The 104,013-nt window shown below is 49.7% G+C and overlaps 1 protein-coding gene across 1 annotated transcript; it reads right to left on the reverse strand.

The window, feature by feature from the left end:
* Positions 1–5,695: 5,695 nt before the first annotated feature.
* LOC129512472 (leucine-rich repeats and immunoglobulin-like domains protein 1) lies at positions 5,696–94,796 on the reverse strand. Its single transcript, XM_055329749.1, is given in 21 exon segments — positions 5,696–7,399; positions 7,505–7,789; positions 11,385–11,531; positions 12,139–12,264; positions 12,657–13,076; positions 13,826–14,107; positions 15,366–15,686; positions 23,220–23,383; positions 27,442–27,513; positions 28,340–28,413; positions 33,534–33,612; positions 35,661–35,712; positions 35,715–35,772; positions 35,774–35,798; positions 37,870–38,013; positions 41,046–41,189; positions 42,880–43,038; positions 46,772–46,909; positions 77,257–77,331; positions 84,799–84,870; positions 94,765–94,796. Coding segments are annotated over 21 exon segments (3,114 nt in total). The 5' UTR covers positions 94,782–94,796; the 3' UTR covers positions 5,696–7,139.
* Positions 94,797–104,013: the final 9,217 nt, after the last annotated feature.

Below are 104,013 nucleotides of genomic sequence, written 5' to 3' on the forward strand. Positions count from 1 at the left end.
CCTGTGTCTCTGCTCCACCCCCCCATGAATAAATAAATAAAATCTTTAAAAAAATTTTTTTTGTTGAAAAGATGATACAGAAAAAGCTAGACCAAGATCTCATGGAATGCGATGTGCATAACATATCTGGGGCACAACAATAGAAAAAAAGTCCTACCCTTACGGAAAAGTGGAAAGATGAATGCGAGATTCTAATACGTAGGTTGACAAGGCCAGACCTGAGAGTATCGGTCGGTCCTGTTTTAAATTGAACACAGTGCTCTTTACTAAATGTGTTTATTAGCTACTTGGGTGAGTTCACAGCTGGACCGGCTGTATGATTATGGCCCATTCTTCTCAGAGCAGTTACTGTTGTTCTCAGTCTTCTTCCGGTCCAACAGCTGTCGGTGCATTATCCAGTGAGCTCTGCATCCAGCTCAGTACTGCGAGAGCCTAGGAAAGGAGCTTCCTGGGAGGCTTACCTGTGGGCTGGAGTGGAAGGGCTTCTGGTCTAGTGCGGTCCGGGGGCCCTGACTCCGGAGAAGCTCCCCACTGTTTCAGACTGTCCTAAAGGGTGGTGGTGGGAGCTGTGCATCTGACGATCAGTTGGGGAATTTCATAAGATAATGGCTCTGTCTGTTGTCCTGTTACACAGGCTGGTTCCAGCACCGCTAGCGGCAATGTACTCTCTGCGCTGCACGGGGTCTGGAGGACGCAGGGGCTGTCAGGGTAAGGACAAGAGGGAAGGTGGAACTGCCTTTCCGCCCCTCCCCCGGCTCTTCCTCCCTTAGCCTGAGCGGGATGAACCCCTTTCCTTCCTTCTGGTCGGCCTGGTTGGGTCTCTGTTTACACCACATAAAACATACTCGATGTCGCCTATGTGAGATGCTAGTGCACAGTCAGGTTGACGCAATGTCTAGCCACGTGATTGCCAGACTTGGCCATCTCAGCGTTGGAGGACATCCACGTCCACCCCCCCACCCCCCCAGGTTCTGGGCTGCAGCTCTGAGCAAACAGGCTTCCAGTTACGTAATTTAGGAATGCAAGGGAGCCAGGGTGACATTTAGAGGAAAGCGCTTGTGGTTGGGGAGACTTAGGACTGTTATCAGTAACAGCTATTTTCCCTGTACCACCGAGTGCGTGGTCTTGCTTAGAACCCACTCTGTGCTTTCCTCAGCGCCGCAGACTTCTAGCATCATGTCTTCAAACGCCTGCTTTTCAAAACGTGCTTTCCACGTTGCTTTTACAATCTATAAAGAGATCCAAGTGTTGGGTCTACAGGTGTGCGAAATTACACCGTTCTCTTTGGAATGGCCTACGAGTGATTTTCCTGAGAGAGCAAAGCCTCAGCCTCCTCCTGGAGGGCCAGGAGTGAGCGTTGTGGCAGGATTTGGCTGGTGGGGAGAGCAAAGCTGAGGCACTGCCACCTCCTCGTCCAGGTGCCATGTTGGTGATTTGATTATAGTGTTGTGTGCACTTGCCAGGTTTTTCTTCCAGCTGGCTGATAGTTGGGGAACATGAGGCATATTGATCAGGACCCGGGTAAGGTTTTTGCAGGAGAATGGCCTCATTTTCTATTCAAAATTTCCAACTGGTAGTTTGAAAAGTAGGTCGTGTCAGGTGGTTTTGTTGAATGGGCCACCTGTGAAGGACTGCTGCTGGTTGATGATGGACTTAAGGATTTTGAGACAAGAAGAGGGTTTAATGGGAAGGAGTATTTGAGCATGTGCAAGGGAACGGCGGAGTGGGAGCACGTGCACCGCAAGTCAGCCACTTGCAGCTACCTTGGCGCAAGCTGGTGGCTCGTAGCTCAGACACATGGATTTTGACGCAGATCTCCCATTGAACGGTGAAATGGTGTGAGAGAAGAGAGAGCTCGAAGGCCACTCTTTAGTAGCAGGTGAAAGATTCTCAGTGTTTCCAGCAGGTTTGGGGACACGGACATGTTGCCTGCAGCAGCTTTTTTAGACCATAAAGTCCGTATGCTGAATTTCGCCGCCCGATCTGCTTCACTGTTGCTCATGTTTGATTTTATGGCAACTACGGGTCAGACCTCTGCTCTTGACTCAGCTCTGTGGACTTGGTATGGAGCTGCAGGGCATCTGCCTTCCTTGAGACCGCGGCCAGAGGCGGGTACGGCAGGGTGGGCAGCGCCCCGGGCACCGAGAGCTTGCCGAGGCCTTCCCTCGGGGAGCTGATGGCAACGGAACCCTCCCTCTCCTAGCTGGGCTGCGTGCTCGGTGTTGAGTAACTGGGCCGCGCCAGAATGAGAGGCAGAGGCCAGGGTGTCCCCAGTGTCAGCCCTGCAAAGGTGATGTGGAAATCTGCCTCTCCCGCTGGGGCTCTCAGTAGTACACGGGGCTGTCCTTAGTGTTCCAAGCAGCCGCACTTGTCCCTTAAGAGATGCTCCTTTCCACCAGCTTCCTACTGAGAGGATCAGAGGCACCAACTAACTTGACCAAAGGATTGTAACCTAAAGCAAGCAAAACAAAAAGATCCCTGCCGGCTTGGGCCCCTGCTCTACCCCCCAGCCCTGGGCATCCAGGGCCCGAAGCCTCCCGGCCGGGCTGGCCTGGCCGCCTGTCTGCCTCCCACACGGCCCCTGCCGCCCCTCCTCCAGCCCTGAGCACACCTGCCCCGCGGGAGCAGCCTCCTCCCCCCGCAGGGACCCGTGCTGGCCTCCCGGGCAAGTGGGGACGCTTCGGTGGTGCCTGGTGGTCCACGGGGCAGACCACGTGCTGGCACCGGCTGGGCTCTCCGCTCTGCGGCAGACGGGCTTCTCCCAAATAGAAACACCACTCGCTCCTCCAGTCCACCAGCCGGAAAGCGGAGGGCGAAGCCCGTTGGGCCTGCATCGCTCCTGGCCCCTTGCCCCCAGGCTGGCCTGCCCCGTTTCCGGACCGCGCCCTCCGTGTAACGCTCGCGGCCGCCCCGTGCTCGGTGCCCCCGCTCGGTGCCCGCCGGGGTCCGCCAGCACAGCCCCAGCCCCAGCCCCGCTCTGCTCAAGCGTCGGCCCCCTCGCTGGTTGGGGCGCTTGCTCTACAAATGACTCTGCTCTAAGGCTATAATTATGTTAATAGAGTCAGGTGTCGTCTAGTGAAGCCATAAACTGCTTCCATCTGCCTGGTGCCAGGAGCAGCCAGGAGCAAGCAGCAAGGGCTGAACCCAGACAGGCCTCTCGGGAGGGAGGGAGGCTTTCGTGGCAGAGGCGCCCCCTGTCCCGGCCCCTGCAGGCCTCCCGCCTGGCCCCCTTCTCTGTAGGTCGGGCAGGAGGGTCCCAGGGGCCTCGAAGCCGTAACTGAGGAGTTTCTGTCCTCACCGAACACCTCACGCAGAAACCGTGCCTGACGCTGAGCCGGCTTTTCTCCTTGTATCGCTTCCGTGGCTACTTCTAGACAAGAACAAGAGATTCTCGTCTGTAGTATTTCACTTAATGACTTCAATCGTAAGGGCCCCCCAACACGAAGTCCGTTCTCCTCAGAAACGCTCAGGAGGCGCGCTGACCTGTGCCAGCAGGCCTGCCGAAACCGGGCCGCGGGGTCCCTCTCCGCCCACGTTCTTGGCCAGTCCCTACTTAGCTTACTGGGGATGTTCCTCCTCTTAGGGGTGATGTCCTTTTCCGAAAACCTGACCGTTTACACTTGCCTTCCCTAGACCTCACCCAAAGCGTCCTCACTACAAAGCCCTTTAGTTCTGATTTTCTCTGCTTACAGAAGTCACACTCTTGGTAAAAAGGCTCAGTTATTCTAGAAAGACAGGGAATGTTTCCTGTCATCCTGGCCCCCCGGAGAAAGTTGAGGACACATCCTTGCCGTGACCAGGGGCACAGCTTGGGGACTGGACTTTTGTCAGAGCCTGCTGTGGGAATCTGTGTCGGTTCCTGGGGGCCGCCTCGGGCGGGGCCTCTGCAGTTTCTCTGGTTAGCGGCAGGGCCGTGACGAACCCCTTCGAACAAATACCTGTGCACAGCCACGGGGTGGTTTTTCGAGAGTGAACCTCCAGTTTGCATCCCCAGTAATATTGTTCTTTTACTCTGCCTTTGATTATTCGCACCTCTGACCGGCCTCATGCGGTGCGTGGGGACTGAACCTTCGAGAGGCTCTGCCTGGGTCGTTGGCCCTTCTGGTCCTTCCCCAGAGGAGAAGACAACTAGGGAATGCATGGAGACTCACTTCCCTGGTCTAGCATCACATCCGGGGGCCTCTCGGGTCAGGACAAAATGCAACTGAGTCACTGGGAGGAGCGGCAGATTTGCGGGAAAATCTCCAACACACAGAGCCTACCTTCATCCCCAGGGTGGGCCGAGGCCACCCCACGGTTTAGGCCTGTGACTCCACTCCCAGGGTCCCGTTCCTCATCTCCCAGGGACACAGCCGGTCTGCAAGTTTTCAACGGGACTGTTGTGGAGACAGAGTTTTTCTTAACCAATTACTAGACTTAATTGTGAGGCTCCCAAGTAAGAGGTTTGGTATTTAGCCACGTTGGCTAACAAGCAGCTGGGACCCAACTTCAGCGAGTCTGCTTGGGAATGTAATTCAGCGCCATTCTGAGAGCAAAAGCACACGCTCTAAGTGCCGTGTGGGGTCTAATGGGCATGGTGTGCTGAGCTGTGCAAGCTGTGGGTGTTGGAATTTAACCTTTTTTACACACACCAATTTAAAAAAAGTCTTTTCCTTCTGCTTTTTTCCTCCCCTGGATTATTTGCAGGTGTCTTCCCTCGAACGGCAGCCATCGGTCTGGGAGGTTTCATCTTTCTTGGTGCTTATGAGCAAACCCGCAGCTTGCTGTTGGAACTTGGCAGGGCGAGCCCCTGACTCCAGGACGGTGCCCCATGCTCTGCTCTCAGGGAAGGGGACACCGTGCGAGCAGCTGCAGTCGCCAGGCTCCGGTGTGCGAGGACCGGAGCCCCGGCCCTGGTGGTGCCCTCCTCTCAGACCCCCGTAATAAATCCATGTGGTGATGCTGCCCAGAGCCTTCATTGGATCTGTAGCTGTCCTGCCTCTCCTGCCCCGTGCTAGCGGACACCGAGGGAGGCACAGACGCTTCTCATTGGGTCGTGGTGGGCGGGGGTGGGGCGGGGGTGGGAGCTCGACAGGGAGCAGGAAAGTGGTGCCCGACACTGGGTGTCTCCCTGTGGTGAAGCTTCGGGCTCCGTTTAAAAACAATGAACTGCAGGTGCAAGCAGGCATTCTTCTGGCAGCCAGGCTGCTGTTCCTAATTACCCTCAGATGTCCCCTAAAGAACACGACTGTATTATTTTACAGAGAAGTGTCCAGCAGCCCGCGTGGTGTGAGACAGAGCCAGCAGTTGCAGCCCAGGGCTGGGAGGGCGTGGTGGGCCCACTGAGGACCTGAGTCCCGCTTCTCCCCGGGAGCCCCAAAGGAGGGGCCTGGGCCAGCGGGGAGACAGCACCATTTCTCCACGCCTGGTCAGGTCTGTTGCACAGTACTGGAAATTAGAAGGGACGAAATGGGGGAGGTCACCATTTCAGAGCTTGACTAATAAGCTCCAGGTGTTTGTTAGAAATCTCAGGAATCCAGGGGTGGTGTATCTTCCCCGGAGCAAACAAGTATATGATTTTGCTTGCCGAGAAGAAGTTTTCCCCTTTTCGGGAAAACAGATAATTAAAGGCAGAATGTAAGGGAGTTTTTGGAACAGAACGGGGTGAAACAGTGCCGCTTACAGCGTAGGTAAGAAGAATGCCCCAGCCACACAATCAGCATTTATAAATGAACCTTTATTAAAGACACTTCAACGCCGTTTGTTAGACACTTCAATATTTTACATGTTTTTCAATGTACACTGTACCAAAATTTCTATAAATAAACAACTTTGTACATAAAAGTAATACTTCCTCTTTCACATTGCCTCTCAGAAGCAGCAAATTCACATATTTTGTGGAAGTAACAATCAGTTGACTGTTGAGAACACAAGTCTGAATGTGCTTACCTTTTAGAACAGTGATGACACCGGACAGTAAAATATAACAACCATTTTGTCAGTCTCTACCTTCAGCTTTTTGGCTAAAGGAACTTGCTTTCTGAGATTTTAAGGACCTTGTTTCAATGCAGTTTTTCCTGAAATACACATTGGCACTCACAAGATGGTTGGCTACCGGTCTCCAAAGTGCAAATAGGCCCAGGTCAAGGGCTTCTTAAGCTTGTACAGTCCCAGCCCGGGTCTGTCGGTGGGAGGGAAGGACGTGGAGAGAACAGGCTCCGGATCCTCAGTAGAGATAAGCTAGCCCTGAAAAGTAAGGACTCGATCCTTTTTCTCCCCCATGATCAATGTCATATTAATTATATTGGCAGAACTAAAACATCACTATTGAAAAATCCACAGGTACCAACACCAGCAGCCTCTACCTTAATAAAAAGCCTCGAATGACAATCGAATGATCGGGATGACAACCACATTTGCTTTTCTCATAGAAGAAAGGCAGGTGGTGCTTAATTGCTTGGAACAAATGCCTCGTGGCAGATTAACTACCCCCATCCTGCTTGGCAAGAACTTAAGCTTTCAAGAAAGTCACGTATGGCAGAGGTACAGGACGACATGGGCATCTCTGGACTCTGCAGGGAGGTGAACTGCAAGAGCAGCCACACGTGAGCAATACTGACAGGAAGTGAGTTCCAACGCACACGAAGGCTCGGGCCGTACAGCCTCCCACGGGGCTGGCCTATGAAGTGCAATACAAACCCAAGGACTTCCCCTCCCCACCCGCCAGATACTCCTAGGAGCAGATGTGGTTTTTAGCTTCTACAACTTCCATCCGTGCATTAAGGCACCAGAACTATTATTCCCTGCCCCCCTTCCAAAATTAAACAGCAACCTGATACGAAAAATAATATTGTCAAAATTGTACTTTTTTTTTCTGTTAACCATGCACTAAAGATTAAAATAGCCTCTGCAAAAGATATATAATATATAGGAAATCTCTGAAAACTCTTACGTACAATGGTATCAAATACTTTTCTGCTTTTGTACACAATAGCCTCTGGCGGTTCTGTGCTTCAGCTGCAAGTCCTTTAGACCACGGACACTCCACATGGAAGTTTAAAAACTCTGTACACATCAGTGACGCTTGAACTCAAGCTTCCTTACAGCCTCTCCTACCTCTTTCCTGTAGAGACGGACACAAGAGCTGAGGTAGACAAAGCCTAGCTTTTCGGTGCAAAGAGCAGGGGTACTCCCCGTTGCCCGGGGAGCTGTCCTGTCAGCGGTAGGGACTCGGGACTGGAGTCACACGCTTGGGGGAGGTGTCTGTTGGAAAGAAGCAAGTGCTGGCCTTCACTGGGGACGTCAGGAAAGCCTGAGGAGGCTTCTGGGAGCTCGGGACTGCCTGGAGTTAATGTCGAGGGAGGCTGGAGGTCTATGGAGTCTGGCTCACACAGCCTCGCTAGAGTCCCAGAGGAGGCCCCTGTGAGAAAGGAGAGGGCACGTCAGAGCCTCCCGTCTGGCTGCTTACCGACCCCCTCCCCGCCCCCACCTGCAGGTGCCTCCTTGGAAGACCATGAGCATCTACCTTTCCCATCTACAGGTGCCACTGGCTTTTTCTTCAAGGGTGTCAGCATTCTGTCGTGGTTACTGGGATAGAGGGACCCCTTGCAGTCGGCGCGGGACCTGTCAGCAGTCCCACTGGTCACATGATGCGGAGAACGTTCTCGGTCCGTCTGACTGGGCTCCTGGCTGCTTAGTGTACCTGGCTGTGTGCCGTCTCTGGTCACAGGCTGAGGATAGAAAGCTTGTTCCTTGGAGTAACCGTCCGAGTCAGTGTTACAGTCACCGCACGCAGCCGGGCCACTGTGCTCTGCAGGGACGGAGATGGATTAGAGCCATGGCCACCAAGGTCTGCATCCCCACCCGGAACAGGGAGCTCCAGGGGCCTGCACAGACCAACTCTAAAAACTCCCCTCTTCCCCCAAGTGTTGCATCAGCCCAGAGAAAGGACTGGGCTGATACCGAGCCATTAGTGAAGAATGGGCCCTCCATGTTTCAGCATTTCAGATTAATTGCTTCATGAGAGAAAGTGGTCCTACTGCTCTGATCACAGAGAAGAGAAAAAAAAATCCCACTGCATGACATCCCTGTGGTGTCAGGAGTCTTTGGAATAATTAGACAAATAGCCTCAAAAACAGCCCTGGTGAAAAGATACTTTGATTTGGGCCTTGCCCCTTATTTAATTTGCCTATAAATCTGGAAAGTTCAAGCCCAGGCTCACCACAGCACAGATTTATTTAGGAGACATGCTACTTCAGATTACAAGAGCCAGGCCACAGCTTCCTGTTTATGCACTGAATACCAAATTCTGAGCTAGTCTTAGACCGGGAATGCATCCCTCTCACTGAATGAACAGGTCTACTTGAATTTTAATTTCAAGAACTGAAGACTGGAGGGGAGGGGCAAGATGGCGGAAGAGCAGGGTCCCCGAGTCACCTGTCCCCACCAAATTACCTAGATAACCTTCAAACCATCCTGAAAATTTACGAATTCGGCCTGAGATGTAAAGAGAGACCAGCTGGAATGCTACAGTGAGAAGAGTCCGCGCTTCTATCAAGGTAGGAAGACGGGGAAAGAGAAATAAAGGAACAAAAGGCCTCCGAGGGGGAGGGGCCCGCGAGGAGCCGGGCTGAGGCCGGGGCGAGTGTCCCCAGGACAGGAGAGCCCCGTCCCGGAGGAGCAGGAGCTGCACCAACCTTCCCGGGCGGGCGGAAAGGGGCTCGCAGGGAGTTGGAGCAGGACCCAGGAGAGCGGGGATGCCCTCGGGCTCCCGGGGACACTAACAGACACCTGCGAGCGCAGGGGAGTGCTCCGAGCTCCCTAAGGGCTGCAGCGCGCACGGCGGGACCGACCGGAGCAGCTCGGAGGGGCTCGGGAGCGGCTCCAGGGAGGGAGCTGTGGGGCGGGAGCGCGAATCCACCAGCGCAGGCCCCGGAGCACAGGGCGCCGGGACACAGCCCAGGATCCGGCCTCCCCCGGGACAGGCAGAGGCCGGGAGGGCCCAGGACAGCGAGGACGCTCCTGCCCCGAGCTGAGCAGATCAGCGGCCCCGCCCCGGAGCCTCCAGGCCCTGCGGACGGAGAGCCGAGAGCCCCGAGCCCCGTAGTTCCTGCGGAGGCTGAATCCAGGCTTCCAGAGTTGCCATAGCAACTGCGACTGTTCCTCCTGGGGCCCCATGGGGTAAACAACCCCCGCTGAGCCCTGCAGCAGGCAGGGGCAGAGCAGCTCCCCCAAGTGCTAACACCTGAAAATCAGCACAGCAGGCCCCTCCCCCAGAAGACCAGCTGGACGGACCAGTGATACTCCCCGTGTTCCAATACAACTTGTTTCTGGCCACTCTGCACTGAGCAAAATGACTAGAAGGAAAACCTCACCTCAAAAGAAAGAATCAGAAACAGCCCTCTCTCCCACAGAGTTACAAAATCTGGATTACACTTCAATGTCAGAGAGCCAATTCAGAAGCACTATTCTACAGCTACTGGTGGCTCTAGAAAAAAGCATTAAGGACTCACGAGACTTCATGACTGCAGAATTTAGATCCAATCAGGCAGAAATTAAAAATCAATTGAATGAGATGCAATCCAAACTAGAAGTCCTAAGACGAGGGTTAACGAGGTGGAAGAACGAGTGAGTGACATAGAAGACAAGTTAATGGCAAAGAGGGAAACTGAGGAAAAAAGAGACAATCAATTAAGGGACCATGAAGACAGATTAAGGCAAATAAATGACACTCTAAGGAAGAAAAACCTACGTTTAATTGGGGTTCCCGAGGGCGCCGAAAGGGACAGAGGGCCAGAATATGTATTTGAACAAATCCTAGCTGAAAACTTTCCCAATCTGGGAAGGGAAACAGGCATTCAGATCCAGGAAATAGAGAGATCCCCCCCTAAAATCAATAAAAACCGTTCAACACCTCGACATCTAATAGTGAAGCTTGCAAATTCCAAAGATAAAGAGAAGATCCTTAAAGCAGCAAGAGACAAGAAGTCCCTGACTTTCATGGGGAGGAATATTAGGGTAACAGCAGACCTCTCCACAGAGACCTGGCAGGCCAGAAAGGGCTGGCAGGATATATTCAGGGTCCTAAATGAGAAGAACATGCAACCAAGAATACTTTATCCAGCAAGGCTCTCATTCAAAATGGAAGGAGAGATAAAGAGCTTCCAAGACAGGCAGGAACTGAAAGAATATGTGACCTCCAAACCAGCTCTGCAAGAAATTTTAAGGGGGACTCTTAAAACTCCCCTTTAAGAAGAAGTTCAAGTAACTCTGAACGTGAATGGGCTTAATGACCCCATCAAAAGGCGCAGAGTTTCAGACTGGATTAAAAAACAGGACCCATCTATTTGCTGTCTACAAGAGACTCATTTGAGACAGAAGGACACCTACAACCTGAAAATAAAAGGTTGGAGAACCATTTACCATTCAAATGGTTCTCAAAATATACCCTAAAAACTATAGAACACTTCTGAAAGAAATTGAGGAAGACACAAAGAGATGGAAAAATATTCCATGCTCATGGATTGGCAGAATTAATATTGTGAAAATGTCAATGTTACCCAGGGCAATTTACACGTATAATGCAATCCCTATCAAAATACCATGGACTTTCTTCAGAGACTTAGAACAAATTATTTTAAGATTTGTGTGGAATCAGAAAAGACCCCAAACAGCCAGGGGTTAAAAAGAAAACCATATCTGGGGGCATCACAATGCCAGATTTCAGGTTGTACTACAAAGCTGTGTTCATCAAGACAGTGTGGTACTGGCACAAAAACAGACACATAGATCAATGGAACAGAACAGAGAACCCAGAAGTGGACCCTGAACTTTATGGTCAACTAATATACGATAAAGGAGGAAAGACGATCCACTAGAAGAAAGACAGTCTCTTCAATAAATGGTGCTGGGAAAATTGGACATCCACATGCAGAAGAATGAAACTGGACCACTCTCTTGCACCATACACAAAGATAAACTCAAAATAGATGAAAGATCTAAATGTGAGACAAGATTCCATCAAAATCCCAGAGGAGAACTCAGGCAACACCCTTTTTGAACTTGGCCACAGTAACCGGAGAAGGACAAACAGTGTATGTTCTCATTCATTTGGGGAATATGAATAATAGCGAAAGGGAATATAAGGGAAGGGAGAAGAAATGTGTGAGAAATATCAGAAAGGGAGACAGAACATAAAGACTTCTAACTCTGGGAAATGAGCTAGGGGTGGTGGAGGGGGAGGAGGGTGGGGGGTGGGGGTGAATGGGTGACGGGCACTGAGGGGTACACTTGACGGGATGAGCACTGGGTGTTATTCTGTATGTTGGTAAATCGAACACCAATAAAAATTAATTTATAAAAAAAAAAAAAAGAACTGAAGACTGCCTGATGAGAGCATCTCTTACCCATCTTCTGCGGACCAGGTCTCCGCTGGGCTTTCTCCATCCCGTCCCACGGCTCCTTGTTACATCCGGTGCAGAGCTGGGGCTGCCTGCACGTAACGCCATGAGCGTCCACCTCTGCAAAGAGGCTTGCGTCTCTTGGACAAACACCTGCAGTAGATTCCCACAGTTAGAAATGAGGGGCTCACTCCTCAGAGTCAGCCTGATGAGAACAAGTGGCAAGGCTACTAAAATGGTCCTTTTTACAATGTTCTTTACGGTGGTAGGTGCCTGGGCTGACCAGCAAGGAGCATTTGTAACAGGCTTCCCCGCAGGCAGGCCTTTTGGTGTTCAGAGCCGTGCTGGCGAGCAGTTCTTAGAAGGACAGACCTGCCCCTGCAAGCATGCAGTCTCCCCTGTAGAGGTAGCTCACCCTAGGAGAATGTTCTAGTAGCAGACATGGGGCCACAGAGCAGGCCTGGGCCTATCCCCTACTCAACGAATGGGTTGCTTTCAGGACCTGTAATGCCCTTTGCGGCTTCTTATTTCAATCCTACCTCATCCTGACTAGGATGTAAGCCCCATGTAGTAACTTCCCAGGGGTTGGATTTTTAAAACCTTGCAAACCATGCACAGGGCAGGGCTAAGAGAACCCGACAGAAGGCTTGAGTCGGCCAGCTTTCTGGGTCAGATGTGCTCGACGTACAGCCATGCACCTGCCCTGGGAAGGGGCAGGAGGCTCCTGAGGACATGGCCACGTCAGGCTCTGAGGCCTTACCGTTGCTCTCGATGTGCCCAGTGGCCTGATGGCCACCCTCAGTCCTGGTCACAGTTTCCTGTCGGTCAGAAAGAGTCCCCTGAGAAGAGAGGTAGCTTGGAACATCCGGCGGCACAATGGTTTCATCTGCAAGGAGACATGATGGTCAAATACCAGGTACCCTGATCTTTTGTGGTGATAAGAAATGAAAACACTTGTTAACGTCAGGCCCAGACAGCAGAATCTGTCAACAGCAGCCGCCCAGGCTGTGTAGAGAGCTTGTCTGGAGGGCCCAGCTTAGCCTCGCTCCCCACCTGGGTGCAAAAATGGAGCAGTCAGAGGTCTGAGCCCGCAAAAGAGAGCGCAGTGATGGCAGGGGAGCCAGGACTAGCAGAAGCACAGTACCGTGAGGTCACTGCGGCAACAAGCCAGCACACGGCGGCCACCAAGCACGGGCCAAGGGTGCCCCTGTGGACCTGCCTCCTCTACGGACAGCACCGCTCTTCTCCCCTTGGCGAGCTCAGCCAGCAGCGGCTAACCTGTGTTGGTGACACTGTACTCCTCACTCTTCTTCCTGGTCTGGTAGATGATGCACACCCAGACCAAGGACGTCAGGACGATGCTGCACACCACTGCGATGGTGAAGGTGCCTCCGGTGGTGCCATCCTTCCTGCAGCCAGGGGCGGGCAGGATGCTCAGCTGGCTGTGCGCCCGCTCCGTGCCCAGGGTGTTGGAGATCTCACACGTGTACTGGCCCGCGTCCTCCACTACCACGTTCTGAACGATAAGCAGCTGGTTGCCGGGGGTGAAGTGGTGCCGCTCAGTGAGGCTCAGGGGGCGGCCCCCCTTTAACCAGGTGATGCGGGGGGTGGGGTTCCCGGTCGCTTTGCACTGGAGAGCCACCGTCTCTCCCATGGACACCACACGGTCTTCCAGAGGTACCACCAGGGACGGGCTTTCTGCAAGAAGTCAGAGGAGACCATATGGTTATTCTGTGGGCCTGCCCTGTCTTCTGGACAAAGGACAGTCCAACTCCTCAGTGAAGTGCCACTTGAGATCTTTTACCAGAGTGGCGAGCTTTTTAGAAGACCGAACACAATGACTAAATCATTACCATCCTGGGGGGGTGGCTTCAACAAGGAGGGGGAACTAACCCCGAGCCACACAGAAACCCCTCCTCCCCCACCTCTCCTGGGCCAGGCCTCTATTCTTCAGCAGGCCAGGTCTAGAATGTTCCATATCAAAGCTCTATAAAAAATACTCCCTTAATTCAGTGGCTATCTTAAAAAAAAAAAAACACTTGTTCAAGAAAATGTTAGCAGCTCAACATCTCAACATTTTATTTTTATTTATTTTTTTAATTTTTATTTATTTATGATAGTCACAGAGAGAGAGAGAGAGAGAGAGGGAGGCAGAGACACAGGCAGAGGGAGAAGCAGGCTCCATGCACCGGTAGCCCGATGTGGGACTCGATCCCGGGTCTCCAGGATCGCGCCCTGGGCCAAAGGCAGGCGCCAAACTGCTGTGCCACCCAGGGATCCCCAACATCTCAACATTTTAAACAACTAGAACCAGGACACCACACTCAGCCACTGTAGGTTCCACAGAAGCGTTTGAGAACCTCGCCACTAGGTATCTGTGCTATTCGAGGGCCCTCTCCCACATCCGCACACGTGTACTCATATACTTAGGGGAGGAGTGGTCGAACCAAAGACTTTCAGGGTGGCGTTCACGGAAACGGTGCCGGCCGAGTTCTGGGCGGTACAGCTGTAAAGCCCCATGTCCTCTATCTTCACATTTGTGATGAAAAATACATCATCATCGGGCATGACGTGCATGCGTCGTTCACGAGCAGCAGGGAAATCCGTGCCTCCATCCTTCTGCCAAGCGATCTGGGGGTTAGGGTGGCCGGTGGCTGCACATTCAAGACGGGCCGTGGTGCCGGTGCGGATGGCAAGGTCGTGGGGGATTTTGGTAAATGACGGCAACACTGCAAAATACATACCGTCAGGCTCGCATTAAGGAAAAGCAGGATGCAAAGGCCGGACAATCCTCTGGGAAAGAGACCTCCCGCTCTATATGGGGGTGTCCCCTCCCCACCCTTTGTGCCAAGGCTGGGCTAGAACAGACGGTGGGAGTGCCCACCGCCTTTGAGAGAGGAGCAGTAGGCTTCCCAAAACTGCCCAGCCTCTTCCTTCCCGGGCTGGCTCTCTCGTTAACCCAAGACTGCTCTCAGCCCCCTAAGATGGAAACTTTCTATGAAGCCATTCCCCTTTGATCCCTTATGAGGCAATCTTTCCATATGGAGATACCCCATAAATGCTGGGGTCTGACACTTGCCTGCCTTAAGTAGCCACCGGAACAGAGCCCGGGAAACAAAGGTATCTGCTCCAATAGGATGTAATGAGAGCAGGAAGGAAGACCAGCCCTCTCCCTGGGCAGAGCAACAGGATGGCCCTTCCCTCTTGAAGAAACCCATGGAGGGGAGGGGTGTTGGGGCCACGTCACTGGATGCTCACGAGCTATAGGCAGTTGGTTAGCTTATTTCTGCCACATACTCCCTGACCCAGCAGTTAGCATCCAGCACAGACCGGGGCATCACTGCAGTTCCCATCAAGGTCATTTCGGTGGGAAGTCTAACTGCTCACGGAGCTTTTGATAACAAAGAGGACTCCTTCAGGATAAGCCAAGACAGTAGGCCAAAGTGGGGTAAAGACTGTGCTTTCCTGTGATCTTTAAGGGCTTCAAGACACGGTGGTTCCAGCACTTTTTAACGGGAGGTTTAATCAGGTTACTGTGGTGGGTGGGGGCTTACCTACTCTAGCTATTGACTTGTCTTCTACCCTAAACTCACTCTAACAAATAGCAGCCCTGAGAAAAGCCACCTTGATAGGCTCTAAAGCTCAGAGGGCAAGAGCTTCCCTACAGTCAGGGTTTGCTTGGGATCTGGATATCAGACGTCAAAGTTTGCAAAGAATAATAAATGGATAAAAATACGAGGCTTGGGCCCATAATTTCATTGAACATAACAGCTGGATAGAAAATAAGTCTTCAAAAACAGGTAAATCACTGAGAAAAAGCCTTCATGAAATCTACAAAACTTGCTCGGGGGCCAGCCGGGTGCTAGTGATACAGTAATGTGCCAGTGAAGCTGCGTGTCTCCTGTCTGTATCCCTCCCACCCGGATCACAGAGAAGCACGGGTGGCTCTAGAGGACTCCTACACTGGAGTGAACAGCACTTCCTTACCATTCACAATGAGCCTGGCTTTGTGGGAGTAGGTAGAACCGAAGTGGTTGGTGCTGACACACTGGTAGCGGCCCTCATGTCCGAAGGTGACGTGGCGCAGGTGCAGGATGGTGGTGTACTCCATCACCTTCCCATCCTGTGTGCGGACGTGAGCAAAGTTCTCCATGTCGGCATTGGCCAGAACCTCGTTGTCCTTCTTCCAGGCAAATGTCATCGGGGAGCTGCTGCTGCTGGCTGCTGAGCACGTGAACCGGATGTCCTTGCCCACAACAGCCATAGTGGGCTCTGGCTGGGTGATAATCTGTGGCTTTGGTAAGTCATCTGGGGAGAGGAGAGCCAAATTTAAGAGTCTCCCACCCAGGTTCTCAGGACACAGAGGGACCACATCTTTCAGGGTCTCTGCTTGCCCTCAGCTCCACCAAACACTGTAAGCGACTCATACCACGGATATCTGGCCTTATCCAATTATAAACCTCTGGGCAGTATCACCTCTATGACCAAACTCCTTGATTACAACAAACCCATCCACTGGCATGCGTGTACCAAAGCATGTATTTCAAGAATTTCCATGAGAATGCCACGGTTCGCCTCACTTGCTAACTACCTTAACACAGAACACACTAACAGAGTCAGGAAGTGATTCTCATCAGTCATGACTGCATAGACCTTACCCACAAACTTCACTCCAAAAGGAGTGGAGTAGGAAGCACTTCCAGAATGCGAGACAAACTCTTCCAAAAATCTGCACCTCCATGAAAGCCACAACAACACTAGCAAAAATGGTTATGATTAACTTTTTAAGAATTCCAGAAGGCTGTAACAACCAAAAGGCCCTAACAACCCATGGAGGGTTGACTCAAAAAAATGCCTGAATTTCAGGAAGGAAAATGAGCTTTGTGACATTCTAATTTAGCTTATGTTCCATCCCTCTCTTCCTAGCTTTGTGGTATCCTTAAAACCAAACAGCTTAACAACCACCGAGAGGGGCAGAATGGGTTTGGAGCCCCAACAAAAGCCCCATCCTCTGGCATTATGTGACCTGAGGCAGTTGGCTCAGCAAGGAAGCCCTATCCATTGGACATCTGATGGAAACAAGCAGCAGCCCATGGTGAGGCCATATCAGCTGAGGCCAAAAAGACACTGGCCAAAAGACTAGAAAAAACAGTGAATGAAATGCAGACCATGGGCACTGAAAAGGTCCAACATGTTCTTAAGGCTCTAGAAGGCCACGTGCATGTGCAGGGCAATATGCATACCCAAGACAGACCTGAGAGGATCCTCATTTCTTACCCGTGAGTATGGTTCGGTACTAAACAGGAAGTAGTGGCATACCGTCAACATACAACAGAGATGCTGGGCAGAGGATGAATGACTTTCCGAAGTGATTTAAGGATTTTCTGTCCAGTCATTAGCTAACCAGGGAGGGACTGTAGTGGCTGCACATAACAGACTACAATATTTGTCCAAACAAACAATTTGTCCAAACAAATTGTAATGATAAACAGAACAACAGCAAACCAGGGGAAGACAGAGGAGAATCTGATCTCTGGAGTTGCCATATTATTTTAAAGGCTCAGTTTCCAACAAAAAAAAAAACTACAAAACATGCAAAGAAACGAAGAAAAAGCAATCCATGGAAATTGTTCTTGGGGAAGCCCAGATCATGGACTTAATAAAAACCTTAAATTGGCTTTATAAGTATGTTCAAAGAACTAAAGGAAATCACGTCTAAGAAAATTAAAGGAGAAGTATCTGAATACTTTCACACCAAACACCAATAAAGAACTAGAAATTAGGGCGCCTGGGTAGCTCAGCTGTTGAGAGTCTGCCTTTGTCTCCGCGTGATCCTGGAATTCTGGGATCGAGTCCCACACTGGGCTGTGAGGAGCCTGTTTCTCCCTCTGCCTGTGTGTCTGCCTTCTCTCTGTGTCTGTCATGAATAAATAAATAAAATATTTTAAAAAAATAACTAGAAATTGTAGAAGTAAACCAAATATAAATTTGGGAGTTTGAAAGTATAATAACTGAAATGAAAAATCCACCAGAGGGGCTCAAAAGCCCAACTGAGCAGGTAGAGAGTTAGTGAAGTTGAGACTATCCAATCTAAGAAACAAAAAGCAATGAAGGATAAGGAATAGTCAGAAAGACCTGTGGGATAGCATCAAGTACAAAACATACAAATAATGGGAGCCCAAGAAGGAGATAAAAGAAACAGAGTATTTGTAGAAATAATAGCCCCAAACCTCTCAAATTTGATGAAAAATAGGCATTTACAACCATCCAAGCAGCTCAATGAACCCAAAAATTAAAACTCATAGGTCTCCACCCAGAAATTTAATAGCAAACTGTCAGAAGTCAAAGACAATCTTGGAAGCAACAGGAGAGCTGTGACCCATCACATACAAGGGATCCTCAGTGACATTAGCAGCTGATTTCTCATCAGAAACCATGGAGGTGAGTAGGAAAACATGGTCAAAGTATTGAAAGAGACTGTCAGCTACGAATTCTATATCTAGCAAAACTGTCCTTCAAAAGTGAAGGAGAAATTAAATCACTCTCAGATTTAAAAGCAAAAAACCTGACATGCACTGCTACCACACCTGCCCTACAAGAAATATTAAAGAGAATCCTTCAGGCTGAAATGAAAGGTCACAGTAGTAACTCAAATTCACACAAAGAAATAAAAAGCACCATTAAAATAACTACATATGTAAGTATACAAGTACAGAATATTTTTGAAACACTCTTCTATCTGATTTAAAAGGCAACTACATAGAGCAACAATCACAAAACCGCGTTGATAGGCTTGTGATGAATAAAGATGTAATTTACATGACACCAGTACCACAAAGGAGCAGCTCCACAAATGGAGCTTAGTAGGAGCAAAATTTTGTAATCACTGAGATTAATTTCATTTTAATCTGAACTAGATTGTTTTAAGATGTTAATTATAATCCCCACAGCAATCATTAAGAAAGTAACTAAAAAAATAGTAAAATAAACAAGAAGGGAATGAAAATGGTACATCAAAAGATACCTAATACGAAACCAGTCAGTAATGAAGACACATAGGAACTAAAAACCTAAAATACACAGGAAACAAACAGCAAGCAGTAAATTCTATCCTATCAGTGATTACATTAAACAAATCAATTAAACCTTCTGGTCAAAATGCAAGATTACCAAAATGGGATAAAAATCCATGACCCAGCTACATGTTTTTTTTTTTTTTTAAGAGATACACTTTATATTCAAAGTCACAAATAGGAACAGCTGCCAAAAGAGAGCTTTGGTATCTAATTATCAGATAATATAGACTTTAAGACAGAAAGGGTTAACTAAGGAGAAAGAGTAACTTCTTATAATGTAAAACGATCATCTCTAAAGACTAAACATCAAACACATGTGCGTCTAACAGAGCTCCACAAAACAAGAAGCAGAAACAGAAAACCGAAGAAACAGACAATGCAACAACAGTTTGTACAATTCAATACTCCATGTTCAATGAGGGATAGAACCATTAGGCGGATCAACAAGGCAACAGAAAACTTAAATGACACCATTAGCCAAATAGACCTATCAGATATCTACAGAACATTCCACCCTACCACAGTAGAATAAACATTTTCAAGTGCACGTGGAACATTCTCCAACAGACCATATGTTATGCTAAAAAAAAACCAATCTCGATAAATTTTTAAAAAGACAGAAATGCTACAAAGTGTCTTTAATGACAGTGAAATGAAGTCAGGAATCAGTATCAGAAGGAATACTGGGAGTCTAATTTGTGGAAACTACACTCCACTTTTGTAAGTTGAAGAAGAAATCATAAGACAAATTAGAAAATATTTTGAGATGAATGAAAATGAAAACACAAGTACCAAAACTTAAAAGCTCAAGCCTAAAACCATGCTTCTAGATTTAGAGCTGTAGATGTCTACATTAAGAAAGTTCTCAAATTAATGACCTCATCTTCCTCTTTAAGAACTCAGAAAAACAAGCTATATCCAAACCAAGCAAGAGGAAATAATAATTAGAGCAGAAATAAACGACAAAGATGGAGGAAAAAAAAATCAACGAAAACAAGTGTTACTTCTTTGAAAATACAAAATTGAAGACTCTAGACTCGCAGAGTTTGGGGTGATGGGGAGAAAATTTCAAACACTAAAATTAGGAAAATAAAGAGGGTACATGACGACGAACCTTACAGCAATGAATGAGAACACTATGAACCATCTGCATGCTAACAAATGAGATAACCTCATATATGCACAACTTCTGAAAAAGACAAACTATCAACTGACTCAAGAAAAAATCCAAATAGAGAAACAAATTTTAAAACTTCACATAAGAGGCCAGATCCAAATGACTACACTGATAAATTTTATCCAAAATTAAAGAATAATTACCACTAATCTTTCACATATTCTTCCAAAAAGATAGGTGAGGAGTGAACAGTCCCTGACTCTACTGTATAAGCCAAGTATTCTCAGATAACAAAATTAGATAAAAACAAAATTAGAGACCTTTATGGAAAAGGAGAAAAAAAAATCCCACGTGATCACTTAACAGATGCAGCAAAAAACATTTGACAAAGTTAACACCCTTTCATGATGAAAATACTCAACAAATTAAAAATAGAAGGGCATTCCTTAACCAGATAAAGGTCATCTATGAAAAGTGCACACCATCCTATCTAATGGTCAAAGACTGTATGCTTCCCCCCCATCAGAAGAGACGAGAGCGTCTGCCCTCACCACCTCTACTCAGCACTGCACCCTAGCGCAACCACACCAGAAAAAAGCTATCGAAATTGGAAGGGAAGAAGTAAAACTGTCTTTTGCAAAGGACATAACAATAAAATACAAAGAGAATCTTCAGCAATTCAGTAAAAACCTATCAAAATTAAGAAATGATTTCAACACACTTGCAGGATACCATTCACTCCTTGTTAGTGGGAATATGAAATGGTGCTGCTCAAGAAGTTAACAGAGTTCTCTCTATGACCCACAATTCTGTTCCCAGGTGTGCACTCAAGAGAATTCACGTAAAAATTTACATGTGAATGAATGTTCACAACATTATTTATAACAACCAAGAATTAGAAACAACCTAAATGTCCATCATCTGACGAATGGCTAAATAAATGTTTATCTATACAATGTAATATTCAGCCATTAAAAAAAATAATGAAGAAAAATGAAGTAAGGGGGCACCTGGGTGGCTCCCTGGTCAAGCATTCGATGATTTCTGCTCACGCCATGATCTCAGGGTCATGAGATCAACCCCTGAGTCAGGCTCTGTGCTGGGTGTGGTGCCTGCTTAAGATCCTCTCTCCCTCTCCCTCTGACCCTCCCCAACACCAACTCATGGCTTACTCACACTCTCTCTCTTCCCCAAAATAAAAAGAACTAATACATACTAAAAACTTATGCTAAATTTAAAAAGCTCATCATAAAAGACCATATATTGTAGGATTCCATTTATATGAAACATCCAGAACAGAGAAATCCTAGAGATACAATGTAGAGTAGTGGCTGCCAGGACCTGGACACAGGAGAGTAGGGTGTGACGCCTGTGAACCTGGAGTTTCTTTTATTGGTGATGGAAATGTTCTAAAATTAGTAGTGAGGAGTATACAGCTTTTCAAAATTCTGAAGACTATTAATCAGCACATTTAACACAGGTGATTGTTATGTATGTTCATGATACATCATCACAGTAAATATCCAAACGTTTTCATGCCCTCCAAAAAGAGACTCCCTACCTTTTAATTATCATCCCTTCTCCCTCCACCCTAAACCACCAGTAATCACCAACCTACCTACCACCCGCCCCTGCAGCGGTCCCTAAATGGGGACCTATTCTAGACATTGCATTCACTCCTTCTGGACTTGCCATATGGAAGGAATCATAGAGGGTATGGTCTTTTGTGGTGGCTTCTTTCACTTTACATATTTCAAGGTTCATCTATGTATGAACGATTCCTTTTTATGGCCGAATAATACTCCAGGACGTGGCTATACCGTATTTTATTTACTCAAGTGATGAGCATTTGGATTATTTCCACTCTTCAGCTATTCTGAACAATGCTGCCATGAGCATTTGTGTCCAAGTTTTATGCAGACATATTTTTGTTTCTCTTGGGTACACAGCTAGGAGCAGGTTATCCCAATTAAGTTTAATTGAGAAACTTCCAAGCTGTGTTCCAAGGGGGCTGCACCATTCTGCATTCCCACCCGCAGTGCAAGAGGGTTCAATTTCCCACCATCCTCACCAATACTTGTTATCTGACTTTTTGATGCTAGCAGTGCGCATGAGTGTGAAGTGGTAATTTTTCCATTTTATAAAAAAGGAGGGGGAAGACTCCCACACAGCTTAAAACTCTGATCTCTTGCCAGGTGTTTTTCACGATTCCCATTTAGAGCCGGTGACTGTTTTGGTGGTGAGCCTGAGCTACGATGTGGAGGCGGGGCTAGGGAGCAGAGGGCTGCTGGATCCCGGAACATGCCAGGGCCACAGGCCAGAGGCAGGGCAAGGCAGGGCCAAGTCCCACCCTGGCTTATCCAAAGGGGCAGATGATGCCCTGTGACAGGAAAAGGGAGGAAGGCACAGAAAGCTCCACTGCAGGAAGGTTGATTAACGGTTTGATGGACAAGGCCCAGCTCCCGGTGAACAGTGGATTGCACAATCATTTTGTCCTAGGGAACGGGAGCTAGATGCAATTTTACATTCTGCACAGAGGTCCCAACAGACTGATCAGTACAGAAAGTTCATTTTGGAGGGCTGTACCTCACTGGGTGTTCTTAAGGCTTCTTGCTGGACTGGATTAGCACACAGGAGGGCAAGCCTATGTATAGAAATGGTGGTGGACGGAGGTGTAAAGAGGGGGCAGCTGTACTCAGACTTCAGCAGGCGCATCGACTAACGCTCTGCCCCAGAAGCAGGATGGAGAAGGGGACTGCAGGGGTCCCCACCCTGCTGGGAAGCTCCTGGTGAGGATCATCACACCCAAGGCACACCCCATACCGACTGGGCAGGGGACAAAAGTCAGGTGGACTCACGCCTGCACAGGAGTTCTGATCCCACCTGCTTAGTGGGGATCACCTTCTGATTTCACCCTCACTCCTGCTTAGAAACCAGGAACCACTTGGAATTCATCTCATTCTCTGACCACGTCTCATCGATCAAGAGGCAGTGCATTTCGGTTGGAGTGTGGTGTGTGTGCGCGTGCACAGAGTCTCCAGCCGGTCGGCATCTTCTGTGTTCTTTGCAACCAAACCTGGGATTCCCATCACCCCTGGTCACAAAGATGGAAAGACCCATGCTCCAACGGTCAGAAGGGAAAAAGAGCGTAAAGCTACGAGTGCAGATTTCAGTGGTTTGGAGAAACAGCAAGAGTGCAAGTCAACAACAAGGAATTATTTTTACTACAGTAACTGTTCTCCTGAGACTTGTTCTTCCTGTGTTTAACACCTTTCATTCTTGGGGCTGGAAAGAAACACACATTAAAACCCCAGCCTCATACACTGAGTAAATTCACAGCTCAACCTGGGCTCTAGAGCCGTCTTGAGACAACACAACTTTCTTCCAGTAACTGATTATTCTGATTTGTAACTGAACCAACACAGGCTCCCTTCTGATTAAATGCACAGACTCCACGAACCACATAATGAGGCGTCTCTACAGTAAATACTATGTGTGGTTTCAGTGGGAAATAAATCGCATCCAGGAGCTGACTGGTAACCAGGAATTGGGGTTTACTCTGATCACAGCAGTCACTCCCATAATGAGAGGTTCTTCCTGGCCTCACTGCCCTTCATGAAAAAAAAAAAATCACGAAGACAATCTTACCACACACAAAACTCTCCGGCGACACGGAGAAGATGCTCTGGCCCTTCAGCGACTCTGGGTGCGCGCAGGTGGCCGTCACGAAGGCCTGCAGCGTCCTGCTCAGTAACCACGGCGGCAGCCACTTCAGCTGGCAGTCACACAGGAAGCTGTCACTGCTAATACGGCTGAAAGCAAAACAAAAGGGACATCTGAGGTGGGACCTCAGGAAAGGGATATTCCCTCAGTCCCCTCTGACGACCGTCTGTTGTTAACACCAGCAATCCAGAAAGGGAGATTTTTCTCCCAAGTTCCTCTCCAGTGACCTAGGGCAGGACATACCATCTACTTGAGGATTTTCATGATGTGCATCTCTGGCTCGGACGTTAGAGAGGGAACCCAAGACCTGGCCTTTCTACCAAGCTCCCAGGTGACGCGGACACCACGGCCTTAATGCCCCATGGCGTACCCCACCCCCGGAGTTCACACATCTTCAATGCCAGGCACTCCCTGCTCTAATCTGCCCTGGGGGGGTGGGGGGCACCAGCTCGCCTCGTGCAGCCACTGCCCATCTGACGGGGTGAGGAGCTGTCCCCTCTCTACTCCCCGCCCCCCCACTCCTGATCGGCTACTGGGGCTTCCAAACCCCATCTGAAACTGTGACCTAAATTCTGAAACAAGTTCCGAGGAGGGCTCTTTTTCTATATTGCTGTTGGGTTTTTATTTGGCAAAGATGAAGGTTTCCTTACTTCCAAAACGTAAGCCTCGCCGGCGGTTGCCTGCCTGCGTGTTTACCTCTACGCCACGGCGATTCAGGAGGCAGAAGTCGGCCCGCCCCCTGAACAGTGCTTGCTGGTTAATTGCCACTGCCCAGGGAGCATGAGAATGCACAACTTTGGTTTCGTGAGGCTCCAACCAAAACAGAGAATATTTTCTTTTTCATTTCTCAGCAACTGAGGATAAGCTTTTTAAACAGAAATCGGAATCGCCATCTCAGCGGACATTCCTTCCCGAGGAGTCACAAGAAGACAAGTCAACCGAAGAGTCTAGCTGCCTGTTCTTGGAGGGCTCCAGGCCGGAGCCGGAGCGGAGGAAACCCGGGCGCCCCTGTAAGGAGCAGCCGCCTGCACGGCCACAGAAGGGGTGCACGCCTGTCCCGAGCAGGTCCACAGCATCACATGAACCTCCTCTCCTCCCCCCTCCCCCCACGGTCCTCACGTGTCAACAGGCCACCAAATGCCCGGCTTTCTGTCTTCCTCTATCCATCCGCGCTTTCTCACGAGCAGAGAACTGTCAAATTAGTAAGCGACAAGGGGGAGTGCAGTGCAAGCCCGGGAACCGCTGCAAGCCCAAGTCAGGGACACCTCCTCTTCCGGCCCCTTCCTCCCGGCTCCCAGGTGAGCCATCTGATACTAAAATACTTTTGGAAGGTGCTTTTTCAAAGACTGAAATAATTGACCTCAGAGCCACTCTAACTGGGATGTTTGGCCACATCTGACCTTTACATCAGCATCAGCTTTTTCTTCTTAACAAGTTCTACATTTGTCCTTGCTGGGCAGGTAGCCCTGCGCTCGGAGGTGTCGCCCGAGGGCTGTTCCACAGTGGAGTGGTGCGGAGTGGTGCGGGGCCGGGAGGGCTCCCACAGCCAGCCCTGGGGTAGCTGCAGGCCTGGCTCCCCAAACGGGCGCCTGCCACAGGGGGGCTGGGGGGGGAGACCCCACGTCCACGCCACCCAGAGAACGGCTCTCCCGCTGTCAGCAGCACCGTCACAGGCTCCCCGTCACACAGCCACGGGGCACAACTGCCCCCTTCTGTGTCACCAGCAGGAAGGCCTGAGTCAAGTCTCGAGGAAGCCACTGGGCTGTGGCTGTGAGAGCTGAGGCACTTGCGTGGGGGACAGGGACCTATTTCACTTGAGCCCCAGGAACACAGCAAGGAAAGCAAACCTGGCATCTATCATTGATCAGAAACGCGTGTGGGAAGAGTTACAGCCCACGCTGCGTAGTGCCGGCCTGGCTTGCTTCAGGTTTCCTACCTTCTCCACAGGGAAGCCTGCCTCACACAGAGGAGACGAGGCCTCAGAAGAGAGTGGGTAGTCGGGGCGCAGAGAAAACTTTCCTAAAGAGCAAGGCAGGACCCACAAACAGGGGCTTCTGGGTGGCTCAGTTGTTAATTCAGGTGTCTGACTTTTGACTTCAGCTCAGTCATGATCTCAGGGTCACGAGACAGAGCCTGGTGTCGGGCTCTGTGCTGAGTGTGGATCCTGCTTGAGATTCTCTCTCTTTCCTCTGCCCTTCCCCCCAGCTCTCATTAGCATGCGTGCTGGTTCTCTCTCTCTCTTGAAAAAAGAAAAAGGACTAACAAGACAGATGAAGAACAAGTCCAGCCACACAGTAAGGACCCCCAGACCTCCCCCCCACCACACACACACACTCAGAGAGAGACAGAGACACAGGCAGAGGGAGAAGCAGGCTCCATGCAGGGAGCCCGATGTGGGACTCGATCCAGGTCTCCAGGATCACGCCCTGGGCTGAAGGCAGGCGCTAAACCGCTGACCCACCCAGGGATCCCCCCCACACTGCTCTAAAGACAAAGGTGAGGTTGGAAGACGGGACTGGGAACTGCCCGCAACCCCAAGGCTTTGCAGATTTCCACTACTCTTCCTTCTTGTCTGCTGCCAACAGGCACAGCTTTCCTCAACTCCCGCCTCCAGCCGTCCCATCACTCTGCTGGCTTACGGTGCATTTTCAGGATTCCAGCTCAAAGTGTGTTTCTAATCATCGCTTGTGGAAATTTACCCAGAGAATGACTAAGTGCACAGTACAACCTGCCTTGATCAGATGGCGGAAGAAAATGACCAAGTGGAATTAACCGTTTCTCCCATCAGAGGACTGGGCCCAGGGCCAGCCACAGCAGGGCACATGCAGCGAGCAGCGGGAAACCCAGGCAGGGGCCGAGGCTGATCCTCCAGAACCACACTGGAGCATATTTTTGGGGGGGGGGGTAGTCCTAAGCACCTGGAAGGGGCCAGTTCTTCCCAACTAGAAAAGTATCTCAGGAAACCTCAATTTTCAGGGAGGCCAGAAGGAAAATCTCCGTGTCCTTCCCTTTTTCTCTCAGAATACCCTCTTCCCATTTAATCAGATTACTTCCAATGTTATATTTGAAAAATTGCAAAGAAAAGTTGAAAGAAGTACACGTGAACACTCACCACCTAAGATCCTGAACCTTCTGAGAAAGAGCAGCTACTCAACAGCTACATAAATGCCATAAAGCAGGTGCCTAAAGGCGTCCCGTCCCCTCACTTATCTGGAGGAATGTCACCCAGGGCCTGCTTTCATCTTAAAGTATGGGAACTCCGCCTTCCTGCTTCCCCGTTTCTCCCTGGGGCCCACCAGGAGTGGCTCAGGAATGAGGATGAGGTCAGGACACAAAGACAGCCATCCTCTGGCATCCACCCTTCTGTCAACTCTTCTAAGAGCCAAAAGCCCAATCTTTCGGAAACTAATACTACAGCTAGACTTTGTTGGTTGCAGAATCAGATTAACGTATAGGAAGAAGAAAGGAAGCACGGGTGTTGCCACCTGAATACCCAGACGAGCTCCTTGGCCAGAGCCCAGGGCACAGGCAAGCTCTTCCAACCCTCGTTAACCCAAGAGCCCGTGGTGAACGTCTACGGCGGCAGCACCACCACCTACGGCAGCTACCTGTAACCGTCCCCCACATTCTCTCTGCCGCGCTCATCGGCCAGCACACTCATTCTAGAAGCCCTTCTCGATGCAGCTGCTGCATTTTGCGCAAATCTAAATGAGGGAAATTGGCCCTCGACGTCGTTACAGGGATGAGTGTACGTTTTCCAGAAGAGGATCCGTTTCACGTCACCTAGAGCCATGGTCGTCAACCTACGGCCTGCAGGCCCGGTTCTCGTGAATAAGAATTTACTGGCACACGGCCACGTCCACCCGCTCGTGTGTTGCTTACGGCGACTCTCTGCGACAACAGTGCGGTTGCCACGACCGGAGCCCTGGGGCCCACAGAGCTGGAAATACTATGTGACCCTGTAGGAAAGGCTGTGCTGACCCTAACCCAGAACAGGCCTCCATGGGGCGCTTTTTCTCAGGACAACCACCCACGAATACAGACGGCCCCACTGGGCATCTGAACGGAGGCATCACGGAATAAAGGCAACTCTAGCTCTGAGTTCTCCGCTCAGGCTGGCCGGGGCCATGGAGTCCCAGGTGCTTACGGCTCCTGGACATCCTCCGTCTTCACAAAGGCATCGGACTGCACGGGTCTGATCGCTTTCTCTCCAAGGTTCCTGCAGAAGAACAGGCTTTACTCACGCAGACAAAGCCTGGGCACCCTCCAGGTCAGCCATGCGTGGCGCTGAGGGGCTCGGGAACGCTCAGGGTAGTCCCGGTTGCACCTGTGAGCCAGAGATCCGAGCCAGACCCCACGTCCCAAGCCCACCCTACGTGGCTGGGACAAGCACGTAGGACAACCTCGGAGGCACGCCAGCCTGGGGGCAGCGTCGAGGCTGGCTTGAGACCCGCTCTGCAAGTCGGCAGGCAAGACCTTTCCGAGCAGGATTCGGGTGGAAGCGGACTCCCACACAAAACAGACGAAGAATCAGGTGCTAGGGGCATCTGCCCTCGATGGTGACAGCATCTGCCATCCGCGAGCTGGCTCCATCCTCCTCCTCCCGGGCGCCCGCAGGCAGCCACAGCAGGAGAAACCCTCCTGGCCAAGCCCCCCTGTGCCTCGGCCGGTGAAGCTGCTGCAGCAGGGCGGTCAGCCTGGGCCGGGCCAGGTCGCCTGCCCCGAGCGAGGTGAGCAGCCTGGGGTCTGTGGAGGAGCCAGGGCCATGGTGGGGCAGGGCAGGAGCGGGGAGGAGGAGGCATTTATCCAAACGGCAGCCACGTTAATTAGGAGCTCACCGCCCGGCCGTATGTTCTGGAACTGTCCCTGGCATGGGCAAAATAAAGGCCAAAGTTGAAGCCGACGTATAATGAGAAGGAAGCAGCTGCCGTTTCCAAATAGGCTGTTCCTCAGTTCACCAAGATGTGATTAAATCGCTAGCGGACGTCCCCGGCAGCCGCATTTGGCAGGCCTGTGGGTCCGGGAAGGCCTGGCGAGGTCCTCACAGGTGCCCCAGGCCGTCCAGCCCCGAGAAGGCTCTCTTAGCCACGGACCTGATCTTGTTCCCAAACATCCAGAGACAGGGAAAGCCCAAAAAACGAAAACGGAGGGGGGCAGACAAGGGAGGAATGGGAGAAGGAGAACACACAATTAGGGCACTGCCATCTGATAGGAGCGTCCTGTGAGGGGCAGGTGGGAATCCGACCTGCACTCGGATTACGGGTCTGAAGTGTGCAGGCCTTCCCCGGTTCTGAAATAAAACACTTTTATCGTTATTCGAATTTAGCAGCGGCGACAGGTCGCAAGTGCACACGCCGCCGCACCTGCAAAGGCTCCTTGCGGTGTTCGGTGGAAACCCCCTCAACCAGCCTGGGCTGCCTCTGTGGACCACCCACGGGCTGCATGGGAAAGAGGGGACTGACTGCCGTTCCAGGGGACAGCAGCGGAGTCGTGGAAGGGAATGCAAAGGCAGGGTGACCCACCACCCATGCTGAAAACTGGGGATTAAGGGTTCCCAAAGGAGGCACAAAGAGGGCAGGAAAATGCTCTTTGCACCTGAGACGCGCCCTGGTAGCCAAGATGTGGCCACAGTGAGCTGTGCCTCTGCCTGTGGGCAGGCCCCTAGGGGGTGCAGGGCGGGCCTGCAAGAGCCTTTCGGTGGCAGGAGCCCAGATGCGTTGCTGCTGCTGTTGAGCGCAGATTTCAAATGATGCCCGAGGCTCGTTAAATCCCAGACAGGTAGTCAAAGGTCAGCCTCCAAGGTTATCAGATACCTGTACCCCCGGACTGCCCACCCGTGAGAAGGGGCCCCTACTTCCAGGCAGTTCCAACCACAACCTCCACAGGAACTACCCAGAGTTTTCCCAGAAACCAAAACCTGGCCCCTTGCAACACACACGGAGCCAGAGCCAGGAATGCTGTTTCTGCTGCTGGGCTACGTGGTCCGAAGGAAAGCCTGTTTGGGGGGTGAGGGGCACCCTCCTCACCGGCAGACACTCTGGTGATAGCCCAGCGGGCGTTGCCTCCACCTCCTGCAGGCGCACCCCAACGCCATGCCGACAGATTCGCGGGCTCTCCAACCTGACGCCCAGTGCCATCATCTAAGGGCTCCCAGGAACGGGGCCGCTGCGGAGCCCGAGTCCCAGCTCCGGGAGGGGTGGCAGGCGGCCCTCGAGGAGCCCCGGTGCCGTCTGGGAGCCCACCGACCACCGGAGATCTCCGCCGAGCCCAGGGCTACCTTCCAGGGCGGCGGGCGGAGCTGCCACACGGGCCCTGAGCTGCGGCCGACTGCTCGGGGCTCCTGGGGTCCCCCGGGCCAGTCGGGGGGACCCTGGGACGACGGGGCTGCGTGTGGACAGGCCCGGCCAGCGCCACAAGCCACAGGAGGCACGTCCCCCGCCCTGCTCTCAGGGGCACTTGCACGGGGGTGGCCGGGTCCCCCCAGTTCACTAGAGAAGGCTCCTCCCCTCAGGGCCTCAACCAGCGGCTCTGAGCTCAGCCTTGCGTCTCCACCTCTGGGAGGCCGGCCCGAAGGCCGGGACCCCTCTGACTTCTCTTGTTCTCGGACACGGCCTGTGAGAACGTGAAAACGACCTCCTCCTAAGAGTTTCCGCGCGCTCTCTCCAGCTGAGGCTTTTATTCTAACACAAATGACCCGAGCAGCGAGCGAGCGAGAATCCGGTGGCCACGCTGACGGACGTTCCCGAACCACGAAGCTAGCCCAGCACCAAACCCAAGCATCTGCGAGAGCCTGCCGACTTCTCCCTTCCTCGGATCCCCCGGGCCGGTCACTGTGCTCCAGGTCCTAGTAAAACCTATTAACTGTTTAGGGAAATCTCCTGTAAACCAGATCCAGGAAAAAGCTGTGCTTTATTTCCTCCGTGACATCTAGGCCACGTTGACCTCTTTTACAGTGACGGCAGACCTGTTATTTCTAATGGTAACAATAGCAATAAAACAAATTCTCAGTTATGTGGGGGTTAATCGTCCTGCTGGTGGATGAAAATACCCCGATTCCGTTCTCCAGGCGGACATCTGGGGTCGCGGCTCAAGCAGGCAGGCTGGGCCGGCTCCAGCCAAGAGTGGGGCTGCGGGGAGAAAGGAAGGCCGGGTCCACGGGCTGGGGGAGGCTCGTTCCGTCCTCACGACTGTGGGCGGCTGAACCTTGCCTGCACCTGATCTGGGGCTCCCAGAGAGAGGCCCCACAAGTCAGCCATCCACCCTCTTCCGCATCTCTGCTCCCAAAGGCCTTTCAGGTCTTGCTAACAGCCCTACGGATGCCGGGCGGGTGCTAAGGCGGTGCTTGTACTGACCCGAGGAGCCGTGCCCTGTTGACCCCACTCCCCTACCCCTCCTCTGCCTGTGACAGTGCATAGTCCCCTGTAGGCCCTGCCATCCTCCGTGAAGACAGGAGGGCAGCACCTACCAGGCCTGCCCTGCCTCACTGGCATCAGGAGGCCTCGTGGCAAGATCCAATTCTTCGTTTCTCCCACCACTCCCCTTTGCACACTCCCTGCCCCACCCCAGGGAGTGCCATGGAGAGAGCTGGAACCATGGGGCAGCCACTCGCCTGACCCTCCCGTACACAAGCGACTGACCACTCCCCTCTGCTCCTACTTGTGCTCCAGAAGCCTCCTTCCCGCCTCCCGTACCATGACCCTGCGCAGACCCCCAGGAAGTGTTCCACCAGCATTATGAGTGGGGCCGTGGCGGCGAGGTGAGAGGTGAGCGAAATCATCACAGGTCGACTGGGCAAGCTCGCTAGAGCTGGTAACCTTCTCGCCCTGCCAGGAAGCTCAGACCGAAGAACTATCCAGTCCAGCTGTAGTCCGCAAGTGCAAACATGCAGGGCAGGGCTGCGTCCAGCACATCCGCACAGAGGAAGCCTTTTAGGCCCTGCTGCTCCCTTGTTCCTTCCTTGGAAAGGACTTGAATTTCGGCCTGACCTGCACGGCAGGAAGGAGCCCAGGTCCTTGAACAACTGAGTGAAGGCAGGAACATCTCTGGTCCCATCCTCAATCCCCAAACACCTTCCTGCACGTGCTTCAAGGGCGAGCCCGCACCTGGTCGGAGGGACCCGGCGCCGACCGCAGCCCCGCAGGGTCAGGGAATCCGTGGCGTGACGGCCCTACCTACGAGGCAGCCCTTCTCTGCTCACACTCCAGCCCCCAACGCCCCCACCACCAGGCTGCTCACACAGCGCAGCGCGGGGTCACGGCCGGAGCTTCCAGGTGGGGCTTGAGGGGGACCAAAGGGCGCAGAGTCCAGCACCGGCCCCTTCCTTCCCTCGCCCATTAAGGGTTTCCTCGGCACCTTCTCACACCCCAGGGAGTGGCTTTTCACCAGAGCTGGGCCCCAGCGTCAAGGGAAAGCGTATGCTTTTCCTTCTTTCCCCCTTTAACGCAGAAGATTCCACACACCGCCACAGCCTTGGAGCATCACAAACGCTACCCGTGCCCGTTACCAGCTGCACCCATCGCCCAGTGGTGCCAGTCTTCTCTCACCTCTGCAGCGTCCCCCCGCCCAGCCCGGCTGGCGGAACAGGAATCCAGGTCACAGGCATCATGCCATTTTGTTTCTCCATCCAAGAGGAGGAGGATTTTTTTTTCCTTTTGCGACATAACCACGAGACCATCCCATCTCAGTAAGTGCATCTGTTTGATCACATTAAGCAATTCCTGTCCCCATTTCCCCCACTGTGTGCTTCCTGCCTTTATTCTAAACCATGAACAGAACCTCCGGCCCCAAGACTCTGATGAGTGGGGCTGGGTGGGAGGAGGCTGCAGACGGCGTGTTTCACCGAGGTCCCCGGACTCTCGGGACCAGGTCAGCGTGGAAGGCGCTGCCCTCAGGGAGCCTGTGTCCAACGTGAGGCACACGGGCTAGGGCTTGAGGTAGAACTGCTGAACCTGGTCCAGCGGGTGAAGAATGACAAAACCCGGGAACACGTAGCAGTGACGGGGAGAGGCAACGCCAGGCTCCAGGCGCAGGCCGCACTCCACAGAACCAGCAGCCCCAGCATCCCTGGGGCCACCTGCCCTCACGTGCAAGAGCCTCTGGGAAGCCCTGCTGCAGGTCCCACTGGGGGGGACAGACCCCACAGAGGCCCCAGTGGCGCTACCCGCCCCCGTGCCCACTCTCCCACACCTGTCACTGAGGGCCCAGCCAGGCAGGCCCAGGGCAGTGAGGCCCTTGTAGGATGGCTGCTCGGCCTCCTCGGCCCTCGTGGCACCGCCACTGTGCCGTCCTGGCTCTTCCCAGGCTTGCTAGGTCAAGGGGCCAGGAGGCGGGGAGGAGGGGGCGCTTTTGTAGGGGAAGGAAAAGGAAGGCAGACCTTGGTCACGCTGTCGGACGCTCACACTCCGCCAGGCTCACCGTCCCCGAGCAGGCTGGGGGCGGTGCAGCGGGGACCGCCTCTGGCCATCTGCCCAGACCCTCCCTGCCGACTTGCTGGTCCGTGGTCACGGCCACTCCCGTCCCCACTGCCTGGAGGCTCCTTGGCTGTGCACGGGAAAGCAGGCGGGACGGGGAGGGCAGCGCGAGCTCTGGAGCTGGACCGGCCGGCGCTGACCCTCCCCGCCGTGTGCTCTGCGGCATCATCCTTTCACCTGCCGTTCCTCGGCCGCGACGTGGGCGCACGACAGAGCGTGCTCGGGAGGCTGTTAGATACGACACACGTACACGTGCCCTGCGGAACGAGTGACAAATTCTAGGGCCTTAACTACAGAAACCTTGACTCAACCGTGGTGCTGTCCTAGTAGCCCATGGTAACGGCTGTTCCTCTTCGACGTCACGGCGACAGCAAAAGTATGGCCCAGAGACCCCAACCCGCCAACGGTACCTGGCTTTGGAATCTCCCACGATCGCTGGCACTTGGAAGAGGGCAAGACTTCCTTGTGCAAAGCAAGACAGAAAACTTTTAGTTGTGCTCAGTGTCCGTCACAGGTTCAGCACGAGAGGAAACCCGACAGGCCTCCGAACACCAGGTCCTCGGCCGCAGGGAAGCCCGCACCCGGGCAGTGGGGACGGCGGGCCAGGGAGAGGCCGGGACGCCTCGGCGCTCTGGTTCGCACTTTTCTTCCCCGACAAAAGGTCAGTGCGAGGCGGCCCCGCTCCAGCTGGGCCCAGGACACAGGAGGCCGGGAGAGCCTCGACCGGTGCACCGCTCGCAGAAGCCACGCGGTGCCGAGACACTCACAGCTCGCTCAGACCGTCAAGCCCCGTAGAGGCGCCGCTGCCGTCCTCTGTTGTGCCCGAAACCTCGTGACGGTCCAGATCCCTGGGGGGAGACGGCAGGAAGCTTCACCATCCAGCCCGCGTTCTCCCGCTCTCTCTAACATCAAGCGGGAAAACAGACGGACGCCCAGTCTGCGTCCCGGAAGCCGCAAACCAGTGTGCTTTCCCGATGCCCAGCTGTGACGTGTGGTCAACCCGAGAGCACGTGCTGAGCTTCGAGAAGCCTGTTCCACACACCCCGTCGGCAGGCGGCGCCCAGCCTTGCCACGAAGCTGCCATGTGCCTCGAGCACGCGGCTCCCCCAGCTCTGTGGCTGCTCCCCACGTGCGGAGGGTCAGGCCCCGGGGCGGGAAAAGGGTGCGGACAGCACATGGGGAAACACCTCCCCCCCGCCTGCCCACAGCAGGCATCTGCCCACAGGCACTGAGAATGAGCCAGAAAGGCTCTTGACGGTTCCTGTCCGCCCTCACGCCAACCACAATCCCTCTCCGACACTTGACCAAGAGGCCACGAAGGCACACGCAGGAAGGAGATGGGGGAGACAGAGGCCCCGGCACAGGGTCCTCCCCGGGGCCACTCGGTGCTGGCAAGTGGGTTGGGAGGCCGGAGTCGCCCCTCCTCGCGGGGCCTGCACAGCCGCTGACTCGGAGCCAGGGACGACATCTGGGCGCCGAGTCAGACTTGTGACCCACTTGCCGGGGCTGGCGGACTTCTCAGCCCAGTCGTCCTCCAACAATGCGGATCCCAAGGCGGATGACTCAGCTTCGTCCCCCAGCTCGCAGGGCAGATCACAGCGGCGGGCGAGGCCCCCACCTGGTGACCGGGCCCCCACCCTGCCCCGCCAGAGGCTGCCCCAATGTCCCCCACGGTTCTCTGGTGCCTGCGCCTTCCTCTGCTGCACTCTTGCCCACGACACAGGCCAGGAACAGAAAGGGATGCAGCTCCGGGCCCCCAGGAGCCTTCCAGAGCGATCGCGCTGCCAGGAGGGCGGGGAGCTCCACGGGAGAGGTGCAGTGCTCGCTCGCTCGCTCGCCTGACCTTTATCTTAGAGCAGAGAGCTCGAAGCACCGGATGAGATTCCGCTGCTGGAAGGGACCCCTCCTCTCAACGGGCGTCTCCCTGTTATCTTCAAAACGAAAGCCCTGGGACCCACGGCTGCCGCTCTGTGGGCCTGTCTCCCTGCCCCTCGCTCTGGCCGCCAAAGCTTTTCTCTTCTTTCCGGCTCAGTCTGAGTGTTGCTGGCCTGTGTTACTGGGCCTCGCACACGCTCGAAGGCCGGCTGACCTCGGCTGTGACGGCCTGGCATCCGGGCTCTTCCACACTCCTGACGGCGGCCCAGCCCTGAAGCCTGCCCTGGCCTCTTCGCCAGGTGCAAGTGCACAGCCTCCCTGTCACACCGGAGCAGGCCCTCTGTGCAGCGGCGCATGTCGGGGAGGAGGCTGCGTATCCCACTCCGTCTGCTGGAAATCACCCACCCTTGCCTGGAGGCTCCATGCCCATGGATGCCTGGGAGTTCTCTGGAGCCGAGACAAGAAACACTGTAGCTCCCAGGAAAGCATCCTGAAGCGACTTCTGGCAACCCCACCTCATAAGGAACTGAAAAGAAAAGGACGTTGTGGCCTCTCTTTTGTTAACCCTACTGAAGCTCAAGGACAGAAATAGGATTTCCCATTACATCCCTTGAAATGGGGCCTCCTGGACACCGAGCGTGCCGCAGGTGCAGGGGGAAGATCCAAGAGGACACAGCCTGAGCGCTCGCTGCGGTTCCAGGGGATGCTCCCAACCGTGGGACCCTAGCGTCCCGCCAAGGGCATGGCAGCAATTACTGCTCTGCGAATGGCGGGTTTCGGAGCCACTGTCACCCTCTGGGCACCACCCATGGGGACTGAGAGGCATTTTTCTGCTCAACCGCTTCTTTTTTCCAGTTGATGCTCTGAAAAGTGTGATGCTCTGCCCACATAGGTCAGCTCTGGATCGGACTCTGACACGAAGGCAATGAGGAGGGAATTCAGGGCGGCAGCTGGCTGACTCTGTTCGGCCTTCTGAGCCAGGGACCCCTGCATTCTGTCCACCCCGCAGTGAAGGACGCGCAGGACACGCAGGTTTCTGAGTCCCTCGAAGGCGCCTTCTGCGATGGCGGGAGTTGGCTGAGGCGCAGGATGCTCCAGCCTACCAGGTCGGCCAGGCTCTCCTCGTCCAGCCGCGGTGAGATCGTCGAGGGACAGGACCCTGGGGAAGAGAAGCAAACGTCACCGTCACATACCGATGCCCTGCGTCTCCTGAACACGAGCGCGCTCAGCAGGGTCTCGGTGGGACAACAGGACGCTGGCAGCAGGCTCGCGGGGATCCCCCCCCAGAGGGCCTGTGCAGCTGGTTAGCCCACCAGGGCCCCACACCCGCAGACTTCGGCTCCTGGAATATTTGTGTGAATCACGGAGGCCGGAAGGTGTGTTGAGCTGTGAGGATGACACAGGTCATACAACACAGCGAACCGTCAAGCTGCGATCCCTCGCGCCGGGTCCGTGGGGGTCCTGACTCAGCCTATCAGGGACCTCTCACGACAGGGGCCTGAGACCCTGGCCGGGACCCAGCGGGATCGGACAGGGAGCAAGGAAGCCCTGTTAGACCCCCGACACCGGCCAGCACAGGGCACCACTAGCCGCTGCATGGAACCAGCCTTCCTCCCAGAACTCCTGCCTGGGGGGGGCCAGGGTCCCCTCTCCTGCCCGCACCCCAGCGGGCCTCCTGGAACCTCCTCGCACGATGCCCCCCTACTGCCTGCAGGGCAGGGAACACACCCCCGAATCACACACCTTCCCTGAGCATCGACTCAAACCTTCCTCCCAGCATGCCTCCCGCACACGGCCCTGGGTTGGTTACTTGGCCTATCCTTCATGCTTGAAAAATGCAAAATCTGGGCTGGGCCAGGGGAAGCAAAATAAATCTGGAGAAGATCGAGGAGTTTTTCAAAGGCTGCGGAGAGTAACATTATTTCCCTCCGGAGAACTCAGTCGTGGCGTCCGTCCTGTCTGTGTCGGGAAGACCTGGCAAGTGGTCGCAAATACCTCCTCACCTGCGACGACAGAATCAAGCTTGCAGGCGGGCCGGAAACGCTGGAAAGCAATCCTAAACCTGGCTCTGAGGCTCCTGGCTGTCTGGCAAACTGACAGGCGGTTGAGGCATCTCTGTGACCGTCTCTGCCCCTTGTCATGGGGATGGAGGACAGCTCATGTTGCTCCACCTGCCAGAGGGGCCCGGGGGACACACCTTCACTGCTGCCTCCAAACCAGGGCCGCGCACAGCCTCCAGCCAGTCAGGGCTCGGCTCCTCACTCAGCAACTGGCCTGGCCCAGGCACGGCGGGCTCAGGAGGCCCCTCTCGCCTCCTCACGGCTCTCAGGCCTGGACAACGACCAACCAGGAGTCCCGGGGCCTCCCTGGTGGGGCCACGGCCTGAGCCGAGAGCTGCTCAGAAGCAAGGATCCGCTTGCTTCCTCCAAAAGCACCACCCAACTCCCGCATAGGGCTCAGACACAGGCATGCCCACCGGGCACCTGCAGTGCCACTTCCACGGTCAGGGACCCACTGGCACAGCCGAAGGCCCAGGCCCTCCTGCCCGGAGCCGGGACGTCACTCGTGGTCTCGAGGATGTCCGTGGCTCAGGATTCCCAGTCCCTGCCCACAGCCTGGTCTGGAGGTGTCTGGAGGAAGGATGGGCCACACGCCATCCAGGAGGAGTACGTGCACACGCGCCTCGGCACGGGCCCCTGCCACCCAGCCACAGGGGTGCAGAGCAGGGACACGGAAGGAGCCGAGGGCCCGGACGACTTGTCTAATGGAGGAGGGGGGACACTCTGAGGATGACGTGCAATTCTCCCACTATCAGGGTGTCACCATCCCTCAGGGCCAGGGCCCAAGAAACCGTGTCACTAGAGGAGCACACGTCACTGGGCGTGCCCACTGAAGTCCGTACAAGAGGCTTCCCTCCTAGAGCAGAGCGCTCTACCTCGGAAACTCTCCAAGGCCAACCCTGGAGCTCCAGCTCATCTGAATGCAGGGGTGTGGACAGGCCACCAGGAGGGAGTCCAGCTCAAAGCACCGAGGTCCCGCTCAGGGCTCAGCTGGCCGGAGCTGTGTCCCCCGTCCCAGCCCGACACAGGCCACAGGCCTGCCCGCCCCTGAGTGCCTGAGCTTCCCAGGCCGCTGTGGACCCACCAGGCTTAGAGCTCTCCCACCCCAGCAGGGTCGCCCACGAGCAGAGTCCCCGAGTCTCCCCACACACAGCAAAGCGGGACACCTGCAGCTCATGCAGCTGCGGGCAGAAGCTCCAGCCTTCACGGTCAACGCGAGCGATGCAGTTGCTGCTGCGGTGGGGCTGGTGCGGGGCCGGGAGGCCGCGGAGCCGACCCCTGTTCACCTCCACCAGGCTGTTGTACTCCAGGTGCCTGCAACGACAGCGCACAGGGGAGGACGGTCCCGCCGGTGGTCTGCTCTCATGTGCACACCCATCACGTCCTCGGGTCACACGCTAGTGGGCACTGAGGATCTGACAACAGCGCAGACGAGGATCGTGGGGTCTGGGGGTGGGGTGCAGGGGGGCATCTATGTGTGTGCGTCTGGGTCGGACATTGGGGAAGTCGGGGAAGCCCAACAGATGGCGGTGAGCGCCCAGGCTGACTCGCGAGGCCGGAGGGCGAGGGGACACTTCCTGGAGGTGACCTTCCTTCGCCGAGTACACGTGAACCAGGCGCACAAATGGGCAGACGGGTTCCAAGCTCAGGGCACAGCAGATGGCCGAGCCCATGAAAGGAAGAGAAAGGAGAGAGAACGGGGGTACTTGTATCCCCCCCCCCCGAGAGATCAGAAAACTGGGGCTGGGAGAAGGTAGGTAACTCGTGTAAGACTCATTCCTTAGCCCTGCAGGCTGCGAGGGGCCAGATTTCAAACCCAGGCCTGGCTAACCGCGTGTGGGCTCCGGACCCTGGCATCTGGAGGCTCGCCTTAGCTCTGGGGTCGGACTACTTGGATTTAAATCCCAGTTCTGCTGCTTTGCTGGCCGATCGGGGCTGAAACATCCGTAAGATGGAGCGACCCCAGGGTAGCCCCTTGGCAAGGCTGTCAGGAGCAGCCGACAGGACGATGCCGCGCTAGGATTTCTGCACGGCGCTGAGGGCTCCACTCGCACCAAGGGGCTGCAGTGAGGACACCTGACCCCGCTTCTCGGGCCTGCACAGCCCAGCCCAGGACGGCCCCACCGCACTCAGCTTCTCGAATAAAAGTCACTGATTCTTAGGTTGCCCCATGCCCAGTATTATAAGGCCTTCGGGCAACCAGGATTTCTTTTTCTCTGTCTCACTTTCTGCTGCTGCTCGAAAGGTGAACGCTCCGTGTATGAACACCTCTCGGCACCTCATCACCCTCGACCTGTGCGTACCTGCTCAACCTAGAAACCAAATGCCACGTGCGGGCTCCATCGTCTTCCCAGAACTCTCTTTAGATCTCGGCACACCACCGCCCGGATTTCAAAGTTTCGAACAAGGTTTCAGGAGGCCACGAAAAAGTGCTTTTGAAGAGATAGAAACAGACGAGCGGCCAAGCCAAGGACCAGGAAGTGAGGGAGGAGAAGCAAGACCGCGGTGCTAATGCCGATGCCCCCCCCTCGCAGAGTGTGGGTGGGTTTGGGGTGGGTGGGAATAGGGGGTCATCAGAGGCACTTTTGATAATGAGCATAGCGCGGAGCTGATGAATCGGGACGGAGAGTCTTTGTTTTCTGTCTCCGTTGCAAAGATGACAAAAGACACGAGCGTAACCTGCGGTCTGGAAGGGCGGATGTGTGCAGGCACGCATGTGTGCGTGTGCATGTGTGTGCATGCGTGTGCGTGGCAGGTCCCCGAGCAAGTCACATCGTTAACCATAACACATCTCCAGCTGATCGACAAGACGGGGGGAAGTAAACCGACCAACAAGTAAACCAACCAAGGGTCCCTGGTGGGCTCAGTCAGTGAAGCCTGTGGCTCTTGATCTTGGGGTCATGACTTTGAGACCCACATTGGGTGTAGAGATCATCTTTTTCTCAAGTTTTATTTATTCGGGCAGCCCGGGTGGCTCGGCGGTTTAGCGCCGCCTTCAGCCCAGGGCCTGATCCTGGAGACCCGGGATCGAGTCCCCCCGTCAGGCTCCCTGCATGGAGCCTGCTTCTCCCTCTGCCTGTGCCTCTGCCTCTCTCTCTCATGAATAAATAAAATATAAAAAATGTATTTATTTGTTCATGAGAGGCAGAGACACAGGCAGAGAGAGAAGCAGGCTTATTGTGGGGGAGCCTGATGGGGGACTTGATCCCAGGACCCCAGGATCACGACCTGAGCCAAAGGCAGATGCTCAACCACTGAGCCACCCAGGTGCCCCAGTGTAAAGATTACTTAAAAAGAAAATCTTCAAAAAGAAAAAAAAAAAAAAAGAAAAACCAACCAGGAAAGGGCTACAAGGGACTGCCCTTCACGGGAACCAGGGTAAAGAGAGAATGGGGAGCAAGGGGCCACAGGCACTTTTCTGTACCCCCTGATTTTACTCAGTTATGAGAGTACAGGTTACTGCCCATTGAAAAGAAACTAATTTAGATGATTAAAAATGGAAGATCAGGGATCCCTGAGTGGCGCAGCGGTTTGGCGCCTGCCTTTGGCTCGGGGCGCGATCCTGAGGACCCGGGATCGGATCCCACGTCGGGCTCCCGGTGCATGGAGCCTGCTTCTCCCTCTGCCTGTGTCTCTGCCTCTCTCTCTCTCTCCCTGTGACTATCATAAATAAATAAATAAATAAATAAATAAATAAATAAATAAATAAATAAAATTAAAAACGGAAGATCAGTAACTGCCTTTTCTGCCCCTCTCTGTTTTACATGCCTCAGGCGAGCGAGCTCTGCGGCCGTGCACATCTGGGTGGAAAAAGTGCCCCCTTGATAACAGTGGAACACCTGCATCGAGCGGCTTGATTAGCTCACTAAACACAAGTAAATCTCCCAGGGTGAACCACATGTTTTGGGGCCCCCCTGCACATCTAGACGGTCATATCCAAAACAGGGAGACAGGGAACTCCCTGTAGCCGTGGGAGAGGGGAGGGTGCAGGAGGAGGCCCACTCTGCACCCCACTGCTCGCTGAGGACTTGGCAAGGGGACAGAAGCCCAAGCACAATGGCTCCTTCTTCCACCTTCACCAACCTGCTTCCCTGACCAAACCCACCAAAACTGCCCCCCCCGCACCCGAGATTTTCCTAACCTCTGAGGAAAATACCCTTAGATTGGGCAAAGTCACCAAAGCTACTAAGCTGTGCCCAGCCTCCTGAGACCCAAAGGGCAGGGGGCCAGGTGCGGCTAGAGCCCTAAGTGATCCCTGCAGGGCAGTGTGGGCCCAATGAGCACACGCAGGTCCGCAGCGCCTGTACGAAGCCGGGGCCCTGCCCGGAACCCAACAGCACACTCACAGCACGTGTGTCCTGGACAGTCCCCAGAAGGCCCCATCCGTGAGCTTGCTGATGCTGTTTCGCTGGAGCTTTAGCGCCTCCAAACCGTCAAGCCCCTGGAATGTCAGGCCCTCGATGACCCGAATCCGATCCCTACTCAGGTCCCTGAAGGGATGAAGGTAGCAGGTTCAGAGGCCTCGCTACAGGTGCCCCACCTACAACTGTGCCCATGCAGGCCCAGCTGGGTTTCTGAGCCAGCAAAGAAAATGGGGGTGAGGCTGTCCTGGCGAAGCCCAAATGGACCGCGGGGGTCCCCGTGGGTCTTACGCTGCTCTTGCCTGCCCCGCAGGCAGCGATGCTGACTAAGCCATGGCTCGTGAACAAAGGAGGGCGCAGGGTTCCCCAGAAGCCAGCCCCACCAGGCCTCCAAATGCCCAAATGCTCCATTTCCTCCCCAAACACCCAGGACCCTGCAGTGAGGAGGTGGGTGTGACTCAGGACGGGAACGTCTTAGGTGAGGTGTCCCTTAGCTCAGCAGGAGCAATCCATGCCAGATGCCTCGACCTGGGAGAAACCTAAGCACTGGGTAGCAAATGGCAATGACTTTCCCAGGGGAGGCATGAGCCGGGGTCTCTACGGATGGAGAGGAGTTGGTGCATGTGGGCGAGGAGGGGATGAAGCACGTCCACGTGGCGTCCAACTCCACATGACAAAAGCACAGTTCACCAAAAAAATTCAGGGAGCCGGGTGGGCTGGATCCATTAGTAACACGAGGGGAAGAGGGGGGATCCCAGGCTGACCAGAAAGCCCTCGGTTTTCCCCAAATACTTGTACGGTGTCTCATCATGACTCTGCTCCCTCACACGACCTTCTGAGCATCGAGGGACCTTCTCCAGAGCTGAAGGGACCAGAGATCTCCCACATGGGGTGAGTGTGTGTGTGACAGCACGTGTGTGAGCGAGTGAAGCACAGGTGTGATGGCGCTGGGGTGGGCGCCCCGTCCTGCCGCTGAACCTGGCTCTGAACAGTTGCTGTTCTGTTCAGACCCAGGCTCCGACACTGGCTTGTTTTCCTGAGATACTCTTGTGATGTAAGGAGGACGCAAGAAAACGAAAACATCGCGCCATCCTGGGAGGGCTCTCAGCTTTGGAAATCAAAAAACTAAACAAATCCTTTCTCAAGAAGCGGCACCTGGGAGGCCCAGCGGTTCAACGTCTGCCTTCGGCTCAGGTCATGCTCCCGAGGTCCTGGGATCGAGTCCCGCATTGGGCTCCCCTCGGCGAGCCTGCGTCTCCCTCTGCCTCTGCCCTCTCTAGGTCTCTCATGAGTGAATAATAAATAAAAACAAACAAACAAAAAAGCAAAACAATAGCCACCTTATAGGATTTAGCAAGTGAGGACAATGGCCCGCCTCTTGCTCACTACCTCTGGCTACACTAACTTCATCTCAGACTGCTCAGAAGGTGCTGGATGCCACAGCGTCCACAGTAGAGACTTTATGGGACTTTAGAGAAAACACACACGCGGAAACCCCGGAGATAAACACCCCAACCCGCGCGGCCTGAGCATCAGGCAGGATCAGCTAAGCAGCAGGATTCCTCATCTCATTTTGGAAAGTGCCCATGCAGGACAAGCATGTATATCCTCAGTGGATCTCGATTCCTCCACAACCTGCGGCAGCCCACAGGCACCAGACCCAGCTTCTAATCTGCTTTTATGCGGAGTCACCGTAGGGCCATGAGTGATAGTTGACGCAGGGTCTGGCCGAGGAGCAGTGAGGAAGGGGTTGCGTGTGCAGCGAGGGCCATGGGGAAATCTGGCCTCCATGGAGCGTGGCTGACCTTAGTCAAAGTGCAGGTGTCCATCCTCGCAGCTGTGGCAGCCTGGGAGCTTGGATGCTTTCATAGGAAGCTGGGTGGTCCTGTTTTGGCTCAAGCGGAGCGTTACCAGCCACCGTGACAGGCCATCAAATGCTCCTGACTCCGGGGTGCCAATCCGGTTGCTTGCCAGGCTGCTGGAACGGCGACAGGGCAGAAAATGTCATGGTCAGGAGGGGCCTTCCTCAGCCTGGTGCAGACGCCAGACCTCGCTGAGCTGGGGACAAAAGCTAAACACACCCACGGGGACAGGTGTCCGAGGGCACATTCATCGCCTTTACTCCCGGGCAGGGGAGCAGGAAACTGGTGCGTCAGGACCATGCCCTTCAGGCCCTGACGGATGGTCACTTCAGCCTGGTGCACGCTGTGCTGGTGGCCAGGGCTGCCTCCGCCGGGGGGCAGGGTCGATGTCACTGGTCCCAGCACCCCAGCACCCTCAGTGTCCAGCCCGCTGCACAGCCACCCGTGGGATTCCCTCAACGCCCACTGAGACCCAGGGTTCGAAGTCGGCAGGAAAAGCCCTAGGAATCAGAAAGCCGACTTGCAGGCACAGTCAGAACCGATTTAATAAGTTAGAGACGCAGCCTTACAGTGTATTTACTTCTTAAAAGGATTGACTTATTTCAGAGGGAGCGTGTGCGCACCCATGAGCAGGTGGGAGGGCAGAGGGAGAGGAGAGAATCTCTAGTAGGGACCCTGCTGAGTGGGGAGCCCAACTCGGGGCTCGGCTTCCTGACCCCTGAGATCATGACCTGAGCCGAAATCAGGAGTCGGATGCTCAGCTGAGCCTCTCAGGCGCCCTACCAGCCTGAATTTTATTTTTTTAGATTTTTATTAATTTATTCATGAGAGACAGAGAGAGAGAGAAAGAGAGACAGAGAGGGGGGCAGAGGGAGAAGCAGGCTCCATGCAGGGAGCCCGATGTGGGACCCGATCCTGGATCCCCACGATCACGCCCTGGGCTGAAAGCGGCGCTAAACCCCCCGTTAAAGTGGGTCTCACTGTACCACTTTAGATCCGTGTCTACACTCTCCTAAACGTGTAGAAACCAAGTCATCTTAATCGTGTTAAGTGTATCAGAGAGACACTCGTTAAGCAGACCTGCCCAGGGTCCCTCTGGACAACAAGCAACTCGTCAATGGGACGTCCTCCCGCAGGATCATGTCTGTAAAGGGCACTTCCGCTCCCAGCACACCGGGACATACGGATTGTACCTGTGAGTCCGCTGTGCGCTCACCCCATCAGCTAATAAAAAGAAGGGAAAGGAGGGAGGAAAGGAAAGAGCAATAGGTCATTCCTGGCAGAAGCTCCCGCTACTGCCACATTCCTTCCACCTTCCCCGGACAAATGCTGCTTCTTTGCAGCTAAAGCATAAAGGGAAAAGACCAGAGAGAATTGGCTTCACCAGAGACGGGAAGGGGATGAGGCGTTTCTCACTCCTCTGTCAGGCGGTGGCCCAGGCCAGGGCACACGGGGCTTCTGTGCACGCAGGGCTGGACTGCTTGCTCCTGACACCGCACATTTGAGGGGGACAGTCTGTATGATGGAGGTACATGGGCCAGGAGCTGCCAGAGTAGAAAGTCCCTCCTGCTTTTGTACAGAGAGAGGTCACCGCAATTCAGTCCAGGGGCTGCTGGTTTCTTTGTCCCAAGCAAGGGAGTGCCAGGTGGCAACAGGACACCTCTGGAAAGCCCTGAGTGCGGGGCTCAGCACGGTCACCCTGGCTTTACAAAGGCCAGGGCCCCCCCCATTTCCAATTCTGGTGCCCTGATGCAGCCTAAGAGAGAAATCACATCCCCTCCTTGGGATCTCGGGAAAACCTGGGTACCATACCTTGGCTTCCCTGAACAGAGGGGTCAAGAAAACTCCACGACACCCTCATGAACGAGCCCCAAAATGAGTCAGGATGAGGAATGACGCGGGGAATGAAAACTCACGTGTCATTCGAAGACATCTCTGGAGCCGGGGTTTTTAGTTTCTCCCCCAAAGCAACATTTTTCTGCCAATAAACAGTAAGCTCAACAGGTTTGAGTGGTGCCTCCTCCCTTCCACCACGCACTGGGTGTGTGAAGGGGTGTCAGCATAGGCAAAGGGGACACTCACCAACACAAAGGTCTAGGAGGTCCTGGGAACCCAGATGTGGGAGTACGCACGTCCTCGAAGAGCGCTCACACCAGGCTTCAGGAGTGGGGTGCCACGAAGATCAGCACCCACCGCATAAGCCTCGGCAGCGAGGCCTCCCTGCAGGGCCATTTGCTACATACCCCTGAACCTTCCCTCCTACCCCTCCTGGGAGGCAGTCCAGGCAATGAGAGAGGACACAGGCCTTGTCCTCCAGCTGCACCGGTACCTGAGAGCTAGGGGCTCCTCTCAAGGGATGGGTCTGTGAGGCTGCTTCACCCCCTCCCAGCCTCAGCTTCCATCTATGCAGTCAGGAAAATGCTGCTCAGCAAAAATGTCCACAATAGTCAGACTTTGGAAAGAGCCTGGAAGTCCCTCGACAGATGAATGGATCATGACGTGGTGTGTACACACACACACACACACACACACACACACACACACTCACTCACTCACAGGTATACTACTCAGCCTGCAAAAAGAATGAAATCTTGCCATTTGCAATGGTGTAGATGGAACCAGAGGGTATTATGCTGAGCAAAGCCAGTCAAACAGAGGAAGACAATTATCATATGATCTCACCCACGTGTGGAATCTAAGAAACAAAACAGAGGATCAAAGGGGAAGACAGGAAAAAAATAAAACAAGCTGAATTCAGAGAGGGAGACAAACCATAAGAGACTCTTAACCACAGAAGCAAAGTGAGGGTTGCTGGAGGGGAGGCAGGTGGAGGGATGGGGAACTGGGTGATGGGCATTAAGGAGGCCACGAGATATACGGAGCACTGGGTGTTACATGCACCTGATGAATCACTGACCTCTGCCTCTAAAACTAATAATACACTATATGTTAACTAACTGAAATTAAAAAAAAAAACAGAAGAAGAAAGAAGAAGAAAGAAGAAGAAGAAGGAGGAGGAGGAGGAGGAGGAGAAGGAGGAGAAGGAGGAGAAGGAGGAAAAGAAGAAGGAGAAGAAGGAGAAGAAGGAGAAGAAGGAGAAGAAGGAGAAGAAAGAAGGAGAAGAAGAAGAAAGAAGAAGGAGAAGAAGGAGGAGAAGAAGGAGAAGAAGGAGAAGGAGGAGGAGGAGGAGGAGGAAGAGAAGAAGAAGAAGAAGAAGAAGAAGAAGAAGAAGAAGAAGAAGAAGAAGAAGAAGAAGAAGAAAGAAGAAGAAAGAAGAAAAAGAAGAAGAAGAAGAAGAAGAAGAAGAAGAAGAAGAAGAAGAAGAAGAAGAAGAAAGAAGGAGAAGAAAGAAGAAGGAGGAGAAGGAGGAGAAGGAGGAGAAGAAGAAGAAGGAGGAGGAGGAGGAGGAGGAGGAGGAGGAGAGGAGAAGAAGAAGAAGAAGAAGAAGAAGAAGAAGAAGAAGAAGAAGAAAGAAGAAGAAGAAGGAGAAGAAGGATAAGAAGAAGAAAAAGAAGAAGAAGAAGAAGAAGAAGAAGAAGAAGAAGAAGAAAGAAGGAAGAAGGAGGAGAAGGAGGAGAAGGAGGAGGAGGAGGAGGAGGAGGACGAGGACGAGGACGAGGACGAGGAGGAGGAGGAGGAGAAGAAGAAGAATGCTGCTTAAGTAGGAGATGCTCTACAAATACGCACACAGAAGACAGTGGACCGGGGTCCCCCGCCTTCTGCCCTGCTGAGGAAAGCCAAAGGTGCATGCCCAGCACCTCCCCACCCAGGCTCAGCCTGGGCACGGGGGAGAGGGAAACCCATGCTCTGCACCCACCCGGGTGCAGACGGCAGAGCAGGGGCACTTACAGCTCCTTTATGCGCAGCCCGTGCGGAAAGCAGGTGTTCCGGATCTCCGTGATGTTGTTCGAGCTCAGGTCCAGCACCTCCAGGGAAAGGTAAGCCTTCAGCTGACTCCCCTCCACACCGCGGATCTTATTGTGCTGCCTGAAACACAAAGAGGGAGGGGACTGGAGTCTGTCTGTTTGCAGAGAAACAACATTTTCCCCACTGTTTCTTTCAGACACCTTCTTCCCTGATTCAGATAATTCTCAAAGTGGTGCTGCTCTTCAAATGAGGTCTCCTCTTCTTCTTTCTGCAAAGTTATCACCTGCTGGCTGGGTGCTAGACAGAAGATCGAATTTCCTGGCAGTGACATGTTTGTCTGCCCAAGTTCAAAGCCTAGGCTGCTCTCCCCAAGGACAAGAATGCAGGGGTTATGTACACCATGCAGAGAACACCGAGCCAGAACTCAGAACTCACAAGTGTGCATTCCCATAAAGAATGTTCCTGGTGAAACCAACCAGCTCCTGGTGGGGTTCTCATCTAGAATCTTCAGAATGCAGCCCAAGCCCATCACTTATGGGACTGCAGGCACCATAGCCCAGAGTTCAGGTCTAATCCAACTTAATGCTCATCACACACCTCATGTTTTGCCACATGTGAGGACAGGCACAAGGGATTTTTTTTTTAATGGCACGATTCTGACAACCTAAGAACAGGATTGATGCTCAGTCTACCTGGAATTAGATCCAGGTAGAATCTGGATTGAATCTGACCCTCCTGACTCTACCCTCTTGATAGCTTTGTTCCTCGGTTTCCTCGTATGGAAGATGGGGCCGTGACCTCTTCTTTTAGAGACATGGATCACCCAGCTGAAACCACACGAAAGCAGATGTTAACCTAAGTGTTCAGAGTGCTTAATCCCCACCCAAAAAAGGCATTTTACCACCATGACTTATTTGCACCTATAGTCCTCTTTCTGGAAACCCCTGAACTTAACCAACTAACCAAAATTTATCAATCAAGAAAAAGATAACAAATGCTAGCCAAGGCTGGAGGCTACGGGGACCCCTGCCCCCAATTGTGGGTTTGGCTGTGCCAGGCAGAATCAAACCACAGCAGCCTTAAATCCCAATATTCAGATACTTCAGAATCTGTTGGGTGGTACTGTTGGGCCTCCAGTTCCAGGCACTCACTCAGGCCAGTTTCTGAGTCAACAGTGTCAGGGTCCCTGGCCAATCAAAGCATTCTTGAACACAACACAAGGAAGCCAGGCGTCGCTTACCAAGTGGCATCTCTTTTAAACAAACACTTGACCAAATCGGTTCCAACAGGCATAAACAAGGCTCTCTTTCCCAGAAGCTCTGGGGCTGCTTGTCCACTCCTTTGTTTTTTTCTGCAACTCTCCCAGGCCCTGAACCCAAAAATCCATTTACAAGAGCACAACTCCCCACACAGGGAAGTCTCCCCAGAATGAAAGGCCATTTTTCCCTCTGCGTCCTCTCCCTGCCAAAGCTCTGTCCTTTGAGTTCTTTATTATGTTCTTAATAAAGATGGTCTCTTCAGTTTTCTGCCTCCAAAAGAAAAAGGGAAAAAGAAAAGAAAACCTTTATTATGTTAAGTATGGGAAAAGAAGAACAAGAAAGGCAACAGAGCTGAGCCTCATCCAAGGAACTGTGAATGCAGGACCAGGGAGCCAGGAATAGAGGATGTGAAGAAAGCAGGCAAGGAGCACCCGTGGCCCGAAGTCATGCAAAAAGGGACTGTACACAGAGGAAGGGGCCACGGGACAGCTGGGAGCCCCCCTGACGCTTCTCCCATTGTGCCTCGTCTCTCTCCTCTGTCTCTGCCCTTCATCCTATACCTTTTTTGGTCTTTCTTGCCGGTCTGTTTGTTCATGGATTCAAACAGGTTGTGGGCCCCTAGGTGCACCAGGCCCACTGCGGAAGAAGGACTTGGTGATGAGGAGGCGGCTCTTTCACATGCCGTAGACGTCCCCAGTTGGCCCAAGAGGCAGCCCCAGGGACGAGACACAACCGGGCGTGAGAGTGAGGGTGACAGGCACCGGGGACACAACGTGCCAGGGGCAGTGCTGAGTTCTGCCCCGAGCAGGGTGTGGGGGCCAACTCCAGGGGCTGGAGGCGGACACTGGGAAGACCCAGGCCAGGAGCTGGGAGGCAGGCAGAGCACAGCAGGCGAGGCTTCCCAGGCCAACCTGGGGAATAGGGACTCCATGTCACCATGGTTCAAGAGAGGGGGCAGCAACACAGACAGAAGACAAGAGTAAGAGACAGGCCCAGAGGACCTGGAGAGGAGAGCTGGGGGCTGCATCAAACAGTGATGCTAAATATTCTAGTCTGCAGATCTGAAGATAACCTGGTTAGCAGGCTAGAGGGTGTGCCTGCCATCCCTATGTGTGTGTGGACTACTCCCAACCCAGTAACCTGAGAGAACCTGTTAAGCCATCCCAAGGAATGGGGGAAAAACATTTGTAAATCATGTATCTGATAAGGGATTAATATCCAGAATACATAAAGAACTCCTAAAGCTCAACAACAAAAAAACCCCAAACAACCCAATTAAAAAATGGGCAAAGGACTTGAACAGATGTTTCTCCAAAGAAGACATGCAAATGGCCAGCGGGACGTGAAAACTCAACATCAATAACCTCATACTCATACAATTGGTACTATTAAAAACAAAACAAAACAAAAAAAAAACAAGAATGTGGACAAGAATGTGGAGAAATGGGAACCCTGGTGCCATGTTGAAGAAAATGGTATAGTGGTTCCTCAAAACATTAAATATCACACAACCCAGCGGTACCACTTCTGGCTATATATCCAGAAAAACTGAAAGCAGATCTCAAAGAGATATAAGCACACCCATGTTCATAGCAGCATTATTCATAATAGCCAAAAGGTGAAGCAACCCAAATGTGCATCGAAGGATGAATAAACACAGCACACTCTACACGTACAATGCACTAATTTCAGCCTTAAAAAGGAAATTCTGACCCACGTGTTATACAACGAGCATGAATCCTGAGGACTTCACGCTAAGTGAAATAAGCCAGTCACAAAAAGACAAATGCTGTATGATTTCACTTCTAGGAGGTAATCTGGAGTAGTCAAAGTCACCGAAACAAAGTAAAGTAGTTCTTACCAAGGGCTGGAGAAGGTAGGAATGGGGAACTGTTGAATGGGTAGACAGTTTTAGGTTTGCAGGATGGAAATAGCTCTGGAGATCAGCTGTACAACACGAGCGTATTTAACACTACTGAACTATACACTTGAAAACTGATGAAATTTTGTGCTACGTGTATTTTACCGCAATTTAAAAATAAAACAAAACACCCAAGTCAGTTCACAAGAATCCACTGCCTACCACTCAAAACGATGACTCTTGCATCTCATGTAGGACTAAGTCCTCACAGTGGTCTCCAAAGCCCACGTGACTGCCACACACCCGCTCTGCTGCCTCATTCCACTGTACACACCACCCCACACGGCCCTCAGATAAGCAGGCACACACACATCTTAGAACCCTTGCACTTGCCTTTCTGCTTGGAATGCTCCGCCCCCTCAGATGCACAGGTGTCATACCCTTACATCCTTCCCATCTTTATTCACACATCGCCTTTGCAATGAGGCTTCCCTGGCCAGGTTCTCTAAACCCACAGACTCCTCCTGCCCATCTCTCTCTAACACACACTTTCCACTCCCTTGCCTGCTTTATTTTTCTCAAAAGCTCTAATTATCACCTATATATTCAGTAATATGCTTATTTCTAAGTTTAACACCTTCTCTCCCACCAGGATATGGCTCAAGGAAGGTGGAGATACCGTCTGATCTGTCCACTAATGTGTCTCCAACCACTGGAACAGTGTGAAGCACATAACAGGTGTTCAATAAGTACGTGTGGAATGATTCATAAAAAATGAATACAAGTTGAATTTCTGAATCTCAGAGATTTGGGACTTGTCAGCATTGAGACAGAAGAAAATCATTAAGCAGATGAGTTCAGTCAGGGAACGTGAAGGAAAGAAAGCGTGTCAGTGGCCCAGTGGTAGTACTGCCCAGACAACACAATACACTTAGACCTTCACAGGTCCTCAGGGCTTCAACACTGCTGGTCCCAGCTGCTGAGGATGCACTGCCGTCTCCCCCCGCCCCCCGGACTGATCTCTCTGCTCTATGCTCTAGCTCAAAGCCCTGATCAGGGATCCCTGGGTGGCGCAGCGGTTTAGCGCCTATCTTTGGCCCAGGGCGTGATCCTGGAGACCCGGGATCGAGTCCCACGTCGGGCTCCCGGTGCATGGAGCCTGCTTCTCCCTCTGCCTGTGTCTCTGCCTCTCTCTCTCTCTCTCTCTCTCTCTCACTGTGTGCCTATCATAAAATGAATAAAATTAAAAAAAATTTAAAGCCCTGATCAAATTCTTCCTGAACTCCTGCACTCTGGAAAACTGGCCACACAGTTCTGTGCTCCTGTAGACTCTACCCACCCACCCCCAACATGGCAAAAAAAAAAATCACACTGTGTTAGAGATCTCTGTGGACCGTGACAACTCCACCCAAGGCCAGGAGTTCATCCTGGGCTGGCACTTGGCATAGCACTGAAGAACCTGCCATTAGCACTGCCCTGCCTGAGTTCAAATCCCAGTTACACAACTTTTAGGTGTGAACCTTGAGAGGAGCCTCCGCTATAAAGCAAGGTGTGAAGTTCCTATACCCCCCCGGGTGATGTGACCTGACACAAAACAGTTGCTCAATAAAACCAGTTCTTGTTTTTATTAGTCATATTTGTATCCTCAGAGCCAGGCTCAGGATCTAGTTTGCGGGAGCTGCTCTGGCAAAAGAATGAATAAATATAATAAATGACTGGTTCCTGTCTACTTCTCTGCCATATTTCAATGCAAAGCAGGCAGGCCTGAGTCCTCTCTCAGCAACAAATCGTTGACTCAGGGCCCTCAGTCTCAGCTTTGTGCATGAAATAAGTGTGTTCCAGCTGGAGAGTATCATCTTGAGTAGCTGTGCTTCAAAGCAAATCCCAGACGAAAGCTTCTGCAGGACTCCACGGCCAGAGAACTGACGGATCCCCAACCAGATGCATTACATTCCCCTCCTCACTCCCGCAGTAAATGTGGCTTATGTGCACACCCTGACCACAGCCCACCAAACCCTATCCTACCCGATCCCGGGAAGTCGGCTTACCCAAGATGCCCCCTCCAGACACCCATCCATAAATGCCAGAGCCAACGTGGTGGCAGTATTCAGGGGAAGCCCTCCTACCCCCTTGAGAGTACACAGCTGTGAAAATGTGTTTGCTGCCCTGATTCCATCAGGTGGTCCTCTTTCAAGAAACTGCCCAGATTTTGAATGCCACTTGCAACACGGAGGTGGTCATCATGTCTCTCCTTTAATGTAACTGACTGTCCAGTTCCCAAGAAGGCCCACACTTCTCTTAGTAACTTCTAGATCTTTGCTCAAGTTCTCTTTAGCAACAGCTGACCAATAACTCAACACCTGTATGCAACAGGCCCTGGGTGAAGCCACAGGGAAATCACAGAGCATCCTAAAGGGGTAAGTACTATTAATCTCTGTACTTAATAGTTAAAGAAACTGAGGCTTGAAGATCTGCTGGGATTCTCCTGAGGTCACACAGCTGAGAAGCAAGAGGAACTCAAATGCAAATTCAGAAGGGCAGGACTATCAGGCGTGCCATCTCAGAGGCTCTCCCAGCAGAATTTTAAGGACACAGTCCTGGATTCAATCCATAAGCCCTCGGCAAAGCTTGGCTGGGTCTGAATGCTAGCTGGCTATTTCCTGGTCTCCTCAGACCCATCTGCATGACCGGCCTCAGCTAGGCCTAGCTTTTGTATCAGCTTCCTGGAGGCCTGTGCGAGCAACTCTCCAGAGGGCTTTGTGCCTCTGGACTCTCAGCAAACGAGGCAGGGAAGCTCAAGTCCTTACTCATGGATATTCTGGGTGGAAAGAATAGTTCCTCTGAGATCATGTCTTTAAGGATGTGTAACTGAGGGAGGATTGGCTGCCTTGATTCTTGGGGAATGGAGAGCTGCAGAGGGACACCCAGGCTCTCTCCACCACTGAAACCAAGTGAGAAGGGCTCTGCGGCTGTGGGGCCAGGGAAGGTGCGGTGCTGATCCCCGGTGCCCACCTCCACCCCGTGTCGGTTTACCCCCTAGGCGGCCCTCTGTGGCAAGGAGAACTTAATACAGCACAAGTCTATTAAACCAACACCTGTTAAAGGCTTCAAAAATAAAATCGGTCTTCAAAGGCAGAGGGCAGGCAAGATAAGCTCTCTCCACTTGGCTACATTTTCAGAGTCGATGTTGAATTGGGCGGTAAAACCGACAGGGGCATTTGAAACCAACATTTAAAACTTTTCATCATAAGTGATTGTTCCACTATGGGTCTGTGAAAGGTTCGTTTACAAGGTCCTCCCGTTGGTGGTGGAAAAGATCTCATGTCACTGACAACAGCCAGGAAGAAAGGGAAAGCAGATCAAAAGCAGCAGGGTCACGGGGGTCAAGTGGATTACAGCTGGTTCCTGAAATTATGCTCCTATTGTCTACACCAGGACTCAGCAAACGTCTTCTAAAATAGGCTTGATAGTATTTTAGGCGTTGTGCCTCATGCATTTTCTGTCATGAGTACTCAACTCTGACACTGGAGTGAAACAGGACAATATGTAAATGAATGAGTGTGACTGCTCCCGTAAAACTTTATTTTACAGAAATGAGCCGTGGGCCACATTTAGCCTGCTGCCTACAGTTTACTGACCCCTGGTCTACACTATAGCAACCAGTTTGGGTTGGTGGAGGAGTCACCCAGATTCTAACTCTAGCTCTGATGCAGCCTTGGAACTGTCGGTAAATTACTTTCTGCACCCGACTTACCTACCTGCAAAATGGTACTCAATGATTCTCTACAGCAGAGAACCCTTCCATTGTTCCTCTAGGGCCCATGTCAGATGGCACTAATTGGAATCTTTCCCACTGATGTCTCTTCTACCTCTTCAGGAAGTAAACTGGGACCTAAGTCTTAATCTTCATTATGTCCCTCAAAAGACAACCCAGGACCCTGACCAGGAGAGCCAGTGGAGACAGGTAGGCAAACACAGTGATCTTAAGAGAATGGAGATCCTCACTCTTTATCCTTACTCCTTTTAATTCTTCCAATTAGGCAAACACACTAAAGCTGGCCAACCCACTGTCCTTAACATCTAAAGCAGGCACACCCTGCGGCTCTTCCAGAGAATTATGGTGACACCCAGAAATCACACTGTCCGCTCCCAGAGTGTTGATTCTCACTAGTAACAGCACGTCTTCCATGTTATCTCAATATCAAACTTTTAAAGGTCTTCCTTAACAAAATCAGCAAAATTGATTCCAGGCCTTGCTTTATTTGAACCTTTGGCTAAGACGTAGTTTTGCACAATTTAGCCCTGAAATGGGGTGGGCATGGCGGGGCGGTCATACACCTGCCACCACCACCCCCACCCTGCACTCAGCACAGTGATCCTGGTGAGCATCATTACGATCCACACCCTGCAGGCTTGGAGGACCCTATCCCGTGCTGTCCCAGAATTGGTTCTATGGTTCTGCACCACAGCACTTATCACCCCCAGAGCAGGCACTCCAAGGTCTGACCAGAATGGATGAAGGCGTTCACACACCCTTAGTGCTGCCTGGGGCTATGCTGTAATTCTGTAGCCCATACCTGGAACCCATAGAAGGCTACACAGTTTGTGACCTTGTTATTATTGATTTTGTTGTAAAACTCAGTCAGGGAGGCTCCGATGCCTACCTGAGGGGGGTGGCTGTATTATCGCAAGCGCCAAAAGATGCTAATCATTTCAAGAACACCGATGAAGATAATAATTTCTCCTTTGTTGAAAAATACAGCACTGCCAAACCGGCCATGCGGCCCAGGGGCGGCAGCTGTTGTATTTGTTTGCAAATGCTTTCATGGCAATATTACAGGAATACTGAGAAGTGCATACATCCTAAGTGCAGAGCTCAATGCCTTTTTCCACGTGTTCAGCCATGTACCAACTGCTCAGATCCAGATTCAGAACGTATTCAGCCTCCTTCCTGTCCCTCTCCTGGCAGTTCTTCTTCCCAAAGGGAACAGCTCTGTTCTACCACCGATGACTAATCTTGCCTACTTTGGTGCTTTATACACATGGAATCGCTCCCGATAGGCTCTTCGGTTTCCGACTACTTTCACTCAACGTTCTGCTCAGGGGATCCATCCACGCTGTTGTATGAGCTGCCATTCTTTTTCATCACCATATTTCTACAGAGCATACAGCAATTTACTTTTCCTACTGTTGATGGGCATGGAGTTATTTCCAGTTTGGGTTACTGCAGAAACCACAGCCATGAACACATTCCGTGCATATACCTTTGGGTACGTACTTGCACTCACCTGCGACAAGTATCTACATCCAGGAGTGGCACCTATGCACAATCTCAGGGCATGCATTGGTTCGGCCTTAGCCAACATTGTTAGTTTTCTCTTAAACCAAATTTCCCAGAGTTGAAATGTGTCTGAAAAGCCATTTGATCCAAGTCTGATGCTTCCCGCCGCTTCACTCAACCACAATGTCAGATGCTGCCACCCTCCCACATCCCTCTGCCTGCACCTGTCCCCCACAAAAAGCATCAGGAATACAGCCTGGGGCCGCAGAGCATGGCTAGCTCAATCTAATCTCATTCAGGTGTCCAGCAGAATTCTTTTAAGTGGGGGCCTAGTGAGCAAAGAAAGAAAGAAAGAGGATAGAAAACAATTATTCTAAGCCCCAAATTGGCAAGAAGTTAATGTGCCCAAAGTACCAGGACCAACACCACAAGCAACTTGAAATATGGAGAGAAGGAGGCTATAAGAAGAACAAGTCCAGAAGAGCTTTCCTAGGCCAATGTGAAGAAACATTTCGCTGCCCAGAATGACAGTCCAAAGCAATATCCCCTCAACTAGACTGCTTGACATTCACCTTCTTAAGCACAAAAACCAAAACCATCTGTTCTACTGCATACATTGATCATCTGCTCTAAGAAACCAGTGACGTCTCAGAAACGGCCCAGCTTAGGTTGTTTGCTGGACAGGAAATGAGGATCAGAATAAGCAGGTTTCTTTCTCTCTCTCCTTCTCACTGCCCACCCCTCCCCTCTGCTGCTGGTGAATCGTCCGTTCCCTGGGGAATTTTGGCAGATTCTCAGCCTGGCTGCAGATGACGTTCCGGATCTGTTTATTCAGGTGGAGATCGGATAAAAAACAAGAGCAGCCCAGTGGCGGGATAAACAGCCTCCACCAGGCGGGGTCAACCCCTCCGAAGGTAGGACTGAGCTGTGTCAACCAACCTCCTGACCCCTTCACTTCCTCTAGGGTCACTCTCCCCTTGGGGTCTTCAACGAACTGTTTTGATTAACTCCTTGCAAGGGAGACGTGATGTCCCATCCCCATGGGAGTGGCTGGCCCTAGGCAGCTCAGTGCAGCAGAGCCCACTTGGTTTCCCCCACCCTTACACATCGAGCTGGAAGCCGAAGATCAGGAATGGTCGAGTCAGCCACCGTGGTTCTGTGAAGTCTACAGGGACAAAGCCCACAAGTGACCGTAAATCAACAGAATCCTCATCCAAACTACCAGGGTTCTGCATTCCATTCCATGATGTGCTAACAAAAAGACAAGAGAACCTCCAAAGGAAACCTACATGGCTAAGTGAAAGAAGCTAATCAGAAAAGGCTGTCTACTCTGTGATTCCAGTACAGGATATTCTGAAAAAGGCAAAAGATCAGTAGTTGCCAGGGGTTACGGAGAGGGAGGGATGAATAGGTGGAGCTTAGGGATTTTTAGGGCAGTGAAACTATTCTGCAGGACACTGTCATGGTGGATACAGGTCATTAAACATTTGCAGAAGCCCAAGGAATGTACAACAGTGAACCCTAATGTAAACTATAGGTTTGGTTAATAATGTATCAATATTGGCCCATCCATTCTAACAAATTTACCACACTAACGTGCAAAATGTTAATAGTGAAAACCAGAGGACGAGGTATACGGGAAGCCTCTGTACTCTCAGCTCAATTTTTCTATAAACTTAAAAGTGCTCTAAAAGTCTATTAATTACAAACAGATGAAAACAAATCCTCCTAAGGTATTAAGAAATCCTGAGGTCATTACATCATTAGAATGTAATTAGAATTTTGAACCAGTCTTCTTTACTGCTATATCCTTCGCACCTAGAACCATCCTTGGAACATAATGGTGCTCAATAAATATTTGTTGAATAAACAAATGAGTTGCCATCTTAGTTCGGTCTCCTATATTCTCCACCACAAATCTGAACAAATGAATGTCATTCAGAAAAAAATACTGAGGCGACCATCCAATTAGAATTTTTTTTAAGAAATTAAAGGTTAAAGTCTACCTAGAATTTAATAGGTAGAAAACCTATCATGTCTAAAAGAAAATGCCTAATAAAATGGACTTTAAGGTTAATTGTGCATTTTCCCCGGTTTAACCCCAGACATTCACAGATTAGCCAGGATTGGCAAAGGTGAGCCAGGTCTGCTTCTCATGCGGTGGCTAATGGTCCGCCCATCCCATACCTGGCAGCAGTGAGGAGCAGCCCTGTCCCAGTTCCCCATCATGCCTTGGCCACAGGGGTAAGGGTGATGAGGAATTCAACTAGGGGAGCTCCTAGCAGACACCAGTGCGCTCTGGAACACTTAGCTACCACACCTGGACTGCAGTCCCCAGGGAGAAGGGCTGTCCCATGTTAACACTAGCGGGGACACTAGGGGTTGGCCAATGCTTGCAGAATCATAAGTTCCAGGACCATGCAGAGGTAACCTGCCCTGGCATCTGAGCAGGGCAGAGCGGCACCAAGCTGAGCCAGGGCATGGAAAGCCGAGAACAATGAGCCCCTTCCACCCGAAATTCCCATCTACACAGGGCCACCCCTGGGTCAGGAAAGCCAAGTGTTTCTTTTCTGGTCAAGGCCAACATGGCTGCTCAGTTCTCTCCCTTGGCTTTATCTTTCCCTAAGTCAGTCAACGCATCCTTGTTTTTTCTTCTCCTTTTCTCCCCTGCCCTGGCAAGCTGCCACCCAGCACACAGCTGGTGTTCCTCTCCAGCACACTGGAGTCCTCACAGATGAGGGGCCCTGCCTGAAAGTGCACAGAGCACCAGGCTGTGGGGCTGCGTCCTGCAGAACCACAATCCCCAATGCCAGCGGGGAGCCCACGGGTGCTGCAGGAATGCACTGGGCTCACTTAATTTCTTCTCATCACCATTTTCAAGGTCCCTGTGTCTGCGTCCCTCAAAGGAAGCAGGGAGGAAAACCAGTGTGCCTCATGGTAAGCTTGTGGCACAGATTCTCCCAGAGTCAAGGGGCTGGCACAGAAAGGTGGGCAAGGTGGAGAGATGGTGGTGGTAAGCAAGGAGGCGGTAAGAGAACCTTCAAAGTCAGGCTCCAATCCCAGAAACTTTCAACAAGGGGTGTCCACTCAGCTCATCTTAGAGGGTGTGAAGCCACTGCAACGGCTGACATCTCAAGACTGGGAGGGTAGCTGCAAGTGTCCCCTCTCTCCCTGCCGTGTGCTGTGATGCAACTGCTGCACTGCACAGAGTGAGCACCCCTCTCCTCTCCACTGGAAACGCTGGGCAGCAGCGGGGGGAGGGGTGTGGGCACAAGGGGCAGCCTGAGAATCTAAGACCAACAGCCTCTTTTGCTTGCCACAGTAGTTTGTGCCCCCGGGGAGACCTCACCAGGCAGGACTTGAGGATCCCCACGTCTGGGTTCCACCACTTGGTTTTTTAGGAAAGCCCTCCATACGTTAGGACCTGTTTTTGCTAAGCTTCAGAAACCCAAAGATGAGTTTTGCTTAGACAAAACGGTAATTGCTTCTTTGATTTACAACACTTTGGCTGACAAAAGGTTTCAGAGGAACACTCTTCTTTCAGATAGCGGGGGAAAACTCTAACCCAGGGAGCCTTACTCAAAATTTCCGAACAAAACATAACATTCTGGTGGCTGTGCCCCCATCTTGGCCTCTGCAGCCAGCAGTGCTCTTGCACTCAGGATGCCATCCACACCACGATCCAGAGCAGAAAGCAAGGTGCTCTGCTGACGGATACCCATGACTGCTACTCTCCCAACGAGGCCGGCAGGAAAAAGATAGGAAATTCTATAATACTTTTCTCTTGGATGTAGTAGGGCGACGACAGAATTTTTCCTCTTCTCTCTTTTGCATACTATTTTAATGTGCTTATTATGTAAATAAATTGTTATTTTACAAAGCTGTTAGTGCAACCTTAGACACCGAACTTTGGGACTTGATCCTTAAGTGCAGACACGCCTGGCCTGCCTAACAGTCCCAAGGCGGAGGGCCTTCTGGGGCGAACACTGCCCAGGGGCAGCCTAAGCAGCAGTGGCCTTTCTCCAGGGGGTGCCAGCAGGGGCTGCTCCACTCATGCGCCAGGTACCCATTCATCTCCAGGCAGGGCTAGCACAGGGTTCCAGAGTCTCCTCGTGGACCCCTTGAATCCTAACAGTCTCAGGGCACACAGCGGCCTCCAGGTGGTAAAAACTTCAAAGGGCCTTTGTAGTCAGAGCCTGGACTGGTGCCCTGGGGCCTCTGCAGTCTCCTGGAAATGGTTCCAACACTCCCAGTACTGGACTGGGCTGCATAGTGGAACCTCCTCTTGCTGTTACCCGCCAAGGAGGCACACCACCCTTCTTTCTCAGTAAAAATGGAGCAGGAATAGCAAGAGCTAGAGCAGCAGCAAGAGTGGTCTCAATGTTCACATTTTGTGAGTGCTTACCAGAAGTCAAGCTTTGGCTAGCTCGTTGAATCCCCATGACTACCCAAGAGATGGGTGCTGCCCCTATTTTACAGATACGTCAGAAGGTTAATACAACAGGAAGCAGAGCAGCTAGGATTAGAGTGCAGGAAGGAGTCCTTATCCTGCTGCCCTCCTCGGTATGTGGCACCTGCACAAGAACGGAAGTGGGTAGAAGGATTCCTGGGGAACAGGGCTTCTCTGGACAGTACCCTGTGCCACCCACCTCCTCTTGGCATGCACCGGGCTACACCCCACATCTGTGACTCCACTGGACGTGGACCCAACTCTGCAGGGGTGGCGCAAATCCTTCAGTGGGCCACAGCGCACGCCCCCACCCCTCCACAGGTGCACGGGGGCCTCCTGGACCTGCAGCATCCACACACACGCTGCAGGGCCTGGCCAGCCCCCTGTTTCTACTGGAGTGGTCACTAAACAGGTGAGAGTAGCTCTCAGTTCCTTAGGCCGTTAAGTTTGACGAGACAAAACTGGGCCTTCTCCAGGGAGCAGGGACAGGTAGCACTGTGCCCTACCACACCAGAGAAGGCCCCTGGTAAGCCAGAGTCCGAGGGGTAAGGTCCCGGTCTGGGGTCATCCACTCAGCCCATATGCAAGCCCTTCTTCCCACTGGCCCCAGGCCATGCTGCTCTCTGGAGGGAAGAGGCCAAAGCAGCTTTATCAGACAGCCTGTGGTTAAGAGGACAGAGATGGGGATCCCTGGGTGGCGCAGCGGTTTGGCGCCTGCCTTTGGCCCAGGGCGCGATCCTGGAGACCCGGGATCGAGTCCCACGTCGGGCTCCCGGTGCATGGAGCCTGCTTCTCCCTCTGCCTGTGTCTCTGCCTCTCTCTCTCTCTCTCTCTCTCTCTCTCTCTCTCTCTCTCTCTCTCTCTCTGTGACTATCATAAAAAAATTTAAAAATAAAAAAAATTAAAAAATTAAAAAAAAAAGAGGACAGAGATGTGGGTCTGTGGGTGCCAGGGTGCCCCTGAAATCCCTTCAAGGGCCACAGATGGAACTTGCCCTCTGCTGGCAATAGAAACATTCCCTGTGCTTCCCATGCCAGCTTCCCAAGCAGCTCTGCGGTTCCAGCAGAGGAAAAGGTTACTTTAGCCCTTGGCTGCAGTTTCTGAGACAAGACCCTCTCTCCCCTCTGGGAGTGACACCACTGGTGTGCCTTTAAAAATAAAGCCAGGCCTGCTTCCTGCTTCACCTAGAAGACTTCTGATTCCCCAGTCATACGGTTTAGGATATCTCTTAGCACACAATTTCCTACACCTTCAATGTAGGATCTGACTGCACTGGGGAGGGTTAAGGATGTGTACAGTAGGATTAAGGAGCTGGTCTTTTAATGCAGTCTTTCTTATCTACCCTGAAGACGATAAGCTCTGCTACAACATCAAAGTGGCACTGCCTCCAATACCCTTGGCTCTGCACCTACAACCAAACCACTCCTTTGCCTTGCCCGTTGTAGCTTCCTGTAGGAGCCAACACTTGCTCTCTTTCTTTCTTGAAACCATAGGCTTCAATTTCTTCTTTGTTTCAGGTTTAAAAAACAAAACAAACAAAAAACCTACCATCATTGATCCAAATGTAAGACATATACCACAAACTTCTAGAGAAAACCCAGCAGAAAACCTCTGGGTTCTAAAGCTGGGCAGAGTTCTACTTGCCGCTAAAAGCACAAACCAAAAAAGGAAAAATTAATACACTGGACTTCATCAAAATAAGAAACACTTGCTTCGAGAAAGGTCCTGTTCTGATGAAAAGATAAGCTACAGACCAGTACAAAATACTTTCAAACCACAGGTCCAACAAAGAACCAGTATCTAGAATACATATAGGAAAAAAAATTCTGAAAACTCAACAGTAAAAAGCAAAGAATCCAATTAGGAAATGGGCAAGAGGCACAACATTGTCAAACAATGGCCGTGATGGGGAGAACCCAATCATTCATAAGCCACTGGTGCCAATGCAAGATGGTACAGCCACACTGGAAAAGTACGGCAAGTAGTAATCACACCATTACCATACAATACTAATCACACCATTACCATACAATGCAACTCTACAGCATGCATCCCAGAGAAGTGAAAATTGACATTCACTCCAAACCCTGCACATGAATGCTCATACCAGCTTTATTCTTAATAGCCCAATGTGGAAACACCCCAGAGGTCTCTCGACAGGTGAATGGTTCAACAAGGTGTGGTACATCCGTATCATGGAGTACTATTCTGCGATAAACAGAAGCCAACTACTGATAGTAGATGGCTCTCCAGCGAATTATGCTGCCTGAAAGGAAGCCAGTCCCAAAAAGCTACATGATATGTGAATCCACTTATATCACATTCTTTAAATGGAAGTTATATATAGGGAGAGCAAATCCAACATTGCCCAGGGTGTCAGGGCAGAAGGGAAATGGGGAGGCTTTGAAAAGCAAAATGAGGGATCTCTCTGGGGATGGATATGTTCTATACCTTGACTGTACCAACGTCAATATCCTGGTTACAAAAGTTTTATAAGATGTTACTACTGGGGGGAACCGGATTAGGGTCTAGAAGAATCTTTCTACATTATCATTATTTACAATAGCATGCAAATCTACAATTATCTCAAAAATCAAAAGTTTAAAACACCAAAAAACATGTCATGACATTCCTTGTGGAATTAGAGGCCCTGACAGATTTCATGGTAGAATCATGCTACCTCTTTGGTTTCCAGCTGTTCCTCCAAACTAGCAGAAACTGACCTAGTAGGACTCCACTCTGAAAGCCAAGCACCAAACACCGCTGGGCACTCTAGGATTTCTGAAATCTAGGGATAAGTATGAACTGCTTCATTATTTTCCACTGTTGAGGAAAGGACAAGGGGGTGCGGACTCCTAGTGCAAAGGGGGATGATGCTGATAAAGCCTGTGAGAAGACCAGTGTGGCCCCAACCTGGAGCATCAGGAGTGACCACGCGGTCCCATGCCCTCTCCTGGCCGAGCCCCAGCACCACCTGGCTATGCAGCGGGGCTCAGCAGGTGTCCACATCTGGACACGGGTCAGACTTACACTGCCATGCGAGAGAGTCCCCAAGCATCATCCCTGGAGCACTAGCTTTGGAGGACTTCCATGAAACGGTTCCGGAATACCTGCACACACCCTCCCCTGTGGGCCCTTGCAGGCTCCTGAAGCAGGCCACAGCAAAGGAAAGGTATAGACAGGGCTCCCATAAAACACCTTTCATTCTGCTCGATTCTGCATTTGGCAAATTTACATGATGCAACTCATCTCACACAGCACATGCGGCAGGTGGCTGGCTCACTGTACCGTGCCCTACTCCCTCATTAATAAAGGCTTTGACATGTCCTGTAGCAAAGAAAGCCGCATATCTCTAACGCTAGAGTTTCTGAACTTTCTGACTCAGACAAGTAGTCAGGATGGGCTGGATGTATGGAGGGACCTGCCGTGATGCTCCAGCTTCACTCTGGAGAAAGCCTTTCCCAAAACCACTTGCTGGTCCCTCACAGGTGAGCACCGGGGTGAGGCAATTTCATATCTAGAAGGTAGCAAGATAAGGATTCACACCAGACAAGGGCCACCCTCCTTCCTCTAAGGCACACTGCCCACCATGCAGGAGTTTCCACTCCATTTTCTCTCCTGTAGTACTCTGTCCAGCTTGTCAACAAATCAGGAAAAGCGAGTCCTATCTCTTGGCTGGAAAGTGCCACACCCTCCCTCCCAAAGAGCCCCCAACAGACTACTTCTGTTATCACTTGTCCCAACTTATTCCCTTCATCTTGATGATAAATGTCTAGAACTACCCAATACGTGCCCCATGCCCCACAATTGCTTATTCTTGGACTGACTGCTTTAGTCCTTCAGTTTTTCATTCACTCAAACATCTACAGGACGCCTATTATGTGTAGCTTATATGTATATACATAAAATATATAAAATATTTGACTGCAGCAGCATCATCCCACTTACCTCAACCCCTGTGTCCAAAAAACACACACTGGAGTCAAGGAGGAAAAACACAGATGTGATGGGTGCACTGACAGATGGGGACACAATGGTGTGGGGGAGGAGGCTAGGCCAGGAACAGCTATTTCAGACCACAGTGACAACATGAACGAGACCAGAATCCAGAGATACAGTCTGTGTGGGCTTCCCCACGTGCAGTTTCACACAAAGGTCAAGGCAGTAAGTGGCAAGGAAGAAAGGGAATCTAGGACAAACCTGCAAGAACCAAGACTATCTCAAAGACGACGGGGAAGCCACAAAGGGATTCTTCCCTCATTTCCTCACCAAACCCAGACTGCGGGGCAATCATAAGGCAGACGGTTCCCTGGATGGTAGGTGTGGAGCTCCCTGCGGCCCCGTGGGGAGGGAACAGAGAAGGAAGGGAAGGGCTGAGTCTGGGCACCTTTGGAGACAGACCATGAGGAGTCCCCTGGAGAGACAGGCTACAGGTGCCAGGTTTGGGGTGAACAGCAACAGTGGGCCAGGGTGCTAACCTCCCACATCATTCAAGCAGACTCTTCAACATGTTGCTCAGCGGGCCCACTGGGCAGAACTCAGCCATTTGGGCCTCTACCAGGAACCCAGGGCCCCATTGCCAGGTCCCACAGGCTGATAGGAGAGGAAGCGGTCCTGTGCCTTCTTGACACTGGTTCAACGTGGCTGATGTAGAACCAGCCCCTTCTGGTTATAGAACCAGCCTATAAGGGAATAGCAGCCCAGAAGAGGAGAGGGGACATGTGGAAGACCCTGAAGTAGGGTCTCTGGCAGGGTCAGGGATGGAAGCCAACTGGCAGGACACTGGTTCCTCTCTGAATGGTACTGAATGATGGGGAGGCTATGTGCACCCAAAGAAAGGATGCTTCCTCCCCATCCCTCAACCCTGGGTGCCAGCACCCATCACACTGTAGATGGCATGCATCCTGGGGTCAAGAGGTAGGATATGCTTTGTTGGGTGATGTCCTGAGAGGAAAGTGAAGGGCCTTCTCCTGCCAGTCGATAAGTCACCCTAAATCACAACATCTAGCTGGAGGTGGGCAAAGAGTAGGCCAAGGTTCTGCTAAAATGCACAAGAAGGAGGCCAAAGGAGAGGCAGGTGGGATCCTCAACAACCTGCCTTCTCTTCCCAGAGATGACCCATAAGGCCACCGAGGCAGGGACAAGACGAACCTTGGCCTCATACAGGAAGCCAATCTGATTATTTCCACAACGTACAATACTTTGCTTTCTGAATCCATCTCCCTAGATAACTTAGGGAGTCGTCCAATACTCTTAGGTGGAACCACAGAATTGCTGGAGAAGTCCTATTAACACACACAGGAGAATGAAGGAGAGGAAGAGGGCCAGCCCCCACCTGGGAGGAGCCCTCGGTGGTGAAAGGGTGGATGACTACTGCTGGTGAGGCTGGGGAGCGGCAGGGTGGGGGGGGATAAAGGGGTGGGGGGGCAGGGGGGGTGCCGGGATTGCTGGGATGGCCGGTCCTCACTTGGACTCCCAGGAAATGACAAGGCAGAAAAACCACTATGAGTGCGGAGAGCCACTGCTCTTTCTCCTTATAAAAAAGAACACACTCGATTTGGAACAAACACCACATTCTGCAAAGTCTCAGAAAATCTTTCCCTCTCATTTCCAAAATTCTACCTTTCTGACTTACGGAAGGGCCAATTCCAAGCACGACCCTCACAAAACCCCATCACATACATCACATGATCATTGAAACTCAACGTTAGCACTAGAATCCTGCTGTCTCCCAGTACAGCTTTTGGGTGGGATCTGAGGGGACGTTCCCTTTCTACAGCTCATGTTTACAGATTTTCTTTTAAAAAGAAGGGCAAAAAGTCTTACTTCTGGAATTATGAAGAACAAGTTTTCTGAAAAGATGGAAATAAGTTTTGCCTATCATTTTACCAGGAAGACGGTCCTCCCGCCACCCCCATCAGAAGGGGACTTCTCTGACTTACAGGTGGAATGCAGGTGAGAGATGGTCCAGAACGCCAGCTTTCAGGGCAAACAAATGACCCAGATTAGGGGGCAAAGCCAGAGTCAAGCTCCGTGAATCACCAAAGGGGGTGGGCATGTCCAAGCAGACCCGAAGCCCACCCCCATGCACCCCACAGGCAACACAGTTTCTCAGTCATTAAGTGGTTAACTTGACAGTGTCTTCCAATTAAATCAGGAGTGGAAACCTCTGCCAGAGGCCCCAGAATCCTGGGGTCAGCCTTAGCATTTACTTCCCCTCCACCTGGACCAAAAAAAAAAAAAGAAAAAAAGCACAGGCCAGGAAGGTAGGGGAACCTGGGCACTTCCAGTGACAGGTATGAGAAGGAAGGAGTCAAAGGGAAGACAATACTTTCACTTGCAGTTACCCACCTTGGGCTCATTAGAAAACTTTGGCTACACATCGAAATGACCAGGGGAGATTTAAAAAAAGCACCAGTGCCTCCTGTGCCCAGTGCCCCCAACCCAGCCCAACATTTTGATATTACTTGCTCTGGGATGGGACCTAGACATCTAGGTTTGGGGTTTGTTTTTTTTTTTTTAGTTCCCAGGTCATTCTACTGTGCAGCCAAGAATGAGACCCTTTTAGGTATTTGCTGATTGTTTCGGGGACTTGCTGCACCCACCCCAGGTAAAAAAAGGGGCAGTGAGAGGAGAGGAAATCAATGATGCTGCTACACTCAGAGCTCCCTTAACAGGAATTCGCCTATGAGGACGTTAAGGACCTATGCACACACAAATATGGAAATGATCTATAAACTTCAACTAGGTCACCAGCGAGTGACCCATAATGGGTCTCTGCAAGTGAGGTCTGTTCTTAGAGGATGCATATAGCCTATGCCTCGGTCTAACACCAAAGCCCCTTGGAACACGGCACCAAAATCAGGCCCTGCTCTGCCCACAATGGAGGGCGCTCTGTGGAGAGGGGTCTGTCTAAAGCATTGTCTCCCACCAGGCGCAGGTTCACTATCCACTTTACACTGTGTTGAGCACACGTGGTATTCAGCAAATCCGCACAACCTGCTCCATCAGCAAATACCTTTGTAGGAGTAAGCAAACTGAGGCCAAGAGAGCACAGCAAGGGCAGGTTTAAACCAAGAGTCCTGCTGATCCAGAGCCTTCTCTTAAGCACTATGCAGAGCTGCTCCTCCCCATAAAAGCTCTGTGATGCAGGCATTGATGTAAGCTGGAAAGACCCATTTGCAGCTATCCTTTCCTACAGTTGCCTGGGTCTCTAGGATCTCATCTCCCAGCAGCCCTCTCCTATCCCTCCCAACAAAATGCTTCTTAGTCCCTAAAGACACTCTTCATCCACACAGCTGAGCAGAGACTAGTGGCCTCATGTGCGGCCACCCCATGGGTGCCACATGGCTGCCTGCTGCCAGCCTTCACACACTTTTCTAACCTGGTCGAAGGAGTTGGAGAGATCGGACCATAAATTGGCACCTTTATCTCAGCTGTTTGGGTTTGAAAGGCATCCAGGAAGGGAGGAAATGTCGCAGGAATTCGCCTTGAAGTTATGTCTTCGAGGGCAGGTTGCCACTCTCCGAGAAGCTGCTGGCACAACTGTACCACGTGTTGGCCTCTGCAGGAACCTGACAACAAACTGAGTTTCCCCCCACAGCACTCTTAAAAGATGGACCACCGTAATCAGCTCAGAATAACTAACCTGTGGGTGTGATCAGGGGGCAAGGGGAGGACTTCCAGTTATGCTGCATCAGCTAATGAAAATCACCCCAGGGCTGCCCAAAGTAGGTTCACCTGAGGGCAACGTTGCAGAGGCAGAAGCATGCATGCACTTGGCTTTGAGAGATGCCTCTGCCGTGGGAGCAACCACGCATCTGCACTCTGGAGATCCATCAGAGCCTGTTGGCTACCTGACTCTAGGCTTCATCCTCCTAACACAGTTTGGTAGGTCAGCACTTGAGGGTCTCCAGGGTCATATACTTTCTTCTATTCAATGAGTACAAACCCCAAAGGTAGACAGAAAAGAAATCAAGATCTACGTTTCCCACTTACTGTGTGATCTCAGGCAGGTTTCTGGCCCTCTCTGTGCCTCATCTGTAAAAGGTGCTTAAAACAGACCCTATGCCATCTCCTGAGACTGCAGAGGCACTCCAATGAAATGGGGTCTGTGAAGGCACACAGAGCAACACCTCCTGACATCAGGAAACCCATGTACTGACCACTGCCATGTCTCATCTTGGAAGGTGGAACCCTAAGAGGCAGCTCATGCTTTTTCCGTAGAGATTTATTTATTCCAGAGAGAGAGAAAGAGCACGTTCATTCATGTGAGCATGGGGAGAGGGAGAGAGGGAGAGAGAAGCTCAAGCAGGTTCCCTGCTGAGTGCAGAGCTTGATGCAGAGCCCAATCCCAGGACCCTGAGATCATGACTTAAGCTTAAACCAAGAGTTGGACAATCAACCGATGAGCCACTCAGGCACCCTGAGATGGCTGATGTTTTGATCACTTTGGAACTACAGAGAAATGGCAATTCTGTGCGAGTCGATACAAAGAGTAAATTCTTCTATCTTGAAGAACCCCTGCCTTTGAGTAAGCAGGGTGAATCTCATATTCCCTGCCTAACAGCCAACAATGACAGACCTTATGAAAGGAAGGCCCAGCATAAATGCAAACACATTTCTTCCACTTGGGCTATAAAAGCTGGAAATGGCTCCCAGGTGTGCGCAGACACAATAGGCCCTGCCTTCTTTACAAGGTCACCACGCGGGTCAAAGTCAAGCCAGCCATTTTCGGATTAGGTGCACACGCTCCTGGGGCTTCCCCAGTGGTAAGTGGATTACAGAAGCCACCTGCAGGAAGTGGGCGAGGGGGAGGAGGAGGAGGAAATGGTCCTGCTTGGAAGGAGACTGTTGATATGGGCAGGGGCCAGCTCCTTTCACACGGGAGACTGAGCAACCCAGGAGGCGCTCCACCTCCAGGCTGGGGCTCATGAGCCCCAGAGGGCTTTCGGCACCCACGGCTGCAAGGAGAGGCACTTCCCTCCAAGACCATCCACATTCCATCAGCATCCCTGTGCTCAGTGGATCTTGGATTGTATTTAAAGCTTACATGGTCACCATGTAAGGGGGGAGCCACACCCACAACAAAAGCCAACTCTAAACCACAGAACTTAAGCTACTGCGTTCCCGAAAGAGACAGTGACCTCCATGAGCATGCTCCTATTTCCCTGGCCTCCCCTTCATCGGCTCCCCAGACCCACAGCTGGCGTTCGCTTCACTTTCTCAGCAAATGACTTGCAGATGTACCGCTCATCTGGCTGCCTCACCAACCCCCAACTCACAAAGAAAGGGGGAAAAATAAAAAAAAAAGGAAACACAGAAGGAAAATGACAAGTCATGACTGTGTGTGACTTGGCAGGCTCGCCGTGAGGGCCACTGTAGCTCCTTTCCCAGCAAAAGGCTCCCTTAGACTCAGGGCAAGAGGCAGTCTGCAGGACAGAACCCCTGGGAAGCTTCCGGGACGGAGAATGCTTTCCTTGTCAACTGGGTGTTTAATTTTCTATTTTGAGGCTCATCGGTGGTATCCAGCGGCTGACGAGGCTGCAGTTCTCAGAACCAGGGGTCCTGCTCTGCCTTCCAACAGAAGCTTGCTGGCTCTTTGTAGCAGCCTGCCTGCTGACAAAGCAAAAACACGGGGATGGGCAAGCGGGCCTTAAAATGGAACTAGCCATGTCCCAGGAGTACTCCTCCACGTACCCCATGTGGTGGTCGATGGTCAAGCAAGCCAGAGGCTCCGTGTGACGCCTGTATCTTACACTCGCCGGGGCTAGGAGGCGGGTAAAGAAAGGAGATCCAGGCCGGGAGAGCCTCAGCTAAAATGTCACTCCATCTGGGAAACATCCTCCTCTTCCACCCTACCAGTGACAGCAGTGCGGAACCCCGCAGACCTTCCCCAGCCCTCGCCTGCCTTACGACCGTCTACATACCCATCTTTCTCTGCAGCTAGCCTGTGAGTTCCTGGAGGGCAGAAACTCCAGCCTGTAAGGCATGTTTGTTCACAGGGGGCTTTACCTCACGCCAGCCTCAGCAGCCCCGCCTGGGAGTCCCTGGTCTCCCTCCTGAACCCATCTCAGCCTCCCCATTCATGTGCTCACTGATGACCAGGATGATGGCCTCCCAGTGGCAGAAGGCGGGGACACCAGGAGGTGGGTGAGTGAGGGGGCAGGTGGGCAGGCAGGTGTGGGCCGAATTTCGATTCCATCAGGGCAGGGGACGACTGTGCACCTGATGCTCCCTTTAACTTCCACCTGGAACAAAGCAGTACCATTCATGTCTTAGACGAGGGCAAAGATTTATCTGATAGTACTGACTGATAACCAGCAGGAAGGTAAGTGGTGCTAAAAGCACCTCCCTGCGCTGGCTCTTCCGGCCCAGGGAGGCGGGGCAGCATGCGCAGTCTTTCATACCTGCACACCGAGGCAGTAACTGGTCTCCTGCCAGGCTCGGCTGTTGGCTGAGTGCTCCCTGCTCTGTAGTTACTGGTGGAGGTCTGCTGGGGTGATCGGCGTGATCACCAATGAACAGCAAATTTAGCAGAGACAAATTTATAACAGCCATGAGCCTCAAACCCACAGCCACAGTCAGATCTGTCCCGCCCCTGCTCCCTCATGGTCCATCGTCCCTAGCGCCTTCCTCAGAAGCAAATACCTCACCAGGCTTTTGAGCCCTGCTGTCCCAAACAAATGACTATTGCGGCTTCAAGAATTTGTCTTAGTAATTTACTGCCCTCCACGAGCTAAGCAGCTTTGTAAGGATTCCACACCTGAGTCTTGGGGTGCCCTGCACCACCCCCACAATCCCTATTGCTTACGCCCAGGCAGCGGTTCTCAAAGGCAGGTTCCCAGACCAGCAGCAGCACCTGGAAACTTGTGAGTGAGCAAGGCAAATTCTTTAGTAGCACTCCAGACATGGGCTGAAGCCTGGCCATCTGCAGCTCAGCAAGCCTTCCAGGTGATGCTGACAGGTGGCTCAGTTTGAGAATCACACAGGAGATGGGAGGAAAAGCCAGGATCTCCCGAGGGAACGGGTGTGCTGTTTTACCTAAAGCAAAGATTTCAGTTCCCACCAATGAAACTCTGGGCAAACGGGGCAGAAAGTGAGCACGCCTCTCAAGACACAGGAGAGGAACCCCGGCCCGGTTTTTCCACGTAACATGCTATTTGCTGACGAGGACCATAGCTTGCCTTTTGCATGTAGGAAAAGAACAGGCCACACGCCGCTCAAGGAACAGGGACATTCACTTAAATTTGACTCGGGTCTTTCTAAATGCAACTTTGTTCAGTTCCTGCCTAAAGTGTCTCAGTCACTATGGATCCCACACTCCTCAGGAGCAGGCACTAAGAGCTGCCAGTGGCCCAAACAGGGTATCCTTGCACACCAACACTGAAGCAGACTGGCCTTCCCTCACCAGCACGGCGACGTGGGGCTCTCAGCTGGAGGACGCGTCTCTGAAGCAGAATGGGGCAAGGGCTACCCAATTCCACATTTCCTAAGAAACTGGATTAAGTCCACTCTTAGCCTCCTGATTCGTGGATGGTCCAGCAAATTCCTCTGAAGGAAGGGCAGATGATCCTTTACCGTTGGGAGGATTGCTACACCCACCTCACCTTGCGTGCACACACCTATGAGCCCCCCGCCGTATCCATACACAAGGAGCTTCACCATCCAAGATTACTACTCTAAGTTGCCAGATAAACTATGATCTCATACTACTGCGGATAAACATGGGGTATAAAACAACAACGGCTTTTAACATCCCTTCTGCAGATGATGACCTTCCTCCAGGTGGGGCAATATGGAGAAAGTTTTAAAGGCGGCTAAGTGAAGAGAAAGGGAAGAGGCCTCATCTCAACTCACTAGGGGGAGAACACCACACACGCACACACCACCCACACACACACACACACGTTTTTAGGAATCACAGCCAGCTGTTTACTACTCAGTGTGATGTCCCCTGTGCCGTCTGCCTAATCACGAACAGCCTAGCTCCGGTCTCCAAGACCAGCCAGCTGAGCTCTGGGTCCCCTTCTCCATGGCTTCCAGGCCCATGTAGAGACTGACTCTTCTCAGCCCTGACAGGCCACGACCGATTCATCACCGACTCCCCCCTCCAAGGCCTGCTCTTTAATTACACTTTAACGTGCATCGATCTCCGCTTGAATGAGCCTGTAAAGAAGATTGATTTGGCCCCTCTTTTTTCTAGAAGGTTTACCAGGCAGGCTCATGGAAAGTGAAGTACTCCTATTGATTTTACTTCCCCAGAAGATACAGCAAGGAGAACGCTCCATCCCTCACGGGCTCCAGCTCCCTCAACTCCACCCAGGGCTCGTTCTCCAGCCAGGGCTGGCTCTGAGTGGGGTCACAGACAGGACACCAGGTTTCATTCCCTTCAGGGTTTATTCTCCGGAAGTTCCAATAAAGAGATGTTAAATATACCATCCCTTTCACTTAATCCATTTTTCTTTAGGCGAGAGGTCACAGCAAAATAGGTAACTGTGGAGACCGACATCCGCCTCTGATCTTTTTCCTGGGAGATTCTAAATCTTCCAAATACATTTGCTAACATGAGAGAAAAATACTTTTCTCAAAAAAAATTAATTTTCAGATTAGTGGTTGCCAGGAGTCTGAGGGGAAGGGAATGGGGTATGGAGTTTGTTTTTGCGGTAATGATAATGTTCTGGAATTAGAAACTAATGATTGCTGCCCAGCACGGAGAATAAACTAAAAGCCGCTAAACTGTATACTCTAAAATGCTTATTGTTAATTTTAGCTCAATAAAAAAGATAGGGGGCAGCCCCTGTGGCGCAGCAGTTTAGCGCCGCCTGCAGCCTGGGGTGTGATCCTGGAGACCCAGGATCGAGTCCCATGTCGGGCTCCCTGCATGGAGCCTGCTTCTCCCTCTGCCTGTGTCTGCCTCTCTCTGTGTGTGTGTCTCTATGAATAAATAAATATCTTTTTTAAAGATTTATTTATTTATGATAGACATAGAGAGAGAGAGAGAGAGAGAGAGAGAGAGAGAGAGAGGCAGAGACACAAGAGGAGGGAGAAGCAGGCCCACGCCGGGAGCCCGATGTGGGACTCGATCCCGGGACTCCAGGATCGCGCCCTGGGCCAAAGGCAGACGCTAAACCGCTGAGCCACCCAGGGATCCCCAGCCACCCAGGGATCCCCTATGAATAAATAAATATCTTTAAAAAAAAGATGTTAATAAAAAAGATAGGGTTTTTTTTTATTCATGAGAGACACAGAGAGGCAGAGATATAGGCAGAGGGAGAAGCAGGCTCTCCGTGGGGAGCCTGATGTGGGACTCGATCCCAGGACCCCATGACCTGGGGATAATAACCTGACCCAAAGGCAGATGTTCAACCACTGAGCCACCTAGGTGCCCCCCAAAAAACAGTTTTCAAGGGGCACCTGGCTGGCTCAGTCAGTGGAGCATGTGACTCTTGATCTCAGGGTCTGAGTTCAAGCCCCACGTTGAGAGTAGAGCTTACTTAAAATCTAGGAAAAATAATAATTTTCAAAAAAAATGTTTTTTTCTCATGACTAGAAGTGAACGGAGCAAGCATGGTGAAGGTTTAAAATATACACCAATGTGGGGCCCCTGGCTAAGCCAGCTCAGGGTGGTGAGTTACGGCCCCAGGTTGAGGATAGGGGTTACTTAAAAAAAAAAAAAGTACACCCACCAACCCACTACCCCCTGAACTGGAAAAGAAGTTACCTGGACCAAGCCCAGGGCCGGATGGGAAGCATGTTACAGCTGACACGCACGAGACAAAAAGCTGCCCTGCTTTAAAGGGAATGTCGATTTCACAGCAAGCTTTTTACTCCTAGGACTGAAAAAAATCCAACCATTTCCACTGTAACCGATCTTCTCAATGATACAAGTGCAATAACACCACAGGAAAAGCGGAAATTTTTCTTCACCAGAAATGTCACTTATACATCAGACAAAATTACTGTTGCCGTGGGAATCGTAACATGAGTTTCCTGGACTTCAAATTAAATACACACACACACACACACACACACACACACACACACACACACAAACCCACAGAAAACGGAAATGTAAAAACCTACCGGCAGATTTTGCTCCCATTTAACAAAACTTTTGTTCCTTTTTCTAAGAACTGTTTTTATCAAATTAGCTCCCTCACTCCCCAACCCAATCCTATTAATAGCTTTCCTTGAGTTTCATGCTTGTTATTAAGGACAAATGGCTTTGGCATTATCTTCAGAACACGATACAAATAAATCTACTCGCTGACAAATACTTTAATTGAATTAGGTTCCTTTAATCAGAAAGTATTACCCAATTGAAATTTTACTGAATGACTTCAGTTACCAAAACTCGGCAAGTCTGTTTTGAGGCCCTGAGAGTAAAGCCAGATGCACAACAAATCTTCCCCCTCCTCGCCCCACCCCCAGGGTCCTTCAAACTGTGACCCCCGTGAACAAGGGCCCTGGTGTCTGGAGCATCGGAACACCGTCCAGGAGCCAGGTTACAGGCATGGACTCAGGACACTAGGAACCAAGCATGGAGATGATGAGATGATGATCTGATTTCCACAGGCAAACATGAGTAATTACAGGGGTCGGAGCTGCAGACCACAAACCCACTACTTCTGCTGCAGCCAGAATACTTACAGGACAGCGGGCTCGGTCATCTCTTTTTTGACCTCACTGCCTCTGCTCTCAGGTTCCAGGTCACAGAGGAATATGAAAGCTGCAAGTGGACTTTTACCATCTGTCTCATTCAACAGGTGAAACAAAAGCAACCTGTCCCAGAACATATGCCTGATCCACCCTCTCCCTGATGGACCCACCTACAAACACCTCCCCAGAAACTTGTGCCGTCTTCTCTACCTCAGCTGGCCTTAGCCAGCTAGTCTCTTTGCACATTTTGCTGGTTTTTTGGATCCTCTGCCTGCCCACAACGGGAAGGTGAGATGAAAATGAGAATCTGGGGATTAGGACATGAAATGAGACATGTATTGATCTACCATGTTTTCACACACTATGTTAGGAGCTTCCCAGATGTGACAGCATTGAACCCTGGTGAGGACACTCTCGGATGGCCTCTGGGCCCCAACAGAAGAGACCTATTACATGTTTGTTGGACATGCGGCACCTTTTAATTCACTGGTTCTGAAGAGCCACAGACACACCAGCAAAACAAGCTCTTCCAAGCCTGACGGACTGAAATTATCTTGAGGACAGAGGTGCTGAGCGCTTCATGGACCAGGTTGGAAAGACACGCTCATCCGCTGCCCACTGTTACTTTCTTCCCAGTCCTCTGCACAGCCCTCGTGGGAAGTACAGAAAGGCATGAAGGATGGTGGCACAACCATCCATAACCCTGCTGCCCCGATGTCACACCACTAACCTAACTTTGCAGGCACTAAACCCAGGGGAGCACAGGCCTCTCAGAGAAAAGGAAGATCAACACCCTTCAGCTTCCATGGTTTCAGAGAAATCACTGACCAAGTCAGATGGAGACCAGTGTCAGGCCAAAGAGGTGGCTGCCAATGCTAATCTGCATTTTCCAAACTCAATCGAAACCAGGAGGGAGTCTTTATGTCTTCTCCCTGCTTTACATAGTTTAACGCTGTCTAATTGGAATAGCAGGAACAAGGCCAACCAGCCCCACGGCTCCAGACACTTGGGCCAAGGAACAGAAATGTAATTTTAGTCAGCAGAGCAAGGCGTGATTCAAAGGGATACAGGCCTGCAGAGCACGCTAGGGGCCCTGTTTATCTCTGGCACCGGGTAGTTCAGAGTCACCTGCCATACTCCCACACCTGGTGCATTGGAGCAGATAAAGGAAAAGAGCATGGGCCTGGGCGTTCACATCCAATCTCAGTTCCAGCTCTCGACTTGGCAACTTACAGGAACTCAGGGATCCTTGGTTTCCTGTAGGTGACACAAAGATGTTCTCTGTATCCCTGGTTTCCTCCCCAAGGAAAGAGCAAGGGGAGTGAAGGCAGTGCTTCTCACACTTGAATGAGTGAGTACAGGGCCAAGAGGCCTCATTAAAGCAGCTTCTGATCCAGTGCGGCTGAGCTGAAGCCTGAGATTCTGCATTTCCAATGAGTTCAGTGCGGGTAGAACTTTGCTGGCCCAGAAACCATACATTAAGTGGCAAGAAGTCAAAAGCATCTTCTAGTGCTTTGCTTTCTGAATATACAACAGAACATCACATCCTTAATTAGCCTCAGGTATGGGTAACTCATTTAATTTAGATAGTCGTTCAACATGTTCCATATGCTAGACATAAAGGCAGATGGTACAAAGACACAGTCAGACCCTGGCCTGTCCATCTTGGGACAAAAGGCCAAAACCTTCATTCCAGCATGTCACAGAAACAAAGACTGAGTCATACATCCTATGGTCCTACAGGTAAGATCATGCCTGGCCCCTTGGGCCACAAGCAGCAGCCACCAACTGTCAAACACTTCCTGGGTGTTGTGCATGATGCCTGGTGTTTCATGTACTATAATGAACTTCTCTTAAACCTCTGGCTCACCGTCCCCATGTGCAAAATGGATTAAGGGAACTCTCTATGAGGAAAATGAGGTTTGGAGAGATAGAAAGCTGTTTGTCCAGGACATGGAGCTGTGGCCACAATTCTAACCCCTTGCAATTTCAATCCTGCCATGCCTTGAAAAGGGTTAAGCTCAGCACTGCATCTTATAAGGACAGAGCACCTCCCGAACACAGGGCCTACTGCCAGTAAAAACCTGACACCTGCAAGCTACACAGCCATCATGTGGATGACGTCTTCCCACCAAGTCCCTCTGCTCTGCCTGCCAAGCCTCGGTGTGGAGAAAAGATACATGCAGGTGAGCAAACGAGCTCTAACACCAGCAGAACCAAAATCAAATAAAAAAGTAAATTTAGTGTGAAAAGAGAGATGCTCTGCTGGAGGAGGCTGCCCATGGAGTCTGGTTGAGAAAACTGTTGGACTCACAATGGGTTCATATGGAAAGACCTCTGGGCAAGTTTCAAACAAGCAAGCACCTCCAGCTGAGAGCTGAAGTGGGCATAAATCATGAGCAAGGGCTCTTAGCAGCTCTAACGAGAACTCACCCCCCTCGCATCCTACCTTCCTTCCTTCTTTAAGTTCCTTTATAGCCTTTTTCATTTCCAGAGCATTGTTGAACACTTGATCACATCAACTAATTCCTTACTTTTAGCTTGACTTCAGAGGCCTGGGGGTATTTTCTTTTTTAAAGCTGTATAAGTGAACTGGGTCACGTTACCAGATTCACTGCCACAAACCCGAGCTTGCTGTCTTGTAATTCACAAGGCTTCCTCTAACTCCATTTACTCCAAGCTGCAATTTAACCACTAGGACCAAGAAATTTATTAATTCTATGTACCTCTGGGCAGGGAGGAGACTAATTTCCCCCAAAATTAGGGTAAGGCAAGTCTTCCAGGTTTTAATTCTACAAACAGCAAGACATTTGCCATGGGCATTATGGCCATGTGGAGAAAGGCCGTTCTTCACCAGCGAGCACAGGGACACAAGTTTTCCTGGCACCAAATGTCAGCAAGATAAAGTCCCGGCCTCATGACCCAGCCCAGGGTTCCCCACGTGGCACCACTTACAGAAAGAGAGAGATGATGTGAGATGAAGCAGCACCCAGGGACGGCACGGCTGTCAGTTCATTGTCATTGAGGTACCTGTAACAACAAGAAGTTTGTCATTTAAGTTAGCAATTTGAAATCAAACAAAGTAAATCAAAAAGCAGTGCTGAGTTGGCCATGGTAAGACGATACTGAAATGTTCAATAAAAGAGAGTTTTATTTATTTATTTTTTATTTGTTTATGATAGTCACAGAGAGAGAGAGAGAGGCAGAGACACAGGCAGAGGGAGAAGCAGGCTCCATGCACCGGGAGCCCGACGTGGGATTCGATCCCAGGTCTCCAGGATCGCGCCCTGGGCCAAAGGCAGGCGCCAAACCGCTGCGCCACCCAGGGATCCCTTTTTTTTTATTTGTTTATGATGAGAGTTTTATTTTTTTTAAAGATTTTAATTATTTGAGAGAGAGAGAGAGAGAGAGAAACAACAAGGGGAAAGGCAGAGGGAGAGTGAGAAGCAGACTCCCTGCTGAGCAGGAAGCCCAATGTGGGATGTGATCCCAGGATCCTGAGATCATGACCTGAGCTGAAGGCAGACACTTAACCAGCTGAGCCACCCAGGTGCCCTAGATGATAATTTTAAAAGAGAATTTTTAAAGGTAGACAAGTCACATGAGCTCACAAAAACAAAACCATTTATCACACACACGGTTTAGAAACAAACACTCTCAGGGTGCTACCTGTCTTCCAGAGTCTCATCTAGCTCAAAATACAACACTAACAGGGCACAGTGATGACACAAGATAGGGGTGTAGAACAAAAGCTCTCTGAGGTCATTGATGGGGATGCTCTTTGTGGGCTGAGAGTCAGAAAAGGATTTGGGGAGAAAGACCATCCTTTCCTGGCAGCTTTTACATTCTGAGACATGGGGTTCTGTGAATCACAGCTCTGCTGTCACCCAAGGGTGATGCCCTCATACCCAGGGCCAGAGCCTCACCCAGGCTCATCTCCAGGAGCCTGGGATATGTGGGCCAGTTATTCTGGTGCCTCAGCTGTGCAACAAGTAACAAGGGAGCTGGGCTTGTAGTGTCTCATCTATTTGTGATTCCAGCTTCCTGAACTTGGGTGAAGCCTCCAGGCATGTTTTCCAGGAATGTGTACATACACACACTTTTGTGCAAAGACATTTTGAAAATCCACCACAGCCCAGATGTGCTCTCTAAGACCCTTTCCTGCTCCAGCAGCCTAAATCTGTATTTTCAGAGTTCTTATCTCTTAATGAAAGGGAAAGCCCACAAACCAAAACACAGCTCTCGAGTCTGCCCCCAGAGGCTTTGCAACCCAGCCTCCTTACATGGACATGTATTTCCAAATCTGGGAAGAGACTCCAAAATCAGACTTGCAAAGTGAGCCCAAAAATCCTTAAGAAAGCCAGAGCATAGTGATCCAGCTTTCTGCTGGGTAACAGGGCTGGAAAGAAACGGTATCTACATGCAGAATCAAAGGGATAACGCTAGGTTATCTTTTTTTTTTTTTTCTTAAGAGTGTGTCTCTTACATGGACCATCTTGTTACTCTTTGAAGACAAGGCCACTGAAATAACAGCTGCATTCATACAAATATACAGCTAGTATTTGCTTGAATAGAATAATCTGGTTGTCTGCCATCTTCTATAGATGTGAACAGGAGGAAAAAAAAAAAGGAAAAGGCCTTGAATTATCCCATTTGCTTTCTGCAGCGCCAGAGCCAGTTAGAGATGAGGCTTGGCAATGACTGGGCCGTGGGACACAGAATGTCTGTTTCAATAGCTTCATGACTGAAGCATCTGGCAGAGAGAAAACAGATCCGTATCATGTGGCAAATCCCTTCTTCACTTAAAGGGCCCTTGTCTGCGTGTTGAAGTAGACAATTAATTACTTTCACAGTCTCTTATCTGACTGCCCCCGGAATCAGATTGTTTCTGCTTCACCTCTGTGCTCCTCCAACCCCGCAGTGATCCATTTCCTATCTTGATGCAGGGATGATGAAAACTCTCCAGCGGTTTTAATCTCTCCTAATACATTTTCACGGTACCATCCATGTACTCATTACCTGAGGAGACCCTCAGATCTTTGTAGAGCAAGGAAAACTAAGGTCAGGGCTGCCTGCCAATAAGGTAGCTTGCGTAAAACATCTTCAGTGCTAGAGATCTGTTCTAGAACATGGTGCTAATAATAGTGTCGGCAGCAGCTAACCTATGGAGGGGCTACTACATGCCAGGCATGGCTCTAAGAGCTTTTTCGGTGTATTAACTCATCTTTAGACTGCTAGGGAGGTACATCCCATGGACATTTCCATTGTACCAAGGAGGAAGTGGAAACTATGGAGGCATTGACCAACGAGATAGTCACCTACAGTAAGTGGCAGTGGCCCAGGGGGGTAGCCCCCAAGTCTAGCTTCTTAACTATTCACTACCCTGGATTTCTTTAGAATTAAAGCAGCAACTCCACATGCCTGATGCAACTTCATCATTACAACTCTGAGTTAGGTACCAGGTACTAATGCTGGTCCCTACCCTATATCTAAGTGTTCTAAGTCAAGTTTCAGTTGCAATCACGAGGCTAAGGCCACACAACCAGACAGTCACAGGGGCAAGAGCTGAACCCAAGAACGGCTGCAAGTGAGTGGAAAGGCCAGCAAGCCAGAAGGCTCCTAAACCTCATGGTGGTTGTGCTTCAGCCTGTTTAGGATCTGACTTGATGCTAAACCTTGAAATAAACAGCATGGACTTCTCTGCAGGGGAACTTTTGCTGAACGACTTTAGTCTCGGGCCAGCCTGACTGCACATGTGACAAAGTGCTCCACCCAATTTCACAGAAATAAATGAACAAGGAAAAGGGGCATCATAATAATAGTTCAAATCCTGACAAAACTACTGGAAGTGGGGCGTACAGGTGCAGCAGACCAGTGCTAAAGATAAACGAGGCATTTTAGATCTAAAGTGGCAGCCCCAAGTAAACAGATTTAGGCAGAGATCACAGGCTCTGATCTCAACAGGGCTGCTGGATTTATGCAGAGGACAGTTGGGAGTCCAAAGGAGAAGAACTGCACGGCCCGCGTAACTCTTGATCATTCCTACATAAAAAGAACCGCTAGCTAAATGTAAGTCAGTTGGCGTCACCATTACTGGCTTTCTCTTTGGGCGCTGTCCCCTGTAGACATGAGAACAGTATCCTCAGAAGGCAGTGGAGACTGCACTCACTCTGAGACATAACCAACTTGCCAGACTGAAATAGAGATCAGTCAAAAATAGCACAGCCAGAGTTCGGAGGGAAAGCTTAGCACAGTCTCCACGAATAAGGAAAGTAGGAATTTAGGGCAGTCTTTGATGAAATCTTCAGAGTATCTGGGGTTGTGCAGTTTTCTACGTGTCACACACGCCCCACACTGGCTCCTATCCAAGGTCCTAAAAATCCTTCTAAAATGTCTTGCTTCTTGAACTCACTTCTCCTGGTGATGCAAGAAGTGCCTCACTCAGGTGCATCAAACCACGAATTGTGGCCTGACTCTGGAGCTGGAAGAAGAGGTGTACATAAGGTAAATAGGGCCACATGGACTTCCTGACCCCAGGGGAGAATCTAGAGGTGAGCCTTTTCCTGCTCACCCATTCTAATGTCATCATGGGTCTTCTGGATTCTCTCTAAAAGTGTCCAGTTACTCAGCTTGCCAAAAGGAAGTTCTTTTATTTTGTAAGAGTCAAATGTTTAAAAAAGGGGGGGGGGTTTCAGAGTAATTATCATCTCCATCAATGGAGGCTTTGACAAACAATGAAAAACAAACCGAAGGAGTGATTTTGGGTTATGGGGCTTTGGGGCCGTTTTGTTTTTTTAATGGCCGTATTATTTATTCAATAGCTGATAGAAGCACACAGTAAAATTTTTAAACCGTTTCAAAAGAGAATAACCAGGAATACACAGTGAAAAATGAGGCTTCCTCGCACTTCAGCTCCCTGGTCCGCTTCCAAGAGGAAGTGCCTGCTGCCAGCTACGAGAAATGTGCACATGTTTTTCTCTTACACAGATGCTTGTGAATGACACAGACTTTTCTACAGTGCAGTTTTCCCCTTAGTAATATATCTAGTAGATCTCCCCAGTTCTTTTGACCAGCTGCAGAGTACTCCTCTGCTGGCAAGAATGAACTATCATTTATTTAGCCAATCCACTATTGGGGAGACATTTTGGTTGTTTCCAAACACAAGGAGAGCTGCACATAATAACAAAGTTGGGCACGAGGTTGAAACTTCAGTTAGCTCTGCATCTCAGAAGGGACAAGATCATCAATAGCCGGGAGGAGAGCAGGTTTTGGAGTCAGAGCCACTTAGTCCATAACTATTATTAGAGCTTTTAGCTACTAGAGAATAAGGCATACGAAAAAATTACTCCGGCAAGACTTGATGATACATTGCTTCTACACCAGATGGCCAGATGTACCTATTTTAGTATGGGGATAGAGGAGATAGTTACTTTAACCATTATAAACAATGGCCGTTATGTGTGAACTTGGTGATCTCCGCTGAATGCTTTACACCCACTATCTCACTCAATGACACGTCAACCCTTTGAGGAGGGTACTAAATTAGCACTACACCTTAAAAGAAGAAACTGAGGCACCGTGACAGAGCAGCCGAGCAGGGATTATTAAGGGGAATTTTTTTACAGTTCAGGTTTTCAAATCAGGTAGCTCTGGGTTCAATCAATCCCAATCCTACCCTTTAGCAACTGAAGAGCCTTCAGCACATCACTTAACCTTACTGTGCCTCAGTTTCCCTTTGGAAAAAATGTAAACAACACCAGTATCAACTTCAGAGGGTTGTGGCAGGACCCAGCTGAAATTCTTAAACCTAGCGGCTTAGGATGGAGCCAGAAATAGAGCAAATGCCTAACAGGTGGTGGTAATTGGCGGCCAAAGAGCAGTGCCTCAAAAAGCCACCCTCTGGTTCTTCAACCCCTCCCTTAAACACCCAACACACACACACACACACACACACACACACACACACACACACACACACACACACGAGAATGATCTCGAGACCCCAGAGGGTGAGCCATAAATACCCAAAGGCAGGGCACACGCAGGCTTCCCGGCTGCCTAGAGGAACATTTTAGGTCAATGGCCCTGGAAAGCACACAGCAGCACCCAGAGTAAGCATTCTCTGGCCAGGCAGCAAGCACGGGACCTGCATGCAACTCTTAAAGAGGACGTTATAAATAGCCCTTCTTATTAACAGAGGAGCCTGGCCGCCCAGGACCCCTGACTGGAAGCCCTCCCTGGTGGGCTTTCCACAGAGCTTGTGGGCAGCGAAGACCGTGTGGCTTGGCAGCAGCTGCTCAAGTGTCCTCATGGCCTCCAGGGACCTCCAACCGGCTTGCTTTCTCTCTCCACCCGGCCCACGATGGACTGTGGTTCCTGGCCTCCAAAATAAAACCACTGCTAAACCACCGCCTGCTGCTTTGCCAGCCTGTGGTTCTCCTCTTGTTAAGGTTTCCAGAGTTGGAGGGAGGGCTGTGCAGGGTTTAGGAGAGCTGACAGCTCCTGGGAAAGCCTTGAACCCAGTTAATTTAGAAGCAATTGTGTGTCAACTATGATTTTTTTTCTTTTCTTCAATATCCTTTCCCCACCCCTTACTCCTGACAGCCTCCTTCCCATCTGCCTCTACCACGGGTTAAAATGACCTTCAGGAAAGGCCCTTCATCAGTGAGAAGTTCCACTGCTCTGGGCTCTAGGGAATTCATCTTGTTCATCCCAGTGTGACTGCAGGTGGTCATGGTGGTAAAAAGCCCAATCAACTGGCCCTCAAGGATTTGTTTCTTAATAATGTGCCCAGCTTGGGGTGCTATGTGGTTCCAAATATAGCAGAAGGAAATAACAACACTCAGTAGCCTCCCTGTGTGCCAAGCTCTAGACATCATCTCCAGTGAATAACTATGGTACCATTGGTAATGTGTTCATACATCCACGTTGCCGAAAGGGAAAAGAAACACCGAGGTGCTAAATAATTTCAGCCAAGTCCTCATGCCTTGGTTCCTTCTAATGTCTGGAGAAGGTGGCAGTGAAAACAGCAGTGCTTAGGACAATAGCTAGCTAAAGTCAATCCTCATGAGTGCATCAACAGGACGAACAGTCACACACATAACTAAGAGCCCAGGATGCTGTCAGGAGCCTCATCCTGCTCAGAATGCAACAGGAGTTCTTCTGAAGAGGGAGAAAAGTCAAGGCAGAGGGAGAAGGGGGTATTTTATCACGTCAAATTAGCACAGTGACCCACCTCACACTTCCTTGCTCCCTTCACTGGCTGCTGACCTTATGCCAAAACTAGGGCTCTGGCCAGAGTATTTCCAAGGGCTCCTTCCAACTATGAAGTTCTTTTAACTTTGGAAATTTAAACCTTTTTAAAAGACACATAGAAACTATAAACACAATTTGGAGACTCTGACGATGGGGCTAGGGGGTGCAAGTATTTTGCCAATTGTACCAAGTGATGAAATTAAGTTTCCTTTAGATAAATCATTCAACAATGAAATAAAAAATTAATAATAAACAAGGGCTTCTATCAGTTACAATGACCAAAACATGTAAAGCACTTACCTAATAATATCTAATAAAAATATCTGACAGTAGAAGCATGGGGTGAATAATTTATGGAATATCCACGTGTGGTCGTTTTACATAAAAATTAAAGTAGGACATTTAAAGTTTAATTTACATACTAATGTATTCAAAAATGTAAGGGTTAAGTATGAAAAAGATACAAAACTATAAGAAGGGAAAGAAGCCAGACCAGTCTGATCCCAAAATTCTGCCTGTAGAGGTATGTATTTTTCACTAAGTGTTCATAATGATTATGTCTGGTGATTTTAGTCTTTACATAGTTCTAGACTTTCTAAGTTTTCTGCCGTGGTTAGGCAGGGCTTATATAGACGTTTTTCTAAAGTCCCTGTGGAGCTAACATTCCTGATAACCCTGACATCTATGTTAAAAGCAAAATTCTTTACAGTCAAGAAGAAGGAAAGAAAAAAAAAAGAAGGAAAGGGGGATGCCTGATTTACAGGACATTGCACAAGGCAGGGGGGCTGGCTGAGAGTTCCAAAGGCAGTAATAATGCCTGGCTCTGTTTGGAGAAGAGAGGGGAAAAGTAAGCCTCTATTGTCCATTCTTCTATACCTTTGTTCCCTGGGAAGCAGAAGGAGTGGGCTAGCACATGTGCCTCTGCTGAGCAGGTTGCTCTACCTCCGCCCGGTAAGTGGGGGGAAGCACCTGTCAGGTGTGCCAACACAGTGGGTCCAGAAGGTTTGCACAGATGAGGGGATCCTCCCATATGCCCACTGCAAACCCATGATTTCTCCTGGATGACAGCACACCCATCACTGACTGCCTACGAGGAGGGTGGCAGTGAAGGAGCTCAGAAAGCTGTACAATCTGTCATAGGCAGCCAGTTTAGACTCCTGATCCAGGGGAGTGAGAGAAATGGTTTCCCAAGGAGCTCTTAGGCCCCCACCTCCAACCAGAGTTTTAGGAGAAAGCACTCACACTTCCTGTAGATTCGGCAAGTCCTCAAAACCAGCAGGGTCAATCTCAGACAGTTTGTTGTAACTCAGGTTTCTGGCAAAGGAAGAGCAAAAAAATAATAATAATTAAATCAACATACAACATTAAGCCCCAAATTCAGGAATCTTCTACTCTGCCCCCCAAACCAGGCCCTCTCCCTCATAATTGCCCCTATCCCATACATTATTTTAAGTAACCTTATTCATTCTGAGATTTACAGATATAGCTCCTCCCCACTTGCATCCACGAATAAGTCACTGTGAAAATCTCAAATCACTGAAATTGGCTAACCCCATATGGATTTCAATCAATATAACTGCACCACTTAGCAACTTCTAAAGAAATTCTAAGGTAAGTCAGTCCTCTACCTACATGAGAGTGTGGCGACCCAAATGTTTTGCACCAAATCGGGTCCAAGGCTATTCCAAATGGCATTTTAAAAATATTTTACTAAAGCATCAAGTATCACACAGTAGTAAAGAAAAAGAGGAGTCAGGCACTGACCCTTTACTGTCTACAAATCAATGGTTCTCAACCAGGGAAGACATTTGGCAATTATCTGGAGACATTTTTAGTTGTTACAACTGCAGGGAAAAGGCGGGGGCAGGGTCGGCTACACACATCTAGCACACGGAAGCCAAGGATGCTGCTAAGCATTCCACAAAAAGCACAGGAGAGCCCTTAACACAAATCTCCAGCCCTAAGTGTCAATGCTAATAACCAGGGGTTGAGAAATCCTAGTCTAAGCAAGATCTTATGGACTAAAAATCGCTAAGATGCTCACTCAAAGTTGAAGGAACTGCTTAGAAAGGGGAGACCTCAGGAGACTAATCATAAGGCTTTCCATGAACACAACATGCCCACCATCAATGAATAAATACTGGGAGAGACAGTCACAGAGGAGAGAGGAGCTATGGTTATGGGAAATCTGTGGCTGGTTTTAAGCAAAGGCTCACATACATGCAAGCAGCCTCCTCAAGAAGATAGCACCTGTCAAGATCATTCAGAATTACTTCTCCTTTCATCCCCCAGCTATACCCTTAGAGGCACACAAGGAGCAAGCTGATCTGTGTTCAGTCAGCCGAGCTTCTTGGATCAGCCCTCAGCCTAGACCAGCTTGATCTTTCAGGAACAGAAATCCAGAGACATGGTCCAGAGGGGACCTTGGTGTATACTGTGCCTTGCTCCCTGCCACCAAAACACACCCAGTCCCACGTATGCCAAAGAGGTCAACAGTATTGATCTCAGCTATTAATTCCATAGGCATTAATGCCAATTAACAGTACTGCAAATCACGAGTTTCAAGTCTATCATTTAGGCAGCACGTAAGTGGCAACTAGCTTTTAAACTTACTCCAGAGACATTCCAATCAATACTAACCTACAGCTGATAGCCATTTCATTGTCGGCTCAAGACATTCATCTAAATAAAAGTCAGACTGCATTTGAAATTAATGGTACATCTGTGTTCAGGGCACAGCCTGAATTAAAAGCAATTTGTCCAGAGATTATGTTACTATAAAAATTGAAGGTGGTAATTTTTTAAACCACATATTGAAGTCAAGCATGAGCTTGTCTGTGCTTGGTGGTATTTATGATCGGGTACACAGAAATCAACAGGTTAGACTTGAAAAAGAAAATCCACACATGGAGAAAACACTCCCACATCAGAAAAAGGACTGGACAGAGTGAAAATTTTCTTCTATTTTGAGCACATGAGCATAAACAAGAGGGAGGGAAATACTGTTGCTGAGTCCAGAGATAACGTGAGTTTACAATATCTACGACAACTGCATCATCATCAGTAATGAGGGTTACGGAGATGGAGGAGACATCAGGAGAAGACTCAGAAGTCACAAAGGCAAGAAGCCTGGAGGGCAAGCAAGTAATGTGGATGGTCACCCTGCCAGGCGTGCAGAGAGGCCGACAGAGCAGTACCTGCTTGGCCATCAAAAGGGGCATTTGCTCTTGTCCAAAAACAAGGGCAATGCAGACCAGTCTTCTTCATTTTCAAGAGAAGTTCAAACTCTGAATTCTTAGGTGAAATCCTTTCAATTCTTAAAAAACAAAACAAAACAATTCTTCATGGGCCAAACATAACGTTCCTGCAGGCCTGCAGGCCACATCTGGAGTGAGGACCACCAGCTTTTAACCTTGAATTCTGGACAACTGACTCTTCAGGCTATTAGATTCAAAATGCATGTCTTGTCTCTGGCTTATAGATGTGGCCAGGGGTGGAACCAGTCTCAGGCAATTAATCGGTAAACTATCTGGAATGCAATTACTTCCCTTACTCCCCACCCCAGGAATGGTATTAGAATAAAACCATTTTTAAATCATGACACCCCTTTGGTCTGTCATTCTCTTAAAGAACAGACAAAATTTACTTAAATTTCCAAAATGTTATATGAATCCTGCTCTTCAGATTAAGGCTCCTTGGAAAAGGGTCTTCTGCAAGGTAATCTTACAAAGAAGCTAAACAGTATGAGGGCCTCACGCTGAGATTCCAGTAAACAGCAAAGAAGATGAAGACACCTGTAAGTGGAAATTTAAGCTCTCCCCGGGTCAGCCTGAATGAGGCCACTTTTTCCCTCTGAATGAACTAGAAAAGCCAGGTTATCAACAAATGAGGGTCAGCAGACTGGTCTAAAGGGTGATTCTCCTCTCAAGAGTGCCGATTAGCAATCAGAGAGAGAAGACAGAGGCTGAAGCTCGGATCCCCTGCAACGGCTTCAACTTTCTGCCACCGCAGAGCCATCCAGCTCTGAAGTCTGAGAAGTGACCAGTCCTAAAACCTGGGACAAGCTGCTGATCTCCAACTGCTGTGATCAGGAAATGGGGAAAATATTTACTGCAGTCTCCTTGACAAATATAATCTGAAACAATCCTCAGAGACATTTTCTTGTTTGCTCATCTCACTGAGACAAACTCTCAGCATGGCTCTCTATTGTGGTAAAATATACAAAACATAAAAAGTTACCGACTTAACTGCTTTTTAAGTGTGCAGCTCCATGGTATTAAGTACAGTCACACTGTTGTGCAACCGTCACTACCATCCAGCTCCACAACTTTTTCTTCTCCAACTGAAACTTCGCACCCCGTAAACACGGACTCCCCATCCTCCCCACCCCCTGGCCCCCTCCACTCTACTTTGTCTCTGTGGATTGGACTACTCTGTAGAAGACATCTAAGTAGGCAGCCCAGGTGGCTCAGCGGTCTAGCGCCGCCTTCAGTCCAGGGTGTGATCCTGGGGACCCAGGATCGAGTCCCACGTCAGGCTCCCTGCATGGGGCCTGCTTCTCCCTCTGCCTGTGTCTCTGCCTGCCTCTCTCTCTCTCTCTCTCTCTCTCTCTCTCTCGAATAAATAAAATCTTTAAAGGAAAAAAAAAAGACATCCCTAAGGATTTGTTTGGCATATTTCACTTAGCACAATATCCTCAAGGTCCCCCCATGTTGTAGCCTGTGTCACAATTTCCTTGTCTTTTAGGGCTGAATAAAAGTTCCATTTTGTGTGTGTGTGTATACACATATCCCACATGTTGTTTATCCATTCGATAGCTAATGGACAACTGAGTTATTTCCACCTTTCTGCTATTATCAAGAATGCTGTCATGAGCACTTTTTTTTCTCCCAGCATAGTTTTTTATTAAGATATAAGTGACATGTACCATTATGCTAGTTTCAGGTACACCACATAATGATTTGATACCTCAGTGCAATTCTTAAATAAATTTTTTTGACTCTTTCACTGTTATGCTTCTTGATATTACTCATTCCTCAACAATTAAAGAAATATGTTTATTCACCCCAAGGATTGTACAGAGAGGGGTGTGAATTCTCATCTTGGGTCAGAAGAACAATCAAAGGGTTAATTATAAAAAGGGAAAAAAAAAACTTTCATGAGGTCTTTCTTTCAGGTGGCAGCTGACACGCACACAAATCTAAAGCATCTCACTTATTTCTCCAAACATGATTGCCCCTTACCAGGCCCGACATCTGAATGTGTCTTCAGTTGAAGGTTTCAGATTCTCCTGTCAAAACAATTCATCTGTCAGCAGGACAGATGCTGTCAAAAGCATTTCTGCACCTTTCAGTAGCAGAGAGGGCTGGAAAGAAACCTCCGGGAATTCAGTTACTGCCAATTGCAGCTTTCACTAAACCTTTTGTCAGCCATTGTCATAACACAAATTTTCCCTGTTCTCGTACAAAGGGTGCGCAGAGCTTGGAACAACTGGGCCCAGCCATAGATATTCTTTCAGCTAATCCGCTGAAAGATGACCGTCCGGCCCACCATTTGGAGAACACACAAGAGGTACCTCTGCGGAGAATGGCTCAAGTTTTATCCCGGTTTTATCTGTGTCTGAGAAGCAAACTGTTTAACAGTGCGAGACAACAATCTGCTTGCTGAGCGTTTTTCCTGACAAAGACCCCCAACCCTGACCCCACTGAATGAGAAGAGCTAAGTCTTTGAATAGCTGAGCAATCCTCACCATTATGGAAACCTGTGCTGTCCAATTCAGTAGTCACTGGCCAGGCGGCTACTCCCATTCACACAGAAAGTAATCAAGATTACACCAAACTAAGAATTCAGTTCCTTGGTCATGCTTGCTAAATTCCAAGTGTGCAACCACCACCTGACACTCCCCACTACGGTGAGGCACAATGCAGACAGAGGAGATTTCCATCATAGCTGAAATTTCTATTAAAGTGTACTGTATTAGGGACACCTGGGTGGCTCAATGGTTGAGCATCTGCCTTTGACTCAGGTTGGGATCCTGGAGTCCTGGGATTCAGTCCTGTATAGGGCTCCCCGCAGGGAGCCTGCTTCTCCCTCTGCCTATGTCTCTGCCTCTGTCTGTGTGTCTCGTGAATAAATAAACTCTTTAAACAATAAAACTGTACCATATTGAAATCATGCAGGAATTAATACATACTTAAAGTGAATTGCACTTAAAGAAGAAAATTGGATTTCAAACATAAGTTTGAACTTCCCAATAATTCAAGAGCTTTCTTTAAAATGTGGTGGGAGATGGATACCGACAATATTAGCTCATTAATATCCTTTAGGCGCACGAGGTTCTTAACCATCCCAACAGAGAAGACATTTGAAAATTCAATTCACTAAGAAGACACTGAATAAAAAATGCCCTGAGTGTAATTCTATAGGCTTAAATCAGTATTTACATAATCTGACCAGCACCTCCCTGGATTACAACGAGAACCACATATTACAAACTTGGCAAACACTGTTCAAAGCTGGCAAACAATAATTCATTGACTCCTTGGAGTTGAAGGATAAAAAGTTGTTTGCTATTGAGTAAGCTGTGGTGAGGAAGTAACCCCAACATCGTTACACCAACATAATTAGCACTTCATCCTCAAATACAGGCATTGCTCACAGGCCACTGACTTATCCGGACAAAACCTCCTGCTCAACACATGGCCGTGTTCAACATTAACTGGAATCAGAATTCAAAGTGGAAGCAGGTCCTAACTCTATGACAAGCATTCCCTGGGGAGTGAGGTTTTCGTGTTCAGTTTGGTTTCCAGGCCAGCCCATTTCCCATTACTCAACTCAACCCCTGAACTTCATAGTACTTTGCATAGGTTAAGCCTTCAGGTGTTTGCTAAACCGAATAATATAGCCAGAAAGAGAAGTGTGAAGCAATCCAAAGACCCATCTGGGGAGCTCTCCTGGGGCACCCAAGACTGACCTGGAAACCCCTTATTTCTTAGTAAACCTGGGCCCCAGTCATCTATCTCTTCTTACCTCAAAAGCTGTACTGCGTGCCACCCATTAGAAAAGGAGTCACCTGCTTAGGACTCCCGGGAAAAAGTGATTGGTTTTCAAATTTCAGGGAGTGTGAGTGAAGAACATACAACTCGTTAAAGTTACTTATTAATCCCTTAAGCTTTTAAAGCCATTTCTGCTGCATTCTTACCTTCTGAGAAATTATGTGTGGTACACATCGAGTTCCAATGAAATCACCACATTACACTCCCTAGATCCAAATTATAGTTTTTATGAGAATAAGGGATTTCTTTTTATACCTACAATATTGAATGCTCTTATTTTTTCTGTTGTGATGTTTTCCCCTCATTGACCAAAAGCCACAACTAAACAAGCTGATAATATGTATTAAAGGTTTATATTGAGAATAATAATAATATTGCACCTTAAATTGGAATCATTCTTCTGGCAAGAATTCCCACTCAGGAGAAGGTTCTGTACTTGCTGCCATTTTCGTCAGTAAGCTAAGTAGCCCCATATTCCCTAAACTGAGGCTTGCAAAAAGAAACGCATTCTGCAAACAAATGCAAAATCACTCAGATAGCAACTCACTACATACAGCTCATCTTGTAAACTTTTGGTCAGTTCTATTTAAGAAAGTCAGGAATGAATCACAGTTATTTCAATTTCTGAAAGTGTTACATTGATAAATCTCTATGCACATGAGGCCTGCAAGCAACTCAAAAGAAGAGATAATATGCTCTAGCCATATGAGGACTTCACAGTGAGTGCCTGCTTTTACTCCTTAAAGTCAGCTATAGAAATCAGTGTGGGCCTCTGAATTCCAACGCTTAAGATATTAACTGACAGAAGTCACCCAGGCTTGCTTCCATAATCCCATAGATCTTATATGTGCTTCTCTATCTTAATGGTTCACACATCTTACCCCGGCCCATGGATAATCTGAATATAAGTCTAAGTCTTTGTCCTTTAGTACCAATCAAGTTCAACAAATATTCAGTGACTATGTGTCTACAATGTGTACTGTGCTCTGATAAATTCTGATACAAGTTAGGGTAAGATCTAGCCTGTGATCTTATGGAGTTTGTAACCTACTGGTCAGAAAGACTCTGAATATATTACAGACTCTGTAAATAATTACAGCCAAAGGCTCTGATATGGCAAGCATCTTCTGAATGATAGACCAGGAGTTGTAAATTGGTGGCTCGTGGGCCAAGGCTGAACTGCAGAGAAATTATGTTTGTTTGTGAGTAAAGAGTGTTTGAAGAAAGAGTCTTCACCAAAAAAAATTAAAGTTTCAGTTTCTCTTGAAAATAATCACTGGGAAAGCATCCCTAATAGTAGCCACCAGCAACATTTTTTTTAGCAAGTACTGCAGTTGACCATGGACCTCGCTACTCCTATTCTCTCTCCTAGGCCCTTCTTACTCATTTGCAGATAGTTCTTCCTGGCCCCTGTAAGTATTTGGCATCCTTGGTATGGGTACCACTGCATCCAGGTAGCATTCAGAGCAGGAAGATAGTTATGATGAGAAAGGTTAACCAGAAAATGAAAGACTTTAGTGAATCCTAGAAGAATAGAAAAGGAACATGGTTTTTAAGGAAGAAGGCCAGGAAGTAAGGCCACAAAGGTAAAGTAAAATAAATAAATAAAATGGAAGGAGGGAAGGAGGGAAGGAGGGAAGGAAGGAAGGAAGGAAGGAAGGAAGGAAGGAAGGAAGGAAGGAAGGAAGGGAGGGAGGGAGGGATTTCCAAAGGAAGAAAACAGCTCCTTGTTCATCTACTTGAAGTTTTGACCAAAAGAGTCAAGAGCCCCAGCTCCATGAACCATAATCAGCATTTGCTTTCTTTCTATTACATTCCTTAAAGCAAGAGGTTTTAAATCTGTTTTTCCTACCCAAATCTTAGTTTGGCTGAAGAGACAAAGTAATTGGGTGTGTTGTGTCTCATGCCAGGCTGCAGGGGTGGTCCCAGAGGGAAGCCCATAAATATCCCATAACAGTCTCTGAGTAAATATGGTACATGCATCATTAACCTCTAAAGATTAATTTAATTAAGAAGAGGCACTCTGGCCTCACCAGCTCTGCAGTTAGTGGGTATTTCACAAAGGGAATCTGAGCAGGAAATAGCTGCTGGCCACAGGCTGACCCTCCCACAAACCTGTCACACAGGAACACCACCCATGACCACCCCAGGAGGGGAGAGGTGTCTACAGCCACCATTTGGTTTTGCTGTTACAGAAGTGGCTGTGCAAAGACGTGGAAATGGGGAGGGAAGAAGAGGGGTCAGGAGTCTGGTCACCTACTCTCTACTTTATCATTTCCGAAAAGGGATCACAAATTCACCCTTTCATGGAGTGCTTGAGCTCTACAGGACTTTCCAAACTCATCACGCCCGTAATAGGACTGGTTCACCCTTGCCGGGTACCATCCAGCACAACAGCTTAATCTTTAGCTCCTGAACACCCAGCCATTCTGTGGAACAGAGGGAGCCTAGGGCCTCAGAGCCAGGCACTCCCTGCCTCATCAATCTCTTGTCCAATGATGCCCTCATGTCCTGAGGTACCAGGCACTCCAGTATGAGCAATAGGTTCATCAATCATGATCTAGAGAAGACAGAAATGCGGCAAGAAGGCGAGCTCACCTCTGGCATCACACTTAAGGTCTGGATAGAGTTCCTTCAGAGAAAGGATGGAGGGAGATTCTCCTAAATGAAAACTATGCTCTACTAAGGCAGGAAACAGACTTTTGCTTCTGTAGTAGTTAAAAGTCGGTCAAAAGGGACAGGAAGTGAGGGACACATTAATCTGGTGGATAAATCTGGAATCTGCTTCACCAAGTGCTCTGCGAAGTCCACCAGTGCCTTCTGGTCACAGAATACTGTTAGGATACTTACACCTCCACCTGAACCCCTCGGCCCCTAAAATATCTGCAGGAAGATGAGCATCTTATAGAACCACCACTGTAAAATTTAGGGTGTTTATTAAAAGCGTGATGCAGCTTTAAAATTCATTAAATTTGGTTTCACATATGAAAGATGCAAACTAGCAATATCCTATAAGTGTTTTGAATGTGTCCCGCAACAAAATTGTGTAAACGTTGGCACAAACACCAACTCTAAGTGATACTAGGATCAATTTCCTTTCCCAAGACACTGAAATGATTCTCCACTTAACACTGAGTGATTTCACACACTTCATGCCCTCACCAAAGGCCTCTCAGATAGGAAAATAACTGTTTTAACACAGCCCCATAAAAAGTACTCCTGGTCACAAGAACAGGGTGGTCAAATTCCAAGCCTGTCTTTCTGGCAGAAGGTACAGCCGAGGATTTCGCTGGATAAAGGGATAAGGAAATTCTACACCAGTGACTCTGGATTCTTCAGAAATGAAACCTTCAATGCTCCAATAACATATTACTTCCCGAGCACGACAGACACATTAAAATATTCAAAACAAACAAACAAACAAACTCTTTCTCTCCATCTGAGACATTACATACCCTCCTCAACCCTCTCATTCAGGAGTTTCCCCAAAGCAGGAAAGGGTCAAGGGATTTGGTGGTTTTCTGAACTCCCATTTCTGACAATGCACCCTCCCCTCGAACACGAAGCCAGTCAATGAGAATGAGAGTACACAAACCTCTGGTTAAAGAAACATATGCCAAAAGATTAAAAAAACAAAACAACTTGGCAGTAACATCTCTGAACACCTAATGATCGAGGTTTGTTGTTGTTAAATAAAGTACAGTTGACCCTTGAACAACATGGATTTGAACTATGTGGGTCCACTTACACGTTACATTAGAGTAGTGTCAATGCAGCTTCCTTCCTTAGGATTTTCTTTCCTCTGGCTTACTTTTATTATAAGAATTCAGTATATAATACACAAAATATGTGTTAACCGACTGTTTATGTCATCAGTAACAGTTCTGGTCAAGAGTGGGCTATTAGTAGTTAAGTTTTGGGGAAGTCGAAAACTATACACAGATTTTCGACTATGCAGGGGTTCAGCTCCCTTAACTACCTCCCCCACTGTTCAAGGGTCAACTGTATTTAGAAGGGTGATTTTAGGCAAATATACTTTTGGGTTACAAAACAGCAATATATAGTAAGTTGCCTAACTGTCTCCCTTAAAAGGGAGGAAGGAAATGAAAGCTTTCTTTTTAAAGCAAATACATCTGTACAAACAGCAGCTTACCTTAGTGTTATCAGCATCTCTTTCCTCCCCAGCCCACACACAAACGTACACACACACTGACACAATTTAAGGGACAAATGACATAAGTGGGTGTAACTACCTTCCCAGGCTAGAGCTGCTCATAAGGAAAATCCTTCTGGGAAACCAGAATTTCCCAAGGGTAAGTGCTGGAGTCCTCGATCAGTTTTCACTGTAACATATGTGGATCTTTCATTTTTCCAACGGAAATCACACCCACTACTCACTAACGTCTCTGATATCTCTTTGTGCCTGTGTGAAACCCAAGCATCCAAAATCAGTAACGCAAATAAAAAAATCCAGGTGTACTTGCACTTACCATGATACTCGACATTATAAACAGACTAAGTGCAAGGTTCCTTCAAAGATTATCAATATAATATTCTCTTCTAAGTTTTCAACATCGTCTTCCAGATTTTAAATATTCAAATAATATCTTCTAGGTTTATCCTTCCTTTCTTTCCCAGCTATGTCAAACTTACAAATAAAGATCCCTCAGATACAGGGAACAGATCCCCAGTATTAAGTCAGCCAAAGTCAAAAACTGAATTTACCCACAACTTTTCAAGAATACATCCTGTTGTATTACATGGAGGCACGAGAGTGTCTCTAGCTAAGTATTTTGAAGAAAATGCAGTTTTAAAAGGTCAGCCTCCTGGCTAACAGTTAAGTCACTGACTTTATTAGCTAGCTTATCAACTTGGGATTTTGTTCTGTCAATTTTTCCGTTGGGCTTTTTAAAGTTTATGTGTGTTATGAAGTGCCTGGCTGAAGCCAAAAGGCAAAGTTTTTCTTTCTACGATACTAGGATGTCATGAAATGCCAACAACATAAAAAGCCCATCTACATGGTATTCCTGGGGCCGTACAACTTCTTTGGTCCTGGTTGCCAAACCATGGAGAAGACGTGAGGTCAAGGGGTGCCAACCACACAGTACTGCAGCATGCCCTATCGTACACTGCTTTCTGCTATTAAAACATAGTACTTCCTTTTCACCACAATTACAAGCACAAAGAATCAGATGAGGTGTGTGACTGCCATCCTTGAACATATTAAAATTTTACTGTGTCAAAAAGGAAGCTGGCTGTGAAAATGACAGCACCATCATATACTTCCATTTCTGCTTTTTCTTTTTTTTAAATCATTTACCAAGGCCTCTAAAAAGATGCCTCACCTCTTCCACGTGGTCCGTCTACATCCAGCAGGGCCCCATGCGTTGTAACACAGAGAGGCCCTCATATCTGTGCCCTTCCCTATCTCTCCCTGCCCCTCCACTGTCTGCAGTTCCAGGTCACTGACTCACAAAGGTGTGTCTTAAAGGGTAGGTCCTCGTGCTAAATTCCACTTGCTAAACTCTACTTCGATCAAATAACAAATACTGGCACCTGTGGGATGTGAGTCTGTTTTTAAAGTAAATCACCACTAACGGTGATGAAAGCCCTACCAATAACTGATCATAAGGGACTCCCTTCAGAGTCCCAGTGACAGGTTGGGGAAACCTCAGGAAGACCGCATGTCCCTTGAGATATTCCATATCCTCTCTGCATGCTAGGGAGAGGTAAGAGCCATTCAATTCCTGCCTCAGTAGGAAACCAAGGCAGATGGGTCACACCAAACCCAGACATCAGCTACATCTAGGCAGCTGCCCTAGGAACAGGTAGGACATCTTTGCGTAATACATGTGATGTGATGAACCCCCCCGTTTCCACCATCACTCCTTTTTAAAGGTGACGTAATAAAACTTAACCTGAGTTAAAATCTCTGTTGAGCTTGCCCTAGCCAAGTAACTCCTATCATGGCTTCCTTCTAATAATCTCACTACCTCTTTTTTTTTTTTTTAGGGGGGCAGGGATCTCATAGGAAGGGGCTGATGCTCTTGCATACTTGACACTAACGAAACTGGCATCGCCAAGCCCTCTTTAGTTAGAGGGCAATTTGGTTCTGTGCCACAAGATATAGGAGATCAAACAAAGGATGGTTTGGGGTGTGGCACAGTTGGCTCTGTAAGGCATTCAGCTATGACACCCAACCTGTCCTCCAGCTAAGCCTCTCCAGGCTGGCTTTCTCTTCTCACTCTCCAACACTCAGTTCTCAAATACTATCAAAGCAAATAAAAGACCCTCCGGTCCCAGGTCCAGTTCGCATGGCCACACAAGCATGACTCTGCAAAAAAGCGCCAACAACTTCCTTTACCTGCCCCACACTCAGTGGTGATCGATAAACCAGAGGGGGGTTGGCTTTGGTTAGGTTTAAGCTTGCATAAGCACAAAGAGAAAACCACCCACTCTCAAACCCAGAGAGCTACTGCAGAAAGCACCTGCACAAACCTGTCAGGGTGGTTTATAAGGTCACAAGCACCTCAGAAAAGATCTTTTATTCCTTAGGGCCGTGAGACCAATGGTAGGCCTGCCACACTGCTGGTGTCAATATTTATCTAAGACCTAGGTCTTCATGGTGGTATAAACCAGGCACTTTTTCAACTTACTCATTCATGTAATTTACCACTACAAAGCCCCCAAACAGAGATGCATTTACAGCTTGAATTTCTTTTCTTCCATTTCTATATGGGAGGCTGGCTGCGGGGCTTGCGGTCTATGTCAGCAACAATTCCGGCAGTTTGAGAATAAGGTGCTCAATGTATTCCAATATCAAATGTCATTGCACCTGAGGACAATAAAGAGAGGGAAAAGGGAAACAAAGCACCAGATCTTTCCCTTCCCATGGCACGCATGTTTTTAGGACTGCAAAGGAGCAAAGCCTAGACCCTGCAGTAAAGCAACTGAACCCCTAGAACCAGGCCCAGGCATTTCTAAGTGTGACTTACTCACACTGCAGGATTAATCCAGCAACCAATACCCAAAGGTATGCAATGCTCAAAGGAAGACATCTGCTATTTATTCAATAGCCCTGTCTGGTGGGCCCCCTTCTCCTCACCCTTTACAAAGTCTTCCTCCCTTCACCTCCAAATAAAGGCTTGTACACAATTCCCCTTCCTAGGTAAAAGGCAGAGGGGTAACTAGTCTATTCATATCACCTTTAGACCTCCACAAATAGCTGTGCATTGTAGAAACCAGGCTCACAGATGGAATCCTCCACTCTTTCCCCATCAAAGTCCTCAAATCAGTTAGCAACAGATGCTAACTGCAGCTCCCTCCATGGGCTGTGCTAGGTTCTTCCAAGGAGACCCACTGCTGAGCTCTTGTGGAGGCGGCCAACTTGGGGTTTTCATACCAAGGAAGCTGAGGCACTAGACAAGGATGGTTCCCTCTCCAGGGACAAATTGTAGAGCCTGCCTCAAAGCCTTCTTGCAAAGTTGCTGGGAAGTGACAGACGTCTGAAGCCAGCTACCTGATTTACTAAATCTTCTTTTCTGACCCAATACACACAATTCTTCCTAACGAGACAGCTATCCCTACCAAGCCCTTCACTAGGATTCTAGACATGCCACATAGCCTGATAAAGATCATCAGGCTGCTGTCTGCCAACAGGTTGTAAATCACTTCAGCTCCTTCCTAAGCAAAATTATGATGGCAAGTGATGAGCTATGATATATGGTGCACGTATGGTCTGTGAGAGGCCAACATTCCTACCTCTGCTTTAAATACGCCTGTTGAGTGAAAGCAGGGAAGCACTGAGCCGAAAATGGTAGCAGCTGAGGGTGTGGTCAATTCTTTTTTTTTTCTTACATAAAAATATACACGACACTTAGGCAGCCAGTATTTCCTCACACACATTGAGGTTAATAATTCACAAACCAACTGACATTCAAGGATCAGAAAATGTAAAGGTGGTTTGTGCAAACACTTGTGTTCTTGCTCTTACTTAACAGCTGGTTTATTTAACTGATGGCTTGTGTTGCCATTAGGGGCAGGTAGTACTTCAAAATGTTATTTGTTAAGGCAGATATACACTACCGGGGTAGCTTAGCTTGTGAGTCCCACAGTATCCCAACTCCAGTATTTATTTTCCCCTCAGATGGAACAGTTAGACAATGCTCATGAGGCAAAAATGCGGGACAAAATTATCCTAGTTTGCTACTTTCTTGTATTCATGCTCTCTCATTTCCAATCTGGCCCCTCCTAATGAACAACCCTCAAAGACACTAATGTACTGAAGGAGCAGTAGGTACAGTTGGAATAGCACTCGTCCTGGGGACCAGTGCCTGGATCTCAGATCAGACTGTCTTCTCTACATAAGGAAGATACACTCCCCAAAAAGGAAGGCCTGATTCCCTCTGCCCTAAGACCTTAGCTCCCCACCTCTTTTTTCTCTTTTGTGTGTGTGTGAAATTATCAGTTTATTCTTACAGGCATAGAAAGTACCAACTGAAATTTGTATTACAAATAAACTTACTTAAATTTGGGCACAAGTTTTCCTGATTTTAGAAAATACAGTTTTAAACATAATTTAACAGTTTGAGAAGTCATAAAATAATACATTTTACTTATTCAGGAATAATGAAATAGTCTTATATAGTCTGTAATAAATTTTTAAATGGGAAACAATGGTGCCTTTTGTTTATAAATTATGAAAACTCCAGTAACACTAACACATTAATAATATACTATTAGTGTTACATTATAATATAAGCATACTATAACAGGATATTTAATACTATTGATTTTTTTTCCATAGGATACTGAGATCTTTTTTTTTCAGTAGAGTTGAGACACAATCCACCTCTCTCTCTTGATTTCCCTTAGCTTCACCTTCTCTAAAATCATGCAAATGTATGTTGAGAATGGGGAAGGGAGAAGGAATCTAAGGAAGCCTTTGCCAACCACTTCTTGAGTATCTCCACCCTGTTGCAAGACCCAAGCCTTCCCAGTTGTTGGTTGTGGTGGTTTTTCAAACACAGGAAATTGAAGCTTGGAAGTGTGAGTTCTGTGTACAGCCATGGACCTACTACAAGCATGTGAACCACAGCACGGCTTATGAATCCATGATAGCCACAAGGCCACATGCATATCCAGGAGCCTTGTTAATAAAGAGGTTATACATTAACCACCACACATCTCAAGGAAGATCCTATCACCTCCACCATCTCCACACCTTATACATCCCGCCTTTGAAAGGGCTTTCTGGAAATTGCGACCACGGAGTTTAAAGTAAATGCGAGATGGGTCCATTTTCTAGTTTTTAGGAAATGGCTACTTTTAGCAGGTGCAGCTGATCCTTCAAAGGCATCAAGGGAACCTCTGGGAGGGAAACAATAACACCACACTGAAAATGTGTGAAGAGCCAACCTGGGGTTATTTCTACAAGTGTGTGTAGGCAGATGCTTCAAGGACATAGGGGAAGAGTGCCTGGGATAATTCACACAGCAGAAAAGCCAGTGGTCACTCACATTTGGTTTGGAAATTAACAAACACACAAATGCTCATTCAGCACCTGCTGTGTGCCAGGAATGGCGCTGGGCTCTAGGACCATGCGGTATAAGCTGGCCTCTACCCACCGAGCGTTTACAATCAGGAGGAGAAGACAGACCCTGAGGAGGTAACCAAAGATGTGCTCTGAAGGCTATCCTGGAATAAGATAGCAGCCACCATTGCCTGGACATTCTAGGAAAGCCCTCTGAGGAAATGTTTAACCTCAGACCGGAAGATAAAGATGAGTCACGGAGGACGAGACCACAGGCAAAGGCTTCGAGGGAGGAAAAGGCTTGGCTGGGCAAGGAACCACCCAGTCCTTCCTGGGCCCAAGCTCCAGAAAACCCCCAATACCAAGCAACCCCGGGGGGGGGGAGACGTGGAGTCATAGGGACCTGTAAGTGAGCCTACAGAAGCCCACTATCCAGAGTGGCAGCTCTCACGTTTAAGACTTCAAGGCCAAGCCCCCCCACCCACTACCACCACCCTCAACTTTAAAATGCAGACTCCCAGGTCTTGCGCCACAAATTCAGACTCCAAGGTCAATGGAGAAGTTAGAGAACACCTACCGGCTACCCAGAAGACTACAGGGAACCACCAAGTAACCCCTATTTCACTTGTCTAGAGATGGCTCACTGGCCAGTCTACCTAAGTCAGTGGATCGCCAAAGGTAGTGCTGTCAATGTTCTTCCAAGGCGGACCTTTAGACCTTCTTTTAAGGTCCCTCCCACCACCTGGAATCCCCACCTCTATCTACTTGGCTCATCTAGAATGGGGCTAAAGAGTAGGAAATTTAAAAAAAAAAATCTGATCTTCTACATCCAAGCCAAAGGCTCTAAATGCTTACAGAGATTCAGTTCTAAACCCTGCATAACTCAATGAGCCCCTCTCCCTCTGGTTTCTTGTTGTAAAGGAAACCCTTGTAAGGCCTCAGCTTCCTTTCCCATGAAAAGCCACCAGGGCCAGCGTTTTCAATTAGCTGTGTCAGCCCACCACACCGAAGCCGGCCAAGTTCAATTTGTCTTCCCTCCCCCAGCTTCCGGTTGCCACCAAGCACTTCACACCTCCCTATTGTAAACCCGTCCAGAGCAATTACCCTGACTGCCTTTGGACAGCCTCAATACTGCATTTCTGTCTAATTTATAGCTGCAAAGCTCTGTCGGCAAAGGCAGGCTTGCCCTGGAGCAGAGGAAATGCACAAAAAATAGACTTGGCTATAAATGTACATGCACAGCAAGTCTCCTTAGGTTACAGGTGGGCAAATCCTCCCATTCTGGTGGAGAACCCTGTGTGTGTGATGAGCTCCCGCAAAGACCCCCAAACCTAGATTCACTTCAAGAATAACCACCATTCTGTTCTCTGGCATTTCCTCCCCTGCCTGAGATTCCAGACTGGGCAGTGGGGTGGGCTGGGGCACAGATAAACCAGTAAGTACTGTCCATTTTATTTCTACCTGAAGACCTTAAGTCTTTGAAAAAAATGTTAAAAATGCACTTTCTCTCTCCTAAGGAAAGTAAGACAGAGAAAAGCATGTCTACCTGGGGAAAACCCCAAGCCATTCAAAATCGTACAATCTCTTTTTAAAATGACCCCATTAAAAAGTAGGCAAAGAATCTGGACAGTCCTCCAAAAAAGATACACAAATGGCCAATAAGCCCATGGAAGGATGCTCTGCATCACCAGTCATGAGGGAAATGCAAATCAAAACCACAGGAGATAGCACTTCACACCCACTAGAATGGCTATCATTAAAAACACAGACAACTACTACTGGTGAGACTGAGAGCAAAGAGGAAACTTTATACGCTATCGGTAAGTGCATACTGCCTCTGGAAAAGCCTAGCAGTTCCTCGAAAAGTTGAACACATTTACCCTATGACCCAGCAATTCCACCTTAGGGGATACACATACCCCAAGGCAAGTGAAAATACACATTCACACAAACACTTGCCCACAGCAGCATTTTGCAAAAGAGCCAAAAAGTGGAAACAACCTAGAGCCCATTAACTGGTGAATAAACAAAATGTGGTGTATCCACACCATGGAATATCATGCAGCCATAAAAAGGAGAAATAGCTGATACGTGCTCTAACATGAAAGAACTCTGATAATATCATGGTAAGGGAAAGAAGCTAGACCCAAAAGGCTAGTATTGTAGGATTCCATCAATATGAAATGTCCAGAATAGGCAAATTCATAGAGATAAAAAGTAGATCTTGCCAGCGGGAGGAAGAAAGAATAGGGAGGGACAGCTAGTGGATACAAGGTTTCATTTTGGGGTGATGAAAATGTTCTGGAATTAGTAGTGATGGTTGTATAAGTCTGTGAATATGTTAAAAACCCTGGATCATAGCTCAGCTCATGTCTTGATCTCAGGATCAGGAGTTCAAACCCTTGTGCTAGGTGTGGAGCCTACTTAAAACACCCTGTATCAAATCATTTAAAAGGATGATTTTCACGGAATTTGAATTGTATTCCAATAAAGCTATTTTTTAAAAAGAAAAAAACCTGCCTGCCTTATCAGACTCTCAAAATTCTAAGGAAAATGCCAACTAGCTACTTCTGTACCACAAGAATGCAAAAATAATTTTCCAAGTGCTAGTAGATAAATGAAGTGGACAGCAGACAAAATACCCACATTTTGAATGGTAAAGCCATGATACCACCTTCAAAATTCCCTCCCACCCAGTCAATCCTTGCTGCTTCCTAAACGACTATGACTCACTACCAGAGCTCTGCTCAGGGAGCCATCACAGGTGGAAAACCTCAGCTGGAGTATTAGCCTCCTGCAGAAAACAAATTCTCAGGATTTGGAAAGAGCAGGTTTTTTTTTTCTTCTTCTTCTTCTTCTTTTGCGTAATTATTTAATAAGGCCGTGGAAAGCAGGGTTCCCCACTGCCAGCCATTCAAAAATTAAGAATAAGCCAGAAGGCAGGACAAAATGTCACCACAATGGGGAGAAATAAATTAGATTAAGATGAAGATCTAATTGATTAAGATCTAATCTTAAGATCTAAGGCTGCTTTTAGAATCACAGCATGCTATTTCTGGAAAAAGTCTTTCCAGTGGAAAGGTTGGAGACTATATGTTTCAATTTTAGATTAAAATTAGTTGAAGATCACTGAGAGCAGATATAAATGCCCAATGCGCCCCCCACCTCCTTTGCCCCGCTACCAGTATGCTGGTTGTGCCTGGACCATAGCATGTCCCCTAGACCAGCAAAGATGTAGTTAACTGGGAAGTCCGAAAGTCTAATGGGGCCTGGATTCTAACCGACATCAAAGAGATTCCAGTTGTTCCCCTTGTGCAATAAACTTCTTTCACCCAACATCATTCACACTTTCAGAGTGCAAAGTTCACTCTGATATTGGTGGCTTTCTCACTTTGTAGCTTTTTTGGCAAGTGCCCCTTGGCCTGGTTGTTCATTAATATATAATCAGAACATTAAGAGCATTGTTTCACCTTCTAGGGAGCCTGTGGCCAATTTAATAAAGCTGACACTGTCCTAGTGTGGAGGAACCACCTTGCAACTGGCAGAGAATTCAGATGCACAAACAGGGCGGGGGGGGGGCGGGGGGGATACGGGATACGGGCCCGCATGTCCGCTCAAAAACACACACAGTTAAGTATTTCACAAGATGTTTTTGATATTCCTCCATGGCAAAGAGGTAAGATTAAAATGCTTATCTCACTGCAGAAACTGACCTGGTACTTCTTTCCTTTTAATCCTTTCAACAGCAAATTACTTCTTACCTTTAAAACCCTTCCAGGGGGATCCCTGGGTGGCGCAGTGGTTTGGCCCCTGCCTTTGGCCCAGGGCGTGATCCTGGAGACCCGGGATCGAATCCCACGTCGGGCTCCC

This window comes from Nyctereutes procyonoides, unplaced genomic scaffold (assembly GCF_905146905.1).
Source record: "Nyctereutes procyonoides isolate TBG_1078 unplaced genomic scaffold, NYPRO_anot_genome, whole genome shotgun sequence".
NCBI lineage: Eukaryota > Metazoa > Chordata > Mammalia > Carnivora > Canidae > Nyctereutes > Nyctereutes procyonoides.